The sequence below is a fragment of the Rhododendron vialii genome, chromosome 8a, assembly GCF_030253575.1.
Source record: "Rhododendron vialii isolate Sample 1 chromosome 8a, ASM3025357v1".
NCBI classification, from domain to species: Eukaryota; Viridiplantae; Streptophyta; class Magnoliopsida; order Ericales; family Ericaceae; genus Rhododendron; species Rhododendron vialii.
This window is the reverse complement of record NC_080564.1, coordinates 24764844-24908411: the sequence shown is the minus strand read 5'-3', so window position 1 is coordinate 24908411 and position 143568 is coordinate 24764844. Positions and strand designations below refer to the sequence as shown.

At 38.3% G+C, this 143568-nt stretch overlaps 10 protein-coding genes and 2 pseudogenes across 15 annotated transcripts in view; 6 read left to right on the top strand and 6 right to left on the bottom strand.

Moving 5' to 3' along the window:
- Window positions 1–13993: 13993 nt before the first annotated feature.
- On the bottom strand, window positions 13994–15468 carry LOC131298692 (protein FAR1-RELATED SEQUENCE 5-like). Its single transcript, XM_058324169.1, has 4 exons — window positions 15249–15468; window positions 14635–15164; window positions 14195–14519; window positions 13994–14034 (listed from the first exon to the last, which is right to left on the bottom strand). The coding sequence occupies exons 1-4, from the start codon at window positions 15466–15468 to the stop codon at window positions 13994–13996; spliced, it is 1116 nt and encodes a 371-aa protein (XP_058180152.1).
- A 1086-nt stretch (window positions 15469–16554) lies between these two features.
- On the bottom strand, window positions 16555–17717 carry LOC131298691 (protein FAR1-RELATED SEQUENCE 5-like). Its single transcript, XM_058324168.1, has 2 exons — window positions 17410–17717; window positions 16555–17267 (listed from the first exon to the last, which is right to left on the bottom strand). Exons 1-2 carry the CDS (start codon window positions 17597–17599, stop codon window positions 16555–16557), a joined length of 903 nt encoding a protein of 300 aa, XP_058180151.1. The 5' UTR covers window positions 17600–17717.
- A 16693-nt stretch (window positions 17718–34410) lies between these two features.
- LOC131336272 (NAC domain-containing protein 100) lies at window positions 34411–36177 on the top strand. Of its 2 annotated transcripts, XM_058372060.1 has the most exons (4): window positions 34411–34486; window positions 34593–34881; window positions 34983–35260; window positions 35363–36177. In XM_058372060.1, the coding sequence occupies exons 2-4, from the start codon at window positions 34695–34697 to the stop codon at window positions 35927–35929; spliced, it is 1032 nt and encodes a 343-aa protein (XP_058228043.1). In that variant the 5' UTR covers window positions 34411–34486; window positions 34593–34694; the 3' UTR covers window positions 35930–36177. The 2 variants fall into 2 exon arrangements, with proteins under 2 accessions (XP_058228043.1, XP_058228042.1); XM_058372059.1 differs by having other exon boundaries at window positions 34425–34881.
- Window positions 36178–56421: 20244 nt separating this feature from the next.
- On the top strand, window positions 56422–83000 carry LOC131336513 (uncharacterized). Of its 3 annotated transcripts, none has more exons than XM_058372385.1 (20): window positions 56422–56617; window positions 56702–56771; window positions 57590–57632; window positions 59744–59821; window positions 59940–60024; window positions 60173–60252; window positions 63330–63387; window positions 63861–63971; window positions 68541–68598; window positions 68783–68879; window positions 70087–70122; window positions 74982–75118; window positions 76716–76786; window positions 76895–76948; window positions 78418–78560; window positions 79265–79405; window positions 79957–80190; window positions 80332–80391; window positions 80787–81047; window positions 82613–83000. In XM_058372385.1, exons 1-20 carry the CDS (start codon window positions 56494–56496, stop codon window positions 82733–82735), a joined length of 2064 nt encoding a protein of 687 aa, XP_058228368.1. In that variant the 5' UTR covers window positions 56422–56493; the 3' UTR covers window positions 82736–83000. The 3 variants fall into 3 exon arrangements, with proteins under 3 accessions (XP_058228368.1, XP_058228370.1, XP_058228369.1); XM_058372387.1 differs by lacking the exon at window positions 82613–83000 and adding an exon at window positions 81289–81589 and having other exon boundaries at window positions 56431–56617; XM_058372386.1 differs by lacking the exon at window positions 59744–59821 and having other exon boundaries at window positions 56431–56617.
- A 1142-nt stretch (window positions 83001–84142) lies between these two features.
- LOC131336511 (uncharacterized) lies at window positions 84143–91002 on the top strand. Its single transcript, XM_058372384.1, has 5 exons — window positions 84143–84295; window positions 86172–86327; window positions 86437–86546; window positions 90488–90630; window positions 90747–91002. Exons 2-5 carry the CDS (start codon window positions 86186–86188, stop codon window positions 90787–90789), a joined length of 438 nt encoding a protein of 145 aa, XP_058228367.1. The 5' UTR covers window positions 84143–84295; window positions 86172–86185; the 3' UTR covers window positions 90790–91002.
- Window positions 91003–92129: 1127 nt separating this feature from the next.
- On the bottom strand, window positions 92130–97240 carry LOC131336510 (galactoside 2-alpha-L-fucosyltransferase-like). 2 transcript variants are annotated; one of them, XM_058372382.1, is made up of 2 exons: window positions 96591–97240; window positions 92130–93740 (listed from the first exon to the last, which is right to left on the bottom strand). In XM_058372382.1, the coding sequence occupies exons 1-2, from the start codon at window positions 96829–96831 to the stop codon at window positions 92296–92298; spliced, it is 1686 nt and encodes a 561-aa protein (XP_058228365.1). In that variant the 5' UTR covers window positions 96832–97240; the 3' UTR covers window positions 92130–92295. The 2 variants fall into 2 exon arrangements, with proteins under 2 accessions (XP_058228365.1, XP_058228366.1); XM_058372383.1 differs by having other exon boundaries at window positions 92130–93734; window positions 96591–97123.
- A 5531-nt stretch (window positions 97241–102771) lies between these two features.
- On the top strand, window positions 102772–110864 carry LOC131336509 (ribulose-phosphate 3-epimerase, chloroplastic). 2 transcript variants are annotated; one of them, XM_058372381.1, is made up of 9 exons: window positions 102772–103042; window positions 104845–104959; window positions 105314–105454; window positions 105563–105676; window positions 108308–108386; window positions 109090–109199; window positions 109273–109329; window positions 109830–110091; window positions 110635–110864. In XM_058372381.1, exons 1-8 carry the CDS (start codon window positions 102924–102926, stop codon window positions 110016–110018), a joined length of 924 nt encoding a protein of 307 aa, XP_058228364.1. In that variant the 5' UTR covers window positions 102772–102923; the 3' UTR covers window positions 110019–110091; window positions 110635–110864. The 2 variants fall into 2 exon arrangements, with proteins under 2 accessions (XP_058228364.1, XP_058228363.1); XM_058372380.1 differs by having other exon boundaries at window positions 109830–110113.
- Window positions 110832–113433, bottom strand: LOC131336508 (putative pentatricopeptide repeat-containing protein At1g74400; annotated as a pseudogene).
- Window positions 113434–114757: 1324 nt separating this feature from the next.
- On the bottom strand, window positions 114758–114854 carry LOC131299313 (small nucleolar RNA snoR100; annotated as a pseudogene).
- LOC131298690 (pentatricopeptide repeat-containing protein At5g61400) lies at window positions 114849–125572 on the bottom strand. Its single transcript, XM_058324167.1, is given in 3 exon segments — window positions 114849–116207; window positions 124806–124996; window positions 124999–125572. Coding segments are annotated over 3 exon segments (2004 nt in total). The 5' UTR covers window positions 125453–125572.
- A 4646-nt stretch (window positions 125573–130218) lies between these two features.
- On the top strand, window positions 130219–137240 carry LOC131336507 (protein NEN1-like). The gene is made up of 6 exons (XM_058372379.1): window positions 130219–130634; window positions 131155–131312; window positions 132573–132619; window positions 135214–135277; window positions 135452–136185; window positions 136840–137240. The coding sequence occupies exons 1-6, from the start codon at window positions 130349–130351 to the stop codon at window positions 137072–137074; spliced, it is 1524 nt and encodes a 507-aa protein (XP_058228362.1). The 5' UTR covers window positions 130219–130348; the 3' UTR covers window positions 137075–137240.
- A 5099-nt stretch (window positions 137241–142339) lies between these two features.
- LOC131336506 (probable xyloglucan 6-xylosyltransferase 5) overlaps window positions 142340–143568 on the top strand; it is a 4011-nt gene continuing 2782 nt past the window's right edge. The window contains exon 1 of the mRNA XM_058372377.1: window positions 142340–143568. This exon is cut by the window's right edge and continues 370 nt beyond it. Within this exon, the coding sequence (XP_058228360.1) occupies window positions 142516–143568 (1053 nt within the window). The 5' untranslated portion in view covers window positions 142340–142515.

Below are 143568 nucleotides of genomic sequence, written 5' to 3'. Positions count from 1 at the left end.
TTCTCAAACCTTCGGGCTTAAAATCTTGGTTTTCGGAATTTCATTAACCTAGCCTTTTTGGTCTAAGCGAGGCGTGTTAACTCCTTGGTATGAAGTTTAGTCAAGCGGTCTTGGCAAGCGACATATTGAGGGCTCGTGGCCCCCTACGAGTTAGATACATTAGCAAAAATAGGTTGATTTAATTCCGGTTAATCACATCTTCCGATAAATGTAGTCTTTTAAAGCTAAATTCTCCGGGCGTGAGCACGTGGTCGTGGCTCTCGCCTGAGTTATATTGAGAACCAGTAACATCCTTTGTCAATGGTTAGACGATCCCTAGACTTGCCTCTTTTAAGTTAATTAGGCATTTTCCTAGTCTTTTGCCTTGGCAATTTTCATCGTTTCAAAGCAAAACCAAGTTGGCCGTCTTAAACGCCATAATCCACCTTATAAAACCTACAATCCGATTGAGCTACATTCGAATTCTCTGTGGGTACGATCCCGGACTTCCGGATATTATGCTACCGACGACCTAGCCCTACGCTTGGGGTTTTCAACCTTATATTTGAAGGCGAGGTTTGAAGGCGAAGCATTTTTGGCGCCGCTGCCGGGGATTTCTTTTATAGCTTATTTGGAGGATCGACAAACCATTGTAAGTACACCGTTTATTTTTCCTTTGTGTACTTTGAGCTCGGCTTAGCGGATACCTCTAACTGAGCCACCAATTCGACTTGAGGTTTAACGAAGCTAGATTGAGCATCAATTGCCTTTTACTTTCTATTTATTATTGCTTCTATAGCCGTGGTGGTGGCATAACCCCACGAGACTGTTTGTGAACGAGGCAGCGGCATAGCCCCTCTAGTCTGCTTTATTGGACTGTGCAGGTTGTATGCTCAATATCTATCGTAGCCCTTTATCGAATCGGCTACATCGATCTGCATCTCGCGAGCTATCACCTCCATTAAGCCCAATGGTAGATCAACCAATAGCTCGCACTTTGCGCGATTATTTAACGCCAGAAAGAGGTCCACATGTCTCCCCCATAGCCATTCCCACTTGCACTGCCGCCAATGCGTTTGCTTTCAAGCCAGAGTACCATCGGGTTATCCCAGAGTTTCGGGGGCGTGAATTGGAGGATCCTTATGCCCACATTCGGGAATTCGAAACTATCGTTAGCACCTTTGTGACCGGGCCGGGTCAGCTAGACCAAGCTCGCCTGAAGCTATTTCCCTTTTCGCTCAAGGACAAGGCTAAGCAGTGGTTCCATTCTTTGAAGCCCCGCTCCTTGCTCACATGGGGGGAAGTGCAAGATGTGTTCACCACCAAGTTCTTCCCGGTCAGCCGAACCAAGCTCCTCATGGATCAAATTCAGAATTTCAAGCAAAAAGATGGGGAGGTTTTCTACAAGTATTGGGAGCGTTACAAGGATTTGCTTGCAGCTGTCCCACACCACAATTTTCCCACGTATCTTGTGATCAACTATTTCTATTTGGGTTGTGATCGGGAGTCTAAGCAGCTTTTGGATACTATGGGGAGCGGTGACTTTATGGGAAAGGACCCCGACGCCGCTTGGGAATTCTTAGATGCTTTAGCCGAAAGAGCTCAAACTTGGCAATACATTGATCCGGGTGACCAAGCTATGAGAAATCAAGGACCGGGAGGCTCCGGTAAGTTTTCAGTGAATGAGCAGAACGGTCTTGAGATGCGGTTGGATGAGCTATCGTTAAAGTTGGACAGAATGAAGCTAGATTCGGTCCAAGCAAAAGAAGCGAAAGAAGCGACAGAAGTGAAAGAGGTGAAAGAGGTTCGCCAAGTGGAAGAAGTTTGTGTCATTTGAGAGACTACGGGTTATTCGACCGACAACTGTCATACCATCCCCACCCTTCGACAACACTATAATCAACTCCCTGAAGAAGTATGTGCACTGAATCAACGTTGGGATCCATATTCCAACACTTATAATCCGGGGTTGAGATCTAATCCGGCTTTCCGTTGGAGTAACCAGAATGAGGCCGGCTCGTCAACTTCTCAAGGTCCTCCTCCTTCTCAGAATCAAACATGGCGCCAATCTCAGTTTCAGGGTCAGCCACGTTTTCCTCCGGCACAATCTCAAGGCCCGCCAGGATTCATACCACCGAGCCAATTCCAAGGGCAAAATCAATTTCAGCAGCAACCAGCCCCACCTCCACAACGTTCTCTGGAGGATACTCTGAATGCATTCTGTCAAATGCAAACGACCACTAATGAGCAAACTACCCAAGCGATGAACGACATAAGGAATCAAGTGGGTAAATTAACAACGGCTATCGGTGTTTTGCAACAAGAGAAAGGAAAACTACCTACCCAACCTCAACCAAACCCTCAAGGCCAACATTTTGCACAAGGCTCTTCGGTGACTTTCCCCGAGCAAGCAAAGGCCATAATATCGTTGAGAAGTGGGAAGACGGTTGATAATGCTCAAGTGGAGCCGCCGGTTGCGCAAATCTTGTTACCTTTTTCGGCACTATTGAAGCCCACAGTGCCAAATGGGGAATCTCCCAAACCGGTTCTTACAGAAGAAGAAAAGGGAAAAGCCAAAGAAGTCGAGGTTCCGCCCGCTTTCACCGTTCCCGTTCCATATCCTAACCGACTTAAGTCGCCTGCCAAGCCGAATTTGAACAGTGATATCTATGAAGTTCTTAAGAAAGTGACGGTTAACCTTCCTTTGCTTGACGCTATTAAACAGATTCCATCATACGCCAAATTTTTGAAGGAGTTGTGCACTCACAAACGGCAACTCCAAGTGCAGAAGAAGGTGTTCTTGACTGAACAAGTGAGCTCACTCTTCCAGTCAACCCTTCCGCCCAAGTATAATGATCCGGGCTGTCCTACGATATCCATCACCATCGGGGGTAAGGTTTGTGAAAAGGCTCTTCTCGATTTGGGGGCAAGTGTAAACCTCCTACCGTTCTCGGTCTATGAACAACTTGGTTTGGGAGAGATGAAGCCAACTCGGGTGACTTTACAACTGGCAGATCGGAGTATTCGAGTTCCCAAAGGGGTGGTCGAAGATGTTCTTGTTCAAGTTGACCAGTTCATGTACCCAGTCGACTTCGTGGTTCTTGATACGTGCCCGGTACCTGCAGCTCAATCGTCCGTTCCAATCATTCTTGGCCGGCCGTTTTTGGCAACATCCGACGCCGTCATTCATTGCCGGGATGGCCGCCTTAACATGAGTTTTGGCAACATGAAGATGCAAGTCAACATGTTCCATATCGGTAGCCAATTGGGCGATGACGAGGATGTGTGCGGAGTAAGCATGGTCGATTCACTTGTTCAAGACCACGTCACTACATTTATTTGCAAAGATCAATTGGAACTCGCACTGACTTCTGCCGAGGCCGATTTTCTTGAAGCCCCTGAGGCTGCGTACTTGTGCTCTTTGTTAGATAAGGAGGAGATGTGTGGTATAACCCCGTGGGTCCCAAAATTTGAAGAGTTGCCTTTTATTGAGAAGCGAGCCGTTCCGTCTAGCATGGAACCCCCAGTGCTTGAGTTGAAACCACTACCGGATACCCTCAAGTACGCCTATCTTGGCGACGGCCAAACATACCCGGTGGTAATCTCCTCCGCCCTCACCGAACTTCAGGAATTTCAACTACTCTCTAAGTTGAGGACACATTCAAAGGCTATTGGATGGTCCATAGCCGATATCAAAGGAATAGATGGATCTCTGTGCTCTCATCACATTTACATGGAGGAGGATGTTAAGCCCTCTCGCCAGCCTCAACGACGATTAAACCTGATTATGAAGGATGTGGTGCGAGCAGAAGTTCTTAAATTGTTGGATGTTGGCATTATTTACCCGATAGCGGATTCCAAGTGGGTGAGCCCGATACAAGTGGTGCCAAAGAAGTCTGGGGTGACTGTGGTGAAAAACGACAAGGATGAGCTTATTCCAATGCGTGTTCAGACTGGCTGGAGGGTGTGCATTGATTATCGGAAGCTGAACGCCAGTACCCGAAAGGACCATTTTCCCCTTCCCTTCATCGATCAAATTTTGGAGAGAGTGGCTGGGCACAAGTTCTACTGCTTTTTGGACAGGTACTCCGGTTATAATCAGATTGAGGTGGCCTTGGAAGATCAAGAGAAAACTACTTTCACGTGCCCATTTGGGACCTTTGCGTATCGTCGTATGCCGTCCGGGCTTTACAACGCCCCCGGTACCTTCTCGCGGTGTATTATGGGTTTATTCAGTGACATGGTGGAGAAAATTATGGAAGTATTCATGGACGACTTCTCAGTTTTTGGTGACTCCTTTGAGGCTTGTCTTACCAACTTGGGGTTAGTATTAGCCCGGTGCGAGGAAAAGAACCTAGTGCTGAATTGGGAGAAATGTCACTTTATGGTGACCGAAGGCATTGTACTCGGCCATATTGTTTCTTCGAAAGGCATAGAAGTGGATCGGGCAAAAATCGATTTGATTGGGAGTCTTCCGACTCCAAAGTGTTTGAAGGATATCCGATCTTTCTTGGGGCATGCCGGTTTCTATCGGCGGTTTATCAAAGATTTTAGTGCAATTGCCCGGCCTTTATGTCATTTGCTCACCAAAGATGTGCCGTTCGAGTGGACGCCGGGTTGCGAGGCCGCCTTTGCCAAGCTAAAGTCTAGTCTCACCTCTCCACCTATAGTGCGATCTCCGGATTGGGAATTGCCCTTCGAGCTCATGTGTGACGCCAGTGATTACGCCGTTGGAGCTGTTTTGGGCCAAAGGAAAGGGAAAGAGCCGTACGTTATCTACTATGCAAGTAAGACGCTCAATGAGGCTCAAATGAACTATTCGACTACGGAGAAGGAGTTGCTTGCCATAGTCTTTGCGTTGGACAAGTTCCGGTCTTATCTAGTGGGGGCTCCGATTACCGTGTACACCGATCATTCAGCTCTCAAGTACCTTTTTACGAAGCAGGATGCCAAGGCGCGTTTGATTCGGTGGATTTTACTCCTACAAGAGTTTGACCTCACTATTAAGGACAAGAAGGGTGTCGAGAATGTGGTGGCCGATCACTTATCTCGATTAGAATTCGAAGATCATACATCGCACATTCCTATCGGTGACTCCTTTCCCGATGAGCAGCTGTTCTCCATCACTACGGCTCCATGGTACGCGGATATAGTGAACTACTTAGTCACCGGTCTTATGCCTGGACATTGGAATTTGCAGGAGCAGCGTCGGTTTTTGGCCGAGGTGAAACGGTTCTCTTTTGACGATCCGTATTTGTTTAAGTATTGCGCCGACCAACTTATTCGCCGTTGTGTGCCCGAGTCTGAGCAACATAGTGTTATCCAGTTTTGCCACACGGAGGCTTGTGGCGGCCATTTCTCGTTCAAAAAGACCGCCGCTAAGATTTTACAGTGCGGATTCTATTGGCCACAATTGTACAAGGATACGTTTGCTTTCTGCCGGGCATGTGCGCGCTGTCAACTTCTGGGGTGCGTGACGCGACGTAATGAGATGCCGCTTACCCCCATTTTGATTATTGAAGTGTTTGACTGTTGGGGTATCGACTTCATGGGGCCATTTCCTACATCTTTTGGGTACCTCTACATCTTGTTGGCCGTTGACTATGTCTCCAAATGGGTGGAGGCCATCCCCACTCGTACTAATGATGCCCAAGTGGTCGTTGAATTTCTCCGTGAGTACATTTTGGCGCGATTTGGTATGCCCAGGGCTATCATTAGTGACCAAGGGTCCCACTTTTGCAACCGATCCATTGCGGCCCTCTTGCGGAAGTATTCCATCATTCACAAAGTCTCAACGGCTTATCACCCGCAAACAAATGGCCAAGCGGAGCTTGCAAATCGAGAGATTAAACATATCTTGGAGAAGACGGTTAATCCTACCCGTAAAGATTGGTCAACTCGTTTGGTCGATGCTTTGTGGGCTTACCGTACTGCGTTCAAGACTATCTTGGGAATGTCACCTTATCGGTTGGTTTACGGGAAAGCATGCCACTTGCCAGTCGAGCTTGAGCATAAAGCGTATTGGGCCATTAAGAAACTAAATTTCAATATGGTACAAGCCGGTGCCCGCCGCAAGCTCCAATTGACGGAACTCGAGGAGTTGAGGTACAATGCTTACGACCATTCTAGCACTTACAAATCTAAACTCAAAGCCAAGCATGATAATAAGATTGTGATTAAAAACTTTGAGCCCGGTCAGCAAGTCTTGTTGTATAATTCTCGATTGCACTTGCATCCCGGGAAGTTGCGCTCACGTTGGGCCGGTCCTTATGTTGTCAAAAATGTGTCCCCTTACGGGGCAATAGAAGTAGAGAGCATGCGTAACGGTTCCTCTTTTAAAGTTAACGGTCAGCGGCTTAAGCCTTTCCTTGGTGGCTTTGAAGCTGGCGAGCCCGATGAGGTCTTGGCCGATCCCGTTTACACAGATGGCCCCTCGTTTTAGCTTGTGTTACTCTAATTTGCACGGGGAGCGAAAGCGTAACCGCTGAACTTAACTGTTTGTCGGACCCGGCCCCCGGGTAGGGGGTACCCTCCATTGACTTGGGTATATGTAGCTCCGCACGTCGCTACTAAAAAAAGGATCGTGTGCCCAGCTCCGGTTAGTAAGGGCAATGTTAATATCAGTGACATAGGGCTTTCATTAGCTTTTCTGATAGGAGTAATTCACAGTGAACCACTCACGTCTTCCAGATTAGCCCCAACGGGGGTGGTATAGATCTTAGGTTAGGCCTTGATATTCCCGTGCTCCATTACCGCACTTGGCTCTATCTTGTGCCTGCTTGGTTACGATCTTAGGGGACGCTGGACTTCATTGTTTGGCGGAGTCCAGCTGTGACTTGGACGCTCCGAGCTCTGATATTAAATTCTATATATTTGTACATTTGTAAATACTGCGTTTCTGCTATGTTCTTATTTCTCATGTTTCGGGATTTTCTCACCAAAAGATTTCACCAACGCATCATTGTATCGGGCTTTAATTAGTCCTTCTTTGTCGTAGTTTGTCGTTAACGATCCATGCTCACCAGATATGTCCCTATCGGGGGCAATTTAGGTCTTTGGGTGCGGCTTGATATTCCCGGGCTTTGGCACTAGGCTCTGTCTTGCATCACTTTGTTTTGATCATAGGGAACGCTGGGCTTAATTGCTTGGCAAGGTCAAGCGGTGAATTTTACTTCGGGCATGATGTAACAACTTTGATGGTCTAGTATAGCCACCCGCGTTTTGCCTACTTGGTGAGACACGGGAAGAAAAGTATGACTCGTGAGATTGCGTGAAAATCGGGTGGTGTCCTTTGTTTTTCTTTGTATATATGTTTGTTGGCGCCCGGATAACACGAGCCGGGCGGTTCTAATGTCATTTGGCTCTTAGTAGGTAGTTCGAGCTTAAGTCTTTTGCAGGGTGTACGTGCTACCACACCAGCCTTGGTGGATTGGATCTAACGTCGAAGTGATTGAGGCATTCAGGAGCCCTAAGCATGGGTGCGATTACGTGTCGCGGTTATTAGTTCAATAAAGTTTTGGCCATGATCCTGTGTGACTAGCTGTGGTTCCGTTGGAAGAGCCGAAGGAGTCGACCTTGGAAGCCGTTCGGATGACAAACGGAGCCGGTGACGTAAAAACCTCCAACTTGGTCGAGGTATAAGGGGGTTGACATTCCCCCGTAGGTACGATCTTTTGTTCCTTTTTCCCTATTGTTGTTCTCCATGCTATGAGGGCATAGCATATTTCAAGTTGGGGGGAGAGACATAAATCGGATATTTATGTTTTATGCTTTTTGTTTAAATTTTTCGTTTTTGGTAGATCAATCCTTCCGTTATTACAAGTTAGTGGAATGGATCAACTTAGCACTTGGTCAATAGTTCATTAATTGGCAAGAGTTCGTGTAAATATTTGTGTTAAACTTGTTCTGTCCAACTCGTATGCATGCTAAAGGGTGAGAAATTAAGTGTTGAGTGTGTTGTGAGCAGGTTTGACCCATATCCCGTTGATTGTTCTCAGTATATTCTTAGTTAGGTTTTAATCTCATGTCATGCCTAAACATGTTCGTTATCTACTTTAAATCGCTTCAAAATCTATGGCATATGTAAGAAATGATACAAGGCCATCTTTGCTTGATTAAAACCACAAGAGAGTCTCATTGTCCTTTAAAAATAAAGCCTAGTCCGCGTCTCACTCTTATCCATAGGAAACCGAATGTTTGGGTGGAAGTTGGTTTTAAGCTTTGCTGGGGCTGGCTTCAGGTTTACAGGCTCCGGGTGTATCTTAAAAGTGGCTCTGGGCGTCGGCATTGGCTATAGGGTGGCAAAGTTGAACTTCTGGAGATAAGCTACCCGTATCGATACGGCCCGTAAGGCGTATCGATATGCGTTTGTTTTGTGGCCAATCAGAGAGCTCCGTATCGATACGGATTTTGGACCGTATTGATACGCGTGGGTTAAAATCGAAATCTGCAGTTATTAAGGTCGGCCTCTTCATCTTCCCAAACTCCATTCTCTCTCACTAACCCTCCATAACCGCCTAAGCTCACCGAAACCCAACCCCAAAAACACCAAAATCAACCCCAAAACTCCATAATCTTTCATCAAAACTCCAAGCTTTCAAGGAATTCCAAAGGTTTTCAAGGATTTCAAGTCAAATCCTACTCGTACCAAGGTAAATCCTCTCTCTCTCTCTATGCGCATCATCTCCCATTGTTCTTCCTCTATATTAACTCCAAACCTTGATTACCCACTATATTGCCATGCATTGCTATTTTGAACCATCCTACCATGTTTCTAAACCCCAACTTCCGAAATCACCCATGAACCCCTGTTTCCTAGATTTTTGAAATTTTGATTGGTTTTGGGACTGGAATTGCATGGCGAAGTTACCATTTGTGTACTTAAGTTTAGAAAAAGAATCTGTGTAGTTCAACTCAGATGTGTTGTGGATTCTGTCTGGCCGCCTGTTTTTGTTGAAATTTGCACGTTCCTGGCTGCAATCTGGGTTGTTTTCTGTAGTATTTTGTTTCAAGATTTGGGATATTGTTCTGTTTGGTAGGTTTTGCATGCAATGGTGAGAACAAAGACTGTGGTTTCTAAGGGCAAGGCTCCGACTTCTTCTTCGCAACAAGCGGAGGAGATAGTGCAGGAAATGGAGGAAGAGGAGGAAATGATTGCGAACCCGCAAAAGCGAGGCCGGGCTAAGAGGAGGACGGCAGCTGAAATTCGTGCCGCAACTCAAAAGAAATGGGAAGAAGGGATTCGGAACCGGGGGTTCAAGAATGAACGACATGTTGACGTCGACAACCTTGGTATCGAGAATCCGTTTGTTCGTCGCATCCGCGACCAATGTTTGTCTTACTACCTTGCCCCTAACCCTAGTTACAACAAAGAGCTTGTCGTAGAATTTTACAAAAACATGAAAATTCCGCCTGAGGAGGATGAAAAGAAGGATGATGCCAAGGTAACATCAAAAATTGGGAAGATTACTATCGAGGTGACTTCAGGGTTTATTGCACGGGTTTTGAATTACCGCCAACCACCCACGGATGATGTGAATTATCCCGATGAGGAGTGTGTGGCGGACGAGACCGTTGTTCAGGAATTGTACAAAAATCCTAGGGAGGCAAGTCTCCCTCATGTGCCTGGGAAGTTTAAGGAAGTTTATCGGCTCGTTAATCAACTAGTGCACCACAATTTCAACCCGAGGGGGACGGAGAACAAGCCGGATAGTTACGAGGGGGGAATGATTCACGCGTTCATGAATCCAAATGTGGTGTGTGACTGGGCAAAGGTTATATTTCAAGAGATGATTGACTTCAAAGCCAAGGCCCCAACCAACTCTAGGTTGCCTTTTCCATGTTTGGTGACCGTTATGAGTTTGGCTCAGAAAGTTTCCGCTTCCAAGTTTCCGGAGCGTGAAAAGCTCAATCCGGGGGATATTAACAGTTCCATACTCACCCGGAGTATCTCTCAGTCCCGACCTACTGCTGCTGCTGCCCCACGTGGGGAGTACTTGACTACTTTGCCACCAAAGAGTGCAAAGTCGGCTGCTTGGAACAAATTGTTGTTTTGCCAAGGGGTGGCCACTATGGGATGCCTGAAGAAGCTGAAAAAGGAGACCCGAGCCAATGCAAGGAGGCAGCGGAAGATTGATCATAAGTTAGACTGGGTTCTGAGCCAAGGAGTGGGGCAAGCCAGTGAGCAATATGTACCACCGCCCGAGGAGCCTGATGAGGACAGCGATGATTTTGCTGGGGATGAGCCAGTGTTTGTGGATGACGAGTAGGGTCGGTGGAGTAGTTGGAAATCCCTCAACTTGGTTGGGGTGCTTGGTGGTTGACAGCCCACCTCTTATCTTTTATTTCGGTTTAGTTTGGTTTAGTTTAACTCTGACTTAATAGTTTAGTAAGTTTTTGTTGAGGCCGGCATGTGGCCTATGACTTGGTAGTTGGAGTTGGAGGCGGCCAAGGGTAGTTGAACCAAGCTAGTATATGGCCGCCATCCTATTTTGCTAACCGTTCTTTGATTTAAAACCAAGGTCAATATATGCTATGAAGCCCTTAGTAGATCTTTAATATGCCTTGATTCCATTTCGATTTATTACCTGATAGTTAGTATATTTAATCTGTGGCATGCTTTCTTTCGGCAATTCAGTTTTCAATCGTTTAGTCGTAAGTTCTGTTTAATGGTGCTCTCCACTTATAAGGCACGGTATTTTTGTTCCCCGTGCCTAATTCGAGCACCTTTCTTGTGGGATATGGTTACATTGGTTGGAATTGGTTAAGTTATAACTTCGTATCCGTCTTTTGTCTTTTGGCGCTCGTTTTGGATACTTGATTATAACTTGCTCAATATTTAGTTGATCGCTCAATTGTTGGCTGCGAGTTGTTTTGGAATAATTAAGTTATTTTAACTCTTGCCAATTAGTTGCAGTTTGAGTAGGTGCTAAGTAGCTCTGTCGGAAGGATGGTCAGGCGTTCTTGATTTCATTTAGTTTCTATTTTGTTGCCAGGGGCTAGCAACGCTCAAGTTGGGGGGTGTGATACGCACCTAAGATTGCTTGATCGTGGTGCTTAAGTCCGTTAGTTAGAAGTGCTTTTAGCTATTATTGTCGTTTTTAGTCAATATTGCTCGTAAGGTAGTTTGTTCAGTGTTTCAGGCAAAACGCCCTTAAAAGGCGTATTTTGAGTGCAAAGTCAACCCCCAAGTTAATTCAAGAATCATTGCTCGGTGGAACTTGTGCCAAAGTGACCAAAGAACGAAGGCGAGGAGCATCGGGCAAACCAACGGTCGTCGGGTGTCAAGATTGGGAGGCTGGCTTGAAGAACCAGAGATAAGCATTCCGTATCGATACGGATTTAAGGCGTATCGATACGCGTTTGTTACCTTTCCAAGCAGAGCTTCCCGTATCGATACGGCCATAATCTGTATCGATACGGGATTGTTACGGGAGATTGGCCTTTTCAGTTTAACGATGTGGTATCGATACTTTGCTTATTCTGTATCGATACGGAGAGCCTTCGGCCAGATATTTTGCTACTTTTTGGGCTTTCCATTTATGGAATACTTGCCTTTTATAGTATGTTTTTAGATATTTGAGGAGAGAGGAACCCATTGTGTATAAATAGGGGTCTCCTCTCTCCCTTTGGTACCTAGGTCTTTAATAGCTTTTATTTTTCCTCCATTAATGGTCTTTTAAGCTTTTCAAGTTATTTCCTTAAGAACTCAAGTAAGTAATTCTCGTTTGTTAATTTCTCGTTTATTAAAGTTGTTCCTACGGATTAGATCTTTTATAATATCAAGTTTGTTTTCGTTTTTATCGGTTAAAAGTCATGTCTCGTTTTTATGCTTTCTTTCATGCTTTAGCTATGTGTGAGTAGTTGATAGGCCAAGTCTCGGGGTAATCTTTCCCGAGTACTTAGGTGGTTATTTGGTTCTCAAACCTTCGGGCTTAAAATCTTGGTTTTCGGAATTTCATTAACCTAGCCTTTTTGGTCTAAGCGAGGCGTGTTAACTCCTTGGTATGAAGTTTAGTCAAGCGGTCTTGGCAAGCGACATATTGAGGGCTCGTGGCCCCCTACGTGTTAGATACATTAGCAAAAATAGGTTGATTTAATTCCGGTTAATCACATCTTCCGATAAATGTAGTCTTTTAAAGCTAAATTCTCCGGGCGTGAGCACGCGGTCGTGGCTCTCGCCTGAGTTATATTGAGAACCAGTAACATCCTTTGTCAAGGGTTAGACGATCCCTAGACTTGCCTCCTTTAAGTTAATTAGGCATTTTCCTAGTCTTTTGCCTTGGCAATTTTCATCGTTTCAAAGCAAAACCAAGTTGGCCGTCTTAAACGCCACAATCCACCTTATAAAACCTACAATCCGATTGAGCTACATTCGAATTCTCTGTGGGTACGATCCCGGACTTCCGGATATTATGTTACCGACGACCTAGCCCTACGCTTGGGGTTTTCAACCTTATATTTGAAGGCGAGGTTTGAAGGCGAAGCAATGAGGAAGTGTATATGGATATTCCACCAGGTTTTTCTTCCGCTGCAAGTGAGGGAAAGGTGTGCAAATTGAAGAAGGCATTGTATGGTTTGAAGCAGTCATCTAGAACTTGGTTTGGCAGATTCTCAAAGGCCATGCTGAGTTTCGGCTACAAACAGAGCCATGCTGACCATACTCTATTCATTAAGAGGAGTGATGGTAAGATTGTTGTCTTTATTGTTTATGTTGATGATATAATAATGACAGGTGACGATATGAATGAAATTCATAATTTGAAGTCTCGACTTGCCCAAGAATTCGAGATTAAGGACTTGGGAGCGATGAGATACTTCCTTGGAATAGAAGTGGCAAGATCTGATAGAGGTATTTTTATCTCTCAACGAAAATATATTCTTGATCTTTTGGAAGAAACAGGCTTGTTGGGTTGTAAACCTACAGATTCTCCTATTGAGCTAAATCATCACTTGAGTGGAGATATGGGTGAACATACTGATAAGGAGAGGTATCAGCGACTTATTAGGCGACTGATATATTTAGCTCACACCCGGCCGGACATTACCTATGCAGTGGGTGTAGTTAGCCAGTTTATGCACGATCCTCGTATTTCACACTTGGATGCAGTTTGTCGTATTTTAAGGTATCTCAAATCAGCTCCAGGAAGAGGAATTCTGTTCTCTAATCATGGTCATTTTGCGGTTCGAGGCTTTTACTGATGCTGACTGGGCTGGTTCTGTGGATGATAGACGCTCTACCTCTGGCTATAGTACCTTTATTGGAGGGAATTTGGTTACTTGGCGAAGTAAAAAGCAATCAGTGGTTGCTAGATCTAGCGCAGAGGCAGAGTATAGAGCCATGGCTTATGGTGTTTGCGAGCTCTTGTGGCTCTAAACCTTGTTGCGTGATTTGGGTTTCATTGATAGTGGTCCCATGAAACTCTACTGTGATAATAAGGCTGCTATAAACATTGCTCATAATCCTGTTCAACATGATAGAACAAAGCATATTGAGATTGACAGACACTTCATCAAGGAGAAACTGAGTGAGGGTTCGATATGTATGCCTTTTGTGAGATCTGGAGATCAGTTGGATGATATATTCACAAAGGGACTTGACAGCAAGAGTTTCCACCCTATTGCATTCAAGTTGGGCTTGATTGATATCTTCGCACCAACTTGAAGGGGAGTGTTAGATTATTGAATTAGTTTGTTGTACGGAGTTTCATTATTTATCCTTAGTATGTAAATAGTTAATTAGTTAGGACCTCATTGTAATTGTTGTATCTTGCGTTGTATATATACCCAGTTTAATGAAAGTTACCCTAATTTTAGGTTTTCCACAAATCGATATTGTCGTCTCTCAACTTTACAAGTGTGCATCTAAACTTCATAAACACCTAGCAACATTGGGTACTTGCAATGCATTCATGCCAACATTAGCTGCCATATTTGGTTGCTCTATATGTGGGCCTTGGGTTGAAGTAGTATCATGTGCATTTTCATCTTCCTCGACCTCCTGTAATGGTTTAGATCAAGTCATTGCTTTGGTTGTGGAGTTCTCCCCTTTGCTACCTGAAAAGTTAAAAAATAATCGTCAAAGGCAAAAGCAAATAAAAAGAAAATACTTGTCAGGTTGCAATTATATATATCAATGTATACTTGCCCTTTCTTTTACATGGAGTCTTCTTCTTTGGCAGTTTATCTTCTAATGAACCTCTCTTTCTTTTGTTACCTTGACCTCGACGTTGTCTCTTTGTTGGATCTCGCAATGGTGCCTCGTCATCCACATTTAAGGTTGAACTATCTTGTGCGTTGGATTCAATGTTATGATTCTCACACCTAGAACTTATCCATGATTCAACTTTTGCTTCAAGCTTTAGTAATCCAACCTCAGTTAAAGAAGACACTTTTGGAAACTTCGAACCCTTACTTACAATCCTTTGTACAATTTGTGACAATCCACTATAACAAATCGTGAGTGAAGGATCAATGTCGTTCGGAATTATATCTCCATGAAGGTCAAAAACATTTTCATCTACAATTTTCCTAGTCCATCTCTTCAAATAATACCGGGGAGGCAAACTCTCATATTGTAAGTGACGAATTAAATAACTTCAATACATGTGAGCAAAGAATGCCATGGAATTCAAATTTTCGACAAGTGCATGATACCGAATGTTTCAAGGGATTATATACAAGTTTGCGAATTTTTTTCCAACCCTCCAACTCCTTAACAATATATGTACTAATTGTGCCATCATCGTTTTCCAAATTTAAAGACAAATCCAAAGCTTGTTGGAATTCTTTTTGGAATAAGTAGAACATCTTTTTCGTGTATTTTTCAGCTGCTTCACACTCGACAGACCACTTAGAAACTAAGATCGGCGACATTTGCTGCGTCCTATTTTCAACTTCTCTTTCTTTTTCACACCTACAAGCTATGGCCTTAGCATATTGATCGACGAACTCCCGAAGAACAAGGGTACTCCCAAAATACTTTTTCAAAAACTTATTAATGCTCTCACTCCTTTGTGTTGAAGTCATTCCAGCACAAAAATAAGCATGACTATAAACTTGAGCCCACTTTTCTCGAAACTCATACAACTTTTGCAACCACACGTTATCGATGAGCTTAACATCTACAAGTAACTTTTTCCAACTCTCTTCAAATTCTTCAATTGTCTCTCCATCATATATGCAAGCTTTGAATCATGATGTAAATGATTTAAATTCAACAAAGACTTGGGATAAGTATTTGGCAGCATTTTGATAGATATGCCATATACACAATCCATGATGAGAATCAGGAAACATAGCACGAATGGCATTTGCAATTGCTCTAGATTGATCCGTAAATATAGATACCAGCTTCTTTCCTCCCATGGCCTCCAAGAAAGTGGTAAATAACCATGTTACCGCATCTGTTGTTTCGCCATCTAATAGACCACATCCAAAGAGTGTGGTTTGTCCATGGTTATTGATGCCAACAATTGGTGCATATAACATATGTAGGGGGATGAAAACAATTGGTACTTCGAATCAACTGGATCGCAACGGCTTATTCGTGCCTCTTCACCGGAACCCTAGCTCGACGTCTGAACCCTAATCTGCAAAATAGACAGGGGGTGAGTGCACCTTTGCCTCTCGTGGCAAAGGCCCTCCGATGCTTTTGTTAGTATCACGTACTAGAAAACTCAGCCCTAATTATCAGTAGGAAAGCAATAATAATGCAATATTGCGTACCTTTTACCTCTAGGTTTACCTCATATTTATAGATTTATGGATGCTTGCTGTCCAAGCATCCTTGTTGCCATAGGATTCCTAACTCGTATAGGAAACCCAGGATATCAAGGAGTCTCGTTTCCTTTATCAGTTTATGGAAAAGAGTCCTTTTAGGATTCTTTTCCTTTAAGAGCCGAACATCCCATACTCGTTGGGTATCTTTCTCAGATCCTATATTCTTGGGATCTTTTATCCCTATATGGGACATGACTATTCTGGAATCTTCCAGAGTATTCCCTTTGCTCCCATTCTCAGTTGGAGCTCAATCTTCGTTCGGCCGTCTCATAGCCGAGCAGACGGCTTGAACCAATTACCTCACATGTAACTGGTCCTTGAGCCCGTACAACCTTCCTGGACCATTGACTTCTCATGTCACTGGTCCATATTGCCGAACACTTGTTTAGCATGACTGTCCTGTCTATATTCAAACTATGGTCCCACGCACCATTTATTCGGATAGCGATTGTATTGCTTTCAGCCCGTGATCACTCGTATCACGTGCTAGGTTCTTTATATCATCTGTTCGGCTGTATCATAACCGAACAGTCTTTTTATAGCCATGACTTCTCATATCATTGGTCCATATCGCTGTTCACCGAACTGCTCGGCGATAAGTCCAGTCGTATTTACCACGTGTTTCCAAACATCACGTGTTTGGTAACTAAATGTATCTGCTCGGGAATACCTCCCTACAACATATCGTAATTGTTTGTCCTAAATGTTGTGTCAAAACATATTGCATCACCAAATAAACCATAATCCCTTCTTGACTTAGCATCACAAAAGAAAACACCACGTACTTCATTCTCATCAGTAGTGCAAAAAAGAGTAGAAGAAATGCTTATTCTCCCGAGTTTTTTGCTTGAAGTACTCTAGAAGACATTGTGAATCGCCCTTTTTGAGAAACCCAGCCCGTTTATTTTGTATCAAATTATAACAATCAGAGGGTATGAAGTTAAGATATTGAGGACCTTTAGCTTCTGTACTCATGTAAGAGTAAATATTTGATTGCTTGAACCCTGACGAGTGCATTTTGTCAATAAGTCCAACTTGGGAAAACTCGATTCTCCTTTGAGATCTCAAATAATGGGCAAACTGAGGTGGTACAAGACCATGGGTATAATTAGACATGAACTGGATTTCATGATACTTCTCCCCAATCAGTTTAAACTCAAGCAATGCCTTGCAATCAAATCGTCGATTTTCTCTTCTTTTCCTAGGAGTGTTGATTTTTTTGTATCTCCCTTCACATGAACAAACAAGTTCTTGTCGCAAAATTTTATTTTGATCAGCCTTACTTTTGTTTGTCCTCTGCTTCCTAACACTAAAAACGATTTTTCTCGCATATCCATTGTAAAAATTGTAAGCCTCATCAGCAGTATCAAAAATCATTCCACACTGTGGTACAATAACCTCAACCTCATCTATTGACCCATTATCCCCTTCATCAATTTCATGAGCTTTCTTATCATTGCTTGAACTCAGATTCATAAAATCTTCAAATTCAAATTCTTTCATCAAGTCTACATATCAAAAGGTATAATGACCATTATTCTACAACCCAAACTTGTAAATGTATATTTTAATGGTTTAGCTTAAAACCTAGCTACGACAAATACAAGCAGAGAAAGAACAAAATTTATGTGAAGAGAATTTGAGGCATACCTGGAAGATGAAGGTAACTCTGTTCGACGGGTTCAATTTCAACAGCAACATTAATTTCTTCTTCTTCTGTCATCATCGTTCTTGTCTTCAAGAGAGAAGAGATTAGGGCTTCACCATCCAAAGCTTGAACCGAGCTCTGTTCGAAGGAGTTAACGTCATCTGCGACCCCAATTTGTTCTTCTTCCGACATCGGTGTTCTTCTCTATTGAGATTAGGGCTTTTTTCGTCTGCTCCTAAAAAAAGAGAAAATAAGCGTGTTCAGGAAGGAGGGGAGAAGTGGAAAAGGCAAAACTTGTTCAGGATTTTTTTTAAAATTAAGAACAAAAGCTAACTTGGGTTAGGTTGGGTTAATAAGAGTTAATAGTGGTCCCCCCCCCCCCCCCCCCTCTCTTAGCCAATGAGAGAAAGGGTTTGTTCACCCTCTCTAAAAGAGGGTGAACAAAATTGCTCTCATTTTAAATCCGCATAGCTGTGCTCCCAGATCACCAGATGCGTATAGAGCTGGACTTGAAATTTGCAAACTACTCCACCGCACCAAACTACCGCAGAAGGCCACCGCAAATCATGTGGGGCCTACTCCATGCCCCGCAAAAATATTGAAAAATACCCATGCATTTTTAAATATTTATTTATGTGATCATGTAAAAAATCAGCTCTAGTTTTGCAATTTCGTTCTTACGAAATGAATTTAGAAAATATATCTATCGATATTCGTTGAAACTGATTTTTTGCATGATCTCATAAATAAAATATTTTAAAATTTGTGAGTATTTTTCTGCATTTTTGTGAAGCCCATAGTAGGCCCCACATGACGGGGGTGGCCTTTTGCGATGATTTTTGTAACGACTCGCCCCAGCTAACTTGCTAACCATTCGCCTAATTACGTGGCTTAAAAAGTTAACCTCAAGTTATACAGTAGTTACTCTTGTTTCATTATATATACCAACTCAACTCTCCCTGGTTGGGCGATGTGGGACTGTCACAATCTCCCCCACTTGGACCGCAATGTCCCCGTTGCGCCCCAAGGTCCATCACAACCCACCAAGCGCTGTGAGACAAATACTCACTCAAGTATGACAAGCACCTCGGGCTCCTCACTTGTCGGGCCTACCCAAGCACGTCTCCTCGTGGGACCCGCCACACACTTCCGATTGGTGCAAGCTCTGATACCACCTGTAACGACTCGCCCCAGATAACCTGCTAACCATTCACCCAACCACGTGGCTCAAAAGATTGATCTCAAGTTAACAGGAGCTAGTCGGCCTTTACTTATATTCCATATCTTTTTTCCCGACGTGGGATTACTAGGTAGATTCTCACAATCTCCCCACCTTGGCTGCAACGTCCCCATTGCACAACATGGTCCATCACTTCCACCCACCAACTCACCAAGTAATGTGTGACAAGTCCCGCCTAAGCACGTCAAGCTTGTCTCATGTGGGACCCGTCCAAGCACGACAAGCACCTAAATCTCCTCACTTGTCGGGCCACCCAAGCACGTCTTCTCGCGGGATCAGCCTCACACTTTCGGTTGGTGTCGACTCTGATACCACCTGTAACGATCCGCCCCAGCTGACCTGCTAACTATTAGCCTAATCACGTGGCTCAAAAAGTTAACTTCAAATTATACAATAATTGCTCGTGTTTCGTTATATATACCAACTCAATTCTCCCTAGTTGGACGATGTGGGACTCTCACAGTTTGGTGAGGTGGCCTCCAATTTTCTGTAAAATCCGATGAGCTATCCTGCCAGATCAACCATTGTGCATGGAGTTGTGCTTCAAATCTGTTGAGTTGTACTTCTAGTCACCAGATCACCATATGGGTATGGAGATTCGAATCTGTCGAGCTGTGTTGCGTAGATTTAACTAGTGCTTCACGTAAATCTTTTTATTTTTTTGATAGAAAAAGATTTCCTTGCAACTGTAACTAATTTAGTTTCTTTTGTCGAATAATGACTTGTTTTTCTTTTGATTGGTTTTTTTTATATAGTTCATTTCTTTGAATTTTATGGATTGCAATATTTTTTTTAAAACATGAGAGGGGTCACAAAAATAAATTTTATTTATAAGAAAATACGTACTCTAACTAATATGGTCTTTCAGTAATTTTTTAAGAATATTCATAGCTTTTACTTCTTAAGTTGCTTATTAAGACAAATCGTATAAAACAAATAAAATTTCAAAAATATATTTCTTACTTAAAAATGTAATACAATCAGAAACATGCTTATTGTAATTTTCTCATCAAAGTTTTCACGTAAGTCACACTTGGTGAGTTATTTTATTCGGTCAATGGATCATGTTTGGTAATTTTGAGACTAACAAAAGTTTCGAGATATTTAAAAATTAAAGAAATATATCAACTATCTAGATTGTATTTTTTGCTTTTATTTGATGAAATTTAACTTTACTTGATGGTAGATCTTAACGAGAAACATCAAAAAGTATCAATAAAACAATTTATAATGTTGGGATTTTAATCTTTTGTGGATGTGTTAACTTTTTAAGAAAAAATTGCTTAGATTTTCTTCCACTCTCCTTGAGAGAAATCAGAGGAATTAAAATTTTGACTAATGCAGGATCATTGTTAAGACCCATGACGTGTTTTGATAATTAATACCCGTCAAAGATATGCTAAGAACATTTGTTAATGCTAAAAATGTCTTTGACGGATATTAATTATTAAAACACATCATTGGCCGTCATTTTCCCTTCCAATATCTACTGTAAATCTTGCCCGTCAACATACGCATGATCCCAAACGTAGCCATAAAAACGTTGAACCTCTTAATCAAACGAGTAATTCGGTTGATTTGCCTTAATTAGTCCTTTTGAATTGATTTTTTTTTATCTTCATTCAATTTTTCGGGTTTACTAATTCTGCATTAATTTTTTGTGAATTATCGATATGTTTCGAAGAAAGAAATCTCAAATATACGAAATTATGATCAAAACCTTTATAAGGTTTATTAAAGACAAAAAATAATCCAAAATCTGAAAAAGATTTAGTTGGTTCATATTTTTATTATTTTGTATGATTCCATATCAATGCAAATTAATAATTTGTAAAAACTTGACATAAAATAAGTAAATGCAAAAAATTAAAATACATCAAAAAATAATCGAAAAGGTAATACTAAGCCATGACAAGCTGATTTAAATAAGGGAGTTTCTAAATACAACTTTAAATTTACTGCATATAACCTTTGCTAAATAAAACCTACAAATCTTATAAGAATTTGCTACATACAACCCCAAAAATACCCATAATCTTTTCAAATTACCCTTCCCTACCCCAATTCTAATTTCTCCCAAAAAAATTTTGGACTCCTCCCCTTCTCTCCTCTCCCTCTTGTTAACACCATGAGTTATACCCTTGATTCAACGGTCAACACCATGATTAGAATCATGATAATTGTATTTATTCTACATTGTCATGTAAAATTTTCTCAATTTTTTTCATTGATGAAAATAATCACACGTGAGTGTTGCAATTGTCGACCGAAAAACAAAACAATGTCGTATACAATATAGAAATGGTAGTATAAAAGCTACGCGATATGCTGAACATATTTTTGATAAGTGATTGGCATTGACAAGCGATATACTCCATAAGAAGCCAAATAGACAAAGCAAATTCTAGTTACGGAAACAAATGGTGATCAAGGCGCAGTACTCTAAATTCAGACCTTAGATCTGATCCTACTATTCTGGAGTGGGAACTGCGTACATAACATACAGAATAAAAGAAAGAAATTAAGGTGTAGGAATACTTAAAAAAAATTTGATTAACTTATGATTAATTGTACTCAATCACTGAGCAATTAAAGTTAACTAGAATATTTAACAGCTTAATTTGTATTTTGATTTGTTGGAAAGGATTTTGTTTAAGTTTACTTTCAGCCACACTTTTTTACATATGCATGACATGCCTACTATTTTATTTTTGTACCGTATCTTCGATTGTTACGCATGTATAATTAATTAACTAGTGCACACTGTCAATTCATGAGTTGAAAACGATATACGTACGGAAAGCCATTTTAATAACCCAGCTATTTTTCAATTTGCCATACGTTTCTTCCCACTTTTATCCCTCGCGAATAATTAAGAGTAAAATCAGCAATTTTGTCCTTATACTTTCTTGTTTGATCGATTCTCAAGTTTCATATAATTCTTCAATATTCGCTTATTCTCCTACGAGGCTACGACGACTTTAAAAAGAAAAAAAAAGAAACAACTCATTTTTTCGTGATTTAGGGTCGTCGTTTATTTTTCTAGAGCTCAGTATGTGGTGTCATTGTCACTAAAAATTTATTCCTATAATCAACAAATGAGCGCGACGATTTTAAAAATTAATTGTTAAGATTGTCACAGGCCATTTAGAATACAATTTTTCGGATGGCGTTTTCCATGTCAACTTCTAGTTCTTAACTTATGATCATATCCCACATGGCGATCGAATTAAAAATCTACACTGATTTTCTTATATTGATTCCTTTTTTGTTTGGTTTCCAATCCACAGCCGGTAATTAGGGATGGATTTGGCATCCAATTGGTACTGAACAGACGAATTCAATTACCACTGAATTTTAAGGAGAATCTTATTTATTTTTTTTCAACATGGTATGAAACTTTCATTGATAACAATTAAATATCGTAGTAGTACATAAAAGAAGACAATTATATATCGTTCCACAGAGGATCTAATAATTAACCAATCAGGAGGTCTAGCTTCCCAAGTACAAATACCAGAACCTTGCAAACCCGAAGTTGCCAAACCATGTGCAACTACATTCGCCGATCTATAAATTAAAATAAAATATCATGAATCCTAACCGATCAACTTCACGGAGAATATCTTCGATGACAACTTCCACTTCCGTAGGGCAAGATCATACACCGATGGTAATTGTCAATCCAATAGTTGTTTGGAATTCATCTGTATGGTTACTACTTACTTCCCAAAACGAAATAACACAAGCAACATAGCCTTCATGTGGTGCTTTTAAACAACCTCTCTCTGAGTTATACATTATCGAGTTATTAATAATACTTTTTTTTGTTGATTAAAAAAAAAAAACGCAATGTTCATTTGGTTAGCTGCTTTTTTCATTGCATCGTCGTGGTCGTTACTGAATTTCATCCAACTTTCTAATGTATTCTACTTTTTGTTAGTGTCTTCATGTCAAAAAGTGCCTCTATAACACATTTCTCGACAAAACAAAAACCGTATAGATATTGAATATATGAAAAATGGCAATTCCGAAATGGCAAATGATTTTGGCACTCCAATTTTTTATAATGTCACTCCAAAATTTATTTTTTTAGTGTAAAAATTATACATAGTAAGCACACTAAACGAAAAATTTTAGAGTGTCATCATCAAAAATTGGAGTGTTAAAATCATTTTCCTTCCAAAATCTAGACTACATACACACGCATAACTTCATTGAGAAGATCGGAAAAACTGCTAGAGCTTGTTCATTTTGGTAAGTTTTACTTTTGTTATTTTTTGGTCCAAACGCGTTTTTTCTTACGTGGTTTCCTGTAAATTTTCCTTCCGATTAGAATTTCCAGTGAGATTAATTACAAAAGTGTCGAAGATTTCAAAAGTCAAGCAATCACAAAAAATAATCCAATTAAGCTTACTAAACTTTGATTCTAAGTCTTCGCCTTAGTTTCCGGGCTTCTAAATTAACCTACCATGTCATGCCACGTGCACATGTCAATTTTCTTTGCCATATGTTGGAATGAGAGGAACAAAGACCCTTAATGCCGAGTGAATATTCAGTGTTGTTAGAGCACAACGCCACACGGTGCTCCATGGACCAGGAGCCTTTTTCCACTACAGATTAGTGTAGGAATCACTCGCTTGGCATTGGAATCTACAACAATAATGTGCGGTTGAAAAGAGCCCTAGATCACCATGTAGCGGTATCCAAGAGCCGGTAATAATTTTTCCTCAAAGCCAGCTCAGCTTAATTGTGGTTAGAAGTCAACCCTTGAGTTAATTACTGCTAATTACAAAATCAAACCAGGTTTGGTTTAGTTGTTCTACTTATGAAAATGAATGAGTAGATGCCAAGTGGAAAAGTCGGTTACGTGGCGGATATGGACGTTGACTATTTTGCCATATTTTGAGAGGTTACCGAAATTATTGAAATTCTTTCATTTATGATATGGGCGACACGCGTCCAGGGATGTTTGTTTTTTCTTTTCCTGAAAAGCAAAGGTTACTACTTTATATGCCAAAAATCAATCTTAGAGAAATTTGCCAAAAAAAACAAACGTAGATTGAAAAGGAATGAAAATGATCATTTTTCTATGTTCGAGAGAAAAGATTTGAAACTAATTCAACCTCTCCCATTGATTCAAGTTAGATCAAAGATTTTTTTATGGTTGACGATGAGATTTGGAGTTGGAAATAGGAAATTGTTTTGTACAATGCTTTTTTTATTTTATTTTATTTTATCATGGACCCTCTTCTTTCTTTTTTTCTTTTTTGCTATTATTAACATGAGTTTACAACCACGTCCCTTCATGCATGTACAAAAAATAAAATAAATAAATAAAAAGGAAGAAGGAAGGAAGTGAAATATTGCTAAATAGATGTCCGCCCTACATAAGTAGAATCATTATGTTTGTAACCGCCTTAATTTTCTATAAATATATGTAGTAGTTTTCACGTAATAAATACTAAGATTGTTAAGGGGTTAAGAGTTCAGTTGTTGTATTTGTTATTGCTAAGTAATTGAGTTAGAAACCTTTTCTGCGGAGGAACAGAATAATAATTTATTCATGTGAAACATCTAGGAATCGGCATATTTAATTAAAAATATCGGCAATTAAATTCTTGTGGAGTCCAAAGAAATGAAAAGAATAAAAACATTAGATTTCTAGTGGGATGGACATAAACTCGTACGGTGCCGAGGATAGGATAATCGTTTAGGTTTTATCGTGAAAGAAAGAAGCCGTCCCGCTGTAATACGCGTCTAGACTTGCAATTCAAAAGACTAGACTATACTGTGAGAGTGCCAGAAAAGAAACAAGCAGTAGTGGGTCAGTCACATTCAACAAAAAGAAAGCTTTCTCTATGTTGGATAACCGATTCATTTTCACTTGCAAAAGCATTTTACGATCAAGAAAGAAGCCCCCCTCTCTTTGTACAGATTGTGTATAAATCTACTATAATCATTAGATTTCCACATTTTGCGAATTATCAGACACCTAAGTTCTTAATTTATCAAAATTAATATCTACTCTTTAATATCACAAAACGTCTTTTTTCTTAAGACTTTTATAAAAACTTATTTTGGACCACAAGAAATTCATTCTGAATGAAGACATAAGAAACTTAGGGCTTCTGCACTAAATCAATAGAAAAACTCGTTGAATAGAAATAAGGAATGTCAATTTTTGATAATTTTGTCATCATCTAATTGTTCTCGTGAATGGGTCCATTCACTGACGGAAAATCGTCCAATGCAATAAAAGAGTCGAATTGGAAGTGTTGAAGGAAGGGAGTATAACGACAGTGTGGTAAAATTCAGTGGCAGCTCCATAAATTTGAAGTAGGGTGTTCAGGATTTATCTTAATTCTACTAGTTGATCTATTAACCAATGATATATGTACAAAATCTCATATAGTTGTATAAATAGTGCGGTCAAAAAACATAACCTCTATTCTAAAAAAAATTAACTACCAAGCGAAATGAGAACTTAAAAATATGTACTATTTTTTTAACAAATTTTTTTTTTTGAAAGTTTTGTTGAGTAGTAGACAATGTTTCGAGAATGAAGAGGGTAAAATTTTACAGTTGTAATAGATGAGTTCTCATATTTTGTTCCAACGTTTAACCGGTGTATTAATCTACTAAAAATCTTTTGAACAAAATTGTAGCGAGTATGTTGGGGCTGATCTTCTCGAAAATATGTCATTCTTTAGGATGACGTGATAAAATTTTCTATTGCAGTCTTAAATTCGAAGAATATTATTCAAGTTAACGGGGTGTGCAATGCAGTTGAGTTTTTTTTAAAGCTTTGTCCGTAATTGTATAAGCTAACTAGACAAAAATAATAATAATAAAGTAGTTGTAACGCCCCGAATTTTGGGTACGTTAAATAGACATTTTCATTTCAAAATAAATGGAGTCTGACTCGTTATTACAACAAAACTCTCACAAGAGTTCAATATTTACAAAAACGAAGGGGGTTCTAGGGTTCCTAACTACAGCTCCACTTGCTTCTCCATCCTAGCCAGCTCCTCAGCTCCAAAAGCCTCTGAGGTGTACTGTTCATCTTAGTCATCTACAAGGTCTGACACATTATACCAGCGTCGCCACCGATATAATATGTCAGGGTCACCAAAGGTAACACCATGAGCTACGAAAGCTCAGCAGAACAAATTTAATACCCGCTAACCCATAACTTACAAACAATAAATCATATACAACAGACAATAACAATAACACATCCACATTCGCTATTCAACCTATCGTTGGTGTCCGTGATTTTCTGAGTTTCTCCTGCGCGACATCTCGTAAACCACGTCTCGATTTCCTCATGTCATATTCATCATTTCAAAAACCATTTTTAACACACCTAACCTCGGTTCCGCCGTTCCGGGTTTTCAAGTATCCTCACAATGGTTCTGCTGCACCGGGTTCCCATTGGCACACATTGCATTGGCTCCTCTCCGCGGATAACCAAGCCATACCTCACCATGGTTCCGCCGTTCCGGTCTCCCATGGGAACGCACACAACCTCACAATGGTTCCGCTATCTCGGATTCCCATTGGAACACACACAAATCACACACCACACAATGGGCTACCACATCCGGCCACATTGCGGTTTTCAAAACATTTCACCTTTTCAAAACACGCCTTTTCGTTAACCACACCCTAGGTGTCAAGTTTCTACTTTCTCGATTTCCATGTCACGTTATCATGCATAGACTCCGCGGTAGGACTTTTTACAAGCACGAATCATTCATGGAAAGCTTGAAACTAAACTAGTAAGATCATTCAACTCAATATTACTAATTATGCTCGAAATCATTCAAAGATCAAAATATGAATACTTCAAGTCAAGCGTAAAAATCATATCTTTCGAGATTCGTTCTATCTTACTTTTTGAGAAATTCTAAACAACATATGTTTATTCGGAGTTAACAGTCGAGTATTCCAACATGCTTACACTTCCATTAGCAAAAAAGTAGTTTGTTAATTATCATGTATTTCAAGCAATATAAACGAAAGATAACCGTATCTACTTTAAAGAAACAACTTAAGGATATTCATACTTTGAACTAAAGACATTCTATTTTTTCAAGATACAGTTCTATACTATACGTAGAGTTAGTGAACAAGGGGTCCTACTTATACTTAGAGATAGGAGTAAGAATATCCTACTTATAGTTAGATATAGGGGTAAGAATATCCTACCTTTCTTCTTGGCGGTAGTGACGACTAAGGAGAGAAAAGTACGTCGGGCGGAGTAACTTCCTATGGTTGGCTTCCGATAGCTTCGAAAGAGAAAGGTTTCTTTCGAAACTACTTTGTGACTAAAACTACTAAACTTTATGGATCAAAAAGGTGTTTTAGGATGAGTTTCTTGAAGAACTTGGAAAGAACTTCAAGAACAACAAGAATAAGCAAGAACAAAGCAAAAAATACAAGACTTTCTTAGAGAGAGAAGTTGCTAGGTGAATGTGTGAGTTGAATGGTGTGTGTGGGGTGCTATTTATAGCCAAACTAACTTCTATTACCCAATGAATAAAATTTTCCCTATCAAATATTGTCCAATGGTTAAAAGGGCAAATCATGATTGAAAGTCTTCCATGACTTGTCAAATCCAATCTTTTTAGGCTTAAGGCTATATCTAACTAGGATCTTAGGCTTTTTAGGTAATCTAGGTGATCATAGCCTAGGTCTTACAAGTCTAGGGTAGGTTTGATTAGGCTAAAGTATAGCCTTCCATGTATGGTCAATCATAGTCTAGGTTTGTAGTCAAAATCTAGGGTAATGAAATCTAGGTTTAGGATGATTAAAGGCTAAGGTTCTATGCTAGAAATTGCCTAAAAATGGGTTGGCAAATAGGAAATAGGCTTATGGCTAAAAACTAGGTTTGCATGCATGACATGGCTAGTCTTGCTTCTTTTGGAAGCAAAATGATGACTCCCTTTGTATGACTTGTCTTGTCATGCTTATTGGCAAGTCAAAGGTCTATTAACCAAGAGATAAAAATTTCCCTAACAATTATGGACCAAGGGGTAAAGAAATAAAGTTGATAGGTATGGGCTTGAATGACCATTCATGGGATATAATGATTACCCCTAAAGGTGTAAGAGTTCAATTAGGGTTTGGAGGGGTTCATAAGGCTCAAAGATGGTTTAAAAGGTCCAATTAGGGTTAGGGTAATGTAACTAGGTGAATCGGTGGTCCGGTTCTTCCAACTAATCGGTTAAGAGCTAACTCTAATTGTCACGTAGGACTCTTAGTCAAGAAAAATATTTTTAAGGACTTAAATCTAATTATGACGGATTATTAGAAATTAAAACGGACTCTTAAAAGTAATACCAAGTAATTAAAATAAAATTCAAATATTTAACGAAATTTTTATTTACTGAAAATCAGGGTCGTTACAGTAGTTATTGTAATGAATGCGAAATTAACACATTTAGACCATCGACAATAAAAATGGAGAGAGAAGACAAAGCATAATACTTACCCTATAGATTCTTCGATCATTTTCTCTTTCTTTTTTTAATGTTTTAATTATGATTAGGAGCTTTATTTGAGGTATATAATGTGTTAAGTGTTTAAATTATCTGGATTGATGTGTTGTGATTGAGTGTTCAACTAGTTTTGGGTTTGGGTGTTCAATGATATTTGAGTTGGGTGTTAAAAAAAAAAAGCTAACACATAATTTTTACATGTATTCTATGCAAAAAAAAAAATGTTCGGGTGTTTAGTTGACCATGCAACGGTCTACATAGAGCCGCCTCTACTAGACTACTAAATCATTCAACATAAAGGAGTGCAAATATGAATTAAAAGAACATGAAAATCTCTATCCAAGATCCATTGCAGAAGGAAAGTATTAGAAATAGTGACCAAAAGAGCAAATATACATCCATATATATAGTTGATGGGGTGTGTGCGTAGTTTATGTATTATTGCGATTAGAAAATGCTACTAATTAATAAACAAATTTACATAACGAACCTAAGAGATGAACTTGTTGGAAAAGATGTTTACTTTTTGTGATGAATTCAATAAAATCGAAACTCAAAATCTGAAAATCGATGCAACGTACCAAATTGGTGATTAAGGCGAGTATGACATGCACCTTGTACTTAAGACAGATTCATCATCGCTATAGTTTTTACGGTTTGCATGAATGTTTATCTCTCAATACTGTACTTGATCGAACTCCCCACAAAATAGTACTTTAATCGGTGGTTTTGTTGAACCTCCTTATGTTTCGTACTCTCTCATATGTATGGACTCGAATGGAAAGAAAAGTCAATGCCTCAAAAAGAATAAAAGATGCAATATATATATCGGGGCGATTTAAGGGACATCCAAAAAAATACCTAAAAAAACACCTCAAATCTCAATCTCATAGTTTCCGATCAAATATTTATGATCCGAACCGTTTAATGTGTGCATAATGTGATTTTAAGGGTGCCCCTAAGAAATTAGCAAAATATATGACCGGGAAGTGCTTATTTTGAGCAGTTTTTAATTTAACCGTTCATTAAATCTAAGCTAAAAACTACTCAGATCAAGCATTTTCAAGTTATTTTTTTTGCTAATTTCTCACGAGTATCTTTAAAATTACATTCTGATCACATTGAGCGACTCAGATCATTAAAATTTGATCGGAAACTATGAGGTGTTTTTTAGGAGTGTTCAGAACGTGATTTTAAGGGTACTCGCGAGAAATTGAAAAAAAAAAAAAGAAACCGGAAATAGCTTGGTTTGAGCAGTTTTTTATTGAACTGTTCAATAAAAAACTGTTCGGATGAAACCCTTCCCAGTCAATTTTTTTGCTGATTTCAAACAAGTACCCTTAAAAATTACATTCTGATTACATTGAACAGTTCGGATCATCGAAATTCGATCAGAAAAGAGGAGAAATGGAGAGGTCCGCATTTTAACTAAAATGAGGACCTCCTCATTTGAATCGGATCCAGTGAGGGATCTTTTATTTTGTTAAAATGAGGACCTCTCATTTTCCGATCAAATTACGATGATCCGAATCGTTCAATATATTTAGATTGCGATTTTAAGGGTCTTCGCTAGAAATCAACAAATAAAAAGACCGAAAAGTGCATTATTCAAGCAATTTTTATTGAACGGTTCAATGAAAAACTGCTCAAAAGGAGGGAGAGAGGGAGAGAGAGAGAGAGAGAGCATTTCAAAAGGAGCACTAATAATTTTGTCAGACTAATAAACCCACACCTTCTTGAGATTTAGATTATATCATGAGAATATATAATTAAGGAGCAATGATAGGTACCCCGAAAAATATATCCCGAAATTCCTCCGAACAGGTATTTTTTTACCGCTAATAAAAGTCTATTAACAGTCATAAATATCTCTAAAAGTCTATTCGGGGTACTTCGGGATTTAGTTTTTGGGTGCCTAGCACTTTTGATATATAAGTAAGTAGAAATTTCTTTATATTCTTTTATATTTTGTTTTAATTTCTAACTGTAACATCGGCCTTTTCTCTCATTGAAAAAGAAAAAGGCATGCACGAAGAGACAACTAGATAGAGAGTACTAACAGATTAAATAATCCTATATATGCATATTGCCATATTCCATGCAGTTTTTCTCGCTAAACGACTAAAAATCTAATCACTCATAGAAAATCTTGCTCATCACAAAAGATATGCATAGGACCCAAATAGATTAAGATTAAGACAACTAATCAATTGATTTGGCACTGCTAATCTTGTCTTATTGATTCAAACAGATTGTTAATTATTTTTTATGTTCTTTTTTATGGATATTGTATACATATATACATCAGTAGGGGTTAACGGATAATTAGTGTGTTAACAATCAAAAAGGGTTCTATGTATCTCCATAGACTCAAACCTCAGATCTCCCCCCTTGTTAGGCAATTGGCACAATCTGCAGATAGGCTAATTAAGAGCCACATCTACAGATTAATCTTGTAACAATTTCAAGATTAATGAATTTATTTTTCTGTTCAGAAAAAAAAAAACCGCCACATCAACAGATTGCTAATCTAGCGAGGTGGGAACTGTAGCCAAACATTAATTACCCTATATGAATGGTACTCTAACATCAAACTGTGTAGTACATTATTTTGCATTGTGGATATATATATATATATATATATATATATATATATATATATATATATATATATATATAATATACGTGCCATATGAATTTATGAATATATGTGGCAACCTATAGTTGGGATATATAAGTATATTTTTCCTTGCGATGCTTTTCCCTCTCCCTTTTTAACTCATCGTACTCTTATTAAGCTTAGAGACTAGTTTCTCTGTTCTAGATCCAGAATATTCTTTCGGCCGCTGGTCACGTTTTAAAATTAATTTAACCAGTAATAGTTCTATTTCTATTGATAAATATTTAAACTCTATCAAACGTAAAACGCGTATTAACAATCCTAAAAAAGTCAATATAACTTTCATTAATACAAACCCCAAAAGTCAATAGGAAGTCTGATGGAGCTAAATTAAGTAATGTATTTTTTCATTTGAGAAAAGGATCCACTTACTATAAAAACACCTAGCTAGTAGCCGTATATATACAAGGGTGGTCACTGAATCTAGCCTAGCTTCAGAATAAGAATGGACAGTTGAGCTAATCTCATGATTCTCATCTGATCAGTTGCATGCGTTTGATGGGATCATCCGCTCACTTTTCCAGGTAAGAATTTAAAGGATCGATGGTCAATAGAACTAATTTCCCTAATTGCAGAGTTGATTTTATATATATACAGAGTCCGGATTCAATGAGGGATCTCTTACGGCCTTATGGTGCGGGACTTCTCTTTCCCGATCGAATTGCGACGATCCGAGCCGCTCAAAGTGTGCAGAACGTGATTTTAAGAGTACCCGCGAGAAATCAGCAAAAAAAATGATCGGGAAGGGCTTGATTCGAGCAGTTTTTTACTGAACCGTTCAATAAAAAACTGTTCGGATCAAGCCCTTCCCAATCATTTTTTTTTGTTAAATATGCATTATGTTTGCAAATTAGCCTCTTAAGAATTGGAAAATGATACCACTTGCAATTAAAGTAACTTCTGAATTAATAACAATAAGATGGGATTGATACATTATGTTTGCAAATTAGCCCCTAAGAATTGGAAAATGCTAGCTACCACTTGCAATTAAAGTAACTTCTGAATTAATAATAAGATGACCATCTGAATTCTCCTATCACATGAGAAATTTGCTTCGATCATCAGCCGGGGGGACATTTCTGCAGAAATTCTTCTTTCATGTTGTGTTGTATCTCCAAAAACTTAGAAATGACACCAAACAATATTCCTTTCATTTTCCTACCCCTTTTTTTCTGGAAAGTCTTTTGACTTTTGTGTCACCTTTGTATTGTAACTTGTAAGCCCCTAATTAAGACGGGAAAAATTATTCAATGCTCAACAGATATTGCCACGTGTTGCCCTGACTCTTCTCTCCACTACACATATGTGTGGTCCTCACCTGAAAGTGTGTGGAACCTAGACATGTGTGTGGTGGAGCGATAGTTGAGGCACCACTTGACAGTGTCATTGGTGCACTAAATAATCACTCCTTAAGACGGGTACCATGAAAGTTCTGTGCAATGTTTGGTTTCAAAATATTCTTCTACCTTGTCAAAGGAAAAGCCAAGGTGGTGTCAAAATGGTCATTCTCACTTGAATAAATGAAACCCCATCTAATCTTTGGTAACTGATGTAGAAGAGCTTCTGTAATCTTCAATGCTTTCACACAGCTGTTATCACTAAATTGGAGGAGGAAAGAGGCCTCCTTTTTCTCTTTGTTAAGAAGGCTTCTTTTGGAACGTTGTCAATGAAAAATTCTTTCGTGAATTACAAATGCACCTCGAAGAATTACGTAATTCCTACTTTGGATTTAACCCTTCAAACTTTGTGTATATGATCCTCCAACTATTAGGATTTGTCAATCTGGTCCGAATGGTACCTACTGGTTAGTTCTCTTAATTGAGAACTTCAAATGGTACCCGTCCCGAGGGCCAAAGTCGGAGAAGTACAAGGATCTAAAGTTTGAGAAAGTTCTTTTAGATTTTAGATATGGACTCGGCTCCCATCCAGTCTGGTCTAGTTTGGACCATTTCTGGAACCTTTCCAAGCCCACAACAATGGTCGAAACCATACACTTTTGAGAACTTGCTGAAAACATTGACCTCATGGAAATCAAGTTGATCGGATATTGATTGATATGATTTTGAAATGCATTAATCTTGTTTTAAAAAAAGTGTGCAACGCTGGATTGCAACCCATTTGGAACAATTATCTAAAATTTAATGAATTTTGAAATCATATCAAACGGTATCCGATCAACCTGATTTTCAGCATGATCGATGTTCTCAGCGAGCTTTAAAAAGTGAACGGTTCCGATTATACCGGGCCCACAAATGGCCCAAACTAGACCAGACCGTATGAAGAGGAAACTAGTGGGATATTCCACCCGCCCCTCGGTTCGGTGACACGTAGCTTTTTCTGGCAGATAGTTTGGATGTGGTTACCAAACTGCACTGGAGGGATAAATATTTGGTACAGCTAAAGAAATGAAATGAGAAAATCAAAAGCTCAGGGTCTAATGTGAGAACTGTGTAATGCTTTGGGGGTAAAAATAGTGATTTTCAGAAATCAGTTTGCTGAGCTAGCTTTATAAATTGAGAGGTGCTATTCACACAGACAAAGGCGGCACAGATCGTGCACAGATCTTGATGTGGGGCCCACTATGGGTCCCACACAAATAATTCGAGTCGTTCATTAAATTTGAAACATTTTTTCAAGGGTCCCCTCAAAAAATCAGATCAATCCGATACCTATAAATACTTGATCTAATCATCTAACTTTTCATTCAACTTTGAACTGAATGAAAACTTATATGATTAGATCGAGTACTTATAGATATCGAATCAAAATGATTTTTCACGGGAGCCTTTGAAAAAATGTTTTAAATCTAATGAACGGCTAAGATTTTTTATGTGGGATCCGTAGTGGGTCCCACATTAGGATCTGTGCACAATCTATGCACGCTTTGTCTGTGTCAACAGACTTACGCTTATAAATTTTATAATGGCATATTGGATGATTCTGGTATTCGGTTGAAACAACTGAGAAAGTAACATCAAATATTCTAATTCACTTTTCTCCTCAACGGCTCATGACATCTCTAACCTAGGGGTTTTGGCTAAGCAGACATAAGAAAATAAATAAAGGGTTTGCTCTTATAAAGGTTGCATGTCAAATCCCACCGACGCTAGACATATAAAACCTTGGAGTTATTAAAGATTTGTCCGGCCGTTAGCTTCAGAGCTCCGAAATTAGTCGAGATGTGCATAACGACGTAAGTTGATCCCAAACATCTGATTATAAAAACAAAACGGTTCACGAAGTCTCTGTCCATAACTAAAATAATCAGCTTCAAAAGGATTTTTCTGGTTAAAAATATGAAACCAATTGTGATTTCTATCTTTTCAAATCTACATGCATCATGCATGGTACAGAGATAAAAATGTATTTGGTCAGTATTCTTTTGGAAGCATAGATTTATTGCAACAAAGCTAAAGGAGGGCCAAAAACAACCTTCCCATATTCCTTACAAACCACGTCTCTCTCTCTCTCTCTCTCTCTCTCTCTCTCTCTCTCTCAAAACACCACTATTTAGGGGGCTTCCTGTTGCTTATTTTGATTTTCTTTCTTAATAGCATCTCTCTCTCTCTCTCTCTCTCTCTCTCTCTCTCAGGTTACAACTTTGTACTTCCATGGCTTCTCCTTTTCTCTTTCTTTCTCCTTCAAATTCTTCCGTAACTTCCTCCTAGCTGCTCTTTGAGTTAATCTTTCTTTCTTCCTTTAGAGAATCAAGTTACTTTTGTTTGTGAAACTTAGCTGGATTTCAATTTTCTCCTGCAGGGTATCAGAGTGTCCGGTTTCAACCCACGACAAATTTCAAATCCTTTGCGGATTTACTGGCTTCTCTGATCAAAACAGAGTTGCTGATCAAGAATTCAAGCGATGGAAGCCTTTTCTGGGCATGGAAAGGAGGATGATCAGATCGAATTGCCACCGGGATTTCGATTCCACCCGACGGATGAAGAATTGATAACCTATTACTTGTCGAAGAGAGTTCTCGATAGGGAATTCTCCGCTCGAGCTATCGGAGAGGTTGATTTGAACAAGGTGGAGCCGTGGGAATTGCCACGTATGTTCTCTCGAACAATACTTTCTGTTCAGTTTTTTTCTTTCCAGACTGGATGAGAATTTCGTTAAATTGTACTCCTAATCTTAATTTTTTGTGTGCAGATAAAGCGAAAATGGGGGAAAAGGAGTGGTACTTTTTCTGCGTGAGGGACAAGAAATACCCAACCGGTTTGAGAACAAACAGGGCTACGGCGGCCGGTTACTGGAAAGCCACCGGAAAGGATAAGGAAATTTTCCGTGGAAAATCACTCGTTGGGATGAAGAAAACGTTGGTTTTCTACACGGGCAGAGCCCCAAAAGGAGAGAAAACCAATTGGGTCATGCATGAATACAGATTGGAAGGAAAATTCTCTCTCCAAAATCTCCCCAAATCCACTAAGGTAGTTATAACTCCTCTCCCCTGTTTTCTTCCCCTGTTTTCCTCTGTTTCAATCCCCTGTTTTAAGGCCTAATATATAGGGTTTTTCGCAATTTTGTTGCAGAATGAGTGGGTGATTTGTAGGGTGTTTCACAAGAGTTCTGGAGGGAAGAAAATCCCGATTTCTGGGTTAATGAGATTGAACCCTGTTGGGAATGAATTGGGTGCTATTCTACCTCCCTTAATGGACTCTTCGCCTTACGGCTTGAAATCCGAGTCCGTTCACGTGTCCTGCTTCTCCAATACGATGAACATTCACAAAAACAGCAACCAAGATGTGTTCGACCAAGTAGGCAATCCTCTGTTTGTTTCCACGTCGAATTTCTCCGATATATTACCGAGGAATTCACTCCCCTATCCGTTCTACTCGTCTCAAGGCGCTCTGAATTATCAAGCAAATATCCAATATCCAGGTTCTTTTTCGATTCAAGACCTTGGAAACAATGGACTGAACATGAAACAGAGTCTAAAAACAGAGGAGATGGTTAGTGTTTCTCAAGAAACAGGGTTGAGTACGGGAAATTCCTCGGTTGTGTCCAATTTGGTAATGAGGAGGAGGCCATTTGAAGAACAAGGGGCTCCATCAGCTTCACTTGGACCAATTGACCTTGAAAACATTTGGAATTATTGAGATTCATAAAAGGAAAAAAAGGGGAAAAGCATTAGGAGGGAAAAAAAAAGATGAGAAGAAGATTAGCTTGAAGAAGAGCTGCAGTTAGCATTATTGCCTGAAAATGATTGAATAGATATAATTTCTGATAGACCAAAGGGAAACTGGAATTAGCAATGGATCCAATTATGTAAGGGATTGTTGTTTTGGTCCCATCTATTGTTCTTGATGGTTAAATTATTATGAAGGTAGTATAAAAATTTGCATAATTGCTGGTATTCAACATTCATGAGAGACTTGTCAAAAACATCCATGACAGACTTGACAGTGCTCTGGCGCCCTTACATCTTCCGCGATAGCATAGTTTCTGTGTCTTTTGTGTTTTGCGGATCAGTACTCTGTGTTCTGTTCCTTAGATCTTTATTGGTCTTCGCTCGTCATCAGTGCTCTTTATCTTGTGGCGATAACACAATTGTATTTTTCTTGCTATCAATGAAGTTCTATTGATCATTCCAAAAAGGAAATTGATTTTCGTGCTCCAATTTTGTACGCAAACGTACATTTTTGGAGCGCCAAAATCAATGTCCTTCCAAAAAAAAACATTCATGACATACTATATTCAGCTGGTGGGTAACTGATCTTCTACTGTGTTCTTTCTTTAGATTCTAGCTTTGTCCAGTCTCTGTGCTTACATCAGTAAATAAGAAATTTGTGCTTGTTTTTGGCTTTTAAATTTCAAAATTTGAAAACCGCACACATAAGCGTGTATATGCGTTTGTGCGTTTTGGATGTGGTGGTAGCAGAGTTGTTTAAATTTACCGTTGTGGGGACTCAAATAAATATTCTTTTATCTCTAGATCTCTCCGCGTATATGTGGGGTCAGTGAATCGTGAGTCGGTCAAATGAGAAATTCTCATAATTTAGGACTTGAAATAATTAATGGTGGTCTTATATGGATGTGGGACCTGAACCTATTAATCAAAATCCATTACTGAAAGCAACAGAAAATAGAAAACCATAACGTTATCAAATGCACACTTAAGGGAATTTTGTTTTGTTTTCATGGTACTATGGTCAAGACATGTACAAACAGGGACTGTGGCAATTTACATCTCAATTTTTCATTAGCAACAATAGGAGAAAATGGGAAATATTGATAGTTTAATATTGTTGGTCCCATATTTCTACATCTCCTTTAGAATCAATCAATATTTTAGAAGGGCTTCAACTTTGGTACCTAATTTGCCTTCGTGACATGCAGCCCACGTCGATGGCTAGTCCCAAAGTTTGCTAGGGTAGATTGATTCTTCCCGCACCATATAGGCAGCTTGATTATTGAAACTTGACTCTTACGTAATTTTTTTTAGTTTTGTCAATGTATTGTAAGCTAGTCCGGAGACTTAAGAATAAAACCTTCCACTCGAACTCGTATTTGAGGGTTTGAAATGTCTATGCTTTTCTAAATACACAAAGTCTGACTCAGCATACTATCTTTGCCTAGTTTAGAAATGGTCTCTCCTCCCACGAGAACCAGAGCAAAAATGAACTATTTAGAGCTAATAAAACAAAATAAAGAATGTTATTGTGTCACGACTTTTTCGATAACTCAAAATTAACTCTACCATTTGCAATATTCAAATTCGAGATTGTGCTATAAATCAGAGTCCCTTAAATATACTGTCGCTTTCATTCTGCTTATAAAATTTGTAGTTCCCGTTTCAATTTTCACAAATTCTGCACTCACTTGGTCCATAAAGGAGTATTATTTAACGATAGTTTGTGTTAGGGGTCATTGCATTAATTTTCTGTGTGAGTAGGCTCATAATTTGGAGATAGATTAACAAATTAAATTTTTTGTTTTTGTTTTAGATGGAATAAAATCTAATATTCTCCCAGAGTTGAACTATGTCTCTATCTGGGCATGTTTTAGTCACCAATTCCTCCAATCCCTATGTGGATTCCCCCCGGAATGCGCACACCACATGGAAATCTCTCTCTCTCTCTCTGGGCATGTTTTAGTCACCAATTCCTCCAATCCCTATGTGGATTCCCCCTGGAATGCGCACACCGCATGGAAATATCTCTCTCTCTCTCTCTCTCTCTCTCTCTCTCTCTCTCTCACACACACACACAAATTACACAAGTCCACTATGTGTTCCACGAAAAAAAAGTCCACTCTGTGTACGAAACGATAGTACCGATGAGTGTGTGGGGCCTACTCCGAGGTGAACATCTCAATTCTCAAATGATCCGAGACGTTTATTAATTTTTGAAATAATTTTTCAGGTTGCTTCTTAATAAAAATCAACTTAGTTGGATAGTTATAAGTGCTTGGTACAAGTGTCTAACTTTACTTTAAAACTTTTTTAGAATTCAGGAATGAAAAATTGGAACTTTAGCCTTTACTTCAGAATTTCTTCAGACTTTAGGATCTTGAATTTTAAATAAAAAAAAATTGAAATATTGGATCAAGAACTAATAGATATTAGATTGAGCTATTTTTTTTTTAAAATCACTTGAAAATTCATTTTAGATTAATAAACGGCTCGGATCTTTAGTATAGAATCCCGAAGCGAGCCCCACACACCCATCAATGTAGTATCAAATATTTTGAACGCTAAAAGATAAACATAAGAGTGTGATTATAAAAATAAATAAATAAATAAAAGTGTCAAAATCAATTACTACTAATATCTATGGGATCGGTATTTGAAAATTGCATATTGTGATGTAGTATCTGTTGATTAAATTTTTTTTCTATCTAAAAAACAAAGACGAACAAATTAAACAACATGCACGTATGTGGTGATAAGATCGCCAAACCAAACTAACCTCTCTAATTTTCCCCACATGGTTGAATCTCTCAGCAATGGGTGGGCAGACAATTAGAGTCCTCCACGAATGAACCTTAAAACCTCATGAAAATGGGCATTTCGTTTAATTTGATTATTTTTCTGTTTTCGGACTTATTCATCACATAAGACAAAATTTCCATTTATTATATTATATATACGGAAAATGCATACCCATCAAAGGAATTGGCCCATCAACCTATTCGATATTAATTTATTGGCAGATATTTTCCAAAGACCAAAATATCCTCACATGATGGTGTATTTTGACTAAAATATTCACAACGTAATTTTGTTCGATTTTTTTGAATTTTTTTAAATATGAGTCTTTCTTTTAAGAAATAATCATTTTCTTGATAAGATATGACAAAACAAAAACTAAAAATCACTAAAGAATAAATTTTTTTGTCATTTTGTTTCTTCTTATCTGAACTTTTTTTTGTCAATTAATCTAATGTATATTTTTTCGATTCCTGTCACCAGATGAATAATAAACAACAAAAAAACAAATGACTAAAAAATTTCACTAAACACACCCACACCTACACACATATATGTACATTAATTATTATTTTAATAATAATTACTCGTCCAAACTCATCCATACCGGTCAGGTCATTTGAGGTATGTTCGGGGGCATTTGTGTCTTTTGAGGAGTGAGTGAGTGAGATTAACGACTTGTTGTTATGTGTTTGTTTGTCCTTGCGTGTGTTGAGATGATATGTGAGGAGAAGGAATTAATTAATTAGGCCCTTTTCTAACGGATGACAGGTCTGATTGTGGGTCCCAGTTTTGTCCAAAGCTTTTGCTAATACGACACGCGGTGGTGCCCAACCAACGACGATTTCAGGGCCCGCCATTTTGTGCCACGTAACGCGAAGAATGTTTTGGGGCCCATAATCCAGTTGGAAATTGCTGAGGTGGCAAAATTCAACGCACCTTGAAAAATGTGCTCGCTTTGGATCTCAGAACCCAACACATCACTCTGCGCATGATTTTCAATAAATTATTATTCTTTTTTTCTCTATCTATATTTCTCTGGTCATTCCCCATAAACCTCTCTCAAATCTCAACCCAAAAAACCCAATCCCTCGGTGGTTTGTTTTGGAATAAACACTTTTTTTCCCCTACTGTATTGGCTTCCCACTTTTACCCTTAATTTTGCAAATTTCCAATCTAATCCTTTGAATTTACAGGGTTGTCCCGGACAAGGCCTAGTTACTCGAAAACAACTTGATTGTAACCGGTGTACCGCGTCATCTTGCTGAGTGGTGCAATAACCAACATTGCACAATTATCGTGTCTGTAGTGTTAACGTAGCCATGTAGATGGAGTATATTGAAGCCGATGAGAGCGCAAATACCATCGTCAAGAGAGCTAATTTGTCAGAGGAAGGATTAGTTTTGCATAAATAAATCTTACATTAGCTCAATTATCAATTTGGATGTTGTACACATTTTACTATGAATATGAATTTAGTGAGAAGAGATGGACACATTTTACATTTTCGTGGAACGGTTCAATGGGCATGAAAATTTGTTATTGGTTTTCCATTATCACACTAATGTGATAACGCAGTGCTATGATTACTGTCAAATTTTTCCAATTATTACTAAGGTTATTCAGAGTTTTTGATAGAGAATGTCACATTGCAAGTGCAGGTTTTTTTATAATATATATATATATATATATCATGCTAAAGTAAGATTATCCACTATTTGTTTCGTATTCTTACTATAAATCCTAATTATGATGAATTCGCAGTTTGGGTTTTTGGCACTTCAAGGGACATTTTTTTGTTCCTTTGTTTTTATCTTCTTCTCTTGTAAATCATGAAACTTGGCAAAGGATAAACGGCTTTGATTACTTGTATAAATTTACATGAAACTATGCCATTTACACTGTGTAAGATGGATCAATGTCAATTGTTCGAAATTTGTCATTAAGAGAAGGTTTGCTAATTTCTTGTCTACGTTCTCATAAGATACTTTAGGTAATCTTGATAACATTCAATAAAATTTCATGATGCAATAAAGTAGGACTAAAAATCATAGGAGACAAAATGAAAATTCAATACAGGAAGCATGTTGCGATAATTATTCAAAGGTTAGAAGAACAAAAGGAGAAAGGCAAGCACAATAGGCCGGTACGTAGGCAAGATGCATGCATCTTCATTTTCTTCCCCCTTTATCTTTCTTTTGTTTTTGAAATATGATGAAAATGAAAAGACCTGATTTCAAGTTTTTTTTTTTTGATTAAATGATTTCAGGTTAGTTAAAGAACGTTTTCAAGACCTCATGCCAGCTGATAAATAAGGCAAACATGAATAATAAAGAAGATAGAAGATAGACATTATATTTTGTACTATAGCGTAAGACAAAAGACTAGGTATGTACAAAATTACAAATAGTCCTATCTTCCAACGTTTTGAGTCGTATGTATCGGTATTGGTCAAATCATGTGCCCTACACCTCTAATTTCGTTCCAACTCAGCTACTGGTCAGGTACCACACTTTTAAGTTTGTGTTTCTCTTCTAGTACTGGGAGTACTACTTTTAAATTTCATGTTCTTTCTAATAAACATGTAAGTCATACTAAATTCTTTAACTTGGGAAAATAACACGAATAACGATAAGTTTGAGACGGTATCCAGTATCTCACCAGTTTAGTTACGTACCGTACTAATAGGAAAACGGGTACTCTAGTCGACCTGATATTCAAAACCTTATGATCATTTAACGTAAAAATTATTCCAATCTCATATCCTTAGTACCAACAATACCCCTCTTTGCAACAGCCATTGGTTGTAGTTTTGGGGTTGATGGACTAATGTTAAACATGAAATAAATGTTTTCACACACGAATTAGTTAGCTTTTTCTCATAAGGACAGGGGATTGTGAGACCTTATCTTATCTACTTCGTGTTGTTATGTGAAGTACTTTGTTTGCTCCAAATGCCCATAGTAGTCAAAGTTAAAGGGAAGTAGGAGACTTTGGACTCATAAATACTAACCTTTTTGAGGAAAATTATTTGGACAATCATCCTTTCTAACACACAATTCATTTTAAGAGAAACTTATTCATGATGGGACTGTGAGCAAGTTCTTTACAGCAGCAAGCCATCGCGACCGTTCAAAAATGTTCTAGACGGTCCAGATTTTAATAAAACTTTTCCGGGGATTTTCACGGAAACCTCCGTACGTAAAGAAGATATTCTCATTCATTTTATGATTGAACTGTTATGCATTTTATGATTGAATTGTTATCAGTCCATGTGTCCGAAAACCCACTGGGATTTACCTTATTGGAGTTTGAATTTCCAATTCCACGGTCACTTGTTAGGGCTAGCTCACAATGTGAGCCCCATCATAATGCTGTAAGTTATTTATCGATCTTGAACGGTTTCAATAAAAGAAAATCTCCCCCTAGTCACAATCTTTATAAATAAGATCATGTTTATTGGACATTAATTAAAACGCATTACTATGTTTCTAAAAATAAAAAATAAAATGGTTACTATATGTTTCTCAAAATTAAAAAGAAAATAGATGCCCTATGTGTTGACCGCCCATTTATTTTCAAGAAAAATGCTTTTGACCGTACACGGACTCATGATATTAGACCAAATACCTTTGAGCGTGAAATTTTTTCCTCACTAGGCCCTCCAAAATAGATAGTTCAAACACCGCATGATTAAATATTTCAACTGCATAGAAAGTCCAATTATATTCATAGCTGTGAGTTATACAGTATTTCTTTTGGTTGTATTGGTAGGTAGAATGTGGGATTGATCCTCAAGTACTAACAGAAGTATGCGAAAGATGATCTGAACGTCTTCACTTATTCAAATGCCTTGGTATTAAAAAAAATGTGAGGCCAAGAAAAAAAAAAAGGTAAAGGAAAAGACAAGGAAGAGAACGAACTCCTACATCAAAAGAAGTATGTGTAAGGTGATCTAAACATCTTTACTTATTCCAACGCCTTGAGGTATTAAAAACAATGTGAGGCGAAGTAAAAAAAGGGTAAAGGAAAAGACGAGGAAAGCAATATACTCCTAGCTCAAAAGAGTATGCGTAAGGTGATCTGAACGTCTTCACTTATTCAAACGCCTTAAGGTATTAAAAAGAAAAAGAAAGTTAGTAAAATCTATCGAAGAAAAGAAAGGATAAAGGAAAAGACGGGGAAAACAACGAACTCCTAGCTCAAAAGACTTTACTTATTATAGGCATTTGTGTATGTAGTATATAATAATTGCGCGCTTATTCCGTCACTTGATTTGGCAAAGACGTGTCATCCACTGAATTTAGACTTGAAACGTTAGTGCGATACTGCTTCTATTTGGAGTAGAAAGTCAAATTTCGGTGACAATATATTGTTTTATCTAGTGTTTTGACATTTCTTTTAAAAACTTTTCCAGTGTTTGATTAATATAATTATTATCTGTAAACAAATTGGTAAAATCTTGATTTTAAAAATCAGAATCAGATCTTGATCAGATTCTTAATTTGTTTTGGCTCAAAGCAAACAAGTAGAAGTCGTCGATTGCAAACATAGTGACGCGGTTCCGAAACGTTGAAATGTTGAATCTAGTACTCCAAAAACTATGCGTAGTCAATCACACGCATCTTGACCATATTCTTAAGCGGCTTTTGGCTCAAACATACAAGTAGAAGTCCTCACAAGTATACTGATACAATTTTTGAGACATCGAAATCTGTAACTACACAGACATGCCAATAGTCTGTAACTGATCAAGAACATGTTAGCGTGTTGTCTAAGGATGAAGGCATTTGGATCCGGGATCTCTTCACTAGCAATTTAACTTTTTTTGTTTGTAGAACAATTAAGCTATTTGGTGAATGGTTTTACTTAATTTTTCAGCTTTCTTTGTCTTTCTGAACAATTTCTAAACTAATTTTGCCAGAACTGAGGGAAATGGCCGGGATCAACTCTTCTCTAGTTCCTAGATAGGATTGAACGTCTTGTAGGGCGAGTCTGGGCCTAACCAGCTGGGTCACTTTCATCACCGAAACTGTTTATTTGTAGAACCTGCGCAAAACCAATAAGTTTGTTATAAGAGCTTTACTTTCTTGTTTCAAAACGTTTTCTTCCATACATTTGTAAGTATATAATTGAGTTGTTCACTTGTAAAACCAAGCATGCGGACCAATTAGCCCGCATGCTCGAGCATAAACCCGTTTTGATAGATATGCTGTGTCACTGCGTCAATGCTATGATTCCACACTATACTTCCAAATTTTAAGCTTATCATACAGCTGTGACACCTCATATATATATATTAAACGGGAGCCGTAGGTATAGGGTGAATTTTGGTTTCGAGGGCTGAGGCAACGGCTTGCCCCGGGCCGTGCCCAAGTACTAAGCAAGTCTTGGGTCACTTTATATAATTGTCAGTTTGTCACAAACTATGGCATGTATATATGATCCATGCTTTTACTGTAGGACTTTAGTTGTAAGTCATTGCTCTGGGGCATGAACTTCAGAAACTAACATAGTAGCAAACTTGTCTATGAGCACCTCCTTTTGTTAACCAAAATAAGAAACTCAACTTAACCACCTAAATCCTGATAATTGACAAAGAATCCGTAAATCTGGTCCTCTGATGTCTCTAAAGTTACTTTTAACCTTTTTCCTTTTTAGAGCTCTAAACAACTGTAATCTTATTTTGAATTAGTTTTGACAAATGATCAAATTAGTTTTGTCGGGGTGTAACAAGGCTTGGAACTTGATAAGAGTCGAAACCCCTTGGAGCATCTCCAACCCAATTCTTTATCTTGAGTAATCAAAACATTATATCAAGCAAACTCCAATCACCATTCTTCATTTCTATCTTAACTAGAGAGTTTCAGCACAAGATAGTTTCCCTATGAGAGGCAGTTCTTCTTCTGTTTCTATTTTTATTTTTTTGGGTATGAGGGAGTTTTGAGTTCTCAAGTCAATTAAGAGTATTTTGAGTCAGTTTTTGAACATAAGGTATTTTACTTTTTGTCTTTAGACTTGAAAAATCACAAACATCTACATAATAAGGGAGAATAGTTTTTGAATCTTGGGAAAGTCTACAATACACACTCCTTAAAAGGGTGTACCATACACACTTATTTTATGGTTCATTCATAACATTTTATCATGTTTCGTAACTTTTATTCTAGAATTCATAACTTTTCAGCAGTACGATTCGTAACCTTTTTATTATGATTCATAACATTTTGGTGTATCTCGTAACCTTTATACGATTCGTAACTTTTTAGCAATACGATTCGTAACATTTTCTCTATAATTTATAACATTTTGTGGGGTGCATATGATACACACCCAAATAAGGGGTGTGTTATGTCCTACATAAATCCTAACCATTAATTTGCCCTATGAATCCTACAGCTCTCTCTCTCTCTCTCTCTCTCTCAAACAGTGGTAATTGCACAATTGCCATTAATCAAATCCCTCCCCCCCCCCCCAAAAAAAAAAAAAAAGAAAGAAAAAGAAGAAGATCAACCTTCCACATTCTCTGTGTTTTTAAATTTTGAACGTTACAAAGAGAGAAATTAGATCAAAGGTTTTCAAGTTTCTACCTTGACTTCTATTATATAGGTACATTTTCATTTAACGGTTATTTGTAACGTCTTCTACGGGGTGTGACATACATATACACGGAATTCACTCCATATGAGATAGAGTTAAAAAAACAACCGTTGTATCCAAAAGAATTTAAAAAAGTGGTTTTTTTTTTTTTCAAAAAACAACTGGTGTTTGATACTTCATTTAAATTGTGTTTAGAAAGTGTTGCGTTGTCCCTTCAGGCAAGAGCATGCATTGCGTCGTGCCTTCAGGCAAGAGCATGCATTGTGCCGTGCCTTCAGGCACGGGTATACACTAGTTCTACTAATGAGTAATATAGGAAGATGAAAAGTTGTCATAATGACAAAATGAGGAGATATCAAATTTGGGCTCTCTTTCTATATTTAATATTTTGGGAGAATTTTTCATAAATCCACTATAGCACTTTCCAAACCCATTTAGTCCACTTCTAAGTTTCATAACCTACTAAGTCCACTAATAATTTTAATGACAAAAATACCCCACCTAAGAAACATGCAAGGGCTTTGTTTGGCTGACACGAAAATGCATTTTTTCCGTTTTTTCCGTTTTTGTTGCAATCAAGCCGCCGCCGCCACCACCGTCGCCACTGCCATCCCGCCACATATAACATTATATGTGTAACAAAAAACGTATTTTTTTATTTTTCTCAATTTTTTATTGAACCCGCTACACTTAACATTTAACGTTATATATGTGACAAATTTCTCTTTTTGTTTTTTCCTATTTTTCTTGTATTGATTTTTTGATGTTATATGAGTGATAAAAAATTTCTGACATACAACATTATATGTGTGGCAAAAATTTTCTAACATGCAACATTTCTTTTTGGTTTTTCTTGTTTTTGGTCTTTAACGTTATATTCTAGTCCATACAAAACACTTAACATTATATGTGAGTTTTTGAATATCTAAATATCGCAAAAAAAAAAAATAGAACATATAACATTATATTTGAGCTTCTGCAGCTCTGAATCTCACAAAAAAATAGAACATAACATATAACATTATATGTGAGCTTCTGTAGTTCTAAATCTATAAAAAAAAAAAACCCCAGAATATATAACATTATATCTGAGTTTCTGTAACTCTAAGTCTCACAAAACATAACATAACATTATATGTTCTCAAAACAACATCATATCTTTCCAATAATATTATATATCTCAAAAAATAACATTATATGTTCACATATCATACCACCATTATCTTTGTTTTCAGTCACGCCTTGATTCCCAAGTTGAATGTTGCATGAGGCCACAGGGGATCGAGCTTCACTTTTTCATCGTTTTTATCAAAACCTTCATCGGATCCTTCAAAATTTTGATTTTCTGCATCTGAATAGCATTCCCATAACCTCTATATCTATATATATACATATTCAAAACAACATAAACAACATTAATACATCTAAAAAATGAGATATAATATTATATGTCTAACCCTAGAAAAAACACATATTACACATGACAGAAGTTCACATATAACGTTATATACTCCGTTGTCCATCAGTTATTGAATTGGTCCGCGCAGCGGCCTTTTCGACTTACTTCTGATAATATATGGATATATCCATATGTACTTTTGAGAGGCTGCTGCGTGGACCTATTCAATAAGAAAATATAAAACGTTATTAGTTTCTCTTCTTTTTTTTAGTTTTACAAAATCTCATATACAACGTTATATGTTTTCTATGCAAATTGAAATATTTTTTTTATGTCAATACAAGCTTATATATATATATATAGTTCGGATCCAATGAGGGATCCCGCACGGTGCTACCGTGCGGAACTCCCATTTTTCGATCGAATTGCGACGATCCGAGCCGCTCAAAGTGATCAGAAAGTGATTTTAAGGGTACTCGCCAAAAATCAGCAAAAAAAATGATTGGGAAGGGCTTGATCCGAACAGTTTTTTATTGAACGGTTCAGTAAAAAACTGCTCAAATCAAGCCCTTTCCAATCATTTTTTTTGCTGATTTCTCGCGGGTACCCTTAAAATCAAGTTCTGCACACTTTGAGCGGCTCGGATCGTCGCAATTCGATCGGGAAAGGGGAGTCCTGCACCGTAAGGCCGTAAGGGATCCCTCATTGGATCCGGACTGTGTGTATATATATATACATATGTATATGGTCACAAATATTCTCATATAACCATATAAAATCATATATGGATATATCCATATATGTTTTTGAGAGGTCGCTGCGCGGACCAATTTAATAAGAAAACATATAATGTTATTAGTTCCTTTGTTTTGGAGTTTTATAGGACAAAATTAGGTACCAAGTGCAAATTGTCACATATAACATATATGTCTTAGTAGAGAAGATTATCTATAATTAAACCATATTGCTAACCAAGTTTCAAATCACATATTTTCACGTATAAGTCGGAGAGGCCGCTACATGGACCAATTCAATAAGTGATCGACAACGGAACATATCCATTATATATGACAAAAGCTCATATATAACGTTACACGGTACAAAAGGTCATATATAACGTTATATGTTCTCTTTATTAAATAACATAGAATATTTCTAATCTAAAATGTTATTTATAACAACATAACGTTATATATTATTATATATATCTCTAACTGAGAATGTTTTAAAAAAGTGACATTAAATAACAATAAAAACACACAAAAATATATTTTTTGTGTGACACGAAAAGCATACATATAATTTTATATATTTTTTCAAAAAACACAACATGTTCCAACCTTATATGTCTAGCCCTAGAAAAAATACACATATAACCTTATATATTTATTCAAAAAAACTCCAAATATATTAGAAGCAAGTCGAAGAGGCTGCTACGCGGACCAAATCAATAAGTGATTGATGAAAAACACAAATATAACCTTATATATTTACAAAGTAAATTATGAAGAAAGCAATATCACAGCCTCTATTTGGTTGACAATTAAATGAAAAATACCCCATGAACTCACAAAAAAAAAAAATCTCAATTTCTTCCTGTTTCTCATAAACCAAACACTACTAGAAGAGATCCAATTGGAAAAGTTTCATGTAAAAAAAAAAAGTGGTGAAAAACACTTATGAAAAAGGAGGAGCGCAAAAAGTCAGAAACTCTTAATCTATTACTTACAGATTTATCAGAAGCCTTAGTGAGATCCACAAAATGCAGAGGACATTTTGGCAAATCCCGAGAAATCCAACGAAGAAAACCCAAATGCCTTTTATGTACCATTTCACAGGCCTCCACTGCATCCACCATCGCATCAAACAGGTTTCGGTACCGAACTCCCGTCACTGCGTCACGCGGAAGTTGAACGGGGTCTCCCGGAATAGGGCAAACCCGATGGGGATCTCATGGTTGGCCCTATACACGTTGTAGGGGCGGAGATTGATGAGGAACGAAGAGTTGGTCCGGTCGAAGACGTCGAGTAACGATTTGATGAGGACGTTGGCCGTGGGAGGTTGGAACTCAGCGGAAGAAGGGGGGAAGGCGGTGGTTACATCGTTGTGAGAGAGAGAGAGAGAGAGAGAGAGAGAGAGAGAGAGAGAGAGAGAGAGAGAGAGAGAGAGAGAGAGAGAGAGAGAGAGAGAGAGAGGCTGTGCTTCAGATTTATTTTTGGTCTAGGGTTTCTCCCTATATGATAGCTTATATAGAAGGATATTTTTGTCTCGATTTAATTTCTTTTTTAAAAGAAGTGGACTAAAGACCTTACCAAACCTAATTAGTGGACTAAAGGGGTTTTGAACTTTAGAAGTGGATTTGATAAGTTATAAACATGCTAAAATGAACCCTAGACCAATTTTTAATATTTTCAAATAGCACACTCAAAACTCAAGCAATTTGAATTTTTCATTCAAAATTTTGAATATTAGCTAACATTAGCCGCATATATTGTAACGCCCCGATTTCTCAAGGGATTTTGGAAGCATTAACCCTAAATTACACTGAATTTTACAAACTATTAGGCCCCTATTTACCCTTATACAAAAATTACAATTTCAAAATAATACAAAAATCTATGTACATTTACTTAATAAAAGCGACTCCAGAGCGACTCTAATTTTGACACGAATTCCAAGCAACGTTGGCCAAGACTCCGTTCCAGGGGTCCCACCTGTATCAACTGCTCCACTGTGGAATCCTGCACACTCTGGCAAATTGAACGCCGAAGCACACGATTTGCCAGGATACAAACGTATCCTGAGTGATAATTCACTAAGTAGAAATCCTAAAACCCAATACCACAATATGCAGATCAACAATATAATAATTCATAATACACCGAAGGTACAAAATAATAACACATCGTCTTTTTCTTTACTATCCATCATCTTACATGTAATCTAAGGATTCTCTCCGCGAGATCCTTTCCTCCCACATCCACTAACTACAATCGTCTCATGGGTCCACCCTTCCTCTTGCTTATCCTGCACCAGGGTCCTAGGTGAGCGCATCTAAGTTATGTACCGAGTATGTTCTCACTTAAGACCATAACAGGAGGATCGAGTCATCCCATGACGTATCGTACATTAGGGTCGGACATCCACTACCCCACGCTAACTATAACCGTCTCATGGGACCCATTCTCTTTCTCCAAGAGAAACTTCCCATGACGTATCATACATTAACGTCTCACTAACTATAACCGTCTCATGGGACCCATTCTCTTCCTCGAAGAGAAACTTCCCATGACGTATCATACGTTAGCGTCACAACACCGGGCCCCTCAGGTAACCCATTTCAACACAGGGCCCCATAGGTTACCCTTGCCATCACCATGGCTCAAATCACAATCCACACAATCACACTTCCAACACTTTATCAATTTCCATTTACTTAATATCGTCTACATGAGTCACTACTCGTAACCACCCAGGGAACCTATTTGTCCAATCTACAGCCACAACAAAATATCACACGGTTCAACATTTCAACTAAAAGTACTAACAACATATAACCATGAGATAAAATTAATCATGTCATAGAATTTATCATGCGAGTAACAAAATAATATTCAGTCAAACAATTAATTACTATACTTAAAATTAAGTCTATTTCTCTCATTTAGAAATTTTATAAAACATTTCTACTATTTAAACATTTTCTTTAACTTTCATATTATTCATAGATTTTACAAACTAATTATTTTTATTGGAAAATACTTATTGCTAAATTTAGTATTTACTAACTATATTACATATTAATATGAGATTTTCATAAGAACAAAATTATGCGAGGCTATTCTAGTCAATATTTATTAGAGTTAAAGATTAACTAATATATAATCTAAAATATTTCTTGTTTACAATCTAAATAAATTTTTACTAGTAAAATATTCTTGTTAATATTTCATAAATATTTATCTACTCCAATAATTTATTAAACACGTAAACATCCACTCAAATACAAATTAACAGTGCAACATTAATAATAATTTCACAATCAAACACTTGTTAAACGATCATAAATTTTCACAGGGTATAACACTAATCATTTCAGCACAACCGGACTAAATTTTAATATAAACAGGACTAAAAATAAATTAACAATTTAACAGCAAATCATCATCTTCAATAAACTTTAAATCTAAGTAACTCCATTAAAATGCAGATAAAGGTTTTGGGTTTTCGGAAAACTACCTCAAACGCGATTCTAAGTCCGGATAAGTGTTGTACGGTGTTCGTAGATCGCCATAGTGGTTCTGAAATCTCGAGGCAGCGTCCGGTGGCACTCCAACAGGACCCGTAGCAGCGGTGTATCCACGAAACTCACAACTCTCTCTCTCTCTCTCTCTCTCTCTCTCTCTCTCTTTCTCTCTCTCTCTCTCTTTCTATTCTAGACTCAACAATATAATTGAGAGTAAAATAATATACTGGTGTTCAATTTTCGGATTATGTGGGTATGTATAATGAGAGAGAATAAGGTAGTAAGAAGGTGAGAGGATAAGTGTAAAAGTGGTGGAATGAGGAAGGAGAGTGATACTGATAACGATAAAAAGATGGGGGACAAGTGCCACATTTGGGGGGAGTTTTCAATTCAAATGTATGTGGACGCATGTATGTACATGGTGAGAATGTATCTGGACGCTTTTATGTATAGGATGAGAGATAGAGAAGTGAAGAGTTAGTTTGAATAGAGTTCTACTTAGGGTTTAGATAGGAAAGATAAGAGATAAATATGAATCACTGATTTGTATATCTAAAGTTTAAATACATATCTTATACAATAATGCAAATAATATCAATTGTACACATAATAATATATTTTAATTATTCAATCTAATTAATTATTGAATTAGAAATTTAACAATATAAATTTGTATTTAAAAAAATTGGGTCAAAAATCCGGGTCGTTACATATATTCACCATTGGTATTATTTTAAAGATAATATTAAGGAGAAAACTATGGTACACAGAGCATACCATATGTCTAAATTATGACAATTTGTGATTTTTATTATGCCCATTTTTGGTTTTCTTATGCATATTTATGATGCTAGTAACAACTTGTATTAGCAGGTTACCATATAATTAAAAATATTGTTATTATATAACCATAATTATTCGTACTAAAATCCATAAGTAATATATGCGTACAATATCAAAAATTAAATAATGCTATCCAGAAATGTTATAACAACACCATAAATTGGCATTATCTTATCACAGTGAGTCGTATCAAAAATTCTTTGACTCGTATGATATTTTGTACAAAATCAAAATATGTCGTACCATAATCAACAATTGTTATACCCAAGCCAAAAATATTTGTAAAATATCACAAATTTTATAAAATAACCACAATTGTTATGACAACATTTAAAATTGTCATTTTATTACCTCAACGTGTCGTATCAAAAGAAAATATATGTAAATACCACAAATTATATAACAAACCAAAATTGTTATAACAATACCATAAATTGACCATTTTTTACCACAACGTGTCGTACCAAAGAAAATCGATTAAAATATTCTGTAATAAGACCAAAATATGTCGTATCACAATCAATAATAATTATACCCAAGAAAAATACATGTCTAAAAACCAAAAATTCAGTAACAATACTATACATTGTCGTTACCTTAGCACAATGTGTTGTACGAAATTTAAACTAAATTTTTTTTTAATTTCCGCCATATTATCTTAATTTTCAATTCCATCCATATTATTTTTTTGAAAATTTAATTTTTCCCTATACAATACCTCAAAATTTTAAACTAAAAATGAAATTCTCGCTCAAAATTTTCATCCAAGAAATTCACCAAAAAGTAAGTACTATACCCAAATTTTTTAATACAATTGCAATTTCCTTTTAAAATATTTCTCCAAATCAAATTCTCTCTCTAAAAAATTCAATCCAAAAAATCAAAATCCCTCCAATTTTTGTGGATAAATGAGAGTTCACTAAAAAATTAAATATTCAACTATCTCAAGACAATGATTTGGGTCCGACATTTCAGGTGAAATGGGTTGAGTATAACTGTCAAAAGTATGATCAATTTTAACTTAAGTTTGGTTTTTTAATTTTTTATTAGGATGATCAATCTAAACCGTTAGAATATCAAGTCTTAAAATATTCAACATTGTTACTAAAATTAAAGATTTTCGGATATTAACAAATACGTAACAGAAGACATTAAAATTTAATAATATCATGTTGATCAAATTGGACTAAAAAATTGATCATATCGAACAGTCTAACTTTATTGGTTTATTAAATTAGTTATAAATTATTTTATTATTTTCATAATTTTAAATTTAATAGTTTAGAAAGTAGAAAAAAATATTCCTAAAAATCCCAATTTCTAGTCTACCCAAATTGATATTTGACTGCATTTGAAAGCCCATTAAAAATAGAAGAGAGAGAAACTTAACAATAAAGTAAGTGATGACTGGTTAGACAGGTTGCTCTTTTTTTAATTAAAAAAATGAACGATTAAGATTAGATTATCTCAAATCCAAGAAAATATATAGATGGTGCGTACGGTACACACTTACAAAGGGGTGTGTACCATAGGTCTACCCTAATATTAATGCCTTTCTATTGTATAAACACCTTCCCCAATCCAATCCTTACTCTTTTTAAGCTTAGAACCAAAAATCTTAGTAAATTCCCCTAAATCTCTTTCCAGCCCTTGACCCAAATTCATATCAAATTAAGTATTGTTCAAAATTTGAAGGGAGACTCAAACCTTTACTCAAAATTTTAAAGGTCATTTTCTCCCTTTTACATTTACATATATGCCATATATCAATGAAGTTTTATTTATTTATTAGATTTGAATTTTCATACAAAATGAAGCTTTACTCAAATTGGGATAATAAATTGAGTAAGGGCTGGAGATGCTCTAAAATGTATAAAAAGAACACTCTTTATAATTTGATGGGTTCTTGATTGGCTCTGAAATGACTCAAGGACTGAGCGCGCGTGCCAGGACTTGTCGCGTCCAACGTAAAGGACTGAGTGCCCATTTTTTGATTTCTTAACTGTGAGGGCGAAAGTGCTGCAAACCTAAGGGCTGGATTGCAGTGTTGGTTCGTGGTTTTGCCTCTACGAGCGAGAACTTAGTAATTTCTAACCGTGTAGGAAAAAAAGTAAGAACGTAAAATAACTATATTATATCGTAATAATAAAGTTGGGGATACAAGAGAGACGGAATAACTTTACTATATCGTAATAATAAAGTTGGGGGTACAAGAGAGATAGAAATGAGATAATTGCTTCGCTGGGAAGACTTTGGTTAAAGCGTTGACCTTGATTGGTGTGTAAACTTTTTTTTCTTCTTATCTTCTAGTATTTATAGGCCAGGTGCTCCACAGTTTTGCATGCAAAAATGATCTTCCCGCCTTGATTTCTCGTGATGACACGTGTACCATGTTTGCACCATCATGCATGAGTAGGTGGTTATTAGTGGTTTGTGGTCCACTAATTACCACTAATAACTTTAATATATCGTAATCAAGAGTTGATTTGTGGGCATCGGGGGATAATGGGCCATTTGAAATCATCCCTATTCTTTTGTTCCTCTTTTCACGAGACTTCATCATATGGTTTCATCAATGTAGTAATGGGCCTAATAAAAAGGCCTCGTTCTCATCACACAAACTGAATGGGCCTCAATTGAACTCATAAATAATATGACCCATAGTCCATAATCTCAAATTATGCCCAGATTGAGTCAAAATTAACCGGGCCTAATTAAAACTGTCTTGGCCTATTAATTTTAATTTAATATATTTCTATTTTTTGGCCCAATTTAATTAAAAAATAATTAAATGACCTCCCAACGCTTGCCCAAAACTGGGTGTCAAAAACGGGTGTAAATAGTTCTTATATCAAGAAAGAAAATGAGCACACATTCTTCAATCTGAACATTTGGAGAATGATTTTTGAATGAATGAAAATGTTATTAGTTGAAGATGCTTAATGAAGATGGTCTCGCATGGTATCTCGCTCGACGATATTAATCTTAATATCTGTTGCTCGAGGCGGACAAGCAGGGCATGGCTTTCAAGCATTTCTGTTCTTTCATTTCCCGTGTACAAAAAATAAAAAATAAACAAAAAGATGCTTAATGAATGAGGAAGTCCAAACGCTAGGAGTTGCTAAACGAACCAAGCTATTCAGATTTATGCTCGTGTTCGTTTGTTAAAAACTTGTTCAATATTGGTTTGTTACATAAACAGACCAAATTTGAATATTTTTTTGAAGCTCGTGAAGATTTTAAACCAAGTTTGAACATAGCTGCTGCTTGGCTCATTTGGCTTATTTTATATATTAAAAATTCAAGTTACTCGTGTTTGGCTTGATTAAAGTTCATTTAAGATCAACTCATCTCATAAACAAGCTAAGCTCGAATATATTTTTGAAACTTGTTATGTTTTCAAACCAAGCTTGATCAACTAACTATTCGGCTCATTCGACACGTTTATTACCCCTACACAATTAGTCTGGCGGTGTGGGCCCAAAAACAAGAGTCCGTACATCTGGGTTTACCCGACCCATATACATGAGAAATTTTTCAATGCAGGGTGGGTATCACATGGTGCCCACTCGGCACATTCGAGCCGTCCGCACACAACGATTGTGCAAAACTCTTTGCACAACCGATCGTTATCCATTCATTATTATAATTAATGGTCAGGATTAGCTTGGAGAATAAATAAACCATTCGTACGAATAATTTACTTAAAATCTAGATTGTCCAAACACATCTGGACGGAATTAGTTACACAACACACAACGGTTGTGTATAGTTTTTATGCCTTGCTTGGATTATAACTTGAAAAAAAAATTTCAACTCAAAAAATAATATTATCTCTACTTTCAATTATTATTCTCATTTTTCTATCCACTATCCAACTATTATTCTCATTTCTCTCTTCACTCATTACTCATATTTCCAATTAGGGCTGTAAACGAGCCGAATCGAGCCGAATATTAGAATACTCAGATTCGTTCGTTAAGTTTTTTACCGAACTCGAGCTCGAGCCGAACTCAATGAAAATTATGACGAGCCAAACTCGAACCGAGCTTGCCCAGGTTTGGGTCGAACTCGAGCTTGTTTACGAGCCTTAACGATTCAATAATATCATATTTTTATGTTCTTATACAGGTCTAAAACTGCAAATAAAATTTTCATTATGTACATAAATATGTTCATATACATATAAAAAGATAAAAACATATACATAAGTAAATTTTTAGTAATTGTAAACGTTTAGACTTATACAAGTTTTAAAAATTTTACTATATAACTATATAAAATCCCCATGATACACATATACTTCAGGTTCGCGAGCCTAATCGAGCCGAATACTGTTGCGTTCATGTTCGGCTCATTTATGAAACGAGCCTAAAATTGAGGTTCATGTTCGGTTCATTTAGTAGACGAATCGAACTCGAACGAGCCTTTACCGAGTCGAGCCTCGAATAGTTCACGAACGGCTCAGTTCATTTACGGCCCTATTTCCAATCATTACCCTATTTATCTCTTCCATTACCCTAAAAACCCAAATCAAAAATTCTAAAAAACTCATAAAAAACACAGCATTAGTATTTAGTAAAAGAAAAAGAAAAAGAACTGATCAAAGCCGGCAATTCTCTCTCCGATCTCTCTCTCTCTCTCCATGGCGAAATCGTCCATGGCGTCGTTGCTGAAAGCGTACTGGCTCCCCCTGATTCTCTTGGCGTCCTCCGTGGTCTACCAGCTCTTCATCCTCCCTCGTTCCTACCCTCCCTCTCACTACGACGGCGAGTCACTTTAATCCTACTCTCTTCTTTCCTTCTCCGCCATCTACACTCGTTTCTGATCAATTTCTTTGAACGTATTTACAGTTTTGGGGATCAAGAGGGACTCGTCTATCGAGGAAGTCGCTGAAGCCTACGAGAAGCTCTCATCCAAGTGGTAACTCCCCGCCCGCTTGGTTGAGTTATCCCGCCTTTATACTTTCTTGCGCCCATGGAATCCCTACTTTCATGGGATATAGTTTCGTATCCCACCAGTGACTGCGACACCATCCCATTGTCACATCATGCAACCAAACGCGGTATAAATGGGTTCCATGGATAACTAATCCAACCCATACCTTGCATCCCGAAAAAACACATTTGTTCGATGGACAGAAGAGGTGTGATTGGATTATGTATATTTATAGATGTAACCTAATTTTCACGCATTTGGTCGTACAATGTAACCAAGGGATAGGGCCCGTGGAGATGGAGGGATAGGATAGAGTATTACAGAAAAGAGATGCCAATTGTAGACTAATGAGTGTGCAATCCGGTGGCAACCAAACATCGGATAGGATAGATCCAATGTCCTACATTATATTCATTATCCCATGGGATGCACGATCGTCCAACTTATACCCACGATTGTCCCTATGCTACTTTATCCTATCCGACAACCAAACTTGGCTTGTATGTACTCTTGTATTTGGTTTTAGTGCTTCACAACTTTTACTTAAGTTGAAATTGGTTTGTAAGCTTTCTAAATTTCTTCATTGTCATCATCCTGTTTGTTTACATGCTGTAAAATGTAATATTTTGAAGACAAAATTGTCATTTTATTTGTGTTTAACAGCACATAATGTATTGAATTTTTCTAGAAAGGTAAGAATAAGATATATAGTGCAACTGTTCTCCTTAAGTTGGCATTAATTCTACTGTGCAATGTATCCAAGATTGCTCTTTAGTACTATACAGACCAATGGATTGTTTCAGGAATGCTGGCGTGGAAGTTCCTCCTACCATCGATTTTGTGAAGGTTCGTAAATGTCCGTTTGTGCTCTCAAGGCGATTTACTCTATCATTTGCACATGCATATTTGTTATTGCTTTTTGTATGCATGTCTGGTTGTCAGGGTGGTTTTGAATGTATTATATTGTGTGATGGGGTAGAATATAATTGTAACTTGTATTGTGCTTTTCCTACAGTTATGCATCTTCTGTTTGCCAACATTATTTCTAGGCTGTTAGAAACTTAGAAAATTTTCTTAACATGACATTGCTGGAACGGAATAGCCAAGATGGATTAGTAATCCAGTGGAAGTACATTGCTTTAAGAAGATTACCTTTGAGTGCTGCAGTTGGTTTCATGATATTGAATAGTTGGTGGTTAATTTGTCAGCTAAACTCAATCATATTGGACGCCAAATTAGGTTAAGGGTATATTTTAAATCAACACATTTATGCTGTGAACCCTATATGGTTTTGCGACCTTAGTATTCTGAACCATGAAAGATGAAACACCTAATCACTGGGTAGCGAAGTGAAACGACACAATGAATTCAAAGTGAGATACTTGTCTTTTCAAGGGAGGATTCACACAAAAAGGTGCCAGCTTGGTTGGCTTGCAACAAGTGTGAACATAAAAGTGGTTTCGTGCTTTCATTTGGGGACCTTTTTTCCAAAATTGTTTTAAATATGGGTAAACCACCCATCAATCACATTTTTCTTTTGTGTTTTGAAAATTGGAAAACAACACAAAAGGTATCTTGTAAATCAAAGCAGGACAATGTTTGACTCAAAACAAGGCTAATATAGAGACCATAGTTAAGTGCAACTTGCTAAGGCTGGTGTGGTAACGGCAATAGCTAGTGAATACTCTTAAGTGAGATGCTAGAGAAGTATTTTTGGGACAGTGAAGCGTATGTGGTCCCTTGACGGCTATGCCACATGCTCCTTTTTTTCTGACTTCAAGTTATGGAAGGCCTGATAAAAATGGGAGAAAATGACGTTGCGTTTCAAATTTTTTTAGCAGTGTCCGCATTAATAAGATTGACATAGAAGGTTTATATGATTACAACATCTACCATAATGCTTTGACAGTATCCTCCTGCATCTTTGCAAATTGATGATGGCATTTGTCAGATGGGTTGACAAACGTCCATCCCTGAACTAATGTGATACAAAGGCAATGATGTAGAGAGAAGCAGCGACGTGTCTTGTTGCTTCCAATTTGTAGCGTATTTCTTTGTTTATTATTACAATAGTACCAACATTATATTCTTTTGCGTTACAAAATTTGCATCTGCAAATATCTTGGCATTATGCTAGATTGATTCCAAAGCAGGAAACTAGATCCATTAAGTTCTGTTGCAGTATGATGTACATCAGGTTTCTTGATCCTCATGATGTTTGCTAGTTTGTGATTCAGTTCTTAAGATGCTTCGACCATAACGAACAGTCGGTAGATTGTATATATGACTTCGCGTGCTTTAAAGAAGGGAATATGTTGGAGTTCAGTAATTGGATTGCTTGTAGACTACCTTCGCAAGTTTTTCCATTACAAATGCTGGAAAAACCAATATGCAGCATAACTGGTCTTGCCAATACAAACCCCACAATGTACACATCCGTTAGAGATTTCAGTAAACACCCCATGTGCAACATGAGGTTACTGATCAGAACCCTTGTGTGCAAGTAGATTATTATAAGAATCGCTGTAAAGTTTTCTGAAATATGGTTTCGTCCGAGCAAAGTATGTCATGAGACCCTTTCGCGTAACCCAAACTAATTGGAGTAGTTAGTAGTTACAGTTGAATCTGATGTGGGGTGCTGAATTCTAGATTATGGTGCTTGTGTGTGTTTGCTCCTATGCCAATTGATCTTCAAAGGCAAAGGTGGTAGCTTTGGAGCAATGGAAGAAATTTCTAATATGGTCCTATGCCAATTGATCTTCAATGGCAAAGGTGGTAGCTTTGGAGCATTGGAAGAAATTTCTATTATGGTCTACTTTTGTGCTTTGAATTCTAGGACTGTCTTTTCTTGTCTTATCTCAAAATCTTGGAGTTTTGTTTTCTTGGCATTAATACCAAGTCTATTTCTTGAGTTCTTTCAGTAAATTTTTTTTTGACATATGTGGTCTGTTTTCCAGATTCGATATGCTTTTGAGCTGCTAACAAATCCCTTATGGAAGAGAAATTATGACCTATTCAGTATAGACGAGCACATTGTGAGTTTAGCTATCACCCTGTCTATGTAAAGCCTATGATGCTTAGTTCTTCCCTAACATTGCTTCCTTCGCTTGATTGGTGATGTTCTTATGAATGTCATTGATTTCTTGACTGCAGCATGTTATTGAAAATGCAAAGCCGCAACATGCTGGGGCAAGTTTATCTGAGATTGAGCTTCCGTTGCTGGAGGCTACTTCCTTTGGTTGGTTGAGATGTTCAATACTAGACTATTTGCATTTTCATTGAAGGTTTCATTCGGAAGCATATACTTCTGCTCCTTTCTGTGGGAACGACTTTAACATGTTGATGTCATAATTTCTTTTAATGTTTTATCTTCTTTTCCTGTTCAGATCCAGGAGATGCTCCCAATATCATCACCTCGGGAAACTTTTTTTCTAAGTTAGAGAATGCAAAGGCATTGCTAATTCAGGTATGCTCAATAGCTACAAAGACTTGATATATGCTCACCACTAATATTGCAAGAGCTGTTCATTCTTTTGAACACTTACATGGTCTTATTAAAATGTTTGAAAAAACCTCTGTTGTGCATGACACAAACGGGTATATGTATCTTAGAATTTTGTTTGGACATTAAATAACAATCATGTCAAGATATTTAAGTTTGTACATTTGTGTACATAGAATTCCTTACAGGATCAAATCTGTGATATAGTAAGGTTAGTGAAGTATTATGCTTTACGCAGTATGAAAACACCTTTGTAGCTTGGAAAATTATGAGTAGTATTGAGAAATTTAATATCTAGGCTATCCAGCCATGCTTGGTACCCTTGGATGTGGGAGTGAAACGAGTTGTGCTTATGCACATTTGGCCTATATTGATACTTGAATAAAACTCCGTAACATAGGACTAGCTCTTGTTTTTTCTCATTTTGTTCCAGTGATATTTCATTTGAATCATTTGATACATGAGAGTACAAATATCTTAACTTGAGATGACCCAAACAAAAGAGCACTGGAAAGCCATGAAATTGAACCCTTTACATCAAATCCAAGACTAGTATGTCGATGCTTGTGGGGTGTCAACTGTCAAGATTGATCACACCGATAGACAGTAACTCTTACATATGATGGAATTTGTTTTCCTTAAGCCACAAGAAATTTCGTAGTCAAATATTGAAAATTGCACTAAAATATTTGGAAATGCTGTTAAAGGCAGTAATCGACAATTAGAGTGAAACATGTTATACAACTTGTATGTCTACTATGCTTGGAAGGAATTAGAGCAGGGGGCTTAGGCAGCTTCACATTAAATGCCATGACCTTTTAGAATTCTACAACAATCCTTTGGAAGATGATACGCTGAAGCATGGAGTAGATGGCATGGATTGATCTTCAATAGAATCATGTGCTTCAGCCTTGGCAGAACTCAATCAGTTCTGGTTTACTGAATTGCAGCGGAGGGCCTAATTTGTGGCTAAATAGGGAACACCAATCGTTCAAGAACCTGATTTTGTTTACCAGTTACAGTGGCAAAATCCTGTGGTAAGACCTTGCGATATAGAATTAGAAATAAAAACCTTTCGTGGAATGGTGGGGATGGTACCGATAAAGGACGAGATGATAGAGAATAGATTAGAGTGGTTTGAACATTCTTAGATCAGTCGATACGGTAACAAGGAAGAGTGATATGGTCATGGTAGAGGATAGACCAAAATTGACTCTAGAGGCGTTGGTTCAAAAAGATCTAGGTTTATTGATATCATGGAACACAATGCCCTCGACAGAGCTCAATACAGACAATGGATTCATGTAGCTGATGAGCTGATCATTGGGACTTAAGGCTTGGTTTGGTTTGGTTAGTGCCTGTTATACAATAGCAGGATGCCTCTTCCCTCCACACTCCATAGTCTTCCGATGTGAGACGTGACTTTAGTCTTGCATTGACGAGGGTAGAAGCTTGTCTTGTATCTAATCCTGTTCTGCTAGTGGATAAGTATGATTGCAACTTTTGAATGATCTTTACAAACAGCGTCAATGTGAACAAGGACTATATTACTCATCATCTCAAGTCATGCATCCCTGTGGCGAAAATGTGTACATCTAGAATAGAGTGTAGTAGATGATTTTAAGGCATTGGAGGGGATGTGTAAGCAGAAGTTAAGCTTTTGAGGGATGTATAGATGCTTCTAAAGCGTTGGAGGGGTTGTGTAAGTTACAAAGTAGAACAGTAAACTTTTGAAGGACCTATAATAGATGCTTTTAAAGCCTTGGAGGGGTTGTGTAAGTAGAATTGTAAACTTTTGAAGGACCTATACATGAAGGGGTTGCGGCCTACCGCCCTTGCGGCGTACAGGGTGGGGAACCTCGTACCATCCCTGTAATTAGATCAATTTGAGATGTGAAAGAACCCACCATAGGCATGTGAGACGAGTTCTTCTCATGACGGCAAAAGGCTCAAGAGATCGCCTCTTTGAGGTCACTTAGGAAATAGAAAACAGGGTTAAAATATTAGTCGTACGAGCAGAAAAGGGGAGCAAATACTTATGTCACAATCAATTGAGATCTTTGCACCCACATACTTGATACTACACACGACCAATTGACAAACTCAGTCGAAGTCTCTCCAATTCACAGCCAATGGTCGTTCGATCTTGAGTATTCATGTTGTCCAACCAAAGTCTCATATTTCTTCTTCTCCGCCTTCTCCTTTTTCTTCGTCGTTTTGATTGTTTCTTTGGGGTCAACTTCTTTGTGTTTTATCTTTAAGTGATGTTTCAATTTCTCTTCAAGTTCTAGTTTGTATTAGTAATGTCATTGTGCACCAGGTGTTTATCAAAAGGCCTAAGTAATATTAGACAATAGGCTTTCTCTTCTTTTTTTCTTTTTTTTCCCCTTTCTTTGAGGAATGCTAATATCATATAGCTTATGTTTTTTATTTCCTATAATTAACTTTGATTATCTGTCTATGTTATTTATACTAGTTCTTCCTGACTAGATGCTTCTCGCTTGAGCAGGCCCTGAGCCTCGCCTTTGTGCCTCGCGCCTAGGCCCCGACAAACCTTTGGCGCCTCACTGTGCCTACTGCATGTATAAACCTTTGGCGCCTCAATGCACCTAGGCCCTAACAAACCTTTGACAATACAGTCGTTCTATTCCCTTGTTTTAGGAGGTTTATAACATAAGAAATTTTACTTTGACTTATATATGTGCTGTATGCAACCTGTAATGTGCCACTTTTTTTTAGCATACTATATAAATAAAAAATAAATGATCTCTAATCACATATAGGCTGTGGTAAAAGTAGCGTGGTTGTTTTCTGTGCTTGTAACGCTGTGTTGACTGGCAAAACAATAAAGCTTTGATGCAATCTACATCAAATTCAGTGATTTATGTGTCTTGCTTGGGAGGACCACATAATGAGCTCTTACTCTCCTCTCTGTCATCCCGTTGTTCTCACCTTTTATTCATATGACTGTATTGGCAGCTGGTGTTTTATGTTGTGGTGTTAATTGTTTCCTTGCAACTCTTCATCAAAATTTGATTCAGGTATTTTCAGTTGGGAGCAACAGGTGTGCACAATTTGCTAGTAACTGGGAAAGGATTGGTATGCATTCATGTCATCTAATTGTTGAATTTATGAATTGTTGATGATCTTGCTTGGTTGCGTTATGTTTGCTTACCCTCTGTCTCTTGTTTCTGCTTTTGCCCTTTTTCTTTCTAGTACCGATGTGCACAATTTGAACCTGGTCTGTGCTTGAAACATGTATGAAATGATTTTATTCTTCCTGAAAGAAAACTAGAGACAATTAATTAGAAAGAATTCTTGGTCTGTTCTTGTCTATCTTTTAGTTGTAGTCCGGAACAGAAGCAGAAAGCAAAATCATACACAGCTCATCTTTCGTACATCTAAATAAGAGATTGCTTTGGTCAAATGCTTGTTTTCTTTTTATTGCTTCTTTTGTCTTTTCTGTTCTTTTTCGGACTGATCACCTTGGTTGTAATTCATTTTCTCTATGAATTTTTTATATTCATAGATTACAACGTTGGTAATGGCATTTGGTTTCTTTCATTGTTCAGCTGCTCTGTTGGATGGGGTAGCAAATACTGGACTGGTTGAGCTTGGAGAGGTTCAGCTTGCCAAGTACCTTGCTGAAAAGACATTTACAGGGCAGCCTTCCTTTCCAAATGGTATATTTCATCTAAGATGTAAACGATTATTTCCTTTCTTGAAAAAAGAGTTCCCAACTTCAGAATGTTACCAGGAACCTGACTATGTAGGAACTTACGTAAACCCAATTTTCCCTAAATTTGGGTTGAAACTCTAAAGAAATTCTGAGGGAAACAACTAACAAACTCTGATACAGGTAGTCACAAACTTGTTAGCAATGTTAGGGAAATTTAGTAGAACTTATTCTTATATCTCATAGGATATTTCTTTCACTCTTGAAATTGTGTATAGAAGCGGTATGTGTGGGCTAAGTTTCTTTAGTCATTGATTAATTATTGCCATTACTACTTTTAATCGGTACTTGAAATAGCATAGTACTGTTTAATGCTCATTTGGTGAAGGTTGTGTAGTAATTTTTGTTTTACACGTCCCATCTGATTGCATAACACCTTTCGCTTTCTGTTTCCTGCGATATTTGATCTAAATATCATACTTCAGTTTCATGTTTCAACTCATTCAAGCCGTCCTGCCGGAGCAGAATCAAGGCCTCTGATGGGCCAGTTGTAGTTGAACCTCTTAAAATGAAAGCTCATTTGCCTTGCTTGAGCCTTAGTTTTAAAATAAGCGATCTGGGTTCTCAAAGGCTGAATAACTTTAACATTATTGTGGTTATTGCTGAGGAGGAAAAAAGGGAATCTGTGTTTTGGAAGAAAGGATTTGGCTAATTTTTTTTTCCATTTTGTGGTAAGTATATAGAATTGCAATAGAGAAAATGCCAAGGGGGTACCACCCAATTACAATAAGTGAATAAATGGAAAAACACCAATGACCACCTACGACTAACCTCTCTACCTCTTTCCCATCTTTTGTATTCAATTTGCTTTGCTCGCTTTGAAAAGCATTTCCCCAAAAGTTTAGCGATTGAGTTAAACATATCCGATAAGATTTTCCCTTTGTCATAACCACAAAGCGTCATCGCACTGCGTCAACAGTTCCAACTCTATTATCCAGTATTACTTTTTTTTCCTCACCGAAATTTCCTCTGCCTACCCCTGATCTACTTTCGAGATGTGAACGTATAGTTAGGGTTTCAGATAATTTGTTATTTTAATACTGTTTTAAGGGTAGAATAGTCATTCTTTTACTATGCAATTGAGAGAGGGGAGAGAGGGCAGAACGATAGATGATTTGAGAGAGAGAGAGAGAGAGAGAGAGAGAGAGAGAGAGAGAGAGAGAGAGAGAGAGAGAGAGAGAGAGAGAGAGAGAGAGAGGGTTACGACTGGAGAAGACGATGCGTTTAGCCCAGTTTGGGCTCTGAGACCATGATACTTTTGCTAACAGAAGACCATCGTTTATTGCATAATGATATACGTAAATAATACAAGATGTACATGATTAAATAGATATTAGAAAACCCTAATACAAAAGAACGACCATTCTACCCTTAAAACAGTATTAAAATAACAAATAAACTGAAACCCTAATTATACGTTCACACAAGAAGCCATCCAATGGAGACTGCAGCAAAATTGGTAGCCCTTGTTCTCGCTGCACCCCCCTCCCCCCGGGAAGAAAAATCCCAAATCTCTCTTTTGTGTAACTCTTCTACCTACGGTGCTGGCAATCTTTGACTCTAAAAACAACCATTCAAGGGTCATTCTGAGATCCTACAATTCTTAGCTTGATATGGGAAATTGTGGCACCCTCACCAACTGCAAAAGTGACTTCCTCCCCCTCCTTTTTTTTGCTTTTCACCCACAAGATCAAGATCGATACAGTCACATGAACGTTACCTAGACCAAGTCACCCATTCCAAAAATAGGATTTTGAAATGCACACCAAAGTCCTCCTGGTTCAACCCAATAAGGACTAATTTTCCAAATATTTACTTTGTGGATCTAGCTTTTTCATAGGCTCCTACCCTCTCTCAAGCCGATAAACCCCACTTCCCCTCAAATCCATGAGGTTCCCGTCAGTTTGCTATCCAAACATAGATTCCGGAGGCAAAAAGACCTTGGGACCCCTCGCCAACGTCTCGTGATCTTAACTTCCCCTCTTCAAAGCCTTCAAGTACTTCCAACCTTAGTAGCCAAGAGCTTCTAAAGTGGTACCGCTCCCATGCTAGGAGCGCACTCTTGTGCTCCCAACTAAGGAGCTTAACATGAGCCGGCTCCCATTTAGGTGGGAGCATGCTCCTTACGAAGATAGGAGTTTTAGTACCATCTTTGTATAGAAAAAACAGGGTTTATCACTTGGCTATATTAGTTGGTCTCTGATGAACTCATATATCTAGCCCAAGTCATGAAGATTGAAAAGAAAACCATATATTGCTACACTGGCCCATTTCTTACGCTTATGGTGGACTTGGCACATATTTTTACTCCCTAAAATGATTGTACTTTTGAATTGTATATTCTATGCTATATTATTTTTGTCATATATGTACACTTTCCTTTCACGTGTCTAACCTTAGGATTTTCTATATTTGTCCACTCCCCCGCTCACGCTTTGCGTGCAACTAAACTTTGACCACTTCGGTGATGTGGACTGTAAATGGCTTAGTCGCCGGAGAAAGATTTTGTCCAAGAAATATTATTATTATTTTAATTATTAGTAATAGGAGGCACTTAATATTTAATTAGGTTATTTTTAATGTTTCCTTTTATTTCCATTAGGGTTTTGAGTCTATTAGGTTATTTTTAATGTTTCTTTTTATTTCCATTAGGGTTTTGAGTCTATAAAGAAGACGTTCAATGATGTAATCGTCAGACTTGATTAATGAGAATTAGGGTTTTGACCCTTGTGTGTGCCTCTCTCCTCTTCTCCCTCTTTCTTGTCCGGCGTCATTCGGACATGGTTGCAAAAGCTTCTAATGCATGTGTCCTTCTTCATCGTCTTGGGACTTATTACACCAGCTTTTGAGGCCTTGTCCTTCATCATATTGGAAAACTCGTTGAAGCAGCGATTTGCAAAATGCATGCTCCTATGGTTGTTGACAACTAGTGCAGTCTCGTAAAAGGGGTTCATGTTCCTATTTGAATGCTTGTGGCTTACACTCTATGCTTTGGATGCTGAGAGTGTAGGCTCTTTCTTGGCAGCAAACCAACTTAAAAAATGTTTGTTACGGGGCTGATTTATAGTTTAGGAAAGTCTTGTTTTCTGGGCTGTGTAGCTGTGAGCTGATCAGTATATCTAGTCATTTACTAGTGTGGAATATGAAGCTTGAGAATCAGAAAAGAGGAGCGTGCCTTGTTACATGCTTGTTTGGTTATGGCTTTATAAGTTCTTGCATGTGTTTGTCTGTTTTATTCGTTGGACAAAGGTGAAACAATGACATGTTTTAGACACTCAGAGAAACTTGTCCTACACATTTGTACCATAGCCAAGGTTAAAAATGACAATTCATGAGTGTTGATGATTTAACGGACACTTAAACAACATGGAAAGCGAATAAGGTGGTAGGATGAAGGTTGAAAGTGGATGTGGTTACTTGGCAAGAAATTATATCAGAGTACTATATAGGGGGTCGATTGATTGTTTATTTTAGTCTTGTTTTATGTTTTGTGCAGCCTTCAGGCTAGTGAGTAGTGATATAGCCATGGTCGTTTGTTAATGAGGGATATGGCTTGTTACTGGAAACGAGGCATACTTTCTCACATGCCTCATGCTTGAGAAACGTCAGGGATGGCTTCTAGAAATTCTTATAGTAGGTGAAACTAGCATCAACACTGTTAGGCAAGAGCCATGTCCGTGCGGGACATGAGTCAAACAATGACATGTTTTAGATACTTGTAGAATCATGTCTAACAGTTTTTGCTTGTAAGCACTTTAAACCGACTTTGATTATCTAACAATTCAAGGGCCTCAGACACCCTGTTCCCAAATGGTTTACCGACCTCTTTATACCAATTGTAAATTACCTGTTCCCAAATGGTTTATCAACCTCTCTATACAAATTGTAAATTACCTGCCACGTAGCTACTAATGTTTGTTTGTTTGTTTTTCCCTTCTTTGAACTGACTAGCAATGTTGTGGAATTCACCCTCCTATAAATTTCACAAACCATTTTTCATTTCCTTTTTGGGACAACAAAATGTTTCTTGGGATACATTAAAATTAAATACTTCACATTCGTAAAAAAACGAAAATTTCCACCATTATTAAGTGAGTAATATTCACCTGTAATGCATTAAAATTAAAATGAATGAAATCGTAAAATGGTGATATTATGTGTCATAAAAAAAAAAAGATGTGGGTATCATTTAACTTCTTAGTTAGCTTTTTAGTTTTTCATCATCATTTTTTATCACATCATTCGTCTCAATGAGGGAAATCAGAAAATATAGAAGTATGTATAGAAATTAAAAGAAGTTTACATAAGACAACGGTATAATAACTAAAAGACTGCCTTTTTCAACTTTTTACATCTTTAGTGGAACATTTTGTTGTCCTGAAAAGGAAATGAAATTTGGTTTTGTTTTTGCTGGTTTCTGCCTTTTTAGTGCTTGATTATGTTCCCTAAGCAGTTTGGCAAACTACTATTGTTTGAATAAGTCGTCCATATCTTATCTTCATGGATATACATACAGGCTTGCCTTCACTCGTCGCATTTCCCCCAAGATGTAACTCTTCAACTTGTCTTCTTAGGTGAGTTTCCACCTATGTTTTGAATTTTGTGAGCTTTTAAGTTAACAAAGAAGCTTTCATAGGCTTCATACCTTTCTGTTTAACCTCATGTAAAGATCTATATTTTGATGGAAACTAACCATCTTTTCTAGTAGTTAGAAGATTTTGAACCACATTTTCACATCATTGTGATTGGTTTTTCCAGGTATGAGGGGGAGCTATCTGTTGATGCTGTTACTGATTGGGTTGCCACAACGATCCTAGGTCTGCCTCGTATTCCATACTACTCAAAGGATTCATTGGTAATACAAAAACCCTTTCCTGGTTCACCTGCAAATTTGTTGACTATTTTGACAAAGGATAGCTTACAATCTTGGATGGTGCTGGCTACAATAGACTTTTGCACTAGTTTTGCGCTGAGATAGGTTCTAGGTATAGATCAATACTGACTTCTATGAAGTGGTGTTAGGAACAACCTATGAAACACCGACACTCCTAGAGATTGGTTTATCTGTGTCAGACATGGCAACGCGTATGGGACACGCCACGTGTCCATTATGTTTTGATGATTTTTTCCGGAGACATGTCAGGGACACACATGGGGACACGGCAAGGTGATTTTTATATACTTTAACAGTCATGTGGGATAAATACCAGTAGCTTCAAAAGTTTAACATAAAACTCGTGTGTGTGTATAGGCATAAACCTTGGAAGATAATGCATTCAAGAGGAGTCATATCCCAAATATTGAGTTACAATTAAGGTTTGCATAACGAGAAAAAATTTAAAAAAGTTTTGCCGTGTCTCATGCTGTGTCTTGTGTCCCCATTTTTTGAGAATTGCCATGTTCCGCATCCATGTCCCTGTCCATATGTGTGCTACATCTGGAACAATTGACTAGGCTTACCTAAGGTTTTAATGTTGGTGTGAAATTTCATAGATTGATGCAATTAAAGGCAATATGGAAAGAAGTAATTTTTATTTGGTTTTCTGATTGAAAATTTGTTCATATCAGTTTTCCTATTTGTCTCTCAATTTAGTAACCTGTATTTGAATCCCAACCAAGAAGGGTGAACTTAGCATCTCTTTCTTTTGTAAACATTATTTCTTTTGGATTTGGGCAAGAGGGGAAACAGTACGACAGTGTTCTGCGTCAAAAATTAAAATGGAAGAGATTTTGATGGCCAATACATTGACCACTCTTGAAGTTTGGCTATGATACTCCCAGTGACGCTATGGTATCAAGAATTGCACTGAGTCACTGACTGCTCTCCTAAGAGAAAGATGGCAGAAGTTGGAGTCTAGTGACTCCAACTTCACATTTGTTGGAGTGCATGTCCTGACATAAGCCACTAATCGCTTTCCGGATGCCTTATAATTTTGTATTTTAGCTTAAATTGACTGTTGCTACTAGCTTCCATTGAATCCATTCCATATGTGCAATATTCCTGCTTTCATGTTGTTCGTGGCCTTATTATTGGGGTTGATATGGTTATATGTCCATTGCAGGAACAAGGTTTTCTGCGCAAAACCAGTCCCCACAAGGTATAATTTTTTTCCAATTCTCGTGTATTGCTAACTATTATAACTTATTTGCTGCCTACAATTTAGCATTTCCTTTTTAGATTCAATTAGTATGTGAAAAAAAAGGATGACAGCATGGCAAGTAGGGTTGTTACTTAACCGGAATAGTAAAAAGAGATCCATTGCCTAAAATCCATTTACAATGAAACGAATTACATTGAAAGGTCAATTTCATGCCAAGAAAGTTGTTTGTTGAGTACTATTTGAACGATAATTATGATTTAGAAACTTCTTGTGGGCATTTGTTACAAATAATACGAAAGAAAAAGAAAAACCATGACTAATCATCTTCAGCGGCGCACATACTTCTACTTATTACATGGACGCAGATGCATACATATATATGGATTCCTCTTTTCAAATTGCGTTTCCCTTTCCTGTAGGGAAACATTGTTCTTTGGTTCTCTATTGTGTTCCAAAACCTATATAGGTATGTTTTGAGTTCTCACTGAGCGCTAGCTTTTATTTTGACTTGATGTACTCTATTCCCAGTGTCTATCTAAATGTTGGTAACTTTGTTGTATATATTCAGCAAGGCTCTATCTGCGTAACATCTGTTTGGTATGGGTAAATGCATGGATGAATAGTTCTGCAAGGGTGAGACTGATGAGTTCGAAGAACAAGTCGATGAGTTGAAGCAATGTCTATGAATTTGAATAGGGCTTAAAGGGGAAATTGGATGATGGGTGGACGTTAGATCATGATGGCTAGTTTAGTATTGCCTTGTTGCGCTGAAAGACTCCCTTGATGTGTGCCAGACTTGGTCTCTTCTATGTAGCACGGACACGAATACGGACACGGACACGGGACACGGCATTTCTAAAAAAATGGGGACACGGACACGGCGGGGGACACGCCACGTGTATAAATAAATAATAAATAAATATATGTACATATATATAAAAAAAAATTATGAACCATTGTATATGAATAATTTCACAAATTGTATAAAAAAATTTCAAGGGAAAAAATACAGTTTAACCTAAATGTTTTGAATAATTTCATATTAACCCCCAAAAATTTAAAAAATATTACATTTTAACCCCTACCCGTGTCCCCAGCCGCGTCCCCGCCGTGTCCCAGCCGTGTCCCCGCCGTGTCCCCTATCAAAAAATAATAAAAATTATTGGACACGCCAATACGTGTCCCTGCGTGTCCCGCCGTGTCCCCGTGCCCAATACGTGGACACGGCGCCCTTTTGGAGTGTCGGTGCTACATAGGGTCTCTTATTCGAAGGGGATGCAATTTTGTAGTGGTGCAGAAAAATCAGTGTTCTAAATGGCGCTCGGCGCTAGTCGGGTGGTGACCCGCTGCCAAGCGCCTAGGTGGCCACGTAGACGTTGCCGAGCGATTTGGCTTTTTTTTTTCAAAATATTTTTTTAAAATATTTTTAGGGCAATCAAGCTCCACCAAGCCCCGCCAAGATGGTCACCTAGCTCCGCCAAATCTCCCTTAGCCGCCTAGCCGCCAAGCTCCGCCAAATCTCCTTATCCGCCGAACGAGCCACCGGGGGTGAAATCATAGCGCCGAGCGCCTAGGCGGCCGCCGAGGCCGCAATTTAGAACACTGAGAAAAATTGCCACCTCCAATTCTGTATCCTCACCTCTGGTTTTGCAAGGATGGGGTTCTGACTCTATTTTAGTATACCCAACATGCATTCCCATAGTTTGACTTGATGTAGAGTGTTAAAGGATTTTCCCATGCCTCTTCTCAAGGCACTCTAGTTTGTTCCATATAGTCTAGAGGCTCTCCACTCATCCCAATTAGTTATGAGGGGATGCTTTAATATAGGATCAGAGCGGTCGTTAAATTATTTATTTTGAAATTGTCGCCTACGAGATACTAATAGTATAGGCATCTGTGTGGCCCGCTTTTGGGGTACACTTTGGCCACATGCAACTGTGCGAGTTATAAGTAACAACGTTACCTATTTTTCTAATGTTTGCTTGCCTAAAGGAGGATTGGCCTCTTTTGGGCATGTAAGCGACGACCACTTTTTGGCTTGTTCTCCCGAAAATGCTTCCTTAGGACTTCCCTTTAGTAAGTGGTCATGGGGGAGGATTGAAGGGGCATTTTTGTCGTTTCGCATCTTTTGGGTGGTGGCCCACAAACACTATTTGCGTACTGTAGCAGTTTTTAAAAAATTACTTTAGTGGGTTTTTGGACTTTTCGAGATTTCCCTGTGTCCTTTTTCCTTTCTTCCCTTTTTGCTATTTTGTCTTTTGCGTGGGGATTATTTGGTAGAATCAACTTTCACATTGACAATCCTTGTTTGTATCCCCAAACTTGAGATCTTGTAAGATCTTTTGAGAGAGAGAGAGTGGGAGAGACCGATTTCATGAGGGTATGAGAGAGAGAGGAACCTCAAACTAGATCTTTTGTGAGATCTTGAGATGTCCCAAAACTTAAGATCTTGTGTGTGTGTGTGTGTGTGTGTGAGAGAGAGAGAGAGAGAGAGAGAGAGAGAGAGAGAGAGAGAGAGGAACCCCAAACTAGATTTTTGTGAGATCTTGTGACATCTTTAGAGAGAGATCATCTGAAAATCTTGCAGAGAATCAAATAAAGATTTGATGGCTGATATGCACCACAATTAGGAGGGTGGATTCGGGTATATGGAATTGGGAGATGAAAGTTTTTTAATGGTGATACGTGGAATCGTTATAGTTTGACTATCAGGACATTATGGTGTTAATACATAACATGGAAACAATACAGCACCGAAAAAGGAAAAGAGTTGATATCGTTTATGTGAGGAGTGGAATATTTGTGAAAATTTATAAGGATTGTGGGTAGCGTATGGTTTGTCTTCTATTTTTCATGGAAGCAAACATATGTGTGACGTTTATGCGATTTGTAACTGAGGTTTGTGCAGGTGAATTGCATATATATGGGTTTTGTTTGTAGGCACAAAAGTAAATGTGGTATCCAAGATAAGAATAAAAGCATAAAAAGGATTATGAAGGAAGTTGGTTTGGACAAGTGTCAAATTGTGGGAAATATTCTTTGGTGACTGGTTATGCATGTTTAATAGAAAAGAAGCAGGGGATGTTCTTACACGTCCCTCTGGACTACAAATGGGGAGAAAGAGGAGGTTTTGGGTGTATGCAGAGGAGGGGAAAAAAAATAGTAACAAGGGAATTAAGGTTGGAAGGGATTAAGTACCAAGTGTGTTAAGAGAGGAAGGGTTGAAGCTATGCATGACAGATATGTAGGAATTGAGGAAGTAGAGGTCGGGAGTGTAGGATTTTGAAAGGGTTTCATTTAATCTAATTTTTATGGTGTAAATCACCGTAACATACCACAGACTTTAAGAAAGAATGTGAGAGCTTGAGCCAGTTAAACGCAGGTTTTAAGGTGACTTGTGAGGGATCCAATGAGCAATATAAAGTGTAAGTAAAGAGAGGAAGGGCGGAAGCTATGCATGACAAATATGTAGGAATTGAGGAAGTAGAGGTCGGGAGTGTAGGATTTTGAAAGGGTTTCATTTAATCTAATTTTTATGGTGTAAATCACCATAACATACCACAGAGTTCAAGAAAGAATGTGAGAGCTTGAGCTAGTTAAATGCAGGTTTTAAGGTGAATTGTGAGGGATCCAATGAGCAATATAAAGAGCAATGAGCACAGAAGGACTTGCTCACACGTCTCGCCTTTCGCTAGTTTTTCTAACAGCTTGAGCTTCTTGATGAGCTGGTAGTTATAAATTGAATGTTGTGTTAGAGGTGGGCTTTGGGTAAAGTCAGTTATTTGGTTATTCCATTGTTATTTGTCCCTTTTTTTTTGTGCCATGGGTCCGCTTAATTCTTTGTTGGATTGCTTCAGTTCTTATGAGCCTTGTGGTCTTGTACCGTTGCCAATTGCCTTTGAGTCGGATGCTTTGACATAGAGATTTGATGGTTGGTGTTAAAGCATCCAACTCAAAACCTATTGGCAATGATTGGAGAGGTCATCCAGGATATCATATACTAGTTTTGGAGGTTATAATTAACCAATGTGGGACAATCTCTAATACTCGCCTGCAGGTGCAACCCCTGACCCGCGCACATGGAGAGGTAAGTAATGAATCCAAAACATAGGGAACACAACGAAACAAGATGTGCTAAGGCACAAACAAACAACGGGGCAAATCGAACCAGAGAGTCTTGTCCAAAAGCCTCCGAAAGCCTGGCTCTGATACCATGTTGAAGCATCCAACGGAAAACCAATCGGCAATGAGTGAAGAGGCCGCCCAGGCTCATATACTAGTTTTGGAGGTTATAATTAACCAATGTGGGACAAGCTCTAATAGTTGGGAAGTTCCATTACCTAACCTAAAAAAGCTCATATGTGATCTGATGTGGTGCAGCTTCTTTTATTCTTGAATAGCACAATGGTTTGCCACATGTAAGAGAATCCGATTGGCTTCCCATTCATCATCCTTGTTCCCTTGTGATCATTGAAGCCCTTGATTTGGTTAAGCAAGAAGGTTCTCCAAGAAAGAAGTTGCTATATCTTGATGAATATTTTGTGGTTTTTAAAGGAAATTTGTGCATCTGTCAACAAGATGGATGCTTGTCACTTGGAACATTGGTTACGAGCAACACTCACTCCTGCTAAATTATCTCTTTGGATCTTTCTCCCTTCACTTATTCTGTGAGAACTGAAATATGTATCCTATCCTCACTTACCATCCTACCTATCTTTATATAGCTACTTTTATGTCATGTTCATTCTTGCACTCTTTAGCTTCAATACCATTGGTAGGTTTCGTTTTTTACCTGGAAACGTCCGCACTTAGTTAATTATTACTTTTTCCAATTATTTATCAATTTCGCATCACAGGTGAGAGTCATTCTCTTCTCAGAAACAGGGGTCCGTGCAACTCCATTTGTGCGTCAAGTTGCTTTAAACTATTGGCCTTATGCTGCTTTTGCATTTGTGCTGTGGAGAGAAGAGGAATCTTCCTTTTGGTGGAATGTGTATGTGGATTTATTACTCTTTGGAAAGTATGAGGATATTTTTTTTCATCTAAATCAGTTTTGAGTATTCTCGCAATTTTACCTTCTGTATGTTTCCTAGCTTAATTGGTGAATAATCTTGTCATTTAACTACCAAAAACCTGAAGAATAGGGTCCAAAAATCCTCGGCAGAATTAGGTCCACCGAAGACAAAAAGCCATATGTCACAATGTATAGACCAGATTTGTTTTCAGTCGCATCAGTCTGCTTTATGATGACTTGTACTCGGATCTAAAGCCGTGTTTCTATAAGTTAAGAGGACGAGAATGAAAGGTAACTCTGAACAAAGTCCTACCGCTAATGAGTCTTACCTATAAAAACTCTGGGTTACAACCTACATATTTATTTAGGTGCAAGGACAAAGGTTTGCATGATACGCCTGAAGCAAATTGGGATTGGATCAGTAGGATTTTATGTCTCAAGGCTTTTCATTAATTCTCGATCCCCACTGTTATCCACTGCATCCAAATGGGTCTAGGGTCAAACCATTTTTTTAATCTGTTCTTTCAATGCAAAAAGCGAACAGAAAAAAGAAAAGAAATAGTCTTTTGCTCAAAACAAGAAACCTGTGATTTGTCATTCGATTCATTCCCAAGCCCTATTCCTTTGGTTTGACACTCTTATCCTGAAGTAATAAATTGAATCTGTATAGGCATTTTTTATGCCGCTACTGAAATGACTTTTCTGGCTATATTTCTGCGACTCCAGTCATGGCAAGAACGTATCATCCAATCTGTGATTTTGATCCAGTGAGCTTTGAGATGAGTCGGGGTCAGGTTCATGACAGTGTTGGAGGGATACCATTTTTAGGTGTGATCGGAATCATTTTGAGCGGGCATTCCCTATTTATACTGTTTTCAAAGTTTTGCCTCCTCAAGCTATTACTGGGATTCTTCTGTTGCTCGCAAATACTAGTCTTTGCACAGCATGACAAAGATAAGGGTATCGTATACTGGACAAATATCCACATCAGAATATCCAGCCCTTTACCTGATGATGGAAAATGAAGAGCAAGAACCTTTGAGTTTGATATCACAAAAAAATCTCTATTCTTATTTGATGAATATGAAATCAATTTCCAAGCATGTTGTTTCTGCTGTCCACATCAGAATATCCAGCCCTTTACCTGATGATGGAAAATGAAGAGCAAGAACCTTTGTGTTTGATATCACAAAAAAATCTCTATTATTATTTGAAGAATATGAAATCAACTTGCAAGCATGTTGTTTCCTCTGTCTTTTCTCCATGTTGAAAGGTAAACAAGCAAGGAAGTTTTTTTCATGTAGCCTGCTTTTAGAAAATAACCTGCGGATTGTTTCAGCATTCGTCACTTCCTGTTTTGAGTTTGTTGTTTGTTATTACTTAATTCAGGAAGAATCTGCTGTCCTCTCTATTAGCATATAACCATTTAACAGGATATCCGACTTTTTTAAAATTTGGTTTCCACCCTCCTAATATTTAGTAACTTGATCTTCATATTCATTTTCGGAACTGTAGTGCTACACAAAATTTTATGAAAATAGTGTATGATTTTTGTTGTTCTTATAATCAACAACAGGTTTGGAGTGGAATCTGCACCCGCAATTGTATTTTTGAGGGAACCTGGCGTCAAACCTGTTGTGTACCATGGCATGTCACTCTTTCTTTTTCTTTTTGTTCCGTTAAATACTCATTCTCAGTACTCGGTGGCAGAACTAATATGTCGCGTGGCAAGCTTAGTTGTGCTACTATTTGCAGGACCTGGCAACAACTCATGGTTTGTAAATCTCATGGAACAGAATAAACATCATGGTAATGCTGCTGTTTTTTATTTTCCATTAACTTTTATTTTCTAACCTTGGTACTGTGAATGAATTCTTCCCAGTTGTAATGCAGCACCTGTTTTATGGAATTTTGATGTGAGTATGATTTGTTGGCAAACCTCATGTTGAATTCTGATTGTTGGTGTTATGATTAATCTTTTGGCCTCATCAGTCTTTTCTTATATTAACAAGGAAAAGATATAAGCCACATCTTGTTCCAAAAGAAAATGCTTCGAGCCAATGTTCGAGTACCAGGCGCTACTGCGCTGAAGTAATCCATGCCATACTCCCAGGAAAAGCTCGAACGACCTTTCAGAACTGTACATGAGATTTTCTCCTCATACGGCTTCTTTATAGAAATGAAGTTTTATTAATGCTGGAGATGCGTGGTGGTGTTATCAGTCATGCATGGTGCGCTAAGTGATCCATCAGCTAATCAAAGATTCGATAAGTATGTGAACAGAAAACAAAGTCCTACAGTAAGAGCTGCATAAGAGGCAACGTAGATTGTTTGTTTTGATTTATTATTGCAGGCCTTGAAAATGTGTCTGCTAATTAAGACTTCTAGCTTACCTTTTCATGCTTGTCGTGGGGGCCAATTGGCACTCAGCACTCTATTCTATCTAAAAGCCAGAAAAATCCACATCACCTGTCAACCTCTCCCATTCCAATCCCTTCTCCTCCAACCTCCCATTTTTTAGTTAGATTTTCCTTCTTTCTGTTTATACTTCTCAACTATTGCTCATCATTTGAATTAGTTGTATTTAAAATCCCAAGTCATAGTTGTTTCTTCCTTAAGGTCTCCATACAGAGATGTTACAATTCCTTTCTTCCTATTTTATTAATTTGGCACAGGATTAGTTTTTTAAAAGTTGGTCAAAAAATAGAAACAAATATATTTAAATCAAGTCAAGTGCATAAAATATTAGAAAAGCTTTATGGCACTTGATTATCTTCTAGGACTTATTTCACTGCTTTATGGATATATGTGAGTAGTTCTCTATTTGGGAAAGTTTAGAGGAGTAGAAGTCAGGATGGATTGCCTCTTGCCACGTAGGTAGTAAAATAAACTCGTGATATATAACAGCCTAAAAAGATATTTAAATCAACCCCGTTGTCTTTCTATTTCCTTGGTAAAATGTTTAAGTTTTACATTTTTATATACACATTTATCGACTCTATTGGGTTAACAAAAAAGGATAAATATTTTGAGTGCATAATTTAGAAGTTCTTTGTGAAATGACTCCAATAACTGTTTACCCGTGCATTGCACAGGGTGAACACTTGTTTGCATCTATATGCATGTTTAGACAGTACACTATTTCCGCATGTATGTTAGTGTACATATACAAGTTGTATCGCACTTGTACAGCCTCCTGTATGCATCCCAATATTTTGTGAAACTAACTACAATTCATGTATGAATCCCTTGGTTAATTTTTCATTCCTTATCTTTAGTGCTACCCCAGTTGAGGAGTTTGACATCCATGGAGCTGGGCTGTGATGCACATGGTTATTCTCGTGCTGGAAACGAAACCTCGATTTGGTATTGTGTTATTCTAGCAGGAAGACAAAGCCCTGAACTCCACAAAATGCGTGAAGTAAGTTTACTTGTCTTCTTGTGCATTAAAGGCCCCTTTGTTTGACTGGCTATGATCATGAGACTAGACTCTATATCAAAGGTGGCCAAATATCCAGTATTTGGCTAAAATCTTTATGCCCCGGCCCCCAGATATATAATCTCTTGAAGTGTGGGATATACAATACAATGCGGAGTGAGGCTTTGTTAACCCAATCATCCAAGGTGGCCAAATATCCAGTAGCTAAAATCTTTATCCCCTGGCCCCCAGATATATAATCTCATGAAGTGTGGTATATACAATACAATGTGGGGTGGGGCTTTGTTAACCCAATCACTGTAATCCGGTGGAAATGTATATCTGATTTGATTATATATCACTTCACTTTTAAGCCCATCAAACAAACGGGCTCTAAGTAAACCCCTTGTTGGTTAGTCGTCTTCTTTGTTTGGGCATAATTGCTTAGTACGGCCACCTCATAGAAAATAATGAGGCCATCTTTTCCATATCTGGATGGACATTCTTCATACATCTATGGAACAACTACCGAAGCACATAGAAACGTGAGGAAATATGAAAGAAAGCAGCTACATAGAATACCACAAGCAAAGTAAAAATGTGCATATTTATGAAATCAATGTCAAGTATAACAGTTCATGCATTCACGTCCAATTGCCAGTATATTCTTCTAGTTTACTAAATGGACTAACATTGCTTTGTGAAAGACGGTGCGCAGCATCCAAGAAATACTTTCAACCGATGGTGTGTTACATTCTGTTGATCAAGATCAGCTGCCAGCACCACCGGCTGCTGCGCTAAAGGAAAAGCGGTTGACATTTACTTGGCTAGATGGGGAAGCCCAACAAGTAAGTGCCTCCTTTTGTATGTCAGTAAGTTTGCTCCAATTTAGTTATGCTCTTCAATTCACATTACGTGTTGAATGGATTCGTGAATGTGATGGTTTGTAGGTTTGCGATGTGGTACTTGGTTATTCTTTATCCTATTATCATTCTATGTGTAAGAAGAATGTGATTCCTCTCAAGCTGTATAAGGAATGTTATGCTTCAGATCAAGCTGTTCATGGGGAAATAGAATGTGATCCTCTCATAGAAAGTATTTAATACCATATTCCAACTTCCTCCAGGGTGCCAACATGGGGCTTGTAGTACTTATTCTAATCCAATGATGGATATCATTCTTTGACTACAATAGTAAATTGCTTAAGGGTAGTTGCAGCATTGTGAATAACTTTCTCATTCTGTAAGATGGGAGGTTGTAATTCAGAGATGTGAAGTCCTAAACGTGTTTCTTTGCGTCTGGTTTTTTTTTTTTTTTTTGTGACAGATCATGATGGTGTATTGTATCCTAGAACAGTTATTGGAACTGTATTAATCACTAATTTATCTCTTCCTTCCAGAAATATTGTTTTTTCATCATTCAAACGGCGAGCAGCTATGAAACATGTGGAACTAGGAGGGATATAACAGATGTACCACAGTTGCTTATTGTACGTTACAAAAGGAATGCTAGTGAAGATAGTATTAAAATTGATAGAAAGCCAAAAAACATATTGGAGGCATTTCATGATGATGATGTGGATCCTGCATCACAACTTGTGGCGAGGTATAATGGTTCGGAAGAAATTCCAGAGGTTCGGACTTCTTTCTTTTGTGGCATAGATTTTAGTAAGCATGTGTTAGCTATTGGCACTTATTGATATTGCACTCCAGAACATTTCAGTGATTTAGTGCACTTTTTTCACTTTGGGCTGTTTATTGTATTTGGTTGGTAGATCATCAAGTGGATCTCTCAAATAATAGAAGATGGCGACTCTAAGGATCTCCCATTTTTTGTAAGTTTACACCGACAATTATTAGTAAGCTAGATTCATGTTGGATGCTGTCTTTTCTGGACTTCTAGGGTTTTCTGTTTTATTTATTAGTATGTGTTAATAAGTTACTCGGATTCAGGCAATGCTACTTTGCCTTCATTTTGGTTTAATCTGATCTTAATGCAAATCTACGCTAAACCGGTTTGTGTGGATTTTATTATGTCTTTAGATGGTAGCTGTAAAATTACAGCCTCCAGTAGCTCTAATTATTCTTCAGCTTGAATTATAAATTTAGGTCTTTGGCTGAGGGATTTAACATTGTGTTTTTTCAAGGATGTTAACACTCTGGAGCTTAGTTTTGCATCTTTTTCAAACAACATTTTATGCTCTAACTTTGTGTCTCTCTCACATTGCAGAGAACAAAAGCTCCTGCACTTGTTCCTGAAGATGCAGATCCCATTTGGTCTGTTGGTGCCAGAAGCATTCTATCAAAAGGAACAGGCATGAAACAGAAAATTGGTGGAATTGTCAAGGGAATCCACAGTCGTCTTGGAGATCCAAGGATTGGCCCAGTCTTGCTTCTGGGGGCGTTAATGTCTTTTGGTAACATCTGGCTGCGAAGGAGCCAATCAACTCCTCCAAGTCAGTCAAATCAAGAAGCTCAGCCGAGTAGAACAGTAAGTATGATGCATATTACCTTTTTTATCTCAGGAATTCAAATTTTCCTTCTCATCTTGTCATTCACACAAATAAAGGAACCAAAAGAGCTGTAAAGGAGGGGAGAGAGGGATGAAAGTTATTGCTTGCTAATCTAACTTGAAGCCCTTGCCACCACTCTTTTTTTTAACATCCTTGCAACCACTCATTCATGTATAGTTGCTCAGTTTATGTTCTCACGTAGTTTTCTTTCTGAACCAGCAGCCAATTGGTAGTCTCGTCATTCTATGCAACATTGTGTAACTAATGAGTAGTAGAGAGGTCAGTCTAGAAAATAAAGCACCCAATCTTCATTGACGACCCAATTTTCTACAGAATGGAAAGATAAGAAAATTTCCATGAAGAAGGAAGGAGCAAGCAAATAAAAACTACAGTACATGGACTGCTAGTTGAAACATATACAACCCAATCTTCCCATATGATTTCTCTCTCGTTTATATTTCCCTATAATTTTCATGTTTGACCATATCCCACCAGGATTTGAATGGATCAGCTAACATTGGTGTAAGTGCATGGTGCATTGCTTTTAATGCTGGTGCTGTTATTTGTTATATTGTTACTGACCTCGGAATCAGAACGTTTCCATTACCACCACCATTATTCTTTTTGCTTCCACACGCCACTTACTAAGCCAGGCCACTGTCTTTACGCACGACATCAGCCACTGTCTAGCTGCTGTCTAACTAACTAGCATGGCCACAATGTGTGTATCATTTGTCAACATATCAAGAATTTTCTTGTACAGCTACTTGCTGTCTCGACCTTCAATAATCCGGATAATTGAATTGGATTGGCTTTTCAGTGCAGAATATCCTTTGAATCGCCTTAAGACATTCTTACCTATATATTAATTTGCTTTCACTTGGACATGTCTGAAAATCCACTTCTTGTCGGTGTACATGTTAATTGGAACTGAATGTGGATATTCCATCCCAATGTGAACTTTTTTGGAGATGTATTAGAATTTGTTTATTTGCCAATTGTTGGCGTTTGTTTGAGTCCGTTAGTATATGTTTCATTGAGCTGTGAGTTCTACAGCATGATTATCTATAATACAGAATAGCATTATCAATTTTTGTCAGCGAAACATGGGACATTTTATTGATGGATGACTCAACCATAAAGCTAGTAAAGCACTTGCTTTAGGCTCCAAATTTTAGAACAGAATGTAGAGGCGATATAATTTTACCAGTTTTTATCCTAACAAACTCCCACCCATGATGAAAAAGGCCCATGATTTCTCACTTTAAGGTTTTGCTCTTGGTCGTAAATTAACTCAACAGTGCTCTGATTTTATCCACCTATCCACATGTTATGAGTAGTTCAAAATCTCGTAATCAAGGGCATCTTCACTATCTCTTCCAGTCCAAAAACGAAAATATCAGCATCAGTAATTTTAATTTTCATGCATTACCTTGTAATCCACTGGATTGCAACTTGGATAAGCATGAGTAGAGGTACATTATGAATTTATATTTTCCTCTGCTTTCTGTATACTTGGTTAATCACTGAATGGAAATTCCAGGACGGAGACGGACCAAAGCGGAGACGCAACCCAACAACTACGTCAAACCAAGATCTTCCCCCTTCCATCACTGACATGGAACCAAAAGATGCGTACCAGATGCCATTATCAGATTCAGACTAGGAGAGTAGATGCCTGGATGGTGTTTTATTTAACCTCATCGGGCAATGCCCTAGGCTTCTCAGAAAGAAAAGATCAAAACATGCTCTAGGGTTCTCTGGTTCATATTTTCTTGCTGAATGCAAATTACTGATATTGGTTATGGAAATAAACATGTTCAGGGTTTGGGGGGAGAAAAGATGCAAGAATTGTGGACTGCATTATTGAGGATGTATTTCAAGCTGAAATAGTTTTTTGATAGCTAATCTGATATGCTTTCGCATCTCAATTGCCGGAAATAGGTTTATACCGTTTTGGTCTGGACTACTTGCAGGCCTTTGCAACACGGTGCCAATGAGTCAGTATTTGGCATACTGATGAGGTGAAGAGGATGTCTGGTCTTTTTCTTTTTTACTTTTTTATTGGCAGAGTGTGGTGGTACCGTGGTACGAGAGAGGGAAGCATGGTGGGTAGAGAGAGGATGCGTGCTCAATCTTAAAGAGAAGTTACAAAAAAAGCTTTTTTGTAATAGTGGTGCTACGCCTACCACTCTATTTCACCGCTCAACGTCTCATCGTTTGTTTTGGCAATCAATGATTCGGGCCATTCAAAACACTTTTGGATGGTGAAATTGAGAGCGTTGGGGGAGCGGTAAAAGTTGAGCGGTGGGCGTAGACTTCCACTGTTGTGCCCATTTATTAGTTTACCAGACATAAAAATCCTAGTGTTAAAAACTCACAACTTTCACACTATTAACCTCTTTCGCTGCTTCCCGCTGAAGAACCTCTTTCGGAATGAATCCCTAACTATAGATTGGAACAAGACTTATTCATCTTAGTATCCCTTCAAATAGGCCACGCATGCAATAAAGTTTCAAATCCCCCGAATATTCAAGCCGGAATCGTTGTGCATCAATTCTGGACCGAACTGATGTCTGCTATACTTGAAATTCCCGACCGGCCCGAACCGATTTCATCCCTAGTTGAAACGTTTTCACAAATGCTTTGGTCAGGAGATCAAAATCTCAACCGACATTCCTCAACTGTAAGTGTTTGTACAGAGTCTAAAGACTAAACATTGTGCTGGTGTAAAAAAAATGTTGAGGGCTAGTCTAGAACATTCAACCGGACATTTATTGTGCAAGCATCTTTCTTCTTGACTACGCGAGCTTACTCCCAATGTTAGACGTAAATTATATTTAATATGTTTACCAATTTGCAAACTCTAATAATGGGCCAAAAACTGGAGGCCCTAGGCGATGCCCTAGAGGGCTTATGCCAGGGCTGGATTTTAGTAGTGGGTTCCTGAGTCCGTTAACAAAGTTTGGGATGACAGGGGGTGGCAGTGGTATCTCAGAGATTCGAGGGTGTGACTGTGATATTTAAAGTATATTGAGGGGGTGTGACTGTAATTCAACCATGTAGTGGCCGTGTTTCTTACACAGATGATAAATTCTCTCTACACACCCCATTGTTTCTGCTAGCGAGCCCACCATCTGCCTTTTCTAATTAGCGGACGTCAAAGCCCTCGCGGCCGTGGTACTGTGTCTCAATTTCTTGCCGGAATCGCATAACCGAGTCAAAGGTAAATACCCAACTCAATGATCTCGTCACCAGTTCCAAACTCTGCCCTTTCTTCGCTCTAGTTTCTTTATGGGTGACACTGATGCTTTTCTTATTTGTGTCCTGTGACTGATTTCTGCTTCTGGGTTTATTTTTTCGAACCCATAGATTAGTATATGTGTGTACGTAAAAACATGGGTTTGCTCGATGTCTGGCTCTGTTTGAACTCAGTGGTATTAGTTCTTAAAAAGGCTATAATTATAGAAATTGATAGCCAGTTAGGTTGTTCCGAGAAAAAATTCCGACTGCTGAATGGATTGTGTATTGGACATGGTTTTGTTCATCTATTCTTTTAAGATTGCTTGGGATGCTTTGGCCGGATAGAATTCCTAGAATGAAGTGTGGCCAACGAAACAAAAGGTTTGGAATCGGCCATCGGTCAACATTTGGATAACGTAGTGAAAACTTTGATACTGATTGGACTTCTGTTCAGTGTCATCACATTTGTGGTGGCTGGTTTTGCTGCATTTCTGTCGAACTCTTGTTTCCTTTCTTTTGGAGTTCACACAACATTTTATTTGGATTTCTCTGCAAGCACCATTATCTATTGTGTTTGTACATCCTGAAATAAGAGTTTGAAGTAGCAGTATTTAGTGAATAGCTCTCTTTCGACTGTTGTGATTCATTTCAAACAATTTTTGTAACTCATCATTATATTAGCATTAGCATTAGCTGTTGTCATAAGTTTCCTGTAAGTGTCCATTTCCTGGCAAACTCAACTGTGAAATTCCGCCTATTCTATCCTTTGTAGTTAATTGATGTTTGTCAAGTCGCCCAACTTGGCTGCATTTTGTTGTCTTGGGAACTTTCATATATTTGCTTAAGCTTGTTGTGCAGTTCCTAAGAACTGAACTGGAATCATGAATTTAGGTTAGACAATTGGGGATGTGAACATTTAAATTCTTCAACTTAAAATCCCTTCTTTCGCTCTAAGATTTAGTAGATGAATTTTTTGGGGAACCAGATCCCGGGAAAGTGGAAAGGAGAAAGAGGAGAAACAATCATGTTAAGTCTCTTATACTACTTGTTTAGTATATGTACCTTGCTTTCATAAAGATTGTGCGTTTTACTTTGTTTTCTTCATTTTATTCATCCCTACAACCACTAGAATCTTGTATTCTGTAGGTTCTCATATGCGATGTAATGACAAACCCCCTTCCCCAAATGGGCCTGACACTTAATATGTCTCGTTTTTTAGCTTCAAAAATTCATGCACCTTCATATTCATTAGCCTTAAGTTTCTTAAAAATTGGACAACATATAGAAAATGGAAAAAAGAAAAGTTCTTAACTTTTTTTCCAAAGGGCCTCCCACACCTTGTGAATTTTTTACCTTTCTTCGTTACGGCTCTCAGTTATAATTGTGTGTTGTGGAGAAATAATTGAATATCCTACTTGGTCTGAAGTTGGAATCATATCAGGTTAAGAATATTGTTCTTTTGTCTATTATGAATGTATGGTTTGGCATTAATTTAACTACTTTTGGTTTGCAGGGTGTTTTAATTCGTATTGTACACTTGTGTGTGCCCCTTTATGTTAATGAGAGACATGTAGATCTTAGCATGTTTAATTATGTTATTTGTTATGAATTATGGAATCCCAAATTTGGTTTTTAGATTTTGCTTGCAAAGATTTCCATAGTTCCTCTTTATATGTGAATTTACCTTGTGTCCGAAACATTTCCGTTTCCAAGTTGACCAAACAGTACTTTCAGAATCAAGTTTTTGGGAATGCACTCAAGTAAACATTGCTTTATCGTAAAAGTATCCATTATGCATGTGACGGTTGTTGCCTTAATTTGTGTTATGTTGAATAGGTCTCCATATTTCTGTTACGCAGAAGTCTGAAAAGTCATGGGTAAGGACGCCAAAGCAAAGGAGTCAGGAGGGAAGGGCAAGGGAAAACAGGCAGCGGGTGCAAGTGATGATAGTGCTTCAAAGGGTAAGGGAAAAGCTGCAAAGGCAGATGGGCTTGGCACCTGCACATATGTCAAAGGTTGTTTCTTCCCCTTATTCTGTTTCCCGGAGCTTCAATGCTTTTTTTAACTACAATTGATCCAGTTTGTTTAGTGTCCTAATTGTCCATATTTTTTATTTGTTTGTAGCAAGGCATATCTTATGCGAGAAACAAGGGAAGATTAATGAAGCCTACAAGAAGTTGCAAGATGGCTGGCTTAGTAATGGAGACAAGGTTCCACCAGCTGAGTTTGCCAAAGTGATTTCCTCTTACATTATCCCTTGTTTTTGGATGATTTATTAGTTTTGAACTCAATTAGTGTCAAATTTGTAAGTAGTGGAGATTAAGTTTGGGCCGGTTGGAATTGCTGGTTTGAAAACTTAGGGAATAACTCGACTCTTTTGTTTTTGCCATGGACGTGTGATCATTCAAGTGTCTCAATTACCCCGCTCAATGAACCTGATTCATTCATATTTTGTCATTTCTATTGAGGCATCCAAGGTGTTCATCAATTCAAATTAGCCTTTTCTTTTCTTAACATTCATTTCACATTACTACTTCAACGTTTTTAAGCCTTCTGAAATGTCCTAAATAAAGATGATCTCTTAAAAGTCGGAGTAGAATAGTGTTACAGTTGTTAAATAACCACCTTAAGAAATGTTGGTCATTCAAACAAACTAACCCTGATTATGTGCATGAATGGTTGTCTCCTCCATTTGTTATATTGAAGAGAATGTTAAGTCAAGATCGGTTTTCCATGGTCTTGAAAATTTATGAGGTGAGTATGAGGAGTGGGAAGAGTACCTGAGGTTGCACTCTGGGATTATGGCGGGCACTACAAATGTAGAGACCCGTATTTTCAGAAATTATTTAAAAGTTTTATTAATGTTGGAATATTGAATAAATGTGGAATCTTTTTGGGTTTATATGATTTGGGGTTAATGTGGGAAGATTGTTAGTTGAGGGATGTAAGTGTAATTTATGTTTGTGCTAGTATATATATGGGTGTGTGAGAGTGTAGGGGATTAAAATCCCAAATCTCTTCTCTCTCTACTCTCCCTATCTCTCCCTCTCTCTCGGCTCGGCTCCTCTCCCCCTCTCTCATTCCACCACCCAAATTCACACCCCAAACTCAAAACCCTTGAGTATCAATCTTCCATTTGCCTTCTATTCGCGTTATCGGGCTCGTATCTCGGAGGGTTGAGCTTGGGGAGGCGTATTTCAATTCGTTCAAGCTTGCGGAGCTATTGCTCGTTTGATCTCACATTGGAACTTCTAAACTTAGGGATTTCTTGCTCATTCTATGTGTTTATGAGTGATTTATGTGCTTAATCGTGCCATGGATCGTTGTGTTTTGTTGTTGAGCTTGCCCTTGAAAATTTACAGAAAATCTACTCGAACTGATCTGTGGTATCGATACCGTTGCGTCTGGAACATTTTTAAGCCCTCTGGTATCGATACCATTTTGACTGGTATCGATACCAATTGTTTAGGGACAGTTTTGCAGCTTTTGTTCTAAACTTCATTGTTTGGACCCCCGATCATTACTGACACCTCTTAAACATCATTAAACCATCTCCAAACTTGATTGCTCGACCTCCAATGACTTATTGATTGTTCTCATTCCCGAGACACTCGTTAAACATAAACTTAGTATCGTCGTAAATGGAAGGTGTACCGTAAGGTTGTTTAGGAGTACCGTAGGCTATGCGAGGTGTTGTAATGAGTATAATCAGTAGGAGAGAGCCTGTCTAGTGATCCGAAAGGTAGCATAGTAATTCGAGTCCTCATGATTCGTCTCGTTAATCTTTCTAAATTTCTTTGGTCCTCGTTCCATGAGTTCTAAGTATCGATACTGGTGGGTAGTATGTCATAGAGTTGCCATGGGTTGGTACGTTACTTAGGGTATTGAGATATACGTAGGGGGAAAGGCGTTTATTTATTTAATAGTCAATGCTATGATATGGTTGATTGTTTGAAATACTTTGAATTGTGATTGATCAATCGATATGTGATTATGACGAGGCTTGACACTACGGGTATCACCACTCGGTGGTGAGATGACCGGGCTGGATATTACGGGTATCACCACTCGGGGGTGAGATGACCGGGCTGGACACTATGGGTATTACCTTTCGATAAAACAACGGAAATGGTGAGATGACTGGGCTGAAACTGAACAGGTATCACCATGGACATTCGGTGAGATGACTGAACCACGCGCGATACATGTGAAAGTAGAGATTGATGATATGTGGATTAATGTGCGAATATTGAGAAATGGATATGTGGTTGATTTTTATAAAGATTTTGGAAAGATGATTTTTATTGAAAATCCTCCGGTATTCTTGAGCGAATCAACGGACTCCGGTATTCAAGCTCGAATCAACGGAGCTTGACCCGTATGGGTTTTGTATTTCTCTAAATTATTTGCAATCAAAGAAATAGAAGTTTTATGGAAACAGAGTTTGATAAACGTCAATGGGAAGTCGAGAAAGATTGAGGTATTAGTATGAGGAGTAATGGAATGGTCGAGTATCTATTGTAGATTTATTTAGATTGAAGCAAGTTTATTTAGAAATATCTATAAGATGCCAAGAACGCTATAGTCGTGGTCTGTTTGTTCATTGCGGTGACCCTTTGTTCCTCATGATCGCCTATTGAAATTCATCAACTCTTGGTGCATAATTCAACACATTTTCATATAGCTTGTGTAAAGTTTCTCTACTGGGCTAGTATAGTTCAACCTATTATCATTTTCAGATACCTCTCAAGGTCATTGGCATGGAGTGCTTGCAGTGTATGTCTGACATCTTCATTTTGAAAGCTAATATGGAAGAATTACTTTGATACCTCTGTGAAACTCTTTTGGAAGATGTAGTTGAAATTTTCGATACAGTCTCTTAACTTGGAGATCATTAACTTGGAGATCATGTAATCTCTAAAATGACTCTCTTTTGACTAATCTCTAAAAATTTGGGGCCGGAGTGCCATAATTGTAAACTTTTATACTTGATCGTACTCTCGATAGTTTAAGAAATGTCTTTTGGGGTAATACTTGTATTATTGTGCGGATTCCATTTATCGAAAGCTATTATTATTTATGTTAAAAACCGAGGACGTGACAACAAAGGCTCGAGACCCCCGGAGGTGGAGGAGAGAGCTTAAGGCTGCCAGAGAGAGAGAGAGAGTGGAGAATACGTGCGTTAAGTGAGTATGCAAAGTCTCGTCGTTAATGAGGCGTCACTTCTCTTTATATAGGAGCCTTGGAGGAGGGGCAAGCCAGCCTGTGGCCTCTCCCTCATTAATTTGCAACGGGGTATGGGCTAAAGTGGTTTCTCTTTAGGTCTCATTATCAGAACTGGTGTTATGTATCACACGTGGAACTCTTAGGCATGGTTTGGGTGAAATATGGAGGCCTGGATCATGTGGCAGGTGGTAGGTATGATATAGGCTCCCAGATGTGAGCTGGTCAGCCGGATGTTGCGAAGGCGCGGTTGTTTCAGATGTCGGGTGACGTAGGTGAGCCCTTCTCTCTATGGCGTCAAGGTGGAGCTCCTCTCATGAAGGTGAGCCTTGACATTTCCTTTACTATAGCCTCCAAGCCCCATGCCTCCTTTAGCTTAGGTCCCTAGCAAGTTACCCAGGCCCTGTTCCCAACTTGGGGTGTTGTGAAGAGTCACCAAGTGCTATGTTTAGGGGATTCCACGGAGGAGGTCCCTATATAGGGGTCCATGAAGCCTAGGGTGCTTGCATGGGGCAAGAGTCATGATTCCAGAGGAGCTCCCATGTCTTACCGCGGGATATTGGGTTTGCTGGTAGGTGCCACTTGGTGGTTCTCTTCTGGATACCCACATGAGGTATCCATTGGACATCGATATTAAGGGTGTATGGGATACGTGTTCGTCGTTTTTTAGTTGGGCATTCACTTACACATCATACTTTAAGTATTCAGGTTTAGTTGTTAATTAATGTAAAATCATCTCCTTATAGTATTCATGAAATGCTCTATGGCCTTCCACGAACACAATTTACCATAGAGAATAGAAAAAGGAAAGAAAAAAAAGTGTCCTTGATATGAGAAATAAATGAGTCGGGCAATTGCCACATGAATCTTGTGTAACATAGGTCAAGTGTGTGAGGAACATTTAAGAAGCCTTTAAGCTTGACCTCTGTGTTGCTTTCTGTCTTTTTTCCAGATAGCAGCAGAATATTCAGAGTGTCCATCAGGGAAGAAGGGTGGTGACCTGGGTTGGTTTCCGCGAGGGAAGATGGCTGGACCATTTCAGGAGGTTGCCTTCAACACACCTGTTGGAGTTACTAGTGCACCATTTAAATCAACGTATGGTATTTTAATCCTTATATTTGTTCCACATTCCTACTGCCCGTTTGTTTTAGCTTTTTCTTATGTTGTTCATGTCGATCCAATTGACTTTGTTATGGCTTTTTATGGTACAGACATGGATACCACATCATCTTGAGCGAGGGAAGGAAGAATTGATAGAACCTGGCTGTGAAATTTAGTCTGTGTTGGATTATTGGCCGTGAATCGAAGTAAACGTGGTGCATTTTGTTTCTGAGACTTGGCTTGACTGTGTCATGATATTTTGAACATAATCGACTCGATGATGGTTCATCTTTTTATGATGTTGACTTGATAAAGCTCCCTTTAGTCATTGTTATGAAATGTTATATAGTTCATCTGTTGAGTTGAGTCTTTGCTGTCCTCCACTTGTTTTCAAAATCTCTTCATGATCTATCATCTTTTGCTTTCAATTAAAAAAAAAAATGGCTTGTCATAGATTCAACTAACTGGCCCTTAAATTTCTACAAAATTGACAAGAAAAAGGAGCAGGAAGCAAGTGTACCAAGGATAGAGATAAGAGAGCTCTTAGTTTTTTCTTTTTCTTCTCTCTTCTTCCGAATCGAGACGATCCTCTCTCTCTCTCTCTCTCTCTCTCTCTCTCTCTCTCTCTCTCTCTCTCTCTCTCTCTCTCTCTCTCTCTCTCTCTCTCTCTCTCCCCACACCCACACACACTCTATGGGGAGAGTAGTCTCTTCTCTTGGGTTCTTCATGGACAAGATGGTTGCTGACCTGAGTACTCATTGTGTGCCTATCATTAGCATATAACTGGAATTTGGTTGTCATAAGAGGATAAACCTCTGTATTTTCTTGTCAATAGGGGAATGCCATGCACATACAATAAGCACAAGCCTAAAGGCAAGAAGGCTTCCGGACTCCTATCAGTATAAAGAAAAGCTCAAGCCAAAAGGCAAGAAGGCTTCTGGACTTATATCAGCATAAAGAAAAGCTTGAGTCTGTCTGAGAAATAGGTGAGGAAAGGGATTGCCCTCTATGGATTTCCAAGTGAGGAATATGATTGGTAAATTCTTGCTATTAGTAGTTTGTTTGGTATAAATAATGGTGTCAGCTGTAGATGCAAGTCCAGCCAAATCCACTGTCATTCATCCTATCCTCCTAACAGAAAGCACCAGAAATTGAAATTCCTATTGCGATAACCTCAAATTCAAGATTATTTTGGCCATATGTAGCGTTACTGGGTTAGTAAGTGAAATTACAACACCAAGCTGAACGTAGCTCCGTATGCTCAAAGCTTAGACACTCTCCATTGGGCACTTTTAAGCCCCTCTCCATGCCACTAGGCTGAAGGTCTGTTGGCCTAAAATTCAAGATCATGGTGCATAGTTTTCGTAGAGTTATAGGATGCCAAGACCTTAATCCAGCTGGTTTTAAGATCAAAACTAACAAGCTCTAAACTATGGTTAAGTTTGGTCAGCTTCCTCACCTGCAAATCTCAACCAAGAGCAGATCACAAGGCAAGCTCAAATACCCCCTCATCATACAGCAGAACAAAAATGATGAAAATACAAATCCATGAGTTTTCTTATCCTACTTTTACCAAAATACTACAAGAACTCATCACATCCGATTGTCGTGCCGAGAAGAAATAAAATTATCGTACAACATGCATGGTTATGATTCATTCTAATGATCAACCAGCTTAAGACCCCAACTCATGTCCTCACAATGTCTCACATGAGGAACAAGTGCACCAGTGTCAACCCCAATCTTCTTCTTACAATCAAAAAAGGGAGGGGCATGGAAACAAGGCTCCATTGACAAGGCTCGTTGACATGGCGGATCAGGAGCTGTCGAATTCTCAGGCTTGTAGAGGATCCATGGTTTCAACCCTCCAAGACCCTGAGCCACATACCCAAAAGTAGACCATGAGCTCGTGACCAACTTATCAGTCATGCTAAGAAGATACATTTCTGCCCATGCCTTCACGTTATGCATCTGTTTTTCAGTCTGTTGATACTCCTCATGACTCGGCTGGTAAATTCCTATAATGTCCCCAGTCGTCGTTGGATATTCCCAGTACATATCCCGGATTTTCTCAAAATATCCCGAGCTCAATGACGTCATCAGTACAGCTTTACTCTTCTGCTTTCCGGCTGTGCCGATAATATGTTTTTGTCGGTTGATTTTGGGTAGCAGATTTTCGTTCAAGGTACAAGCGAGGATTTGATCTAAAACATGCTGAAATGGGCCCACACCCGTATCGAAGACTCTGATCTGAATGCCTATTTTTTCATCCGCTTTTGCTAAATATGCTTGGTAGTACCTGGTAACAAGGCCCCACACTTGATTTGTTGGGTGGAAGAGGTAGCGACCCAAGAAGTGGAAAACCGTTTGCTTTTCCGGGAAGAGGTTTCTCAGTTCCTCCTCGAAAGAAGGGATTAAGAAGAGGGATGGGACAAAGTAGTTATCCGTTTTCATAACCAACCAGGGCACTCTATTGAGAAAAGATTGATCTTGGTCACAGAAGAAAAGCTTATCGTGATCGCCATAATCATGGACCAGATGGAGATAAACAAAGGGGAGAGTCGAGTCTGCTAAACTATTATTCTTTAGCATATTCCCATAACAGTGAACTGATTTCTGATCAAAATGACTGAACTGAGAAGTAAGAGGGAAATCTGTGGGGAGTAACCACGAGACATCTGGAAACGGTTCGCAGAAGAGATCAGTGATATCTACTCCACGGTCAACAAGTAGGACCCGGTTGGTAAGGAGAGAATAAAGAAACGCCGAAGCTAGGGTTAGTATCCTATTCCCCAAACCACTGAAGGATATCCACACAACATAGTTACAATCAGATGGACCCGTTTGTTTTCCAGACGCAAGTAGCTCTATGGTTTTGTTGTAGGGTTCTGTATGGGGTCCGCAGCGTTTGTGGAGAGTTTCGTAGCTTCGTAAACGGGAGATAAGGTAAGGGGAAGGGTTGTGGGTTAGTGCCTTGCTGTATAACACTGATTGGTACCTACTAAGACAAGATCTCTCATCGAATCCATTGGTAAGAAGGCCACCAAGTAATTCATCTCCGGGCACCTTGACATCATGGGGAGAATCATCTTCTGAACCTACAACTAACATTAAGAGGAAAAAGATTATTATAAACACAGTATAGATTTTTTTTTTAAATTTTACTTGCATCATTTTAAGGAAATTAGTATGTAAACACGGAAGATCATGATAGATCTGTACTCAGTCTAAAAACTTCAGTAAGTTTGAAAGGGGAAGGAAAGCTTATATGAAATTGTGAGACTGATAACATCATAATCCATAGAACGTGTGTCCTGAAGTTCTTTGTAACCTTGTCTGTAAGGAATAAAAAAAACTTTTCCGTTAACCATAAGTTTCATATCACTTTTTCAGTCTTGATGTGAGCCGCAAATTAGCGAGATCCACAAGACATATAGACAATGTTGGACAGCTCCAACTCATTATATCCCACACCAGTTTTGAAACTGAACAATTTGCGACTTCATAATCTGAAATTATGTCAAGAGTAGCACAAACAAATAATATATAATAGAATGTCCCCCAAAAAATACATAAAATGAGGCACCAAGAGGAAAAGAAACTCGTCAAACCTATCTTCCAGAGATTCGAACCTTCAGTTCATAAAACCCTTAGGTTCCATTAAAGGAGGAAATACCATTAGAAACAAGTAAACAACACAACAACGGGAAAGATCTAAATATCCCTCAGGACCCGCGGAATTCATTCAACCTAACTGTACAGCTCGTAGCGTAAATGTGAATGTTCCTCAGTAAGCACAACCATACATAAAGTAGTGAGATGGTCAGCAAGAGAAGGATTAACGCCTAATGTAATTCGTATATATTGATCCTAACGATAATTTGTAGTTCTGTTTTCTAGGGTTCAAAGAGCCCATGAAAATGTGAGAAACCCTAGTTGGTAGGAGGGCTATGGTTTCGGTATCCCTTCCTCCTCCTCCACCCCCTTCTCGACTTCCCTTTGTGGATTCAAGACCCCCTATAAGTTCAGAGTGGTTTTCCCCCTATGATAATACACACTGCAGCGTAGTTCTTACTCCTCTATTCTCCTTGTGGATTCAGGACCCCTAGTGGATCCTAGGGTTTGATCCTGTATTGTCTCTCCCTTTCTATCCCTCAGTCTTCCACCCGATGTACTCAAAGTACGTACTAAAAATTACAGACTGCAGTTTGTATTTTTTTTCATGTAATTCTTTTGGCTACACTGTATAAACAAGAAGCAACTTCCATATCAGTGACCCAATGAACATGGGACATTCTAAACTACAAAAAAATCTATAGATGTTTTAAGATCTTATATACTTGCTAAGATGGGATTCAAGCTAAATTTTACTTCAACAAACCTCAGGATATTTTGCCAAGGAGCAATACTTGTGATGGTTGATATTGATACCAAAAACGAAAGAAGGAAGATGTTACAACTCAACCTAACATATAAGATATGTACACCAAAGAGGATAGCATTAACAATCATGATCATGCCAACTTCTATTCTCAGCAAGTTTCATAGATTATTTCCCTCACTCTTACTGTTTAAATGGTTTATGAAAATTAGCAGCAGAACTATTTTTCGAGTTTGGGAATTACCAAAGACTATTAACAAAGTTGTTAGGTGACCCTCGAGGGAATTCAGAAATTAACTATGGACAAGTACAAGATGACACGAAGGATATAGTTTTTAGCCCACCAATGTAATTGGAATAATAATGAGCACAAATCTTGACTGAAGTGGGAGCTCAGGTAGGGGGCAGCTTCCTCAAAGAAATAAGGTGTCACGTAACCTCCGGCTTTTGATCAAGATCCTCTCATGTGATATGAGATGCAAAATGGGATCCGTCACGACCCCACTAGAGGATCCAAAAACTAGGTTATTCGGACATCGGTAAGACCATAAGAGCTTGATCAAATCGTATTGGAATATTAGAAAGGGCATGACAATTATGTTTCATTCAGGTAGGTGGATACTGATATTTGATCAACCTGATTTTTTGCATAGCCGATGAACATTTTAAAGTCTACAAAATGTTCATCGGCTCGAATCGTCAAGTATAATCTCGGTGGGTCCCATTGTGCTCCACATCAGGGTCACATGGGAGATCCATGCTCTGATGCGCTGTGGCTTTGGTTTCTTTGCAAGCCGGAAAAGAAGCTACAAATCATTTGTAGAGGATGTATGCAGTGATTTTCATTGGGAAAATATTTTTTTTCCTCTTCTGAGAGAAAAGACATTCTCAGAAATGAAAAAACATGATTTCTGCCATAAATAACAATAAACGTTATTTTACCTATCACAGAAACCAATGCAGCATTTGTGAAGAAACCCAAAAAAAAATTAAAATTTTAAAAATACTGCATCAGTGAAGAAACCCATAAAAAATTAAAATACTGCATTGGCGAAGAAACCCAGGAAAAATTAAAATACTCCAGTCTTTATATATAACCAAACTAAGGACCCAGGAAAATACTCCAGTCTTTATATATAACCAAACTAAGGGCCTGTTTGGGAGCCTAATTATTTTTGTATTTTTTATTTTGGATTGTGGTTAAAATAAATTATGAATCTGGTAGAGTGTTTATGTGCAGAATAGATTTTGCAACAAAGTAGTGTTTGGGAGGATAATGCTCCTCCAGGCTGATTCTCATATTATGCCTCCAAAGTCTCCAAAGTGTAGTTTTCAAAATGCATTATGAGAGAATCCATTCTCACAATGCAGCTCCCAAACGGAAAATGTTGGACAATGCATAATCACAATGCATAAACAGGCTCCCAACCAATCGAGAATGATGCTGAAGACATTACTAAAATCACTGAAAACATCCTCTTTTTTTATATATATACAATGATTTAAAGACATTCTTAAAATCCCTGAAATTGATTGCGATAAAAAAATAAAAAATCAAATTTGAAAGTAGTACCTTGTAGTTGAGGTTTTACTTGAAGAACCCTAGCTTCGGCACCTGACCAAATACTCTCAGAAGGAAGGTCCTCCAGGATCACAGAGACTGAAAAGACAACCGAGAGAAGCATCAAGCAAGCAACTAAAATCCCCATAGACTTCATCGGATTCAACCCACATTTAGTCTCCGGAGCCCGGGAAACGGCGCCGTTTCCCTGATCCCTGAGTTGATCATCGGAATTTCTATTTAACCTCCTCATATCTAAATCAAATTCCCATCTGGGTTTTGCATAAAACCGTTTGAAAAGGAAAGTACCCAAATGGGTAGTTGTTTTGGAGTGGGAAAATGGTGGGGGTTGGGTTCAGTTCAGAAGCTGTAGAAGAAGTGAGGTTTTTCTTGGGTTTGGTCGGAATTGTATACCCCTACTAATCAATGAATAAAATTTTCCTTTGAATAAAATAAGCGATATTTTAATGAAATAGAACGGAATGTTTGGAATTAGGAACGAATATAGTTGCAAAGACGAAATTTTTACATTACTACTTTTCTGGTAGAATGGTTCCATTGTCGGTGAAGAGAAGACTACTCATTGGATTCCAAGCTTGGTGACCCTACACCGAAGCAGCAGAATCCTCTGTGCCTGTGCCGAAAAACAAACCCCTGTATCTATGTGTCGATGATGGCCATTGAATTTGAAATATAGATGCTGTGTTTGAATGAATTTTTGAGAAATTTTTTGTAAGATTAATGATTGGAAGTAGGGGTAATAAGTAGCGAGACAAATGAGGATAATGATTAGAGATATGAGTAATAAATAAATAGTAATGATTGAAAATATGGGTAATGAGTATTTTTTTAGTTAAAATTTTTTTTTCAAAAAAAAAATGAAAAGAAAAAAAAAAACACAATCGAATGACGGGAAAACTTCTCGTCACAGAAACACACAAATTTTCAGAACAGAGAAGATCGGACTCTTACACCAACAGTGGTGGGGTTTACGATTGGACTGGTATTGGTCTGGTCGTGGACTAGGCCTCGTATATTGGTCTGGAACTTGCAGTGCAACTTGGGCTGAACTAACCCAAACAACCTGAGCCCAGCCCATCTCATTGTAATCGAAGATGTCTTCTTAAAACTTGGTAAAAATTATAAAGTAGTAGTATTAATCATCTTTAAAAAGTCAAATGAAAGTGTTTAAATATTTAGAAACATACTAGTTCACATATAAAATCGAAAATATTTTTTAAAATATCAACTCTAACTCTAAAACATGCAGTAGCGCACGTCTTCTTAAAAAGTTAAAGAGTTAAAATTCTCAAATTTAAAAGAATTAAGGGATAGATGGAGTAATTTTTTTCTTAACTAGAAAAAACTTTGGGGAATTTTTAGGATGGCCCTAAAAAGTAGGTTTGGACTTAATTTAGTCCTAACAAAAATATTCCTTCTTTATTTCAGTCCTTTTTCTTGACTTTCATGCATTTTTACTATTTTGCCCATTCTTCTTAACTTTTTGTATACATGTCCATTTTTAGTAAAATTTATATTTTTAGAATCAACTTTTGACTCATATTATTTTAGACAAAAATATCCTTGGCTGAACTGATTATGAGAATTGTCAATTCTCATAGCCAGTTAACATAATATTTCGGACAAAAATGTCTCCGCCAATTCATATAGCGCAAGTTAACATATTATTTTAGACCAAAATACCCTTGACCTATGGCTATGAGAACTAAGGTTATGAGAGCTATATTTTTAGAATCAATTCCTGAATCATATTATTTCGGACAAAAATTCCCTTGACTATGTGAACTGCCAAGTCTCATAGTAAGTTCTATGAGAACTGCTCAATTCTCATAGAGAACTGGCTATGTGAACTGATTATGTAAACTGTCAATTCTCATAGTCAGTTCTATGAGAATTGGCTATGAGAAGTGACTATTTTCATAGAGAACTAGCTTTGTGAACTAGTTATGAGAATTTGCTATGTGAACTGAAAAATACACAGTTCACAATTTTACCATATACTAAAATGCACAGTTCTCATAAAAAATATATAATTCTCATAGAAAATATACGGTTCTAATAGATAGTTCTCATAAAAAATATGCAGTTCTCATAGAAAATACACACATGAACAAAAATAAAAAGTAATCAAAACCAAACATAGTTATAAATGTTTTCACCACCATGTCTTAAAAAAATAATCAAAGAAAAAAAGTAATAGTTCACATAGGAAATAAATTGATTTAGAATTGAATTTTTAACTGCCAAGTCTCAGTTAATTCTATGAAAACTGCTCAATTCTCATAGAGAACTGGCTATGTGAACTGAGTTATGAGAACTGGCTATGTGAACTGCCAATTCTCATAGTCAGTTCTATGAGAACTGTCAGTTTTCATAGTCAATTATATGAAAATTGACTATGAGAACTGGACTATGTGAACTGATTATGTAAAATAGTTCTCATAGACAATTCTCATAGAAAATACACAATTCTCATAGAAAAAAATACAGTTCTGGTAGAAAATATATAGTTCTAGTAGAAAAAATAGAAAATATACAGTTCTTATAGAAAAAAAATACACAAAAATATAGTCAGTTCACATAACTCCAATACACACCGTTCACATATGCCACCACACAATTCACATGGCCAACACAGACTAAAAATGCATAGTTCACCTAAATTCGCTGACAAAATCCACTACTTTATTTTTATAATCCAGAAAATCCACTATTTAACTAACACAAACATCAAATTAAGTAACAAGAAAGGTTAAAATATCTAAGCCGAACCTTTTAAGTAAACTATTGAGATCAATTGGTAACTTTGGACCCAAACATCATTACTCTCTCTTTCCCTATGCCGTCATCGTCTTCTTCTTCTTCTTGTTAACTTTTTATTTTTTTGCAAAATTCTAGAGATAGAGAAATGGTAAAGGGAATTGGCGGTGGGCAAAAACTTCACTCCGACATCACTCAGCTCATCAATCAGTTGGAGTGCCACTACTTGGCCCCGATAACAAATGACATAGCGCCGTCGCCGAAATGACCCAGACATCCGCGCCCATTGCAATGGCACTCTGCCACCGCAGATGGCGTCGACGGTGGAATCAATAACGTAATAGAGGAATCAATGATCGATCCCCCTTAATTCACACAACCTCACCACCCGTTGCCGTGAATCGACTGCCGCTTGTGAAAAAACCTGCTTCCGTTAACAATGATCAATAATCGGTCCCCTTAAAATACATAGTTCTTATAGAAAATACACAATTCTCATTAACAGTTCTCATGGACAATACATAGTTCTCATAGAAAATATACAGTTCTCATAGACAGTTCTCACAGAAAAATACACAGTTCTCATAAACAATACTTATGAATAATACACAATTCTCAGTGTCTCAAAAAAATACACAATTCTTATTAAAAAAATATACACAATTTACATATACAATTCACATTTTCCATGTCAACTAAAAGGAGAATATTAGTCAGTGATTTTTGAAACTTTCTATAAGAATTAGTAACAGAGTACCTTTATTTGCTTTGTTTCATTGGACCGAGGGTAATTCTCGATCTGAAATAAGCCTTGGGACATCTCTCCACTATACTGTTCATCCTACAAAAAGGCAACCAGTGGCTCCCAAACTTAGCAGCCTCCATGAAAGCAAACACAGTTAAAGCCGACCCACCGTCGTCCGACACATAAACCGACAGCTTCTTGGCCAGATAATCTTACGCAATCACTGACAGAGCGAATTGTGTATGATGGTTGTGCGATGTGGCTGGCTTTGAGCGGTGCGACTTCGTGATTGTCGCCGTTGCGATCGTTGACGAAATCCTGAAAATCGATCTCGAATTCTAGGAGAAGGCCTCCTTCAGGTTATTGGAATCGGACTCCATGTCGCCGTCGTCGCCGTCGATGATGATGGTGGTATGACTCGGCTAGGTTTGAGTGGTGCGAGTTCGCGATTGTCGCTGTTGCGATCGTCAACGAAATCCTGAAAATCGATCTCGAAATACTCTCTTCTTGGGAGAAATGCTAATCGGCAGAAAAAGTTGAAGAAGCGTGAAGAAAAGAGTGAACAGCACGTCGCCGTTGCCGTCGTTGACGCCTGGACTTGCTGCTGCTCTGGCTGTCGACGACGGTGATCTGGGGGAGCTCGGTGAGGGAGAGAGAGGACATGTCGGGAGAAGAGAGAGAAATAGAGAGAGGGAGATGTCGATTTGGTACATATGGGGGTAAAAAAGTCACCCGGAACGTAGCTGAGCCTGTACAGGTTCGGGAAAATAATTTAGGGTTGGAATAGAACCGAACCTAAAAACTATGACCGGTCTCTAATTTTCTAAAAAACTTTTTCTTCCATGAGTATTTCTTTATTTGGAATGCTATGAAAGCAAGCATAAATCGCGAAGTTCAATCACAACTATTTTACATATATATGGGTCCTAGATAGGTGTTAAGCCTATATACTTGGGAGAGGATTGTGATTGGAATAGTAGCTTGGTGGTTGTATACCTTTTTTTTCCCTTTATAACCCAGGGTATTCAGGTCTTCATATGTCTTCGATGAATTTTTGAGAGATCAATTTTACCGAACTAGTGAAAGATCATTTAAATCGAGACAAAATCCCTGTGAATAAAACACTTTCTTTCCACTAGTCTTTCACTTGAATTTCTTATCAAATTAACGGATCCTTGACTCGAAACAATTGGTTGCATAAATCCTCTCTATTGCGTTGGCATTCAACAAACTCAATCCCCACGTAGGAAAGTGAAGCTTTTTTTGTTACAGGAAAAAACTACTAGTAACTTTGTTTGTAAAAAACCAACCTCCCCACCCCACACACACACCCCAAGAAAAATAATAAAAAAAGAAAAAAGGAAAGGGGGCCGCTATTAGCAACCTATTATTTTCTCTCTGCAATGCTTTTAAAATTTAATAACATGATTGAGACAAAAAAATAACCTAATGTGTGAAGACTAATTTATCCCTTACCCTTCTTTCTCAACCGTCATCTCCATCTTCCTCCTCATCACCGCCATCGTTGTGACCCCCACCACTGTCGTCAGCATTTTTGTAGGTAACTCTTGAGCAACATCTTCCTAGATCAACGGCGGTGCTCTGATCAACATCTTCCTATTTGCATATCAGTTTGCAGTGCTCTGATCGACAAAGGGTAGATATGAATGGTGGCAAGGCAAGGCATAGATTGATGCAGTAGCGGGGCTCAGAACAACGATAGTGATAAAGGGTCTAATCTTCCTCCACCGTCATCTCCATATTCCTTCTCGAGCAATACAAACAAACAAATCACAACTTTTGGTAGATAACTCTCGAGCAATACTAAGTAATTCGGAAGTTAATTACCGAATACAATCATATTCGAAATTTAAATTCCGAACAATGTTCAAAAACTCAACTTTCATAATTTTTGAAAACCAACATCCGATAAACGTATCTAAAATTAGATTTGAACTTCCGATTTTAGTAGCGGTTTTTAGGACTTAAGTTTCAAACAAGATTCGAAACTCAACTTCCGAATTCTTTTGATTATTTCGAAAGTTAAGTGTCGATTTGGGTAGCAGTTTTCGAAACTGAATATCCGATTCAGTTGTGGACCAGCACAACATAAAGTCTTCCAAACAAATCGTGGTGGAGGTCATGGCAGAGGAAGATCAAACCCTCCACAACTACAGTACATCTGGGCCAACAGTTTTATCGATCTGAATTAGCACAACTACAGTACTACTGGTGGTTGTGGTGGAGAACGTCGTGGTGGAGGAGGATGTCGTGGTGGTGGTAGTTATGGAGGTCGTGTTGGTGGTGGAGAGGATTTAAGAAGAGGGGTATGTTGAAAAGTTTTGGAAAATTTATTGGGTTTTGTGAAGTAAGTTGTGTTTGTAAAAGCAATAAGTCTAGGAACACGTCAACCAACCACGCATCTCTTACATATGTGGAGATCTTATTTCATAATTAAATATGCGGCACCTACGCACATGTAAGGATGTGTGGTTGACGGGTTGTATGAAGGAATTAGGTTGTGCAGAGTAAATAGTGGAATGCGAATAGCGGCCGGAAGGAAACTATGTAGAGAGGCCAACCATTTGAGATAAGGAAACCTTCCCACCATCTGACACGTGTCAACCCTGAAGTTTTATATTGGATATTTCTCCAGGATTTTTCGCGTCATTTTCCTGGGAGCTGAAAGATTGGTTAGCGGTAGAGCGTCGAAGAAAATCCACCGACTGATCAAAAAAAAAAAAAAAGAAGAAAATCCACCGAACGCTCTCTCTATCTTACCGTTAAGGCTTCACCCATAATCCTAAAAGAGAGGGAGAATGGCAACAGCTTCTTTGGGTTCGTCAACTCTTGTCCAGTCGCAGGTCAGGGGGTTCGGTGGGGGATTTCGGCTTCAAAAGCAATCCCTTTCTCATTCCAATTCTTTCACCTTTACAAGGTGCGATTTTTTGGTCTTTCAAAGGTCTGCTATTTACTTTGACTTCCCCTTGAACTGCTTGAATTGCTCTCCTGATTAGGTAATAATCCTGTGAAGTTACTCTGCTTTAATGGGATTGTTCTTAAATTGATGAAATTTGAAATAGAAAGCTATGTTCTTGAAAGAATTAATAAGTCCGACGTTTTTGTGTATAAATGGATTAATGGGTTTTCCCCCTCTTGTCCCTTTTCTCTTTTGAGTTTTGCTCATCAAATACTATTAGTTAATATCCTGAATTTGAATTCATATAATGGCTGGCTCACGATTTACTGCGAGAGGTAGACAGAAATTGCCACAGGCCTGATAATTCTACTCCATGTCATCTCCAAATTCTTATTTTGAGGAGAACCAAATATACCGAAAAGAAGATATAAATTGGGCTCCGTTGGAATAGACGTGGATTTTGAATAAAGTGATTGTGTTCGATTACAACAAATGTATATGAGGTGTTCTTTCGCTGGGTAATTTTATGTTATATTAACCATAGATCGAAATATTGAACGACGCTCAATTATTACCCCAAGGAGGTAAACAAAGATGATGGTAGAGTGAACCATTAAAACAAGAGATATAAGATGTTTCATCATAGGTGGCTGTGAAACTAGATAGGAAGATTAACTAGAGGTGGAAGACATGTATTTCAAGGGGAGCCTCGTTAAGCTACAATGCTTGATGTGAAGTATGCAAATCACTGGTAGTAGAAAGTAGTCGTTTCAAATCGATCATGATATATGCACTATTTTGGTGAGAAAGATATGTGGAACAACAATTCTATATTATCCACTGAACATTGTTCCCAGCTTCAATATGTTGTTGAGTAATTTATAGTGGTTCCCTAAAGCCCAGAAAATTACATGCATCGATCCATAGTCACCAAAGTACCTATTTAACTTAGTCAGTCGTGCCTGTAACCGGTTGCAAAGAGTGTGATGACTTGGCTTTACCCATATATTGCAGTGTTACATAAAACTGATAAGAAGCAATCCCATAATTCGTGGGGTGCATGCAATAAAAGTTCATACTCATATTGTGTCCCACAACATACTTGATACTGGCTTCTGGGGGAAACTCATATTTTCAATGTAGAGACAAACTCCACGAGCGAGAAAAAGTGGTTGGATGAGACTAAAGAGCAGTTGGCCCACTTCACTGGCTTAGTGCATGATCTTTGCCTGCTGGCCGGAATAACAATAACTACCATCACGTACATAACTGGTTACTTTATGAACTTTCTTCTTTTCTTGACTTGCCGTATTCTTTCTTTCTCCCTGAGGAAACTGGGGTGTTTTTAGGTATTACAGTGGCTTTGAATGACACATTCTAGAGTATATCACTTGAAGGAAGTTCTTCACTTACAGAAACCGTTTACATTTGAATAGTTCTCCCATTTGTGTAGGTCCACCTCATTGTCGTGGGTTTTTTCTTGCTCCTTGTGATAGTAGTCCATGTCCAGGAGGAGTTTCCAGGATCACAGTGGAGTGAATGTGTGTGTGAGAGAGAGAGAGAGAGAGAGAGAGAGAGTGGACAGGTGGGTGGGTTTATTTTTGCTCTCATACATTGGCATGGATAAGCTCATTGTTCTATCGGACCCTTGCTTAGACTTTTATGTTTGTAAGACAGTAGGACTATTTTTTTACCTTGGCATGTAACCTCACAGACATTGAAGTGTCTCTAATTTCTTTACCTCATGGTTCCGGTTATTTGTGCCTGATCTTGCACTACATTTCTGACATGGTTTGCTTCACTTTCTTTTTTAAATCCAGGAAAAAGTTCAGAACTATAGTCACGGCAAGCTCTCGGGTGGATAAGTTCTCAAAAAGCGACATAATTGTTTCTCCATCTATCCTCTCTGCTAATTTTGCAAAGTTGGGAGAGCAGGTTCTATTTCACATATCTGATCTATGCTGCTATAAGTGCTAACTCAGGGTATAGGGCCAGGAGCATCATTTTCATTTTTAACATAACTTGCTGGTTTTGTGGTATTGTATTCCGTAAGCTTTTTCTGTTGTTGTTGTGTGTGTGTGTGTTACTTTTACTGCTGGCATTTAGAAATTGCTAAAGTTCTAGTATCCTACAATCCTCGAAAGTTACTTTCCCATTGTGACACCATTTTTCCAAATACTCTGGTCGTTTGCTTTGGTCAGTGATGCTTAAGACCATCTTTTAATTTCAATATCTGTTTTTCATCTGGCAGTAATTCTTTGAGATGTAGCTTAACTTCCATTTATCTAGGTAAAAGCAGTGGAGTTGGCCGGTTGTGACTGGATTCATGTTGATGTTATGGATGGTCGTTTTGTACCAAATATAACTATTGGACCTCTTGTGGTTGATGCATTACGCCCTGTAACAGACCTTCCATTGGATGTACATTTGGTATTGTTCAATGTCATGTTATTCTTCAGTTTCATCTCCTAGTTAATTTGTTTTTTGGCCTACATTTGTTCTGACTAGAGTTTCTAAAGCGAATGAGTAATAATGCAGATGATTGTTGAACCTGACCAGCGAGTTCCTGATTTTGTGAAGGCAGGAGCTGACATAGTCAGTGTCCATTGCGAGCAATCTTCCACCATTCATTTGCATCGTACAGTTAATGAAGTAAGATTTTTCTGAACTCATGATTCTGTAATCTTCTTGTACTAAATATTAATGTGATTAATGTTTAATGAGGTTCTGAAAGGAAACGAGTGTGAGGAATTATGCATCTGTGCTTTGAAAATCTGAGAGAGGTTCCTCTTCTGTTCATGCAAAGCATATACCAGAAGGTCGGAGATCATTATAGGATACTAGATCATACAGTACATGCCAAGAGAGGGTTAGATTGCAGAAGACTTGGTGGGTTGTCATGATTAGGCAAATGAGGGTCTCACATCTTCATGGTTTACTATATTACCATCAGGCTTCTTTGAGATGTAGGTTATATAATATTCAATCGTAACTTTCAAGTTTATACTCTTTGGCGTTGTTGAACTTATCCTTATTTCTTACATCACAATTTAAAGTCCTTTCGCATGTATTCTGTAGGACTTTAAAACACTCCTTTCTAGAAGTTAGAACTCTCATGAAAAAATCGATAGTTATTCTTGTAAGAATAGATATTCAGTGCTTATAATCAAATCATTGTCGTAATGCTTGGGAAATATGTAAATTGGAATAAAAGTAATAATTGAAGATGGGGCGCTTTTGTCTAATTAAAGTGGAACTAGTCACTTTTCTGTTTCGGTATATAACTATATAAAAAGTAAAAAACTAAAGAGCTCTGATACCAAGTAGAAAACATAGGAGCTCTGATACCAAGTAGAAAAACAAGAAACGAGAGAGCATATGATGATTTGCTATGTTTGGGAAGCACAGCGGAATACATTGGAATATAAGTGTGTGTAGGAGATAACAAAGAACATAAACGGAGATGTACAACCCTCGGGTTGTACAGAGCTCCCAAAGAGCAAACGTGCCTAAACACTCAACAATATACTCTTTATGTATTTTCTGAAGTTAACTGAGATATTACAAATTGACTCAAACACATCTAGAATTTATAGGACTCACCTATCACGTATCTAGTCATGTACGCAAACCTAGACAATAAATAGATTCATGAATGACCCATAGAAAACTAAGTACATGAATCATACTAATTAACTCTTGAACTAACAATTGACTCTTGACCCTTAAACTCCACACACACATCAAGATACAAAATACACGTACCTTGAACATACATCGAACACACATAGACTCTTCATGTACCATACACATGAATCTCTACAAACGATGTATCTAACATAGTTAGCAATTCTAAATTAATTTCAACAAATACAGAAGCATTGTTTTCTCATGGAAGCAAGAGAATTCCTTTTCTGTGAATTTATTTACCCCTCAGAATAGGTTAAATTTTAGATCATCAATTTGCCTTGAAAAATCAAAACAATGCACAGCCAGCTCAAGCATTTCTGCTCCTGGTTTACATGTTTTACCCACAGCATGCACTGGCTTAAGGTTGTTGGTGAGGACGGAGGAACACCTGGAAACATGTACAATGTCACCTTTAGCATAATGGATGTGAAAAGTAAGTTGGGTTTTGCAAGCCTTGGAATGGCAGTGGGGAAACTCTTCATCTTTGATATATGATCACTATGAGACAGAGTCAATATAACTGGTTCAATCAGCTACTGCTAAAGCTAATAAATGGTACCATCAATTGTCTTAACATGTGTTGTAATGATACTAGCGAATGTTTGAATCATTCTTTTCTTCAATTTTGCTAGAAATCCTTGTATGCGATGCTTGTTCCTCTGTAAGTGGAGTAAGTATTTACGGTTCCACTGTGAAAGCAGCAGTGAGATTGAGTGGCAGCCTATAGTACTGTTGATCATGTAACCTCAAATGACGAGCTTTTTAGTCAATGTGGTTTTTGTCCTATGGTGGTTGGGGGTGGGGTGGAGAATTGGCTCCCAATTCCTTCTCCAACTATGGTCAGAGCATGCTTTGGTGGAACTGCCTTTAGTGGGACACATCTCTAGCTATTCTATTGTTGTCCCATCAGTTTGCATGGAAGTCGATGTGAAGCATTGGCCATCTGATGTTCTGAGTGGCTACTGATTGTTCTGAGTGGTTACTGGTTTGGGATTCAGTTAGAGAATTATCCCAAATGTAAGTGGAATATTGCTGGGCATCTTCCTGTTTTTTCTTTTTCTTTTTTCTTTTTTGAATAACTGGCGATTTTCATCTTGCAACCTGGTTAGTTGTAATTGCATTGGAAATACGATTATTTTGTCTCTTTATCCTATATACATCAAAGTCATGTCATACCTTATCAGTGTCCTAGAGGTGATGACTGGCCCTTCCCTGTCTGGAGAAATTTAAAGTGGGATGTTATCTAAATTGTCAAAACCTTCTTGTCCATTGCATTTACTAGGATAGTAGAGGAAGCGAAGTGGCATTTCTGGTAGGAATTTTTTCTTCCTTTTATTCAGCTGTAATGCTTATCGCTCGAGATTGACTTCGATTATAGTTTTGTTTCCAGCTTGATATAATTGAACTCCTCTTCCGTTTTTTTTTTAATGCTGTGTGCATGTAATGCTTGTGACACATATTTCACTTCTCGTGTATACCTATTTATTCCAGCTTTGATGTATTCACTTTGCGTTTAGTCCTAAATGGAGATTGCTCTCTATTTTGTTTCACCAATTATTTAATTTGACCACTCTAAATGTTCTTCTAATTCAGATAAAAAGTCTGGGAGCCAAAGCTGGAGTTGTCTTAAATCCTGGTACCCCGCTAACTGCCATAGAATATATCCTTGATGGTAAGATCTGCATCTTTGGCAAGGTACTTTTTGTAGTAAACTATTCACTGACAACTTCAGGGATTGATCTTCTGTCATCACTGTTCTTTCCTTGATAGTTTGTTGTTCCATCTTCAGAGGTGTGGGTTCATATCGAGGTTTGATTAATAGACTAGATGCTAAAAATAGCCTTGTCTTAATAAGATTAAAGGCGATAATGGGGACCACCGGTCCCGAAGGGCGTAGATGAACAAGCATAACGACAAATCGGTTTAGTTTAATGAAGAGATCTGGACCTGATAGGCATCAGAGAAGCGGAGTAAAATATGTGTTCGGTTTGGGTTTTGAGGGAGGTTTTTGGGAGTAATGAGTGGAAAGAGAGAGAGAGAGAGAGAGAAAATTTATTGGGGACCGTGCACATGGGTTTTGAGACCCAAAACAAACAAGGTCTTGGTGTTCAACTGGAACATTCTATTATGTGGATATTGCATTCCTTTATTCTCATATAAATTAGCAGTCATACTCTACCTTACTAATCTAATGTAGCAAAATTGTTTACCTTTGGTGCCTACTATGTTTGATAGTATCCAGGCCACCCTACACTTTCAGGTTAAAACCTTTACAGAGAAAATTTGAGTACATGAACGCCTTCATGTTATCATTTAGGTTCATTAGTTCGCATGGAAAGTAACTGTAAGAATGATCTCCTTTTGCTTGTTAACAGTGGTTGATCTGGTCTTGATCATGTCGGTGAATCCTGGATTTGGCGGCCAGAGCTTTATCGAGAGCCAAGTTAAGAAAATCTCAGACTTAAGAAGATTGTGTGTAGAGAAGGTATTGCATTCGCATTTGTATGGGCAGTTCATTTAAAGAAATGGAACTATAACATTCTGTCTTTGTTTTGCAGGGAGTGAATCCATGGATTGAAGTGGATGGTGGAGTTGGTCCCAAAAATGCATATAAGGTTTGTCATTCAGAAACCACATGGTCCTTTTTGTTATGTGGAGATCTGACCCTTAACTTGGAGGATTCGTCTATTGCCCAAGAATACCTATCTTGCGGTTACTCTTTGTCCATTTCAGTCCTTGTACTGTAGATGCTCCAATAATGTCTGGATGGTGCGTTTAGTCTCAGGATTATCTCATTTTATGGGTTAAAGACATGGTATGGCAGAATCTGCACCACACTTCTCAAATGTCATTCTTTCCCAAAAGTACATTTGCAAGACCAATTTGGACCTTCCTGTTTTCTATTCTTCTACATTGAACACTGGAAGTTGTATGGTGCTTTTTCAAGGCTCACTAAATGGTCTTTTATCCATTTGAAGCACTACTATGGTTAAAAAAAAATTTAACTGAAAACTTATAATCATTGCTAAACAGTGTTAAACATGTGTATCCAGCAACCCCCTTTTGTGCAAGTAGGAAATTGTTTTTGACATAGTCATTGTTATGGTTTTGGCAGGTTATTGAGGCAGGAGCCAATGCTTTAGTTGCTGGTTCTGCAGTCTTTGGAGCTAAAGATTATGCCAAAGGCATGGACAGCTTCGATGATAAGCTCCTTGAAACGAGAAATTTTATTGTACTTTTATTGCATACTGTATATGAACCATTGCATGTTGAATCTGTGTGTAACAGCCATAAAAGGAATTAAAACCAGCAAAAAGCCCGTTGCTGTCGCAGTATGAAGTTTGAAGTCGGAAAGATTTTACTCAAGTCAATGTGTGGTTCCATGCCCTTACTTCTCATGTATGTTGTTCAGTTTCTGTGAATTCCACTATTTCTCTTTTCCCTGGCAAAGGCGGTCAGGTATTTGGCATTAAAACAGAAAATCCTTGCCAGGACTTGGAAACCACCCAACAAATTGATGATAAAAACATAAAGGTGATTTGCTGCTTAGAAGAATAAGAGCTATAAAAATCTGAGACATTGATATATTGATTCTAGAGCATCGACTTCCTGTCCAACTGCTTCTAGAAAAACCAAATTAGAATCATTTTTATGTTTTACTGAAAACAAAGTTGTCATTTTGCTAGAATTCTTCTCCCAATAAACCCAATTCAGTTGGTTTCCTGATGGTTCTACGTGCGCACGGTCACAATTGTCCTCAAACAAAGAAAGCCAGTGAAAGTGGAAATCAAACTCCTTGTCAAAACATTACACCTTTTGTCATTGATAAGTTTGAGCATTTTTGTAGAATGAAGGACAATTTAAGCTGTTACTTTTAATTTCTTTAGCCTGGTCTAACATGATTATGTTTGTGCTCGCAGATTTAACATGCACAACCAGCCGAAGCAGCAAATTGCTGGTATTTTGTTGTAGTCGGATACAGAATCAATTTCTCTGCTGTAAGAGATGACATTAATGAGAAACATGAATTCTGAGTGCTAGTTCAATACAATTCCCTGTAGCATATGTACATAGGAATCCAACGTTTGAACTGTGCTCATCCCTGTAATGATATTATCCATCAGTTTCCAGCTATTAAAGCATTTTCTTATGTGGATTGTGTACTGGACTTCGACGGGTCTTTTTTTCCTTTTTTATGTTGCTTTTCTGTTCTTTCCTTCAATTATCTACTCTCATTGCTTATTGCTATAAAACAGCAGTATCTTGATATCAGGTATCTGTTACTGAACTAATTCTTGTTTGAATAAGCCGGAACTTATGTTGTACATGGAATGCGAGGATTAACTTCTTGGGTAATACATTGAGAAATTCTATTCCGCAAGAACGCCCAAGGAAGTGTGATTCTATCGTTTTTTATATCCTTGCCTGTTTATTGCATTGAAGCATACAACCCTTTTTCCTTTGCCAGTACTTGAAACTTGCCAGTACGAAATAATTTGCCGGCTTCTTGCCAGTACAAAATTCTTTGCCAGCTTCTTGCCAATACGAAATACTGCATTTTTACTACTTTAAGAATGCTGTCATTTCCCAAGCATTCGTACCCATTACAAATAATGCTCATCAACTTGGACCATGTCAAAAAGAAGGTACTTAGACATCTTGTCTGATTTTCTTCAAGCACATTTACTATAGTTTCGGTTCTACGATGAGCTTTCCATCCCCAACGGCAAGTATGCGTGAGCTTTCATCATTTCAATCAAGTACTCAAGGACCTCATAAATTTCTATTTTCAAAGGATGATCATCATCCGCAGTGACAAACTCGTTTATCAGACTTCCAACTTCAATTGAACTGCAACCAGGAGCCCTTCGTTGCTTCATCTTCTCTCTAACACCTATCTTCTCATCCCACATACCTTTAGCAGCATAAATATTGGACATAATGACATTCACGACTACCCTCCAATTCAAGTACTCGCACACGAGCTTCTGCAGCCAGGTCAATGTTGCCCCTAGTGCCACAAGCACCTAATAAAGTCCGCCACAACACCGCGTTCGGCTGGACTGGCATATCCATAATAAGGTCATAAGCTTCTTGTAATAACCCACCTCTGCATAGAAGATCTACCATACAACCAAAGTGAGAAAGCCTCGGCTTCACACCGTAATCTTCAATCATGCTTTGGAAATGCTTTTTTCCATCTTCCACCATCCCTGCATGACTACAAGCCATTAGAACTCCAATGAAAGTGACATCGTTTGGGACAATTAATGAACCACTCCAAGAATCAAAACTCCTCTTTTTCGCCCCCGCTCGTTTGTTTTCTTCTTTCATGGCTGCAAAGAGTCGCAGCGCTTCCTCAGCTTGACCGTGCAACGCATGACCCACAATCATTGATGTCCAAGTTGTGACATCCTTTTTCTTTGTGCAATCGAACAAACGCCTGGCAGTTTCGATGTCCCCACATTTTGCATACATGTTTATCAAAGCATTGTCTAGGCTCAAGTCTTTACTGAGTTCTTTTCTCTGACTAACGTAAGTGTGAATCCATTCTCCCATTTCCAAAGCCCCAAGATCAACACACGCAGAGAGGGCAACGGTTAGCGTAACTTGATCAGGCTCAACATTACCCATCTGCATTTGCCTGAACACTTGAAGGGCTTTGTTGGGCTTCTGGTTGTCAACATATCCAGAAATCAAAGCGGTCCAACAGACGACATTCTTGGTGGGTATTTCTTCAAACACATGGTGGGCATCACCAATATTCCCCAAAGCAGAGTACAAGTCAATGAATGAGGTTTGGAGGAAAATGTTGGTTTCAAAGCCCAAGATAATGACAAGGGCATGCATCTGTTTCCCTTCCTTGGGTAAGGACTTTTGGATGCAAGCTTTGATGACAAACAAGAGGGAGAAGCTATCAATTGAAGAAATGCCTTTTCTCAATAAGTCTCTAAAGAGCAAAAGAGCTTTGGTGGTGGAATTGGACTTGAGGTGCCTTTTTAGGACTTGGTTGGGTCTTGGTGGTCTATGGTTGGTTTGGAAGAGGAACTTGGATTGCTTAGTGGTTGAAAATAACTTGGCCAACTTATTTTGGACAAAAGGGAAGCTTTTCAAGAATTTGAATCTCATGATATAGTCAAAACAGAGAGAGAGCATGGAGTGTCATTCCTTCATGCAAAAATATCAAACTGGTTTTATCCCATTTGGCTATTTGTATATAATTCAATGAATATATAAGTAACAAATGCTTTTTTCGAATATATAGAGTTTTTTGTTTGGGTCAAGCTCCCTCAGTACCCGCTCATCTACCGCATCCCTCAGGCTCACAGTGATGAGCCACTCCGGTCATTTTGTAAGTCTCACCTAAAAGAAGATTTCGGTCAAAAACTAACTTGATGGGACATTGATAGGTATATAAATGATCGTTGCTTGTTTTATAACAATGGACGGTGGATATAACACCAAACGGCGGTGAATATAAAAATAGATCGTATTTTGTTTTTAATGATTTTGTTCATGTGTCTGTTCAATCAAGCTAATCATTTACAAAAATAATCATGATTGCAAATCATCATCAGCTCATTTCACTACCAAACAGGAAAATAACTAGACCAACAAGACGAAAACTCGGTGATTTTCTTGGCCGACATATGATTCACTTGATGTAAACATAATTTAAACTCCGCTTGGTGCAGAGAGGAAGCATTTTTGGTGTTTTAGCGAGGGGGGGACAGATAGAACACCTTATTGTATGCCTATTCATACCAATATCTCCAGCGGCTTCCCCATAATAAAGTCTTCATCTTCAACGAAAAGGCACATGTAAAGACTTCCACAGTTACTGACATTACAAAAGACCTCGTTACATTGATGAAGCAATACTAAGATTGATGGAGCAACAACGATAAAATAGTTCCTCTCAAGTTTGCAAGAAAGAGACTGTTCTACGGTTTCCCCGTGCCCCCAGAGAAGTCCTCAATATTTGTTTGGACGATGCAAATTCTCTTACCACAGCTGAGCTAGATATAACAGTATGACCCTTATGTTCAATAAATCAATATATTTGCTGAATCAAAGTACCCAATAAATCATGTAAATATATTTCCTGAACACTTGAAGCTATCCGATCCTCAGTCCCTTGAAAACCCTTATGGAATACAAGATTCATGAGAATCACAACTGGATTTGTCTACGTAACACAAGCAAGTATACACAGGTAATGCAACGGAAATACTCTAGTTTGAACTGCACTATGAACTCAACAGAACCTTGTCACAACACGACCGACTAGAATATCCAGAGACTTAAAAGGTTCAACCTGCCCTTGTGAATACCTAAAATCAAGAATAGAAGTTCAATCAAAGTCTGAATCTATGAGAACCGAAGAATTTTCAATCATTTAAAACATCAACTATAAATAACTCATTTCAGCTCCGGTACAATAAAATTACAAGATCTCTGTTTTTACACATGTTTTTGTCTTCAGTTACAAAAGACTGGCTTGATTTACCAAAGAATACAAACCATCCTTCGTGGGTCTTTACTCTATTGTGCAATACCCTAGCATGATTGCTTCACTTATGACTTACCCTCCAGCAAAGCCAAACCTACTTGTCTTGTCTCTGTCGAACATTAGAAGGGCCTCTTCAGTTAATGCGCTTGACAATTTGCATTCTCCAGTTACCTTAAGAAAACTTTCTTCGTCAGCTGATGTTAGAATTCATGCATTCCTCCATCAACAATCAATAAATCAACTATCTGCTTTTTTTTACACCTCCTTAAATAGCTCATTAGTCTTGTTAAAGCATTGAACTCAAAACCAATTGGCAATGAGTGGAGAGGCTGCTCAAGTTCATATACTAGTTTTGGAGGTTATAATGAACCAATGTGGGACAAGTTCTAACAAGTATTCTGGAGGATATCAATCTTCTTGTCAAAAAAATCATTGTCCAAAACTCAAGTTATAGTCCCCATCTGCCACCAAACCATGGCTTACGAAAGATTGTGCTACAGGGAGTCCTCGACACCAAGGGCCTACAAGGACGTTTTGTTGTAAAACCATGCCCCCAAATCAAAGCCAAATGGTATCAAAGAGGGCAGGCCTAGAATTTATGTGCACATTACCATGCTTTCTTCATTGATAGTCCAAAGCATCGGTATGCAAAATGAGAGCTAATTCAAGATCTCCGATCTCTCGATAACCTTTAACCAAGACCTGATATATGGTTGCATTGGGCATGATACCCAGCTTTAGCATGTCGGCTTGCAACATCAACACATCAAACTTATGCTTGGCCTGAAAATGACCCTGAATAATGAGTGCATAAATGAGCACATCCATTTTCACATTAAAACGACGCATGTCGGAGAAAAACTTACTAGCTTTGAAAACCCGACCATCCTCACACAGAGCTTGAATCAAAGCTGTATACATAACATGGTTTGGAGCACAATCGCCACACTCCACGTGAGCCATTTCACCTTTAGTAGTGGCAGCTCCAGTTTGCTCCAAGAAAAGTTTAATTGCATCATTAGTTCTTCCCTCCTTGCATAGTCCATCAATCAAACAACTAAGAGTAAATGCATTAGGTGTCAGGCCACTTTCTAGCGTCTCCTTGTGCAACCGGAGAGCTTTTTTTGCATTATCATCTTTAAAATGTCCACCAATCAAAGCTGTATAAGAGACCACATCGGGCACGAAGCCTTTGATTACCATCTCGGTATGAATTCCCACGGCGGCATCCATTCTCCTTATCTTGCAGTAACCATCTATGAGGATAGAGAAGGTGAGCAAATTGGGCTCTATACCCTTCTCAGTCATTTGAGAGCTTACCTCCAGAGCCTTCTCCATATTGCCTTCTTTGCAGTACCCGTTTATTATTGTATTGTATGTCACAGAATTTGCAAGGATTCCCTCTCTATTCATTTTTTCCAACAACTCGTGTGCTTCTTCCAATCTACCAAGAGCACAAAGACCCTTTATAAGAATGCTATAAGTAAAGACGTCAGGTGAAATATCGTGCCTTTTCATCTCTGCATACATATCCATTGCTGCAGACAGATTGTTCGCACTAAAATAGCCGTCAATCAAGCAATTATACACAAATACATTAGGAACAACACCAAACTTAATCATATAAACAAAATAATTTCTGGCAGCCACCAATTCACCCGCTTTGCAGAGCGCATCAATTAAGACACCAAATGTAACAACATTAGGCAGCAAATCAGGACCCAGCATTTCCCGATAAAATTCAATTACTTTGTGCACATTGGCCACTTTGCAATACCCATCCATTAGAGTGTTGTAAGTATACAGATTGGGTAGCACACCAGATTCCCTCATCATCCTATATGTACATTCTGCTTCAGACATCTTGCTCTCGTTACACAGACCACGTATTACAGTCGTGTAGATCACAACTGTCGGTTTGATCCCCATCTGAAGCATTTCATCAAACAACATGCGTGCTTTCGGCATATCTGTAACATCCTTTTTAATTGAGGTGCTTAAATGTTATATTTAATAACCTAAAGGGCTAAAGTGCAATTTTTTTTAAAATTGGTGCATGTGTGCCGTGTGTTTGTGTGAGGTGGAGTGTGTGTGTGTCATCAAAAGGGAAAGAAAAAAAAACAGAAAGGAAACCCATCAGGGAGTTGTTCCAACGTGGAGAGAGAGAGAGAGAGAGAGAGAGAGAGACGGTGGAAAGAAGAGGTGGAAGGGTGATTGAAACCTCAATTCAGTAGGTAATTTTCACTCCCTTTTTGCTTAAATTCGTGTATAACAAATGAATATGCATAACTGTGTTTTGAGCAGAATTGAATCTGTCCTGTTTTTGATGAATATTTCTTGTTGACATACCGATCATGTTATTTTCTGATAATTTTACCGTAGGTGCCTCTATGAGTGTAGTTTATGCTGTAAAAATTTCAGAATTTTCTGAATAGTATGGAAAAAGATAAAAATCTTCAACCGGGTTGCAGTCAGATTCGCGTCTGGGCAGACAGCCCAGACACGTGTTGGAAAAACGGGCATAACTTCTTGCTCGGGTATTGGTTTTACGCACCGTTTCTTGATTCCGAAACTAGACTTGTATATCTTTCTGAATCTGTAAAGATTGTGCCTTAGTTTGGTCTGAGAAAAAGCAGTTTTGGTTCTGAAGTTAATAGTTTGGTGATTCTGAGATTCTGGGCAGGTTTTATAGCTGTGTTCTTCATCAATTTTGTCATAGTTGAATATGCTTACCGACTATGGATGCTATTGAGTCTTAAACCTTGATCAGTTGGTGTTGTTTTGGCGTTGGAAATATTGGAAAAGATTAAGTGTGTGATTTTTAATGAGCATTCGATCGCAGACTGTTCTGCTGGGTCTGTAGTTTCTGTTTTAGATGTGTAATTTCAATTGAGCATATCTTAGTCATTCGGAGTCCAATTTGGGCAAATTTTATATCCAGATTGATGTACTAGAAGTCTTCTTGCCAGTGGTGGTGGTCTTGTAGTATTCTTTGAAACCTATAGAATGCTATAGTCAGACTTCGATTTATGGTTCTGCTAGAAAGTGTGTGTTTATGAGATTTTCGGCTTTGAAGTACAAATTGGTGAATTTACTTCTTTGTTTTTGGAATTGAACTTTGAGCTCATATGTGCGGAATATTTGTTAGGTTCGGAGGCGACAACGAGTACCGCAGCTCCACGTAGGGAGTGACTGCGTTGGTTTTCTTTTTTGTTGGAGACCGAGGTGAGTGTTCGATTCATAGATGTTCTTCATTTGGATTGAACTTGTGATATTGAACTGTGACTTCGTGTCGATGGGCAATAACGGCCAACGGCCGGACTTTGTGTCGAGCCTTTGACTTTGTGTCGATTCAATGGCTTTATGCCAAAATTATGACTTTGTGTCGAGCTAGTGACTTTGTGTCGGATTAAAGACTTTGTGTCGATTATTTGCTTAATGCTTAATTAATGATGAACTTGGATTTATTGTCTATATTGAACAACATCCATGTCTCATTTACACTCTTGGAACTCGTTTTGGGTTCCAGTTTTGCAGGTATAGGTCGGTGTCCACTACAGGTCGCGTTTTGCATTTTGTGACTCGCTCGAGAAGTGCGTAGTTGAGGCCTGTGGGAGTCCTTGTCTCCTGGCCCGTAGATGATTTTTGCTTAGTTTAGTTTTGGATATTAGTTGGTTATGTTTATTTCTTGACAGACTTCCGCTGTAGTTTGTAAATGACAATCATTTTTGAGATGTAAATAAAATGTGGCTTTTAAACTTCAATATTTAGTTATTCTTGGAATTGCTAGTAACTGGCTGTTGTTGGGCTGTTGTCGCGTGTCGTATCGGGATAGGCCGATGAGGTGCTATTCCGGAACGGGGCGTGACAGTTTTGGTATCAGAGCCTAGAATTATCTAGATTCTGAGTGTCGTTGAGCGAGTTGTGGTCTAGTAGTGGACTATAGGAAGTTGTTCCTTTTTGTTGAGTCGAGTTTAGTGTTAGTATATCTAACATGATGAAAATAGTATATATTGTTGCTGTTGTTTAATTGAATTGCAACAGGGAAATGGAAAATCAAGAAGGGGAAGCATCTTCTCATCCAGGGCAAGGTGATGCGATTGGTGGGGTTGCACCGATAGGAGTTCAGGCTGGGGCCAGAGACATAGAAAGGCTTTTGGCGGCTATAGCACAGTATGTTGAACGACAAGCTGGAACTCCAATTAATCAGAATGTCGGATTGCTAGAGAAATTCAAGAAGCTTTATCCAACGGAGTTTGAGGGTACTTTCAAACCTCAAGAGGCAGAGGATTGGCTGAAAACGGTGGAGAGGGTTCTAACAGCTATGGGAGTTACTGACGAACAAAAGGTGACCTTAGCAACTTTTACCTTTAAAGGGCAAGCTTTAATATGGTGGGAGGCAAGTCAGAGGTTGCTCTCAGCCCCATTACCCAATGTTCAGCCACCTGTGCCACAAGTGATTACATGGACGAGATTTGTGAAGGCCTTTAATGATAAATATTGTCCTGAGATGTATCGGTTTGCGCAAGAGGCAGAATTTATCAATCTTAAGCAAGGGAGTATGTCGGTGGCCGAATATGATGCCAAGTTTAATGCTCTTTCAGCTTATGCTACGCATATGGTGGATACTGAGGAAAAGAAGGGCAGACGGTTTAGAAAGGGACTGGAGGATAATGTTCGAACCAGAATAACGCCTTATAAAGAAAAAGATTATGCTGATTTGGTTGACATGGCAAGCCAGATTGGCAAAGATGTTGAAGAAATGTTTGAAAAGCGGGAACAGACTAAGAGGAGCAAAATTGCAGCCAGTCAAGTTAGGCAAGCAAGCAAATCTGGTGGTGACTACAAGGGTGGAAGCAAATTTCAACATTTGAAGGGGCAAAGTGATTTCAAACAACAAAGTGGACAAGGGCGAGAGGTGAGTAAGCAAAGCGTGAATAGGGAAGGTGGATCAAGTGGTCGAGGGACTTTCTTTCAGTGTTTCCGTTGTGGTTCTCCTGATCATCGTGTTAGAGATTGTCCGGAAGCAGGCAAGGGAATTAAATGTTACAATTGTGGTGAAATGGGGCATATGTCAACACAGTGTCCAAAATCCCGTGCGCCGGCAGCATCGTCAGTTGGCAACGTTCCTGTTGGACGCGGAGCTTCGAGTAGTTCTGTTGGTCGTGGTGGCGGAGTGAGTGGTTCTACTGCACCGGGTAGGGTGTTTGCTATGACACGACAGAATATTCAGGCTACTCCAGAAGTGGTGACAGGTACCCTAGTAGTTTCTGGTATTTATGCACAAGTTTTAATTGATCCAGGTTCTACGCATTCTTTTGTGTCGAACGTGTTCAGCATGCGTTTAAATAAACCTTGTGTGCTATTAGACACTGCTTTGGCGATATCTACCCCCATTGGAGAGGTAGTGATAGTTGGGGTGTCATACCCGAATTGTGTGGTGTGTGTTAATGATAGGAAACTAGAGGCGAATTTAATTCCTTTAGTTATGTCTGATTTTGACATTATTCTTGGCATGGATTTCCTATCAACGCATCATGCATCTCTAGATTGTTTTAATAAAGAAGTTGTATTTAGAATACCAGGTGAGGCGGAAATTAAATTCTATGGTGATAAACATGGTCCTTTGAATGGTATGATTTCTGCATTTAAGGCAGCAAACTTGTTGAGAAAGGGATGTCGGGGTTATCTTGCTTTTGTTGTTAACACTGAAAAGAAACCACTAGAGTTGGCTGATATTCCTATTGTGAATGAATTTCCGGACGTGTTTCCAAACGAGTTACCGGGAATTGTGCCTGATAGGGAAGTGGAGTTTACTATCGAATTGCTACCAGGGACAAATCCTATTTCTATTCCACCTTACAGAATGGCACCAGCTGAATTGCTAGAGTTGAAGATTCAGTTGAAAGAATTGGTGGATAAAGGGTTTGTACAATCGAGTATTTCACCTTGGGGAGCACCGGTTCTTTTTGTGAAAAAGAAGGATGGTACCATGCGTATGTGCATTGATTATAGGCAGCTGAATAAGGTAACAATTCGGAACAAGTATCCTTTGCCCAGAATTGATGATTTGTTCGATCAGTTGCAAGGGGCAGCCGTCTTTTCCAAGATAGATTTGAGATCGGGGTATCATCAGATAAAAGTGAAGGACAGTGATGTGTCCAAAACAGCTTTCCGAACGAGGTATGGCCATTTTGAATTTTTAGTTATGCCTTTTGGGTTAACTAATGCTCCTGCGGTATTTATGGATCTAATGAATAGGGTGTTTGAGCCATATCTGGATTCGTTTGTTATTGTGTTCATTGATGATATTCTAATTTACTCTCGGAATAAGGAGGATCATGAACGGCATTTGAGAACCATATTGCAGACTTTGCGAGAGAAGCAATTGTACGGTAAATTGAGCAAATGTGAATTTTGGCGTGACAGCGTCGTATTTTTGGGTCATGTAATTTCCAGGGATGGTATTTGTGTTGATCCGAAGAAGATAGAAGCAGTGGTGAATTGGGAAAGGCCAACTAATGTTTCTGAGATCCGTAGTTTCCTTGGCTTGGCAGGGTACTACCGAAGGTTCATTCAAGGCTTTTCTGCTATTGCATTACCCATGACAAAATTGACAAGGAAGGATGTAAGATTTATTTGGTCTGAAGAATGTGAAAACAGTTTTCAAGAGTTGAAGACAAGATTGGTAACAGCGCCAGTGTTGACTATACCGAAGGGTAATGAGGATTTGGTGATATACAGTGATGCTTCACATCAGGGTCTTGGCTGTGTTCTAATGCAACGGAGTAAAGTTATTGCGTTTGCGTCGAGACAACTGAAAAATCACGAGCGTAACTATCCTACTCATGACTTAGAGTTGGCGGCGGTGGTTTTTGCTTTAAAATTGTGGAGGCATTACTTGTATGGGGTGACTTGTGAAATTTACACGGACCACCAGAGTTTGAAATATTTATTTATACAGAAGGATTTGAATTTGAGACAAAGGCGGTGGATGGAGTTAATCAAAGATTATGACTGTTCTATACACTATCATCCGGGGAAAGCCAATGTGGTTGCTGATGCTCTGAGTCGAAAGACAGCTGGGAGATTGGCTTGTGTTCAATGTACACGCGTTGATATCTTTACTGAGTTGGCTATGATGGGAGTAAAGCTGGCTTTAACAAGAACTGATGCTTTGATAGCTCAAATTAGAGTGAGGCCTGTGTTGATTGATCACATTCGAGAGACGCAGTTTGAGGATCGAAGGTTGAGGGGATTCAGAGATCAGGTGAGAAAGGGGAAACGGAAAGACTTCACGATTCGGGATGATGGAGTGTTAATGTACGGGAATCGGTTGTGTGTTCCTAGGAATTTAAACTTAAAGATGGAAATTCTGGAGGAGGCTCATAATTCACCGTATGCAATGCACCCGGGAAGTACAAAAATGTATCGGGATCTTAGAGAACATTATTGGTGGTATGGGATGAAGAAGGAGATAGCTCGGTATGTGGCTTGTTGTTTGGTGTGTCAGCAAGTTAAGGCAGAACATCAACGACCGGCAGGTTTATTGCAAAATCTTCCTATACCGGAGTGGAAATGGGAGCATGTGACAATGGATTTTGTGATAGGTTTGCCGCGTTCTCAGAAGGGGTACGATTCCATTTGGGTGATTGTGGATAGATTGACAAAATCAGCTCATTTTTTACCAGTTAAGACTACGTACACTACAGATAAATATGCTCAGATTTATGTTGATGAGATTATCAGATTGCATGGGGCGCCTGTGTCTATTATTAGTGATAGAGATCCTAAGTTTACTTCTAGATTCTGGGCTAGTTTGCAGCATGCCTTGGGTACTTCTTTGAAATTCAGTACCGCTTTTCACCCTCAAACGGACGGGCAATCTGAACGAACTATTCAGACTTTGGAGGACATGTTGAGGGCATGTGTTCTTGATTTTAAAGGCAGTTGGGATAAATACTTGCCGACAATGGAGTTTGCTTACAATAACAGTTACCATAGCAGCATTGGCATGCCACCGTTCGAAGCGTTATATGGCAGAAAGTGTCGGACTCCTATTTATTGGGACGATGTGGGAGAAAGGCGTATATTGGGACCGGAATTGGTACAACAAACTGCTGATGGTGTTAAACTCATAAGAGAACGGTTGAAAATTGCGCAAGATCGACAAAAGAGCTATGCTGATAAAAGGAGGCGAGATTTGGAGTTTCAAGTTGGTGACCGAGTATTTATTCGTGTGTCTCCTTGGAAAGGTGTTGTACGTTTCAAGGGTAAGAAGAAATTGGCTCCAAGGTATATTGGGCCATATGAGGTCATCGGACGAGTAGGAACAACGGCGTATCGTTTGGCTCTACCAGCGGAGTTGGCACGATTACACAACGTCTTCCATGTTTCAATGTTAAGGAAGTACATGCCAGATCCATCTCATGTCTTGGGTACGGTACCGATGGTACTAAAGGGGAACTTGACCTATGTAGAGGAACCAATTCGGATTTTGGAGCGAGGGGAACATGTCCTTCGTTCAAAAGTAATACCGTTGGTGAAAGTCCAATGGCGTAATCATTCAGAGCGGGAAGCTACGTGGGAGACGGAGGAGTCTATGCGAAAGAGCTATCCGTATTTGTTTGAATTTGGTAAGTAATTTCGGGGACGAAATTTCCTAAGAGGGGGAGGGTGTAACATCCTTTTTAATTGAGGTGCTTAAATGTTATATTTAATAACCTAAAGGGCTAAAGTGCAATTTTTTTTAAAATTGGTGCATGTGTGCCGTGTGTTTGTGTGAGGTGGAGTGTGTGTGTGTCATCAAAAGGGAAAGAAAAAAAAACAGAAAGGAAACCCATCAGGGAGTTGTTCCAACGTGGAGAGAGAGAGAGAGAGAGAGAGAGAGAGAGAGACGGTGGAAAGAAGAGGTGGAAGGGTGATTGAAACCTCAATTCAGTAGGTAATTTTCACTCCCTTTTTGCTTAAATTCGTGTATAACAAATGAATATGCATAACTGTGTTTTGAGCAGAATTGAATCTGTCCTGTTTTTGATGAATATTTCTTGTTGACATACCGATCATGTTATTTTCTGATAATTTTACCGTAGGTGCCTCTATGAGTGTAGTTTATGCTGTAAAAATTTCAGAATTTTCTGAATAGTATGGAAAAAGATAAAAATCTTCAACCGGGTTGCAGTCAGATTCGCGTCTGGGCAGACAGCCCAGACACGTGTTGGAAAAACGGGCATAACTTCTTGCTCGGGTATTGGTTTTACGCACCGTTTCTTGATTCCGAAACTAGACTTGTATATCTTTCTGAATCTGTAAAGATTGTGCCTTAGTTTGGTCTGAGAAAAGCAGTTTTGGTTCTGAAGTTAATAGTTTGGTGATTCTGAGATTCTGGGCAGGTTTTATAGCTGTGTTCTTCATCAATTTTGTCATAGTTGAATATGCTTACCGACTATGGATGCTATTGAGTCTTAAACCTTGATCAGTTGGTGTTGTTTTGGCGTTGGAAATATTGGAAAAGATTAAGTGTGTGATTTTTAATGAGCATTCGATCGCAGACTGTTCTGCTGGGTCTGTAGTTTCTGTTTTAGATGTGTAATTTCAATTGAGCATATCTTAGTCATTCGGAGTCCAATTTGGGCAAATTTTATATCCAGATTGATGTACTAGAAGTCTTCTTGCCAGTGGTGGTGGTCTTGTAGTATTCTTTGAAACCTATAGAATGCTATAGTCAGACTTCGATTTATGGTTCTGCTAGAAAGTGTGTGTTTATGAGATTTTCGGCTTTGAAGTACAAATTGGTGAATTTACTTCTTTGTTTTTGGAATTGAACTTTGAGCTCATATGTGCGGAATATTTGTTAGGTTCGGAGGCGACAACGAGTACCGCAGCTCCACGTAGGGAGTGACTGCGTTGGTTTTCTTTTTTGTTGGAGACCGAGGTGAGTGTTCGATTCATAGATGTTCTTCATTTGGATTGAACTTGTGATATTGAACTGTGACTTCGTGTCGATGGGCAATAACGGCCAACGGCCGGACTTTGTGTCGAGCCTTTGACTTTGTGTCGATTCAATGGCTTTATGCCAAAATTATGACTTTGTGTCGAGCTAGTGACTTTGTGTCGGATTAAAGACTTTGTGTCGATTATTTGCTTAATGCTTAATTAATGATGAACTTGGATTTATTGTCTATATTGAACAACATCCATGTCTCATTTACACTCCTGGAACTCGTTTTGGGTTCCAGTTTTGCAGGTATAGGTCGGTGTCCACTACAGGTCGCGTTTTGCATTTTGTGACTCGCTCGAGAAGTGCGTAGTTGAGGCCTGTGGGAGTCCTTGTCTCCTGGCCCGTAGATGATTTTTGCTTAGTTTAGTTTTGGATATTAGTTGGTTATGTTTATTTCTTGACAGACTTCCGCTGTAGTTTGTAAATGACAATCATTTTTGAGATGTAAATAAAATGTGGCTTTTAAACTTCAATATTTAGTTATTCTTGGAATTGCTAGTAACTGGCTGTTGTTGGGCTGTTGTCGCGTGTCGTATCGGGATAGGCCGATGAGGTGCTATTCCGGAACGGGGCGTGACAATATCTCCCTGATTACAACACGCATCAATCAATACGCCATAAGTCACAACACTGGGCGATGCTCCTCGCAACATCATCTCCCCGTAAACTTCCCACATCAAATCAAACCTACCCTTCTTGACAAACCCATCTAAGAGTGCATTGCAAGCCTGCATTTGTGGCAAATTGCCAATTTTCCAATAAACCCATACGCCTCTTCAACAAGACCCATTTCGGATAACGCAATAATTAGCACTCTAAACACATTGGGAGCGAACTTGGGGGTTTCTAACCGGCTAAGCACGTTGAAAACAGACAAACAGGAGCGATGGGGTTTTCGGGTCTGTAGGAGATTTTCAATGAGGTCTTTCATCAAACACCTTGCCTTCACGTAGAGTTTGGCCCTGGTTAAGACGTGAATGATGGCAGAATAGGCCCAAGGTTTCTTGGCTGCGTGGATTTGGTGGGAAGCTCGGTTGAAGATTTGGAGTGCTTGATTTGGGTTGTTACAGTTAAGGATAGTGTTGGTGAGATCGGATGCAAAAGGAGAAGAAGGTGAAGATGAAGATGAAGAAGACGAAGTTGAAGATGAAGGTGATATTGGTCTAGTGTAGATTAGAGATTTTCTGGTTTTGAGTGGGGTTTTAGGAGGGAAAAGCTTCGACATTGCTCAGCAGAGAAGGCGTTTCCAGTTGGGCATTTTACAGTTTCTGCTAACGGTCTTCTAAGATGTCACAACGTCGGACTCAGGTACTATCCAGTTTTATTGTATCTAGTTTCGTCCAGCTTTGACTTTTGTGGACTCATTCCAGGCTCATAATAACTATCGAAATTGTTCATTTTATAGCTCGTTGAATTCATCAAACACTGAAAAGTTACAAGTTTATTGGATACCGATCGGTTACTTAGGCTCTGTTTAATAAAGTTGTCAGTTTTTTTGTTTCTAATTTATAAAAAACAAGAAATGATTTTTTGTTTATTTATTAAAAAATAAAAACATAAACATGTTTGATGACCAAAATAGTTTTTGTTTATTTATTTCTTAATCTGCCGAAAGTGTTATTAAATCAAAGGAAAATGCAATTTTTGTGTTTCTAGAATTTTCGTAAACTATTGGAATTAATTATGTATTTTGTAAACAGAAATAATAACACAAACATATTTATAGTGCTTGCTTCAAAAAATATCGAAAACAAAAACTAAAAAATAAAAAATAAAAACTTTTCAAAACGTGGCCTTAACAAAAAACAAATGGGTTGGATTCAGTGTGCACAATACATTTGTTTCAAGAAAATTGTGTTCCGTTAAGTCATCGATTGGTACCCAATGACCTAGAATCTTTCCATGCTTGAAGAATTCAATGAGCTCTAGAAAATGAATGGTTTCGATCATTATCGTGATCCCCGAATGGGCCCAGAAGGTCCAAAACATAACGGGACTGAATGCAATAAAACTGTACAGGATCTGAGTCCCACAACATCGCCAGTCCGATGGAGATCACTGTGAGCTAATTGATTGGCTTGTGTTAATATGGATTCCTAGAGATTTTTCTATTTTCAAAATAAAAAAACATCACCAAACTAATTTGGCAGATGTAATCAATAAAAATATCACTAATGTAATTTGGAAGATGAAAAGTAGAAAAAACAAAGTAGTTTATTTGCTTCATATTTATACTTTTCCGTCACTAATATAATTTGGAAGATAAAAATCTAAATTATAAGTACGTGGCCAGTTTGGCCTAAAAAGAAAAATCTGGATTTTTTTCTCTATTCAAATTTTTTTTTTTGCGTCAATTTTTTTTTACGGATTATTGATTCGTCTCGCAATCTAAAAATTAAAAAATCATCATCAAAATTTTGAACAACTCTCATCGTGAACTAAAGACATAGATTTGCTATGTCAGGCTCCCGACCGCAATTCCGTCTGGACATCAACAAATAACATATCATATCGATAGTGAACTTCTAGCACCATGTTTAATGACGTCTGGAATAAGTTTACCATCTCTCTCTATTAGGATTATCTTTTCTGTTCACAAATTAAGAAAGAGAAGCTAGCTTACCAAAAAAAATTTAAGAAAGAGAACCCTTGCTTTGTTTGGTACAGAGATGACAAGCTAGCTTAGCTACACAAAGGAAGCCAAAGCTGGTGTGTGGGTCAAGAAAAGGAAAGAAGACGTGTGATTGTGAGCAAGGAGTATTACAAAAAGATCCAAACTAAAAACGGCATTACAGTTATTAATTAAGTTAGCTGATTACGGCAGTTGAAGCATTTTTACAATCAGTTGTACAGGTCAGCTTACGTGCATTTTAAGTCGTCAACTTCAACTAATCTTAGGGGGCCATAAAACCCATCGTTTACTAGCCCCGTTGGGGCACATCCGGAGTAAATGCTCCGTTTCGATTGATCGTAAAGGAGTTAATAGCACCTGAAAAATTTCAAGGAAACAAACCTCTATATAAGTTTCAGGCCTTCAACACCACACTGTTGCGATACACTAAAGCAACGAATATTACCTTATACTACTCGTGTTCGTTATCCAATTGGTTTTCTGCTTTCCTGGGTGTTTCGTTGGATTCGGTTCGTGGGTTGGGAATTCGGATATACGTACGGTTGGGCAACGAATATTCTACGTAAAATTTCCGAAGTATCCAAAAAAAAGAATATTCTATGTACGTGCATGGACGGCAGTGGTGGAGCCAGAAATTTGCTAAGTGGGTGGCACTAGGGTGGCAAATGAATCGAGCTATTTGTGAGCAACTCGTGGTTCGGCTTGACTTGTTTAATAATCGAGCCAAGTTCGAGCTTGAGTTTTAGTCTTGTTTACTAAACAAGCCAAGCTTCACACTCAAAAGCTCAGCTCAACTCGCAAAAGTTTGATTTGTCTTATAGACTCGAGTCGCTTAAAGATGCTAGTTAAATAAATGAGCTAGGCTCGGCTCGTTTGTGAATGAGCCGAGCTTGAATTTTAGGCTCGTTTAATAAACTAGCCAAACTCAAAAACTATACAGCTTGACTCGTTTGCACCCATAAGCGACACTGTGCAATTGGAGTTCACTAGTATGTATATGTTACACGAAGAGAAAAGTTAAGCATAAAATCGAACTTTGCTTGGGCTTTCTATTTTTTTGTTAGAGTAACTCCAACCCATCTCTATTTGAGCACTAAAACTCCATTTTGGAGAATGCCTGTCCTCCAACCCATTTTCATATGGGGTCTCCAAAATGGAGACTCAATTCTCATTCTCCATAGTTGGAGGGTCTCTTCCTAAAGAGACCCATCTCCATTTCTCTCATTCACTAATATTCTATTTATTTTTTTGCCAGAATTTCGTCAATTACATATAACTTTTACATTACGCTTTTTTTTTCTTCTATGAAATTGGTATTATTGGAAAGATAATAATAATACCTTCAAAATGAGTCTAAAATCAGCCCAATGGGCTAACAATAGTGAGTATGTGAATGTGTATTAAAGGGTATAAAAAGTACACAGAAATACATTTTTTTTTTGTTTTCTAGTGTGCTTATTGTAAGCCCACTGGGCTGACAATATAGCAAGACCGTATTAAGTATATGTAATGCATTAATTTGAAATAACACTATCCTATCATTGTATTGGAAAAATATGCATCTAATGAAAGGAGGAAAAAATAATAATATCAAACAATAAAAGGAGGAAGAATTGGGGGAAGTTTTGGAGGTGAAAAATAGAGAATTGGGTTGGAGTTGTTGATTCTTAAAAATTACTTTTTGAATAGCTTTTTTGAGTCTCCAAAAATAAAGAATTGGTTTCGATTGTAAATTTTTACTTTTTAGATTCCTTTCGTCATAAAAAAACAATAATTCACAAAAAGTTGACAAAAAACTAACAAATGCAAAAAAAAATTGAATAAAGACAAAAAAATAAGTCATTTCGTTTATTAAGCCGAACAACCCTTTAGTGTAAATTAAATTATATTCCAAAAGCGGGAGTGGCATGTCCACCCCCGGCCCCAACCCCCATATACCTCTGCTACTGATGGACTATATTCACTTTGGGTCTCTAAAACTAACCCCTCTGTCTGCGCACAGTCTAATAATTTTTTGCTTAAATTATTACTCTCATGTCTCTATCTGTCTCTCTTTTTAGTCATTACACCTTGCAACATCCTCTCTCAAAATTCAAACCAAACAAAGCTGTTATGGGGCCGGTTGAGTCGTGGTCCATGGACCCAAAGATTACTACTAGGTGTAATACACATAATTTGTCCCATTTGATTGTGTAACTGATTTTTAAAAATATTTTTTCTTATCGATGGAAAAACCTCTTTTCTATGGTTAAAATCGTTACTGGCAAGAGCAAGACTAGTTTCCAAAGCTAATTTTGCTTAATTCACAGCTAATATAATTGCAAATGGTTCAATGCTGTCGATGGTTCAACTAGTATGTACACACAAATATATATGTACAAAAGCGGGGTCCGGTAATGCAAATCTCGTAGTGCAGCATCCAAGCTTTCTATCTCGGTAAAAAATATTCAGGTATGTATATTAATTTTTACTGGTAAGAGTTAATTTTGATTAGTAAAAGTGCTTCAGCGAATCTAAAAGTAATAAATTGCAAAAACAGACAGTCAGTCAGATGTTGCACTACAGGGTGCACTACAAGATCCTTCTAAATGGGAAGGTCTCTGATTGCAATCGAGCGATTCTGTGGGGTGAGGCACTCTACAACTCCTATAGGGTAGATTCGGGCTATCCACCTCGGGAATGGAAGACTTGAATTTTAATCCGATTAATGGATGGTTCAGATCAATAAGAGTTTGGATTAAATCTGAACCATCCGTGCCGAAATGAACGATTGAATCAGCCGCCCTACAGTCCATATAGGGCGGAGCGCAGTACAAAATTTCCCATTTCCCCTAACCGCCCTCAAATGTGTCATAAGAACCTAAAAGCTGGAGTTCAAAGCCCAAAATTGAGACACAACTTTAACGGAATGGAGCTCTAAAGCATTCAACGCGGGAGAAGAAATAGGCTTGTCTTATCATCGGAATCATGAGCTTAGCTTCAAGTACTCCGTACCTCATATCAAATACTCATGCTCCTTAGGAAAGTCTTTCATCCATCTCCTAGTACTCCTATTTAGAGGACTAAAAAAATCGCCTCGTAGAAATACTAAAGAAAATTGGGTGGTAATAATGTCAAAATTATTTTTATTTATATCAAAATTGTTGTGCATTAAAAGTTGATATTATGTGCAAAATACAAAATTTTTATGCGTAAGAATTTTTGATATTAACAAAATAATTTTGACATTATCATTTAAAAAAAAAAAAAAAACCTTTGAACAGGGGAACCAAAAGTTGAGAGACAACACGCTTCCTTGTTAAGGGTATCTATGTCGTTTGGCACGTTTTCTTTTGCGTCTGTATCAATATCATCTCACCTCCTCTGCAATCTTCTCCCGAAAGTCTCCCTTTCCCCGTTATAATAAGTAAACATTCACATTGGAACCGCTTGCGCTATTAACTCCCCTCTCTCTCTCTCTCTCTCTCTCTTCTGAGCTGCGCTCTATCGATGGTGGTTTCGGGTAGTAGTGACCGGTCGGAGATAGTGTTCTTCGACATAGAGACCACGGTGCCGACCCGACCCGGACAGGGGTTCGGCATTCTGGAATTCGGCTCCATTCTGGTGTGCCCCAGGAAGCTGGTGGAGCTGGAGAGCTACTCCACCCTGCTCCGACCCACCGATCTCTCCCTCATCTCCAACTTGTCCGTCCGTAGCAACGGCATTTCCAAGGACGCCGTCCTTTCCTCCCCCTCTTTCGCCCAAATTGCCGACCGGGTCTACGACATTCTCCACGGTCTCCCTCTCTCTCTCTCTCTCTCTCTCTCTCTCTCTCTCTCTCTCTCTCTCTACGTACATGGCTGTTTTTGTTTTGGGGGTTTATGTTTTGGGGCTTTTGTGGGTTTTTGGTATTTTGAGTGTTCATAGGGAGGATATGGGCGGGTTACAATACGTATATGAATAAACGTATGTATCAACTCTTTCTAAAAAAAAGTAATATCTTTAATTCTACTAATATACAGTCTCACCCGATTAATAATACTAAACCTGTCGGATTGTATATCTTGAGGCATGTTTAATCCAGGTCCTAAGTACTTTAATTGAACACCGGATATTTGGTTATATATAGGCCAATTCGATGTTCATATCCGGTCAAACAAATGGGCCGAATTGTTTTGCTGTTTTGTGGATTTTTTTTCTTTTTCGGTTGTTATGGAGCTTGGGTGTTCTCTTGTATTTGTACTTCCGATTAGTTATTTTCTTCATTAGTGTCCCTTAGATGATGTGTTAAATTTCAATTTTTTTTGGTGTTGTAGGAAGGATATGGGCAGGTCACAATATCCTGAGGTTCGATTGTGCACGGATTAGGGAGGCATTTGCAGAGATCAGTAGGCCGCCGCCAGAGCCCAAGGGTACGATTGACTCATTGGCTCTATTGACTCAGAGGTTTGGGAGGAGAGCTGGTGACATGAAGGTATAACCCCATCAGAACTGACAATGTTGTGCATTTTATGGTGACTTGTGTATTTGTACCAAAGCCATTCAAAGCTTTGTAATTTGGGATGTAGCTAAGTATGGAATTGGGTATGTGACCTTGGCCATTAGGGAATAAGAAAATTGTAGTGTAGTCTTTATATGTGTGGTGAATGGTGATAGTTCCTTGGCTTGGCAGTAGTCATTATTCTGTCCCTTAGGGCTTCTGTGTGTTAGAGCATCTCCACCCAAAGCATGCCAAATAATCAATTTTGGTAGTTTGCAACACTCTACCCGAATCTCCAATTTATGAGGTGGCATTTGACAGTTCCTCGTAGATGTCAAAGTTGAAGAATACAGTTTATATACATAACGAGGAATCCAACAATTGGTTTAAAACTTGAAGAGTTAAAAAAAAGTCAAGAAAGAACAAGAAAATACTATTGTAGCACATTGGTTGATGTGCTGCTTTTTTAGAGGATGTCTTACTTTGGATATGCCTTTAATAATTTTGGCATACCAGAATATGAAGATTTGGGTGGAGATGGTCATTTTACATTTCCAATGGTTGATATTTTGAAACTGCAATGTAGTCTCCTACCTTGTCTTGTAATTATTCAGAGATGTATGTTTGCATCTATCATTACTATTTGTTTATAGTCATGTGATTCTCGTTTCTATTGGTTGTTCTGAGTTACCAATTTTCTCCTATCCCTCTGCTTTCCGATTCTAATATTTCTTTTATAATGTTAAACAAATAACAAAATCAGCTAGTAATTTCCATTATCGCATTTTAATTGGTTTGATCTGACTTGAGATTTGACTTAGAATCTGTGGGGACTCCATTTCCAGCATTTGAGTGAAACAATTAGAGGAGGGATTGCGTATCCATTCGACAATCAATCCAACAAAGCATGAGATTGCATATCCTCCCTTTGTTGTCACCTCCCTTTATTGGAGGGGATGTGAACATCTCCCTTTGTTATCTGGGTAAACTGTCTCCGCCTTCAATTAGGTTGCTTGACCTAGTATTATGTCTAAGCCCTGTCAAGATGGTACTTAACACATGTTGCAACTATGATTGGTTATGTTTTTCCTGAATTTTATTTCCACAGTTAATCCATGAGTCAGTATCTATGATACTGTTTTATCTTGCATAGTTGCACTTAATACACTTATGCATATTTGATGTGTTATCATATTGTCATAATTGGTTGGTCTAAGCTCTTGAATTTTGGTACAATCATTCTCTTCTATGCAGATGGCCACACTTGCAACTTACTTTGGGCTTGGACAGCAAACACATAGGTATATTGTGCTCTCCGCCCCCCTCTACGTCTTATAAATATATCCCCATTTCCTCTTCAACAGTTCAACTTCCAGTATTTATTGCAGTTATAAATGCTTATTAAACTTTATGGCATCCATGGAGATGTATATATTAACGTATGTATGTATGTGTATATATATATATATATATATAGGAATTTTCAAGTGAGGGATCCCTCACTTTGTTAAAATGAGGGACTTTCATTTCCCGATCAAATTTTGAAAATCCGAACTGTTCAATGTGTGCAGAACGTAATTTTAAGGGGCCCCGCAAGAAATCAGCAAAAAAAATGACCGGGAAGGGCATCATCCGAGCAGTTTTTTTTGAACCGTTCAATGAAAACTGCTCGGATGAAGCCCTTTCCGGTCATTTTTTTTGCTGATTTCTCACGGGGATCCTTAAAATCACGTTTTGATCACTTTGAGCGGCTCGGATCATCGAAATTCAATCGGGAAGGGGAGTCTCTCATTTTAATAAAATGAGGGATCCCTCACCGGAACCTAACTAACTATATATATATTAGGGCCCTTCTAATAAGGTCACCCTTATTTTCAGAAAATGCGGACGTTGTTGTCAGCCGTTGGATCGTGTTTCCAATGGTCTGGATCTGTTGATGGTCATAAACTACACACACACACAAAACTTCTTATAAGGGCGCCCTTACTATATTAAAGTGAGGACACCCCTTTCCCGACCAATTTGCGATGATCCGAGTCGCTCAATGTGTTCAGAACGTGATTTTAAGGGTACCCGTGAGAAATTAGAAAAAAAAAAAAAAAAAGAGACCGGGAAAGGCTTCATCTGAGTAGTTTTTATTTGTTTTTTATTAAACGGTTCAAATAAAAACTGCTCGGATGAGACCTTCCTGGTTTTTTTTTTTGCTGATTTCTTGTGAGTACCCATAAAATGACGTTCTGAACACATTGAGCGCTCGGGTCATCGAAATTTGATCGGGAATGGGGAGAAAAGAGGATGTCCGCACTTTAATATGGTAAGGGCGCCCTTATAAGAAGCTATATAGAGATATAGATATGCACCACGGATCAAGTGAGAGATCCCTTATATTGTTAAAATGCGGACCTCCCCTTTCCCGATCAAATTGCGATTATCCGAACCATTCAATGTGTTTAGATTATGATTTTTAAGAGCATCCGCAATGGGAATAATCAAAATCAATAATCAAAATGTGCCACGTCAGCATTTGATTATCCATTTAGTTCATAATCAAACTTAACAAACTTTACCTCCACATTGGTTATTTTTGCATCCCTATAAAAAAAACCTCCGCAATACGCAATGCACCTATGTCCAATTACAAACGAGTTCTAATCACGCACCCGACCACACCAAATTATTCTTCTCGATGAGACAATTCTAATGTGGGGTGTTTTTTAGTTTTGAATTTGGTTATTGGGTTTGATTATTGAGTTTTGGTTATTGGTAAAAGTTGTTTAGTTTGGTTATGGAATGGGTGAAATTTGGTTATTTGCTAAAAGACTTGTAACTTTGCTTATTACAATGTGAGGTGTTTTTTTAGCATTGTTGTTAAATTTGCTTATCCATACCAATTTGCTTATTACAATGTGGATGCTCTGAGAGTTCCCTTAAGAAATCAGCAAAAAAAAAGACCGAGAAGTGCTTCATCCGAACAATTTTTATTGAACGGTTCAATGAAAAACTGCTTGAACGAAGCACTTTCCGGTCCTTTTTTTGCTGATTTCTCATAGGGACCCTTAAAATTACGTTCTGAACACATTGAACGGTTCGGATCATGAAAATTTGATCGGGAGAGGGGAGGTCCGCATTTTAACAAAATAAGAGATCCCTCATAAGATATGGACCGTAATATATATATATATATATATATATATCAGAACGGTTCAAGGGACACCCAAAAAAAACACCTAAAAAAACACCCCAAATCTCAATCTCATAGTTCCCGATCGAATTTTGAATATATATATATATATATATATATATATCAGTCCGTCTCCCGTAAGGACCACCTCATTTTAATAAAATGCGGACCTCCATTTTTCGATTGAATTTCGATGAAAACTGCTCGGATGAAGCCCTTTCCGGTTATTTTTTTTGCTGATTTCTTGCGGGTACCCTTAAAATCACGTTCTGAACACATTGAGCGGCTCGGATCATCGAAATTCGATCGGAAAATGGGAGAAATGAGGAGGTCCGCATTTTAACTAAAATAAGGACTCCCTCATTTGAGACTGACTCTATATATATATATATATATAGCACTCCCAAATGCTTCTATGGAATTCCAAGGTCTATAAATGGTTGCATTACTTGCCTATACTTGCGACTACTCCACTCCCCGAGTACCACATAAGCTTATACCTCATATGGCTCATTTCAGGAAATTCATGTTAGGCTAAAAAGCTAACAAAATACAAGCGGCACATTTGTATTAGCATTTAGATCGCGAACCTCAAATAATGGTTTGAACGATGTTTGTTCTGAGGGTAGTTGTGTGCTTCTAAAAAGTTGTGGGCTTTTACTTGTATAGTCTTAAGGTTGACATTTGATTAATCTCTTTGTGATCATTTCTCAGGAGTTTAGATGATGTCCGGATGAATCTCGAAGTTCTCAAGTACTGTGCAACCGTTTTATTCTTGGTAAACTTACTTTTACAAGTTTTAAGTTCTTTGTTAAAGCTTGTAACGTAAAACGTCTGAGCCCCTTGTTTGGACGACTGCTTGCCATGTTTAATAGTAAGCACGGTTGGTTCATGGAACTGTATTTGTTTAAGTTGTTATTTATCTAATCACCAAAATATCGTATATTCGTAGGAGTCAAGCCTCCCAGATGTATTCACGGAAAACAGTTGGGTTTCTCCAAATGCAATTACAAGAAGTCGTAGTAATGGGAAAGTTTCTCCCGATGGGATGGTCAATACACCCTCGTCAAGTGTCAAAATTGAAAATCTCCAGACTTCCTTTTCTGATCAGAGCAGAGATGGAAATCATCCAATACTCTCTCTTATGACTCCAAACACAGCAGACAAGGTCCCTGATCGAGCTGAATCTAACATAGCCGGTCCAGACCCTTTTGACTTGGGCATAATGATTGATGAAGTGGAGCGAGAATCGCTTCGATTGGATGAGACTGATGAAGAAGAATCTGGTTCAGAGTCCGAGTCTTCTACTGCAGCTGAATCTGAGGCCCCCTCTTGCTATGCTGCCTTTTTAAAGCCTGTTGAAGTTTCTACGCCTTCTATCCGTGTATCTCTTGTGCCATTTTATCGTGGAACTCAGAGAATACAAATATTGCACAAAGATATTACACTGCAGCTTCGTTGTAACCACTTGAAAGTGCGCTTTGGGATAAATAGAAAATTTGTTGATTTTGCTGGCCGGCCGCGCTTGAATTTTGTAGTGGATGCAACTCCAGACCTTTGCGAGGTTTTGGATGCATGTGATAAGCTTGCACAGAGACTGTCTTTGGATTCTGGTAGCAGCTCTGAGTGGAGACCTGTATTGACCAAAAAGGCTGGATTCTCTAATTCTCCCACCATGCGATTACAGTAAGTTTGTCTTTCTTTTGCTCCATCTATACCAGGAAGTAATACTTTAATGTGCTAGTACAGTAACTACAATATCTTTTTAGTGTTTATGAAACTTGAAATGTCAAGAGATTTGCTTTAGTTGCTTCTCAATTTGAACATATATGGATTGTCTTTTTTGTTGTACCAATTTTCCATTTTCCGTTGTACGATAAGGCGGAAAAATAGAGCACTCATTTCAATTTTCTAGGAGGCTGACATATTTTCTGAAACTCTTGCTGATGAATAATCTCCCTCCGTGATTTTTAGTTTCTACGTTTTTTGGGTTATCTTTTACGAGGGGAAAGCATTTTCCTTGGTACTTGTTTGTAACTCAGGGTGTCTGGGCCAAGACTTGAGTATATTTTTTTGTGTATCAGTTCCATGGTTTAATAGCAAAAAAAAAAACAAGTCTACAATGTGCTTTATCTGTTTTTCTTTTTGAGAACGGGAAAATGTGATGGATTTCAGAATGTTCCACCAGCTTTGAGTTGGAAAAGGAGTAATGGTTCAAATAACCGTTCATTCTATCTCTTTGCAAGCAAATGAAGCATCATTACAGGCTAATGACAACTTACAAGACTTTCATACTTTCTGTTACTGATAGTTCACCCTTTTTCTCTGCAATTTATTCAGAATACCCACGGTTGCAGCTGGAAACGTAGCCAGATGGGTCACGGAGATATACGAGAAAGAATCTTCCACTACCCCGCAAAGGCTTGTGTTCAGCAGATTTGATGTTGAAGAACTTGATACCTTGTTAACCCCGGGAACTTTTGTGGACGTGTACCTCTCCTTGGACCCGTATGATTATCAGCAGAATGCTGGCATTCGGTTAGTGGCAAAAAAATTGATCGTACATACTAACTGATCGGTCATCCACCAAGCCATGTACTAATTTGTTTTAGGAATTCATCTTTTGTGTTCGTAAGGACCAATAGAATGCAGGTGAAAGCTGTAACTGGTAACAAGTAACTTATTCATACCATCTGTATTATTATCCATGTAATTATATGTAGAACTGTATTTGAGACAAACCACCTGTTTCTAAACTTGTAGTAGTGTCTTTTGTAAGCTTTATGATCGTGCTGAAATCAGGCTTGTCAATGCAAAAAGGGTTCTAGTAATTGGAAGTTGGCGCTTCGACTGAGTTTGAGTCCGAATTCTGCCAGGGACGTTGGCTTTGATTGTCTGGTCATTCTGGAGTTGAGTTCATGAGGATGTCATATGTCATAAAAGTATAATACAGTCTTCACCTTTTGCAATAGCATACCCATGCAGATGCAATAACGTAAGCGATGCTTTTCGATTTGAATTGCTTACTTTACGATCTTAAAGAATAATCGTGGTTTTGAACATTTAAATGGTTCTTTAAAGTGCTTTATTTCATGTTTGGCGGGTAATGTGTTTAATCTAACGAGTGCATAAAAGCGAAACGGTTGATAATCCTTCACTATGACCTTTGTCCTCTTTTTTCTTTTAAGCAAGTGCGTTTTCGTCCTTGAACCTGAAGGAATCATGGAATTCAACCGATGCACGCAAAAACTGCGTGAGCTATGTTATTGCTTCGGTTTCAAACAGACACGGCCCAAGTTCCTACGAGAGGTAGCATTACATCATTCCCCTTCCCGAAATACTCTCATCTTCAAACAAATCTTGACACTGGAAATTTTTCGGGTCACCACAATTAACCGGCTCCGTCTATGTCTGCCCTCCGCCAGCATTACTGCCATGAAATATGAAAGAACTTGTGGTTAATCGAACACCTTTCAAGTTTCATCTACTTGGAATAACATAGGTTTTCTTTTTAGAAAAGAAAAGAAAAGAAGAAGATGTACCTGTACCTACATGCGAAATTCCTTTTCTAGTCTTCTTTAATCAGTTGTGAAATAACAAAATACTACATTCAAACAAATACACCTGTGAGAATGTCATGGATAAAAACTACTAAGTGGATTCACGACTAATATTTAATTTACTTAAAAATTGGTTTCTGATACTGTAATTTATACTCAAGTCAATGCAAGTACTCTCTTCTTCCCATTCCGTTTGTCCATTTTCGATGATAATGCCAGTTTTCAATTACTTATATTATTTAGGGAAAAAAACCGAAATGGTCCCTGTAGTTAAATGTTTGTGTCAACTTCGTCCCTGTAGTTGTAATTGGCTCAATTTATACTCTGTACTTTTCATTTTGTTCCAATTTGGTCAAATTGTTAACTGTCGTTAGTCCGCCATTAGTCCTTTTAAATAAAGACAAAAATAAACCAATAAAGACAAAACTAAGCCAATAAGCCAATTTTTTTGTATTTATTCAAAAAAATTGGATTTCGATGGTAATTTTTTACTTTTTAGGTTCCTCTCGTCACGATGAAATAATAATCCCAAAAAAATTAACAAAAAAACTAACAAATGAGAAAAAATGGAATAAGGACAAAAAAATAAGCTACTTGGCTTATTTAGCCGAACAACCCATGAGTTTATGTAATATTCTGACTTTTGGATATAGTTCTTTATCATGTTGTGAGTTTTGGATCTATGTCGTGTTGTGACTTTTGAATATGGTTCTATATGCATTTTCAGTACTATGCAGAAAAATAGGCATCTCAGTATTTGTCCACAACTTGAACAGGTAGATAATACCAATGGTTATGTTGCCTCATGGCTGATCATGAAAATGCTGAATTAGAGGGCAACTTTTTGTAGAAAACTATAACCAAATTTCTTCCCAGGTGCCTCCTTATCAATGGAGAATGAAAGAATGAGCTGTATTTTGGTTCAGAGGTAACAGGTAGATAATACCAATGGTTATGTTGCCTCATGGCTGATCATGAAAATGCTGAATTAGAGGGCAACTTTTTGTAGAAAACTATAACCAAATTTCTTCCCAGGTGCCTCCTTATCAATGGAGAATGGAAGAATGAGCTGTATTTTGGTTCAGAGGTACATTAGGTAGGCCTGTGCAAAAAATCCGTCCACCCGCGACCTGACCCCACCCGAAGGGTCCTGGGTGGGGTCGAACATGTGCTTTGGACAGGCACGGGTTCATTTTCTATTAAAAATCAGATTTTGGTTTGGGATCCGGGTTGGTGCGTTTCTTACCCGACCCGACCAATTCATAAAGATTAATTCAGTTTTTGGTCAGACCTGACCCGGTGTAAAGAATCGGGCTTACAGACAGTTCTTACCCCTTTTCGGTTTGGTTTGTGGGTCTAAAACATTTGTTACCCGCCATGTCGGGTCAGGGGTCAAACCCGACCGCCTGACTCGTGCACACCTCTAATATTAGGGCAATAGGAGAATGAGAGAATTACTGTTTTAACACAAAAAAATGGGCCATTTGATTTTGCTGTTAACAGGACTAACGGCAGACTAACGACAGTTAGTAATTGGACCAAGTTGAAACAAAATGGAAAGTACAGAGTGTAAATCGAGCCAATTATAACTACAGGGACCAAGTTGACACAAACACTTAACTATATGGATCCTTTCAGTTTTTTTCTCTATTATTTAATATGGATCTCAAAAAATATGCAATATGAATCTTAGTTGATAGTTCTCGATTAGTTATATTATATTTTGCACAAGTGTATGAAGTGGTAGTTCAATGGTATGCACCATGTACACTCGTACAATTTGATCGATATGATGTTTAAATCTCACTAAGGTCCCGTTTTGCTAACATTCTTATTTTTTAAGTATTTATTTTTTATTTTACGAGACATGTCATTCTCTCATAATACATCACATTTAATTCAAAAAAATAAATACTTATTTGAACAACACCCTAACTACGATTAATAACACTGACTTTATCCGAGCCACAAAAAAAAAAAAACTTTTGCACAACATACCTACTCGACGGTGTCTTATTGGCAACATTTGGCAGCGGGGGTCGAATTGGGCCCTCCCTCCCTGTCTTGAACAAAATACACGGTGGCCGCCTGGCTGGTGTTGTCGAGTCTATGTGGCCCATGGGGTATGCCGGGAATCACTGCGTAACTTTCTCTGACAGTGAAAAACTCATTTTGGCTGGCTGGGGACTGGTGCCGTCTACTGGTCTTCGATTGTACAAGTAAAAACATTGACCGCAGCCAGTGATGTAGTAGTAGGTGCAGTGCATAACTTGGGGAGTATTCGAGACCAAATGGAAAAACAATACTGTGTCTGTAGTATGGGCCAAGATCTACTACTGTATCTTTTGGGCACATGATCAAGCACATGGGGAGAGATGATCTCCCAATTGATGCACACGCATTATTTTCTCAAGTAGAAAATAGGGGTACCAGAAAAGTTGTTTTGATTTTTAGTTTTGGTTATAACCGGTAGGAGAATATAAGTAACTAAATTATACTCCATTAGCAAGTGGAATAGAGTGTAGTGCAGTTGATACATCTATTATACTTATATGCACATGAATAGGATTCGATTCCTGTAAGCACCCCTTCCCAAACCCCTTAAAATAGAATAGATTAAGTTTAACGAATGAAAAAGAAAGAAAGAAAGAAAGAATTATAAGTACTCTGTTAAACTAAACACAAGCCCATAAGTACATGTTCAACTGATAACCCATTAAGGGGTCAAATAGGCAAACGATAATTCCATATTCTTAAGAAGAAATAATCAATATTTGCTTTTGATCGCGGAATTATTTTGAACCCTAGGGCACGGTCGACCACCAAGATATTTTTTGAAAAGATTAAAAAATGTGAATTAAGAATGAAGAATAGTGGAGATAAATTAATGAGTGGTCAAGATGGTAAATGGGATTGTAAATAGTGCTCTGAGTAGTTTTACATTCATTAATTTCTAAAAAGATATTGCAGTATTATTTTTTACCTGCCGATCAAAAAAAAAAAGTATTATTTTTTACCCTGAGAAGAATATAGTTTCATCCTAATTCAATCCCATCATCTCATGGGATGATCCCCCGTGATATTTTCACATGATGCAATATGGGATTTATAGTTCTATTTCACCGTCCTCATTTAGTATGTCTCAATGTGTTTAACTGTAAGGGTGAAATCTTTTTTCTTTTATCTTGTTGCAGGAGTGAGATCTATTATCTCGTTCATTTCAGTGACTAAAATTGAGATAAAAAATATTGAGCACAACTTTTTATCTTAACTTTGAACTTAAACTGAGATAGAAAATATAAAGCACTATTTTTTATGACGCTTTCACTGAGACTGTGATCTTTGTGAACCTCCTTAGTGTGGCTTTTATCTATTATTGTAGTAGTGCATGCAAAAAATTAGGTCAATCCACTATCTGTGAAGACTTATTATTATAATTATTATGTTTTGAATAGCAGAAACTACAGTTGTATAGAAAAATCAATAAATACTTAGTTGAATCACATAATTATAGAGAAACATAAACGGTCAGAGTTTGACAGTGTTCGGATCATCAGTTGAACTCGTGATTTGTCTCATTTTACGTTGTATGAAGAATCATCACATGAGAGGATTTTGATTCCGTATCTATACCTCAAGGCTCAAACGCGAGGTACGCTTAATTTCCATAAGTTCTTTTTTACAAAGGAAAACAAAAAGTCTCTAAAACACTGTCCTGTTTAGCTAAAATTCTTATTTTTTAAGTATTTATTTCTCGGTTTTATGAGACATGTCATTTCCTTACAGTACATCATCTTTAATTAAAAAAATAAGTACTTATTTTAGTTAGCGGGGCCTTGTGCTTTACCACTTTCTCAAAAGTAGGCTAATTATACAGGAGGATGGTGTTGTGCAGGGATGCACATCCAAACTGTTGATTTAGACAATCAACGGCTCAAAGAACTAAAGAATTGAACGGTTGAAATTACACACAACACTATATAATTTGAACTGTCAATTGTCAAGATCAACGGTCCGGATGCGTAGCAACCCCCTAGTTTTTCTAAGGCTGTAATCCCCCTCCCGAATTTGTGAATCACAGATAGCAAATCATACATTTGACACGACCAAAAAAAAACCACGTCCTGTCGAAGTAGTAGTTAGTGCCGCGGCCGGCAATTCGATCTCTTCTTCACTTTCACATTCTTTTTACTGTACAAACAAACGCGTTTAATATGGCCAGACGTACAAACAAACAAACAACAAATAATAACCCAATAAACAAACAAGAGAATTGTCCATCCCACACTTTCACATCCCCCGTCGGTGCCTCTCTCTCTCCTCCCCCTCTCTCTCTCGCCCCCCAAGGCGGCTATTACCTGGCTCGGACTAGGGTTTTGCATTTCCCCCATTGTAGACATAGTTAGAGATAAAGGGAGAGTGAGTGAGTGTTTGTAGGGTGGGGGAAATAAAAGGAATGGGCCAAGATACAGTAAAACGAGGCGGCGCCGGCGGAGCACTCCCGACGACGGCCGCCGCAAGACCCACGTCCAGAGCCTCCATCCTACCGCGCGGCCGCCAGCAGATCCAACGCACCTTCAACAACATCAAGATCACCATCCTCTGCGGCTTCGTCACCATCCTCGTCCTCCGCGGCTACATCGGCCTCAACCTCGGCACCACCGAGGCCGACGCCGTCAACCAGAACCTCATCGAAGAAACCAACCGCCTCCTCGCCGAGATCCGCTCCGACCGCGACGAGGAGGAGGAGGATAACATCATCTCATCCTCCCCCCTCCTCAACACCACCACCACCGCCATCAGCAACCCGAACAATAACAACTATACTCTCGGTCCCAAAATCACCACTTGGGACAGCGACCGCAAGATCTGGCTCGACCGCAACCCTCAATTCCCCGCCACCGTCAACGGCAAACCTAGAGTTTTACTTGTGACGGGGTCCCCGCCCAACCCCTGTGACAATGCAATCGGGGATCACTACCTCTTGAAATCAATCAAAAACAAGATTGATTACTGCAGGTTACACGGGATCGAGATCGTTTACAACATGGCTCATCTGGATAAAGAGTTGGCTGGGTATTGGGCGAAACTGCCCTTGATTCGTAAGCTCATGTTGTCTCACCCGGAAGTGGAGTGGGTTTGGTGGATGGACAGCGATGCGCTGTTTACTGATATGGTGTTCGAGGTTCCGTTGGGTAAGTACGATGGGTACAATATGGTGATACATGGGTACGATAACTTGTTGGAGCAGAAGGCTTGGGTTGCTCTGAACACCGGGAGCTTCTTGTTCAGGAACTGCCAGTGGTCGTTGGATTTGTTGGACGCGTGGGCGCCGATGGGGCCCAGGGGTCCGGTCCGCGAAGAGGCCGGGAGGGTTATGACGGCGTATCTGAAAGGGAGGCCCGCTTTTGAGGCCGACGATCAGTCGGCGTTGATATACTTGTTGCTTTCGCAGAAGGATAAGTGGATGGACAAGGTGTTTGTGGAGAACACTTACTATTTGCACGGG

Excerpts from the sequence above, each read along its gene's own strand:
- LOC131298692 (XM_058324169.1), bottom strand. The coding sequence starts at position 15,468 with ATGTTATATGCACCAATTGTTGGCATCAATAACCATGGACAAACCACA. Across the intron at positions 14,520-14,634 it reads ATAATCCCTTGAAACATTCG|AGATGGACTAGGAAAATTGT; the intron begins GTATCATGCACT and ends TATTATTTGAAG. Across the intron at positions 14,035-14,194 it reads GAGACAACGTCGAGGTCAAG|GTAGCAAAGGGGAGAACTCC; the intron begins GTAACAAAAGAA and ends TTAACTTTTCAG.
- LOC131298691 (XM_058324168.1), bottom strand. The coding sequence starts at position 17,599 with ATGTCGGAAGAAGAACAAATTGGGGTCGCAGATGACGTTAACTCCTTC. Across the intron at positions 17,268-17,409 it reads GAGTTACCTTCATCTTCCAG|ACTTGATGAAAGAATTTGAA; the intron begins GTATGCCTCAAA and ends TTTGATATGTAG.
- LOC131336272 (XM_058372060.1), top strand. The coding sequence starts at position 34,695 with ATGGAAGCCTTTTCTGGGCATGGAAAGGAGGATGATCAGATCGAATTG. Across the intron at positions 34,882-34,982 it reads GGAGCCGTGGGAATTGCCAC|ATAAAGCGAAAATGGGGGAA; the intron begins GTATGTTCTCTC and ends TTTTGTGTGCAG. Across the intron at positions 35,261-35,362 it reads ATCTCCCCAAATCCACTAAG|AATGAGTGGGTGATTTGTAG; the intron begins GTAGTTATAACT and ends ATTTTGTTGCAG.
- LOC131336513 (XM_058372385.1), top strand. The coding sequence starts at position 56,494 with ATGGCGAAATCGTCCATGGCGTCGTTGCTGAAAGCGTACTGGCTCCCC. Across the intron at positions 57,633-59,743 it reads CTACCATCGATTTTGTGAAG|ATTCGATATGCTTTTGAGCT; the intron begins GTTCGTAAATGT and ends TCTGTTTTCCAG. Across the intron at positions 79,406-79,956 it reads TAGATGGGGAAGCCCAACAA|AAATATTGTTTTTTCATCAT; the intron begins GTAAGTGCCTCC and ends TCTTCCTTCCAG.
- LOC131336511 (XM_058372384.1), top strand. The coding sequence starts at position 86,186 with ATGGGTAAGGACGCCAAAGCAAAGGAGTCAGGAGGGAAGGGCAAGGGA. Across the intron at positions 86,328-86,436 it reads CACCTGCACATATGTCAAAG|CAAGGCATATCTTATGCGAG; the intron begins GTTGTTTCTTCC and ends ATTTGTTTGTAG. Across the intron at positions 90,631-90,746 it reads AGTGCACCATTTAAATCAAC|ACATGGATACCACATCATCT; the intron begins GTATGGTATTTT and ends TTTATGGTACAG.
- LOC131336510 (XM_058372382.1), bottom strand. The coding sequence starts at position 96,831 with ATGAGGAGGTTAAATAGAAATTCCGATGATCAACTCAGGGATCAGGGA. Across the intron at positions 93,741-96,590 it reads AGTAAAACCTCAACTACAAG|TTGTAGGTTCAGAAGATGAT; the intron begins GTACTACTTTCA and ends TCTTAATGTTAG.
- LOC131336509 (XM_058372381.1), top strand. The coding sequence starts at position 102,924 with ATGGCAACAGCTTCTTTGGGTTCGTCAACTCTTGTCCAGTCGCAGGTC. Across the intron at positions 103,043-104,844 it reads AATTCTTTCACCTTTACAAG|GAAAAAGTTCAGAACTATAG; the intron begins GTGCGATTTTTT and ends TTTTAAATCCAG. Across the intron at positions 109,200-109,272 it reads GAAGATTGTGTGTAGAGAAG|GGAGTGAATCCATGGATTGA; the intron begins GTATTGCATTCG and ends TTTGTTTTGCAG.
- LOC131336507 (XM_058372379.1), top strand. The coding sequence starts at position 130,349 with ATGGTGGTTTCGGGTAGTAGTGACCGGTCGGAGATAGTGTTCTTCGAC. Across the intron at positions 131,313-132,572 it reads GGAGAGCTGGTGACATGAAG|ATGGCCACACTTGCAACTTA; the intron begins GTATAACCCCAT and ends TCTTCTATGCAG. Across the intron at positions 135,278-135,451 it reads GTGCAACCGTTTTATTCTTG|GAGTCAAGCCTCCCAGATGT; the intron begins GTAAACTTACTT and ends GTATATTCGTAG.